The sequence below is a fragment of the Protopterus annectens genome, chromosome 7.part0 (assembly GCF_019279795.1).
Source record: "Protopterus annectens isolate FY-2018-M chromosome 7.part0, PAN1.0, whole genome shotgun sequence".
Classification (NCBI taxonomy): Eukaryota; Metazoa; Chordata; order Ceratodontiformes; family Protopteridae; genus Protopterus; species Protopterus annectens.
In genome coordinates this window covers 1846968723-1847112901 of record NC_056739.1, presented here as the reverse complement: position 1 = coordinate 1847112901, position 144179 = coordinate 1846968723, and positions in this window count along the sequence as shown.

The following is a 144179-nucleotide window of genomic DNA, read 5'->3' as shown; positions in this document are numbered from 1 at the left end:
TACAAAAACATTATTTTCTAAAAAATAAGAAAATGTCTTGCTTCTTAATCATTTGATATAATTTCTAAAAGCCAGTGTTATTTTTTTAAATATTCAGTGGTTAAGAAATATAGTGGTCACCAATATACAGCACTCTAATCTACTCATACAGCTTCACCATATATTGATACTGGCTGAAAATGCCACTTTCCTTTTTTTCTGGACCTTGTGGATTAGAAATGATAAAAATGCACCTACATCCAGGAGATGGAAAACTAGTTTTTCTGAACAAGGCCTTTACATTTTTTTATGCAGCTATATCCGGGAGATGAAAAACTAGTATTTAATTTCTGTATGAGGTATTGGCATTTTAAGTTGATATTTTTAAGCATATGTTCACTCGCATATACATCAGTCATTTTACAGTTGTATTGGGTAAAAACATTTGGTTTATGCTTCAGTTTGTTAGCATACCCCATGCCAAACATTATCATTGACATTTGTGTAGGGGGGCAAGCATATGTACTGACCATTTGTGAGGGCCTAGCACACTACAACACCATTCAAAATTTTGATAAACATTTTCAGATCTGAAGGATAAAGTAGTTGTCTATGTAACAGTTTAGAAAAATACATGGTACAGCATTCACAAGACACCACTTTACACTTTTTGCTCTAACTAAAGTTCCAGCCCTGATCATGTGACTCATGCTCAAGATTTAAAACTTATTCTAAGGAGCAGTGCTCTTATCTCTGTATGTAGCAACTCCCTTTTACTGATAACAGTCACTCTTTTTCTCTCTCTAAATACTATATACATTTACGCACATAGAGATATATAAGCCTAGGCTATAATTATAGCTATGTGAGTCATGTAGGATTTACAATGTAAAATTGATTTACTTCTTTGAACTAGTCTTGGAATCTGAGCCATTTTAAATAATCTACCAAATATGTTGTAGTTGCAACCACTAGATAATATAATTATTGCCTTGACTTTGACTATCACAACTTATATTAAAAGCAACAATGTCTCTTGACTGAAATAGTTTTGATAGAGGATTCAAGATATGTTTAGGAATGGTTTCAGTAGCTGAAACCAGCTCATCAGATGAAGACTTCACCTCAACTTCTGGCAAGTCCTGAGGATAACTAGCTGAGGGCAAATCTGGAATCATTCCTGGCAACTTTGGCAACTGCCTGCTGTTTCTCCTGTTGAGTTGCCTATCATCTGTTCGAATGGTATAAAATGACTGGGTACAATAAACAAGAAGTGCGGACTTGAATCAATATTTTACGACCCAAATTTTCATCCAGAAACATTTTGCCTCCCTCTCTCTTTCTGTCCTTCCTTCATGACAGAAAGATTTGTCACTATCTTTTGTAAGAATCGTTTTGTAAAATGTTTTCTGTTTTGGATTTTCTGTTTTAATTGTTTTTCTACAACAGGCCCACAACTGGTTATATAATATATGGTACTAACAAGGAAAGTGATGTATGTAACTTGGACCTTATTGCAGGTGAAAGACCTACTGACAAATAGTTATGTTATATATTACAACAGAGAGAAATATTGGTCGGTTTAATTAGAATTGTCACATTTCTTAACACAATGCTTCATACTTTGCATCATTTTATCTCTTTGAATATCAGGGTATGGAGATTTGGGACTTGAAGTTATATCAGGGAATTCTTATTCCTTAAAAAGAACTGAAATTCCTGACTGGAAAATTTTGGACAGTCATCAGCCACTACTCATTCACAGGTATCATTTATGGAAAATACAGATTGCATTACTGTTACTACTGACTTTTCTGTGGTGTCTCTTGTGCTGTAAAGTCTCTTAGTAACTGCTGGATATTTGCAGTACAATTGAACATGCAACAATAAGTTAAACAACTGGAACAAATCAGCATCTATCCTCATTCATGAATATGTCATAAAATCAACAGTCTTTATCGTCTGATCAGTATGTATATACATACTAAGCCAATACATTATGTCATATGCTTTCTTTGGATTTTGTTGTTTCAAGATGTGACTCGTGCAACTTTGGCAGCAATTGGTTAAGCAGTTAGGCAGGGGTGATCACTCTTTCTGTTTTGAAAAAAGCATTTTTTTTAAATTCATAACAGTTCATTGCTGAAAGGAAAATATTGACTGAATAAAGAATGTAATTACTTCACTCCATCCACCCATCTGACAGGATGACCCAGCCATTCTAAATCATCTCTTATTACATCTTTCAGTTTATGAAGCTTCTTATTAGTCATTGGTAGGTGTATTACCATCAGTAATACTTCTCTGTCTTCATCTAACAGCATATCTTCTTTACATTCCCTGACGCATGTTTTGCTAAGGGTATCTGTAATATACATAAACATTCCTGGCTTACACTTTACTAGAACATTCTTTTTAATGCCAAAAACATGATCTGTAGTTATCCATTTCCTTTGTGTAAAGATTTCTTAAATATATTTTGAAGTGAAATTTGTTCAGACTCTATAGTAATGCTTGTTCCATTTATATAGACATAGAACTTTTGATAAACAAAGACAATCACATACATTTCCTGTTCTATTTATGCATAGTGAGTCTGGAAATTTGTCAATGCTAGCAATGGATAAGCAACTAGACTATCTTACTGCAGCAGTCCTACCACAAAATAAAGGGTTTGGGGAGTGTTATAACAAAATACTTGAAAGATGGTGCAATGGTTGCAAGCCTCTTCCGTAACTCAGTAACTCAAATTTGCTAAACAGCACTGTGTTGTGCTCTTGAAGCTTTCTTGGTATTACAGAGATCTCTGACAAGTGACAAATAAAAATTAATAGTTAATGCATATAAAAGAAAAACATGGTGGTTGGTTTCTTGCATATTCACAAATGTATACATCTGTCTGTCTATCTCAGTCAAAAAATATCCCTATACTTCAAAGAAATGAGAGCTATTTGACACTTGGCTTTACTGAGTTTCTTTCAAAGCCTGAGGTCTCTGCTTAACAATTTAGTAACTACCATATTCCTGATTTGTAGAACTGCAGAGAAGAATGCCATCTGTAATGTTAACAACTCTTTTAAGTCCCTCAATGATATTTGATACTTCCTTTTGGAAAAGCTCTGATGCTGATGTGATCTTCTATGGTAGCTTTAAAAATCTCTGTGTAGATCAGACTGTACAGAACATACAGAGTTTGGAACCTGCTTTATCCAACTAACCCCGGGTTTGTGCCAATAACTGAAATAAGTTTTGCTTTTATCTTAATTGCAATCAGTTCTTCAACAGTTTGTAAAGGACAGTGTTCTTTCCAGTTCCATTTATTCAGATATTGTAGATCAACATACTTATGACTGGTGGTGGTACATCCACAAACTGTTTGGATTAAGTTATGACTTTGTCCTATTTAAACAGTCACCACACTATTAAGCAGTTCCATAATTTTTACACCTTAACTATTACTCCTAGTAAGTGCACATGTGCATTGAACATGGAATGTGGAACATGAATCACAGGAACTGCATCAGGTGATATCTTTGTATGGTGCTCTGTAAGCATTCTTACCCTACAAAGAAATTGGCACGCATTTTAACCATGCAAATAAATTGGGTCACGACCTCAAAACCACATAATGCCGAACACCTTTTCATCGACAAATATAGGCCAAACTCCCAGATAGCCGAACGGCCAGATCACCGATTTCTTTCCCAACACACCAGTGCAAACATTACAAACTGGGGGGCTTCTCCACCCACACCCCCCTAACTAAATATATTAACTCTGAGATTGTATTACAGTGGAGAAATGGACAAATCTACAGTGACAACCAACCGTTTTTTTTTCCCTAGGAAAAAAACTTAGTGATCTGGCTGCTCAGTTAACTGGGATTCGACATATATGTGTCGATGAATAGGTGTTCAGCGTTATGCGGTTTCAAGGTCGTGATATAGACCCAATAAATCAGTATGCCTTTTACCCTAGAAGGAAATCATTGTGCTTTTTACCTCTACAAAGAAACGAGCATGCCTTTCTATATCATTTTCATTTTGTTACAGACTCTGTTTTTTCTGCAGCTTCTGCTTCTGCTCTTGAAATTAAAAACTAATCACAGGCATATTTTTTCTTCATTCTTTACCTACAGTGGAATGCCTGGATTGTCAATATGTACATTTGCCCTTGAATTCTGCACTGTCCACATACCTTTTGACTGTCCTTGTGTTGCGTTAGCTTTAGCACTGCTCAGACATTCAAGCTGACTTCATCTTGAAATGCTCTGACTCTCATTATGCAAATTCTCACAAATAACAAGTCATAATCTTCTTCTTCTTCTGCAAGTCTTAAAGATCATTAAACTACAAAATTTAGCTACACACTATGTTTTTTTTTCCAGCCTTGTAAAAGCACTTTCATTTTTCATCTAAAAGAACTCTGTTCTGTTGTGCCCAAAATCACACATGCATTTCTGCCAAGTATATCTTGTTGCTTTAGATGTATTTGCAAAGTTACAGTCTGAAATAATTGCCTTCATAGTATACATACATATATGTACACATAGTTAATAGTCATGTCCTAATAATATTAGTGTATAAAATAATATAGGAAAAAGCAAACCAGGATCCACAGTCAGTATTTATTGAGCGCTTTCGTTTTCTAAAATAAAAAACTTCATCAGAATAAGGCGAATACCTCTGATGGACCTTTTACACATCCATAAAATTAGCATCAGCAGAACCACTAGAACCAAGGATTAAAATTTTGTTTGCAACATAAATAGGATATGTGGGTGAGACAGATATGTGTCTCAGAGAATCCCTATGTTCTGGGAAGCAGAGTTCATCCCTAACCCTATTTAAGTGTATCCTTGACCAAAGGATGGGAAATTGGAAATTCACCCCTGGTCTGACCACCATGTCTCTAATAGATAGAGGCAGGCAGTAACTATGCTGAGACTAACATTCCCCTCACACAGCTTTTAGAAACATACCATCTTCTAATAAAAGCCTGTGATAGATAGGGACACAATTGGGTTGGGTTACATGGGTAGGCTTATCAAGGCCATGGTGGTCTTTAGCCTAGTATATACCTATGAACCTATGAACTTATGAACCTATGAAACAATCCATAAGTAATGGTGAATCAGACAATTCAGTGTCAATAATAAGGTTAAATTAACACAGAATTATTTGGTTTTAAAGAGGTTCCCCAATTCAATTCTCTGCTGGGGTGCCTTCTGCGTGGAGTCTGCATGTCAACCCCTGTTTTCACGTGGGTTTCCTATGGGTGCTCCAGTTTCCTCCCACATCCCAAAGACATGCAGTAGATGGATTGGACACTCTAAATTCACCATAGGTGTGAATGGGGATGCGTAACCATGCGAGTGTATGGTGTGGACGAATTACTGTAGCAGCACTAGTCACTCCATGGTGTAAACCTTGGCTATAGATGAATGTCACTGTTGAAGTGACACCCTGACCCCATCCCCATATGCAAAATGGGAAAAAAAAGTTAGTGGATGGATGGATTTGCCTGGCTTTCATCCATATGAAATCTAATTGTCTGTGTGGCTAGAGTGTTGATATTCAAGGAAACATCCCAATTTTTATGTTGCTGAACCACACCCTCATGGTATTCAGCATGTTCCCATGCCATCATAACTTTCATAGTGATAACGTGAGATCAGGTTTTTCTGATTCTCTGGTCTGCTAGGACCTGAAATGAAAAAACACAGACATTAAGTAAATAAAAATAAAACAATACAATGTCAGCAAATGGCCACTTGGAAATGCCAAATACCTAATGAATATACAAAACTGTGTTCATTAAGTACTATCCAAGTGACTGTTCTATCACTTCCAAATTGCTACAACAGTCATAGGTGGTTACAATATAGCAAGGAAAAAAATGTATTAAAAAATATATTGGGGTAAGAAAAAGATGTACCCACGTCCTATTGCAAACTACTATATCTGTTTAACAGTGGATATGGGTATATCGTTGTACAAAGATGCCGACCTATTTTCACTAGCAGAAGCCAAGACAGGAAAGCTTCTGCTCCTGACTACATAGATCACCCATCACAGTTGCATGAGTAACCAGAAATAATAAGGGGATAAAGGAGAAAAAAATAAGGACAATTTTTAAATACTGCTTTTACAAACTTAGAAAGTTGACAGAATAAAAGTTTTTGCATTAACATGAATTTTCTGAAGGGTATGAAGTCTAAGGCTCAAACGTCTGTCATTATTTTCTGACTTCAATCCTCAGTGATTTGTCAGAAAACCACAATTTTAAGAGAAACAGACCCAAAATATGAAGCAAAAATCTGAACAATTGAGAGGTATAGTTGCAGCTCCAATAAAGTGACAGCATCGTCCATGACAGTGCCGTGTTTTAATAGTCCTGTTTTCATATAACATCATTATTTTATGTGAAAGCAGGATTAAAGGAGCCACCAGTGAACTTTGCTAAAATGTGAAAAGTGAATGCAGTTGCTGCATCCAGCTTCTTCAAGGTGCACACATATGATCTGTAAAGCCAGTGTCTCTATTGCTGCTCACTCCTTGTGTTAATTTGATAACTAAATTCCCTTCCTCTCATCTTTTGTTACTATTGTGAGCAGCACAAAAGTATCAATTTAATACTTCTACCCTCCCATAGATGCAGAATACTCATTGCTCACCCTGTCAGCCCGTGCCGCCTTGAGATGACTGCTCTTACTACAAATTGTCTTTGGAAACTTCTTCCAGTCTCATCAAATCTGCTTATAGTAGTGAACACTGCTAAATCAAACTGGGAAGTTCATCCCCTTAGAACGCTAAGTTTGAATTACCTCTCTTTGTACATTCATGCCTGCTTAATGCATAGTGCACTCCCTAGAAGGTTTAGCCTTTTTTTCCATGCTTCTTTTAAAATCTGCTCATCCTAGTGTTCTAGTATATAGACCACTCTTAACACATTCAGTTTGTTAACAGTCTTTATCCCCCCCCCATTTTACTAAGAATCAAATATCACAAAGACACAGTTTACCTCACCATCTGTAGCCAGCCTGATAGCAACTGGAACATTTAGGTAATGCAAGAACTGCCTCATGCTCATTGGCAACTGCTTGAATATTCCCATAGACTACTTCCATATGTGACAGGTGCGAGAATCTAACTTTAGAGGGCAACCTCTCTTCAAAGGTTGTAGACTATACCCAGCATGCTTCCAGTTTTGACACCCATCTCACATAATCATGTCCATCATTCTTAGACAAACAAATACATCTTCTTATACTGTGGTATTTAAAAAGTACCCACCTACACCACAAAGGCTTCCTAGACAATGGTTTGGTGTATAGGTCACTCAGCATTACAGTAACAGGCAAACAAGTCACTTCACCCTAAGTACACAAATGACATGGTCATTGAGCAAATGACAGTAAATGATTTGAGACATACCTCCTTGAATTATAAGAAGAGAAACATGATAGAGCTCTCAGCCTATTCTTTTGAAATTGGTGTGGAATTAGTACTGAGCAATAATACCAAGAATGATGCCGTAATACAAAAAAGAGATAACCAACTTCAATTGTTGACCTAACTATTGGTGTCATTCTAAGGTGGATCTACTATATATCAGCTAGGAGGAGATGAGTGACAACCCGAGCTGCTTTACCAGGGATGACCTGCTTCACTCTCTCTCTCTCTACATAGCTTCCATATATTGGTCAAGACCCCCCCCCCCATACTGCTTTTTTAAAAAAGGTCAGTCGCCTCAAATTATGTGTAGAGCTGATCAAAATCAAAAGTATATACAGGTATTGCTCCGCAATGCTAGAAGCCTAAACAAGAAGTTGCACTCCTTACAGGTATTCTTTACTATTGAAAATATAGGTATCTGCATACTTACTGAAACATAGTTTCACAACAATGAAAGCATTCCTCCCAGTGATAACACCCCTGCAGTGTATGGTTTCATTCCCTACCACTCTTTCAGACCCAATGCAGAAAATGACAGTGTTACTGTAGGAGCATGTCTGTATAGCTATAAACACTCCATATCACCTCCAGGCCCTTTAAGCCAGGACAATGACTTTGAACTTTTCCATATCCTTTTCATGGGAAATAGAACTCTATACCATATAATAGCCAACTACTGTACCCCAGAGGTACTGTACCCATCCCCTGCTGCTCAACAGGCATATCCAAACAACTGACAACCGTCCTTATGAAGCACAACCCGATTCTTGTTAGAACCTTCAGATATCCCATTATTAACTGGGAAGCCTTTAGTGACCTCAAATTAATACTCACACAGAGATTCCTGTGCTTGATTAATGCTAGCTCCCTAGACCAGTTGATTCAAGTCCCAACTAGAAGTTCAAAAGTATTGGACTTAGTTTTCCACAATACTGCCACTCTATGCTCAGTATCCCTGTCTTTGGTCAAATCTGAACACCAAATGGTAACACACAGTAAGAGGGTAAAACTTATTCCAGCTACTTAATGACCTGATGAAATTTATGTGCCATCGTACCTCAATGACCCCACCTTGCAAGCTGTCACATTGGTGGATAATTTCTATGCCCACCAGAAAGCATGGATCAAGGCATATGTCTCCACAAGACACAATTACAATGCCAAATTCAACAATTAACCCTTATGGTAGAACAATAGGATAAACAAACTATACAGTAAAAGGAAGACACTCATAGCTTATAAAAACAAACTTAACACCCCATCATCTAGAGTAAAACTCAAAAAAATCAGCAAAGGACTCAGAAACAAAATAACATCTTTCAAAAGTAAGTAATAATTGAGAATTACTACCTCTTTTAAGGACAATCACAGAGACTTCTTCAGCTATGTCAGAAACCTTAGAGGTAATGGGCAGCAATGCTCAGAACTAATACAAAACAATGCCACTTACTCAACCCCTGGGAACATAACCAACATATTAGTCAAGAAATTCATCTCTAACCTTAATCCCCTCTATCTCCCTAACTTTTTTCAGCTTATAAGTACAACCGTACTACCCCACTGATTGCCTCCAAACCTGTCCTGAATGCTCTCTTCAAAGCCAAAAACATTAGCTCTGTTGGTCCTGATAATGTGCCAGGCTGCCTTTTTGTCAGCACCAAACATAGTCTGGTAGACTTGCTACTAAGCCTATTCAGCCTCAGCCTCTGCACAGGATGCATGCCAGAAGAGTGGAGAACTGAAGTAGTCATCCAACTGCACAAGTTGGGGGATGGGTTGCACAACTGATCCAGAAACTATAGACCTTTACGTTCAACTACCTTATCTGCAAAGCACTGTAGCACATCATTATAGAATCTATTAAGAAGGACATATGCAGTCTAGAAGCCCTGAACTCAAGTTAGTTTGGGTTTGTTCAATGTAGATCCTGCCCCGTGAACCTGGTCAGCTTCTCTGAGGATGACACAAATGCAATATACTTTGGCAAATTGTATCACACTGACTACCTGAACCTGGGTAAGGACTTTTACACTGTCTCACATTGTGGCATTTTCAACAAGCTAATCAAACTAAATGTAACCCCCTAAATGTTATCTGATGCATAGCAAACTGGCTAACTAACTAAATATAGCCTAAAACAAAATGAAAAGAAATGCAACGTCGAGTTTATAGACAAAATTGGGCATCCAAGTGTTGATCACATAGGTGACATGCTTTGAGAGATGACTCAGCTATCAACTATATTTTGATCGTCATGCATCCACAACTATTAGGAAATCGTTTTACCTTGCCTAACTAATCACCAGGGAAATTTCTTCCACATCGGAGGAAGTTATCATCTTTCTCTATTCCTCCCTTATCAGGCACATAAGAGAGTATAACGGACCCTTTGGTATGTATCTGTTTAACAATATGACCACCTTGAAAAACTCTAGTGCTTCCCCTCTAAGATAATCCAAGTTATGCCTTCCTTGAGATACCCAGACTGCCTTAAACCACTTTCTCTTTTTTCTGTTTCATACAGACTCTTAAGAGATTACCTTAGTCTAGTTTACAGAGCCTGGTAAGATCCATTCCTATGTGATCTCCTGCATATCTCCAAAACTAATGCTATTCTCAATACAGAGTCAAGAGATGTTAACTTCTACTGTAGTTATAAATTGAATGTGTGAGTTAGATATGTATTCCAGAGAACTCCTCTTTTATGGATTAGACTTTCTTTGGGTGTAAAGCAAAGAAGCTCTCTGAACCTCTTTAAGCATAACCTGGATAAATTAATGGCCAGTCTTAAATATACCTTGGGTCTGGCCCATCAGGTTATTATATCTTCGCTGCTACTTTTTATATTATAACATAATAGGCTAAATTTAAAAGAAGTGCCTATTGCAAAGTTGTCTGATATGGCTGCTGTTATGGCATAAGACCACTAAATTAAAATTAATACTATTTTAGTTGTATTATTAATACTATCAGTACAGGCTAAGAAGATTTTAGAAGCTAAATGTGCAATACAGCCACTGCAAATTACAGAAACAGACGCCAAGTGTGCTGCACAGCCACTAAAGTGATAACAGTTCCACATTTATAGCAGCTGTTTTAGTATGAAAATTATTGAAAGTAACACTTAGATTTTATTCACCTTGTAATTGTACATAGTGAAGAGTGTGTAGCTCAGGTGTCAGATTTAGTGGGATATTCAAACAAATCTTCACCATAACACTACTAGTGCTTTGCTACTGAGCCCAGCAGTGCAATAGCTATAATAAGTGGTTCAGAGACATGAAGGAGGTCAAGTTCATTAGCAGCTCATTTGTATGCCTCTGCATTGAAAAAGAAATGCAGCTGGAATTAATACATTGTCTTTCCCACTGTAAGTACGTACCTAAACACACACACACACACACACACACACACACACACACACACACACACACACACACACACACACACACACACACTTACTCAACAGTACTTAATCATAGCAACAGACCCACTGCTATCATAGATAGCAAAGCAATGAGTGTACACCATCAATCTACCATGTTCAGTCTTCTCTACGTAGAACAAAATAGCATAACATAACTTGTCTTTGAGTTAATCAGCTGTGCTATTCTGATCATGCTAGATGGCTCCAGAGCAGAGCACATTGATCATTTATATTAGCTATACCCTTGGACTGCTGTATCTGCATGTTGTGATTTCTAGCAAGAATTTAACTTTCTGACTTAGTTTCTCATTTATACATCAAAAGTCTTGTTTCCACAGCCTCTGAATGACTCCCTCATAATGCAGTAAGCAATATTGCTTAAACAGGAGTGTGTAGTGTGCTTTGTGTTTCAGAATACTCTGCTTAGCGTTTGCAGCTGTTTTTTTATTAACTTTAAGTTTATATTTCGATATCTGTTTATGTTCAGTGGCTATTATTACATAAGTTACAGCATATTTTTAGTACAGGCAAAACAGAAATTAGAAGCTAAATGTGTTATATAGTAGTCCAAAGTCTGTAAGCTTTCTCACTTTAGTAGCAGTTTTTATTTTCTACATTATATAAAGAAACATACAAATTCATATGTTCTATAGCAGTCCTGAGAAGTGGGGTATTGGGCTGTTCAGGTACCAGATTGTGTGCTTGCAACCATTCTGGAAATGTTACTAACTTCCCCAAAGTGTTGCATTACAGTAACACATAGTTACTGTTAAACTGTAGCATATTATTAAAATAATGAAATAGATTCCACAAGTGGAAATATGATCTGTAATGACCTATGTGGTAATAATAGCAGCCTGTATACATTAATATGTAAATATTTTAACTGTGTTTAAAACACTAATATTGCATGTATTCATCTCTTTAAAAGTAACATTTTTCTGCACTGATATTTGCATAATTTATTTCAGGTTGTGTATCCGTTGACTAAACTGATAACTTAAATTGTTAAAAGTTGACATTTATAGCGTATTCCAGTTGTGTATAAAAAAGTACCACATGTATTAACAATACTGATTGAGATCCAGAATCCAACCTTCTTATGACTCACAAAGAAGTTGCATTTATTGCATTCCAAGTCACTGAAAAGTTTAATAGTTTATTTAGTCATATATATATATATATATATATATATATATATATATATATATTTATATATATATATATATATATATATATATATATATATATATATATATATACCTATTTGTGATATCATCTGACAGACCATTCTGTCTGGCAGATTGGCTGAGTACATCACTGAATTCTTGACATTCTGTTTTCTTACTTGTTAAAAGAAGTTTCCACTGACAGGAATCATGATCATCCATAATGGAACCTTGTTGTCAACTGTATTCATAAATTCTTGTGAGGGTAGAATTGCAGTTCTCCTGGAAGAACAATTCTCAATCAAGTTACCATTTCTTTTTCTTACAACGCTGCCACAGCTTTCTTCTAACTTGTGTTCAATATATGCAAATTAATTCTCATAGGCCTGATCGATAATAGCCACAATTTCAAGAAAAAAGCTTTAAGTCACAAAACTTCTAGAAAGTGATGATCTACCTTATTCATTTGCCACAGTTTATCAACATTTGTCTAAAAGTTGCTCTACCTCTTCTCATATCTACTTTGGATTTATTTTTGTGTCTTTGTGATACACTTGTGGGCAGTCTTCCTTTATCTTGCCCACTTTTTGCTTAGAGTGCTCATATACCATAGATGCTCCTTAACATATCCTCGGAGTGCTTTGCAAACCTGTAGCTAAGTGATTTCTTCTTATCTCCAATGGATCTTTCCATCATGAAGTCACCTTATTTGTAAGTACTTTCTGCAGGAAGAGTACAAAAAGGTTTGTTGAACTATCTCCATCCCTACTGTACTCATGGGTGGATTTAAAGAAATCAACTGTTTGGTTAATGTACTGCAAAAAGTGTTTCAATGTCTCTTTGTCTCCTTACCACACAATAAAAATATCATCCAAGAATCTGGTGTAATGCCTTATATATGCCCAAAATTCACTGGGGAAAATGTGTTCTTGCTCTCATTAGGACATAACTAAATTTGCATATATGGGAGCGCAAGCCACCCCCATAGCTACACCAGTCACTTGTTTGAAATAATGTCCCTCAAAGTGTAGAAAGTTGTTGTTTAGTACCACCTCCATTAGTGTAGTAAGGATGTTAACTTCATCCTGATCAAAAAGGTTGGTTCTCCCCAATTGCATCCTCAGCCATTCTATCCCAATGTCATGGGGTATCACTGAGAATAAGTTACATACGTCTATGGTAACTACATATGTGTTCTCAGTAATAATTACTCCATTCAAATGTTCCAAGAATTGCCAAGAATCCTTTGTTATGTAAGAGAAGGCCCCCCAACCCTTTTTGCAAATGATGGTCCAAATATTTACAAATAAAATACATCTTGGCTCTTTTAGCATCCACAAGGGGCCTGAATTGCAAAAATTCAAGACCCTTGTGGATTTTTGGGATACCAAAAATGTTCTCTATAACTGGGTAGTTGTTTCTGAGAAAATGATAATCCTTTTCATTTATTTGCCCTTGATTTAACATATCTTCTATCAGCAGATCTAATTTTCTGTAGGCTATATATATTTCATTGAGATTGCTTTCGTGATACGCATCCTCAGACAACAATGTGTTCATCTTATCTGAATAATCATTACTATCAAAAATCACAATACCACTACCCTTATCCGGTTTCATTATTCGGATACTGGTATCCCTGGCCAATCCCAACAATAAATCACTTTCCTCATGTGTCAGATTGTTATTTAGTTTAGATGGCCTCTGCCTATAACTGTCCCTTATATCCATTTCACAAACCTTGTCATATGTTCCAATGGTTCCATTCAAAGGGGGATTAAAATAGCTAGGTTTTCTCAACACCTTGCCTGGCTCTTCATGCCTTACCCCATTAAACCATCCTTTTAGGTTAATTTTTCGTGTAAACAACTTCAAGTCTATTAGGATATTTGCCAAATCACCCCACCTACTTGGCATAAAGGTGAATCCCAACAATGACAATGGCAATGGCTTTAGCATGCCACATAACAACCAGGTAGATATAAAAAGCAAATTGGGGAATGATTTGTTGTTTATCACCACATATAATTAAGATGTTGAGTGGGTAGTTCGCATCATCCTGAAAAACTGGAGGATATTAGTAGCTGATGGCTCCCTTGTAGACAAGACAGGGGGATCCCCCAGAATAGTATATAGAAGAGACAGATGTTTTAAATAATTTTTGGAAATGGGGGCTTATATGGACTCACAACAAAGCAGTAGAATGCCTGGTAATTTTAAATGTGGCAGATGCAATGCATGCGCATATATTTGTGAGACAGGTGGTACCATATTCATTAATGGAAGAAAGTTTTACTTCCATGGTCATTTCAATTGTAACAGCAGAAATTTAATTTATATGGCTAAGTGTCAGCATTGTTCTGCCTTTTATGTTGGCAAGACGAGCAGGCAATTTAAGGACAGAAATAGAGAGCACAGTGCTGACATTAAAAATATGAAGACAACAAATGCCATAGCCAGACATGTAATTACATTTTTGGTATTACAACAGTTGGTGAAGGACAGGCAGGGCAGGGTGATTGACCTTGATTTAGATGTATGCGAACTAAGGTGGCAACTGAGATTGGATGCCACCACTTTTCCTGGCATTAATGACAGTGTCAGTATTGCAGCCATACTAAAAATTAAACACATTTTAGGTTAACATACACAATACCAGTGCATGTAGCATTTATTTAATTTTCTTGGATACGTTGGCAACAATTTTTTAATACTGTTTAGTATTTTATTGTCAGAATGAGACAGTATTCTGAATCTTAACATGCATTTTATGTGTCTAACAAATAGGTGGGGTTGGTGCAATACTATGCAACTTTAACTGATGTTTAATGGAATTTTAACCTACCAATTAGTTTTAATTGTGTAATTGATTTACAGGTAGGGGTATAAAAAGGTTGAGTTAGTAATGTTCATTGTTCTGAGGAAGTCCAACAGCAATTGGATGAAAGCGCTTAACCTGTGGATTGTGAATTGTGACTAAAGAAGTGTGCAACAGTCTTGGTGTCCTGAGTGCCTTCATATTTGTGAGTGCTATTTTGTCTCTCAAAAATTCAAAAGTTACAAAAAAAATTGATCAATCTATGATCACAACAACCATTCTTTACAGCAAGTCTCCTCTTTCAACTATATTAGTATCTGGTTAGAACCTACCCCCATTCAACTTCCACTTGCATCGTAATAATACGCATACAAAATTATCCCCTTCTTTTCTAGGAAGGAAAATATTACCTTTTCTCTCATAATACTTTAGATCTGCATTAGGGAAAGGAATCTTACTCTTATATCATCACTCTCTACTAAAAACTCTGCCACTATTCAAACACTGGAAAACTAAATATGTAGATTTATTTCAGACTCTCCAAGAAATAAACACCACTGTATAATAGTAGAAAAGGTAAACTGGATCTCAGATAACCAAAGATATGCTATTCACCTAGGATCTGAACGGTTCAAACCTCCTGCATGAAAATATTCTTCTGCCTTTAAACTCAGAAGTAAGAAGACATACCCTGATATGCATCCTAAGAAATCTGAATCAATCAGGCTCTAAAATAAATCCCACACTCCAAGCTACATATCACTCACCATGCATTCTCAGTTATTGGCCCAAACTGTGGGAGTCCCTTCCACTTTATATTAAAGTCTCATTCTCTTATTCCAACTTCCATTCTCTTCTAAAACCACATTTAGTTAATGAAGCAGAATTCTACCTGTGGGTCTATGTCAGAAGATCGAAACTGCTCTTCAACTGAACACTAATACCCAAAAGTACACAATATTGAACATACAGAACAGCGATTTTTTTTCCCAGGGAAAAAAATCACTGGGCCATTGTCGGGACTTTGCCATTTCCTCAACTGTGGTGCAGTCTCGGAGTTGGTATATTTAAGTAGGGGGGTTTGGGGGGGGCACTGCTCCCCACATCTAGATTTTATTTTTTTTTTGGACCAGTGATTTATTTTCCCTGGGAAAAAAAATCGCTGTTCTGCACATTCGATATTGTGTGGTTTCGAGTATTAGCATTCGATTAAAGAGTGTTCGCTCTTTTGGAGTTTCGATCTTCTGATATAGACCCCTACCTGTTACCCCTCAGGTCTCATCACTTAAGACTTCTTTAAACTCATCTCCACTATGACTCAGCCACCAAGATCCTTAGTCCTGTTCACATCTGTAATTTATTTTACTTTAATTTCTAAAATGTTCTGAAACTTGTAAATTAATACATCAGTTTTACTGTGTAATCAAAGCATTACTCTTCTATTGTACTGCTCTATTTTTACTCATGCTTTACTGTACTCTTGTCTGTCTTGTCTGGTCAGTTTTTGACCCCAGGCTAAGATTGAAATTAGATTTGATCAATTCTCTACCCGAGTAAAAAAATTCAGAACTAGTTAATCTCATGAACTGTCAACTCAAAGTAAAATCTGATCCAGTTCATAGCCTAAGGATTCACATGCACATGCCCTAAAAAATTACTAATTGTGAATCCATGTTAAAACCATAATATTTATGTTAAATTACTGAAACTTTTTTATAGGTTTCCACTGCAAACTGTCTATGCCCAGTAGGACTAGCTAGGCAAATACAGTAAAAGTAAAAAAATCATTTCTGCTACTGATAGCAAGATGTGTTATTAATTATGCATATTCAGCCTCCCATACAGGTTTGTTAAAATCTATTGATACTGCCATAAATACAATATTCAATAATTTATTGAAAATTTCCTTCAGTGTGGAGTCTGCATGTCCTCCCTTTGTTAACGTGGGTTTCCTCTGGGTGCTGTGGTTTCCTTCCACATTCCAAAGACATGCAGTAGGTGAACTGGACACTCTAAACTGACCATAGGCGTGAGTGTGCATGCGATTGTGTGGCATGGAAGAACCTCTGTGGCAGTGCTAGCCACCTGCTCTAGATGATTGTCACTGTTGAAGTGGCATCCTGGCCCCATGTGCAAAAGTGGGAAAAAGGGGTTGTGGATGGATAGATGGATGGATCTTTTACTAAATACTAAGCCAGCTTATCATACCAAAAGATCATTAAAGCAATAATAAAATCAGCCATGATCTAAAACAATGATAAAAAAGTGAAGAATGATACGAACTGAAATAGGTTATTTCCCTTTGTAACCAATATTCTAAAAGAGACATCATTTGGGTGGAAATTCATGATACACATACATGCTGTATAGCAAATTATGATCTGGTTTTTGATTATACCCAACTTATTATGTGTTTCAGACATGGATATCATGAAATTCACCTCAAGCATAAAATTCAAGAGGTGAATCTTGTCATCTATGTCAAGAGCACACAACAGAAGTTATGATCAGTGACTCAATCATAATTCTTGGCAGTGCATAGAGTTTTATCGGTTCCATGTACTACCAGGTATTGCCAGTTATAGAAAAAAAAGAAAAAGAATGTGCGGGAGCATGAAGTGTTTGTCCAGGTTCGAAAACCTGTAACACACTTGGCACTGTCAAACAGACAGCAGTGTACTTCTCAACTTCTTAAGAAATCTAAACAAACATAAAAATAATGGGGAAACAAATTCCAATATCAGGGGTTGTTTTTTTATGTCTCACTTAAAAAAGTTTTAAGAAAAACAACACATATATTCCAAATAATAAGTATGAAACTCTAATGTCTACCATTATTTGGCTTGCTGTAATCCTCAGTGATGCACCAGAAAATCATTTATTCTTGGAGGGACAGGGAAAGACCAAGGACATTTTTCAAAATCAGAGACAGATGTGTATGAAGAGTAAGCAGAAAAGAAGTGCCTATCTGCAGCACTAATGGTTTTAAACACTGTTAGACACTGCATTCTGTCACACACTCCTAGACATAGGCATCAACAGCTTTTAAAAGCTGCTTTATTTTCTGTCGTTGATCTTTAATAGCTGGCATTTTCTGTCTGTTTGTCCCCAGTGCTAGACCTGATTTTAACTGCACTTTGGTACCTTTAGCAATCTTTTATCAAGCAGCTATGGGAAGGTTGGAATAATGGTTAATGTCTCTACCTTATAGACATAAGGTCCAAGGTTCCTTTCTCACATGGGGTAATTGATTTGCCTTAAAGTGACTCACAAGGGCAGTTGCAAATATATAAACACTGTTAAGGTTTCACACTAGGGAAGTGCTTAGCAAGTTTATCTTTTTCCTAATTTGGGAGTGTAATCATGGCAATCCATGCACTACAAGAATGTTTCTACTGTAATGTGTTTTAAGATTGTTACAAATAAAAAATTCATAATGAACTTTTATTCAGTGGGTTCCACCCTACTTATGGGAAGGAAAACAGATAATATAGGTAAATCTTCACTTTTTCTTGTGAATGTCTTCCACTCAGAAGTGGATACTATTTGTTTTATTTTTTATTAAATCTTGATGGGGAAATATGAGCTTAGGATGCTGTGAGAGGGAATATGGATTGGTGATACCCTTTTAGTGGATAAGGTTGTAAGATAAATGAGGACACTGACAGGAAGAAAACCCAAAGCTAGGATGGTGATGAAAATGTATTTGGAGACCTGGGAACCTGTATTGATAATTCCCTCTCCTTTGACCATCATGTAGCAGCAGTTGTCAAAAATCCTTCTTCTTGGAGGAGCGAATCACCAAGGGAACATCATCCAGATCAAAAGATGTTATTCAAATGATAGTGGCACCACTCACTTGTGACTCAGTTTTAATAGGCCATTTGTAATTGGGGTCTAGACTATAGGTATGATGATTCAACTACATATATGGGATGGTGATTGTCAGCCTTGATCTAAAAAAAATTTGGAAGAATAGGATGGAGTAAAATAAAAATGCATATTGGAAAGAAAAATGATATTAAAGAAATTTGTGAAAAAAATGCCTTAAAGGTAGTCCTTTAGAATTCTTGAAAATATTCTGAATTTTGCAGCCTCTCTAAAGCAGTTGTCAGTGGGAAGGTGATCACTGGAAAAAAATGCAATGATCATGATTTTACAGGAGTCTCTGCTGTAGTGCATTTTTGTTGTTGTTATCTGAGAATCATTTATACCAGTAGTAGTTTAAGGTAATCTGCAGAAATTAGAAGAACTGGAGATCATTTAGATTGCAGACTAAGGCTTCAGCAAATCATGGAAAGCTCATGGAATGGTTGGAAAGTGGATAATAGTTTTTCTATGACAAAAAAGAAATAACATGAATTCATGCAGTTTAGCAAAAAGAAGCAATGGAGAGGTGAGATTTCTGCAGCAGGAGGAGGACTTGTAGGGTAAGATGAGGAAAGGGCATGGGATTAGTAACTGCATTAAGAATTAATAATTCTACTGTCTGCAGTAGGCTTTTGAAAAAGCTGCCTGACCTTCAGCACTCCAGCTTTTGTGAGGCACTCATATATATGTAACCACTAAAGACTGGTTTTAATGGCATGAAAGCACCCCTCCAAACTTGAGTTTAGCCCTAATATGCCTTCAGACCCAATGGGAACTGTGAAAGTATATCCATATTTTTTATTTCTTTATCAGAGACCATATTACCTCTATACAGAGTACCAGAGACCCACAAATTGAACTTATCAAACTCCAAATCATACAACATGATCTATCAGTTTATTGTTTATTATATAATCTATTTTGTGACTCTAGAAGTCCATGTCTGTTTTTTAAACATCTTGGATGAGCTCCCCATAAATAAGAACTACATCACTCTGTTAAATTAACTGACAATCAATTGACCGGTGTACTGACATCACCAATCTAGGATATGCTCAGAAGATTTTAGACAAAATAAACATGGATCAAATTGTTGCAAGCTCAGCTAGGTGGGAACATTTTCTTGACCTGGCACGTACAAATGTAGTGTCATTATGTATGACTTCCCTAGTAACTCCAGATGGGATAGCATTCCAGGCTGCTTACTAAAAGGTGTAAAAAAAGGAGTTAGTAGAACCACAGGGCACACACTTCACCCACAGTCTAAGTACTGACTTCATTCCAACTGAGTGGAAAACAACTGTAATCTCTTTGCACAAAGGGGGGGTCCTTCAACTGATAAGCCTAACCAGCTTCATCTGTAAGGCCATGGAGAGAATCATCATTGACCTTATCAATAAGGATATAGGAGACCTTCAGACTGTTGACCTGACCCAGTTTGGCTTCATTAAGGGCATATCATGCCTGTTAAATCTGGTGGACTTCTTTGAGAATGTTGCCAAAGCCATGGATGAAGGCAAAACAATACAGGCTGCCTATACTGACTTAATCAAGGCCTTTGAGACAATCCCCCACTATTGAGAAACTCACCCCCTGTGGAATAACCCATACATCATTAAAAGGGTAGCCAACTGACTCGCTGACAGAATGTATATAGTCAAAGTTGGAGATTCCACATCTACCAGCACCCCTGTTACCAGTGGTGTTCCACAAGTATCTCTGCTAGGCCCCCTACTGTTTGGAATCTATTTCTGAGAAATCCAGGTGAAAATAGAGAGCCTGTGGCTTACAAAGTTTTCTGATGACTACAGACTGGGTGCAATCACTGAATCCCCAAATGATGTCAACATACTATAAAGTGGGCTTACACTATTAAATGATTGGTACTAAAGCCACTGACATAAACTTAATACAAAAAAAATGCATCAGCATCCCCTGCGGCAAAGGAGAAGTCCCTGAAAATTACAATATTAATAATACCCCCTAAGTTCAAACCCAGTGGTGAGAGATCTGGGAATGCAGGTTGATAGCAACCTTAACTTTGATCATCATGTGTGCACAGTGCTAAGGAAGGCCTTCTATATTGCACATCTCATAAGTAAGGGCATAGCATCCAGGAGGTTATAACTGCCCTGTACTCATCCTCATCAGACCAATAATAGAGTACAGTGCTCCCTTCTATACGTACCTCACCAAACACCTGCAGCAGCTGGAGAGACTTCAGAGATTTCTCACCAAGAAAATTCAGGGCCTTCAACACATGACCTACATGGACAGACTGAAGGCCTTGCCACTGTAGACTGTATCATATAGACTGTTTAGAGGCGACCTGTGCCTGGCCTACAAAGCAGTCTCAGATTCTACCTTAATGGAAATGCTGCACATCTGCAAATCAAATGGGACAAGACTCACTCACTCTAAAGACCATAACCTAGCCTGTGACATTAACAGGACATGCTGGAGAGACAGATATGTCTCCAAGAGGTAGACCCTCCTCTGAAACAAACTCCCAGTTCACATTAAACTGAACTCCTTAATTACCCTATTTAAGCGTAACTTAGACAATTGGATGGGAAATCATAAATTTGCCCAGGAGGTTACACCTATGTCCCTTTTGGATAGGGGCAGATGGTGCTGATCTTAGATTTGCTTTGCAACTATAGACTATATATCTTGATTATAAAGGGAACAAGGGTATATCTTGGCTAGGTTTGTAAAAGCCCTAGGACCAATAGCCTAGTAACCTCCTATGATCCTATGCTCCTATGAACTCCCTGTCCTACTTAGACCATAAGCTAGTAACCATTTCACTCAAAAGTATCTAGACCCCTTGAAACCAATGTACTAGAATTCAAAGACTTCAGAATCGCAAATCTTCTCAAAGTCTATGACAAAGTATCAAAGTTTGCTTTATAACATAATCTCAGACATTACCTCAGCAGATAGATTTACCAAGAAGGCTTATACCCTCATAAATATATTTATATAATAGGTTGTCCCATCCAGATCCATAAATAATGGGACGTTTAAAAACAAACTATGCCAGTGGTTCACCAACATAGATAAAATCTACAATTAGAGGAAAAACAAGTCATTAGAGTATACCGCAGATCTTAAGACCCCAAAAGGAAAATATTAAGAACATAACAAAGAACTTTTTAATGAGTATCACATTAATTAAGGCAGTCCATGAACTCATGTTTACACCTGAAGCCAAGGACAATTACATATCCTACTTTAGTTAGGTTAGAAAACTAAGAAACATCAGTCAACAATGCACAGAACTCACACTAAATAAGAGAACCCACTCAGTCCCAGTGAACAATGCCAAAGTCTTAGCAAATAAATGTATTACAAATTTCACTCACAATAAGAAACTGTCTGGTTCGATTCTCAGCTAGAGCATCTTCTGCGTGGAGACATGCGTGAATGGGCATGCGTTGAAGGTTGTGAGTCAGGGCTGGCATCTCGGCACGTAAAAATCTATCTGCCAATCATTAGCGGACCGGAGTTCCGCTGTGGCAACCCCTAGCCGGGAAGAGCCGAAAGACACAACAACAAATTTCACTCTTGGGATGACCATCAAAAGCCCTACAGTTCCAGTCACTCTCAAACCCTCCCACTCCAGTTTATCACTAACATGTACTGAAAGTGCTTGTTCACGACAAAGAACACTTCCTCCAAAGGGACAAGATAGCATATCTGATTGTTTGATAAACTGCACCAAGCATGACCTGGTGGAAACTCTAAATTAGCTGCTTAACCTGAGCCTAATTACAGGCTAATATCCAGGAAGTAGGGTGTACAGCATTGGTGATGCTGCTCCATAGAGGTGGACCTGTTGCTGACCCTGGAAACTATAGGCCTATTAACCTGATGAGTCTCATTTGAAAGGCCACCATAGGATACTTATGAGGAAAGACTCCAGTTCATGCAACACAACCAGTTTACACACAGTAACTGCAGCATACCTCTCAACCTCTTAGCCCACAAAATCTGGACAAAGCCTAACATAATGGTGGTACAAAGTCCCAAAATTAGAGACAGATTTTAGATATTGCTCTTGTAAACTTAGAAAGTTGCTAGATTAACAGGGTATGTATTAAAATGCATTTTCTAAAGGATATGAAGTCTGAAACTCACTGTATGACATTATTTACTAATTTCATTCATCAGATCATCCCAGTAATTTGCTAGAAAAACAAAAAAATTATGAGGAACAGACCAAAATTTTGAGGCAATAATCTGGACATTCTGCGAAAATCTGGAGAGTTGAGAGGTACAAACTGCAGTTCTAAGAAAAGTAAAACGATTGCACTTCAAAACTGAATGTAATGTAGACTTATGGGCTAATATTACCATTGCTATAAAACTGCTCTTTTTTCACACTGAAAAAAAATAGTGCTGATGTCCTCTACTAAAAGCAAACGTATTTATATTCATAGTTTTGAAAATATCTGTCGGTAACTGTGCTTCTTCAACAGTAGCCAGTGTTTCATATGCCAAATCATTTCAAGTTATATCATTAGTGAATTAGAAAGTGAGGGTGGTTTAAAGGTTGGTGGCTAGAAATAAAAGATGGTCATTCAACATTTAATGTGCTGCTCTCATTAAGCAAAGAACTTCAGGTGTCCTTGATGAAATAAAGCAATTGTGTCACACCTCAATGACATATATAACAATGCATGCTATTCTAAGACAGTCTATTCTACAAATGAGTGGAACTATTCCTGCTGAAGCTTTAGTAATTTTACAGAGGTCAACTAAGAGCTGAAAGGTTCAGCAGGAAATGGGATCAGACATAAACGTATCTGGTCAAACTTGTTAACACTGCTTGCACTAGCTGACTGGCACAAAGATACGGGGTAATATCAGCTCTTGAAAAGAAATGGATTGCTTCAGAGTTTTACTGTGAAAAACTCTCTGTGACAGGCACGATTATGGGTAAATAGTTTTCGAATGGTTAACATTTTGTAGACTCTGAAATGTCTTATGTACTTGAACTTTCTAAAAGCATTCCTTTGCTGTTTAAATGTCCTTAGCTTGTACTTTCAGGAAATGTACATTTCGCCCTTGAAAAAGTTCAAAGCAATGCAGAAAGTACAATTCAAAACTATATTGTCTAAGGATAATGAAAGTCACCACTTCACAACACTCATTGGCATGTTTATAAATGAGAATTCTCATTAGTAGATATATAATTTAGCAAGTCACTCTACTGTCAAGGCCTTCAGACTTTTCCAATCCAGGTATTCTATTATGTGAAGAAACATTTCAGCAAGAACTACTGCATTATATTAAATGCTGCTTTATTTTTGTTATGATCATTTTAGTTTTAGTAACTATTCTGCTGGAATGCTCAAGTCACCGATATAGAGGAATCACAAGAATGCAAGTTCCTGAAGTAACTTAGTTTAGAAGAGACATATGCAGGTGGTAAACTACAGGGTTAAAATATTTCCATGTCTAAAATGCAACACTGATGCTGTGACTTCTTACACATTGAAAAAGAAAATGTGATTACAAACAGTGATGAGAAACTTGGGGTTATATCTTTAATATGTTTTTATAGAGGGCATTCCCCCTCTATTGCCAGCATGGGCAGCCTGTTTTCCCACACCTAGCTGACTCTATCTCTCTTGCTACATATATATATATATATATATATATATATATATATATATATATATATATATATATATATATATATATATATATATATATATATAGGTCGACTATGGTTGATTGAAAACTCACTTGATTGAAAATTGAATTACTAGGGCTCACTTCACTGAAAACTCACTTGACTGAAACTCATTTCGTTGAAATTTATAAATGACCTTTTCCCCACTGTAATGCGATCCTGGAGTTAGTATATAAAGTAAGGGGGGTGTGGGGGCACGGCCCCCCACATTGGGGGGGTGTGGAGGGCAAAGCCACCCTCATATCTTGGTTATATATTCTCTTTTGGAAACAGTTATTCATTGCACTTGTACATATCACTGTGTATAGTTTAAAATGTTTATAATATGTGGGCACCCCCCTTACTTTATATACTAACTCCAGGGTCGCACTACAGTGGGGAACAGGCCGTTTATAACTTTCAACAAAATGAGTTTCAAAGAAATGAGTTTTCAGTGAGCTTTCAGTGAAGTGGTTCTAGTAATTTCATTTTCAGTCAAGTTAGTTTTTAATCATCCGTAGTAGACCCATATATATATATATATATATATATATATATATATATATATATATATACACACACACACACACACACACACACACACACACACACACACACACACACACACACACACACGCACATATATTTGTGTGTGTATGCATACTGTACAGCTGTTTTATCCTGTCACCTTACATCCATTGCCAAAATGTGTGCCTCTCAACAATCACATTTGCTTTTGCAATGTTTGAAACAGTGAAATCAAAATTATAAGTTGTTCCAGGATTTTGAACTGTATAGAAGATCTTTTTTATATCAGTACCTAGTTATTGGATTGGAGATGCAGTTAAAGTAACCAGGTCATTTTTCTTCTCCTCAGCATTGATCACAAGTAAATTATTTCAAACAATGACGTCCATATTAAAATGGAAATATGGATTCACGTGAGCATTTTGAGATAAGAAGTTAAAAAGGGAGCAGCCATCTTCTTGAGCAGCTGTCTTCTCTTTCATCACTAGTTTGTCGTGTAGAGCAGCATTAATAAATCAGATGAAAAATGAAAGTGACTACAGCAAGATTTTTATGTAGCAGTTGGTGGATCGTATTTACAAATCACTTACCAATTTATTGCCCCCCACCAAAAAAAAAACAATTATCGCTATGCATGTTTGCACATGTTTGCATAGTATACAGAGCACAACAACAAGGACCAGATTTATTTTTAATAATTATCTAAAGCAGCTGTCTAATACTGCCGCGGTGGTGCAGCGGTAGCATTGTTGCCTCACAGCAAGAGGTTTTCCCATTCGATTCTCGGCTGGAGTGCAGGGAGTGTCTTCTGTGTGGAGTCTGCATGTCTTTTGGGTGGGCATTTGAATGACATGCGTAAATGGGCGTGCCTTCGTTGAAGGTTGAACGTCGAGCTGGCACCTCAGCATTCATTAAAATCTACTGCCAAACATTAGTGGACCAGAGTTCCACTGTGGCGACCCCTAACTGGGAAAAGCCGAAAGACAACAACATCTAAAGCAGCTGTCTCATTAGTTATAATATGAGCAGTTTGCTTTACTAAATCACAATTCTTAAAATGACATATATTAAAATATACACATTAAACTAACAATTCATTGAATTGAACAAATGTAGAAAATCAGTTGTGTGTGTCAGATTATGTAGAACAAGATAAATGCCCCATTACACCTATGTAGGGAGCTCGACTCCCTCCCCCCACATAAGACAACGTCTCTTACCAAAGGTTGATATCATTACTTACAATAATGCATTACCTTGATTCTGCAAAATATGGATTTGTGATTATTGTTCTAATATAATACAACCTGCAAAACAGTGATTACAGCTGATGGGAACCTATAACTGCATAGCCATTATGTAGTGGCAGTTGCAGCAGAGGAGTAAGTCTTTGAGCTGCTAACAAGGTGCTTCCTGCAGTCAAGGGTACAGGGTTTGATTCCTTTCACCTCCATTTGCTTACTGTGTAGTATCGAGGAAGACACTTGGCCAGACAATCCTCCCAGGTTACACCTGAAAAGGGACAATAGCATCTAGTGGATTACCTGGTTATCAAATCTATAAAATAATAATAAAAAAAAATGTATACTAGCAGATGCATGAAATAATTTTCGAGTGCAATTGTAGAGTGAAAGGTGAACAGTTATGAAGCAAGCCTCCATGAATGTATGACAAGATAAGATGAAACAATTATGAGTATACATTCAAGGAAATAATTGCCATTTTCAGAAATATGACAGCTATAAATAATCTGGGGTAAAACTATGGAACTCTATGATATCCCACCTCAGTCAGTAAATCCAACTGCTATTGCTTTTCCACTTAATTATTGCCATTGTCTTAGTTTCTCATAAAAAAAAAAAAAAAAAAAACTGTCAATTTCAATAGCTTTCAGCAAATGTTCCAAGGCTGTAAAATATGCTGACATAGCCTACTTAAACTATGATATTTGGGTCTGTTTGTGTGTATCAGCAAGAGTGTGTGTGTGTGTGTGTGTGTGTGTGTGTGTGTGTGTGTGTGTGTGTGTGTGTGTGTGTGTGTGTGTGTGTGTGTGTGTGTGTGTGTGTGTGTGTGCGTGTGTGTGTGTGTGTGTGTGTGTGTGTGTGCGTGTGTGTGTGTGTGTGTGTGTGTGTGCGTGTGTGCGTGTGTGCGTGTGTGCGTGTGTGTGTGTGTGTGTTAGGGGTTTATCGCACAACATTTCATTAGCAAGAGTAGATTAAACTAAATGGAAATGAGTCAGGTAAACAGTGAAAAAGCAAAGAGGAAACCATGAGAATGGATGCAGATGCTCTGCAGTACATATCCTTGAAAACAAGATAGAGAGACTTTAGGCAATGATGCAGTGGAAGAAAAGGTCATAGGTGCTGCAGGAACAAGAGGGGGATGTGGCCACACTTGGAAAGAAAGTGAGACATGGTGACCTAGATATACATACTTTACAGTAATGTTCAAGTGGGTCTGGAGCAGAGTAGCAAGTATGTGTTTGGAGATGGAAAAGATGAATTTCAAAGGTAGACAAAGAAGAAGAAAGAATGGTAGCAGAAAACAAATACACTCCTGATCAAGATGGAAGGTGGATATAGACAATCTTTAGTGGATGGACAGAACAGACAGACTGTTAGATGTCAAATGTGGAGGCAAAAAGAGTGTTATGGCAATGAAAGAATGGGGGCAAGAAAAAAAGGGCTATCATAGCAGTGGGTATCCAAAACTTTCCAAGGATGAACTGGGAGGTGCTTCAGTGAATTGTAGAAAAGGAGAACATTTTCAGTAGAAGCACTGGATCATGTTTTCTTTATATATTATATGACAGGATGCCTCAAACAATGTATAGGGTACTAGACTTATATTGGGATGAGTGGAAGATGTGAGTGGGTTATAGCTGCATAAATCCTTGACAAAGAACAACTATGTAGCTATTTGGTATGCACTACAGTTGGCCTCTGTAAGCCAATACACCATAACAATGACAAAGAAAAGCAGAACAGCAGAGTTCAGAAAATTAGAGAAGTTGGTGGGTAGAAACATAGATGTCTTGAGAGGATCCAAGATGGATGCTGAGTGGCAACAATAGCAAAAAGTTCTACAGGATATCCACAACCTACCAAAAAAAATATTTGAAACTAGAGAAAAAAAGAAAAGAAATCTGTTCCTGACATGGAATTCTGAGGATTTATCCAAACAAATCTGAAAGAAGAAAAAAATTACACACACACACACACACACACACACACACACACACACACACACACACACACACACACACACACACACATATGGATCTACTTCAGAAGCTTGAAGTTTCAAAACTTAGAACTTCAAAAAATGAAAAAAAAAAGTTTTTGCAGTGGGGCAAGCCCCCCTACTAATTAAATATACCGACTTTGCAATTGCACTACAGTGTGGAAAATGGTAAATATCCCATTCCGTTCTGTATGACAATCTCCATTCAAAATGTTCAAAGTTTCAAAACTTCGATCTTATAGTCTCGGCCTTTTGAAGTTCAAAGTTTTGAAACTTCCAGCTTCTGAAGGGGATTCATATCTATATATACACTTTCCTTGTACTCTGATTTGGACTGTAATAAATGAGTTCTACATTCTTTTTTATTGAGAAATGTCACTAAAAAGATTTTCAACAAGTGCTAAATTCTCTCCAGGAACTTATTTTGAAGACTGATAATTTTCAAAATAAGCTGGCCAATTTGCAAAACGGTAGCCATAAACAGACAGGCATGCTGAAATCCATGATTGAAAAAAAACAAATCATTCAAATTCAGGGCATGGAGAATAATTTAAATGATGTTGATGGATAAATGAAAGCAGTGGAAACTCACACAGACTTTTTCAGAAACAAAATAATTAGCTATGCAACAGAAATTGAAAATATATAGAATAGTTTGAGAAGAACAAATATATGAATATTTGGAGTGCCGGAAAAGAATGAGGGAAATTTCCTTTTCAATCACTTGGATGCTGTAATACTAAATTTAAAAGAATAACTTTCTTATCCAAATAGCTGGGTAACTACAGCAGAGCTAGTAAGGGAGACGGCTAGAAAGGTGCTTGGTATGACATCTGGACAGAGGAAGGATGACAAGGAGACATGGTGGTGGAATGAGGAAGTACAGGAGAGTATACAGAGAAAGAGGTTGGAAAAGAAGTGGGATAGTCAGAGAGATGGAGAAAGTAGGAGTATAAGGAGATGAGGTGCATGGCAAAGAGAGAGGTGGCAAAGGCTAAGGATAAGGCATATGAAGAGTTGTATGAAAGGTTGGACACTAAGGAGGTAGAAAAGGACCTGTACCAATTGGCTAGACAGAGGGAACTGAGCTAGGAAAGATGTGCAGCAGGTAAAGGTGATAAAGGATAATGAGGGAAACATACCCACAGGAGAATGTGTTGAGGAGATGGAAAGAGTACTTTGAGGGGTTGATGAATGAAGAGAATGAGAGGGAGAGAAGGTTGGATGATGTGGGGATAGTGAATCATGAAGTGCAGTGGATTACTAAGGAGGAAGTAAAGATAGCTATGAAGAGGATGAAGAATGGAAAGGCTGTTGGTCCAGATGACATACCTGTGGAGGCATGGAGGTGTTTAGGTGAAATGGCAGTGGAGTTTTTAACCAGATTGTTTAATGAAATCTTGGAAAGTGAGAGGATGCCTGAGGAATGACGAAAAAGTGTTTTGGTACCGAATTTTAAGAATAAGGGTGATATGCAGAGCTGTAGTAACTACAGAGGGATTAAATTGATCAGTCACAGCATGAGGTTATTGGAAAGAGTAGTGGAAGCTAGGTTAAGAAGGGACGTGATGATTAGTGATCAGCAGAATGGTTTCATGCCGGGAAAGAGCACTACAGTTGCGATGTTTGCTCTGAGAGTGTTGATGGAGAAGTACAGAGAAGGTCAGAAGGAGTTGCATTGTGTTTCTGTAGACTTAGAGAAAGCATAACAGGGTGCCTAAAGAAGGGCTGTGGTATTCTATGAGGAAGTCGGGAGTGTCAAAGAAGTATGTAAGAGTGGTACAGGATATGCACGAGGGTATTGTGACAGCGGTGAAGTCTGCGGTGGGAGTGATGGATGCATTTAAGGTGGAGGTGGGATTACATCAAGGATCAGCTCTGAGCCCTTTCTTATTTGCAATGGTGATGGACAGGTTGACAGACGAGATCAGACAGGAGTCCCCATGGACTATGATGTTTGCAGATGACATTGTGATCTGTAGTGAGAGTAGGGAATAGGTGGAGGGATGGAGATATGCTCTAGAGAGAAGAGGAATGAAGGTCAGCAGGACTAAGACAGAATATATGTGTGTGAATAAGAGGGAGGATAGAAGAATGGTGAGAATGCAAGGAGTAGAGATGGCAAAGGTGGATGAGTTTAAATACTTGGGATCAATAGTTCAGAGTAATGGTGAGTGTGGAAGAGAGGTGAAGAAGAAATTACAGGCAGGATGGAGTGGGTGGAGAAGAGTGTCAGGAGTGATTTGTGACAGACAAGTATCAGTAAGACTAAAAGGGAAGGTCCACAAGAGGGTAGTGAGACCAGCTATGTTATATGGGTTGGAGACAGTGGCATTGTCAAAAAGGCAGGAGTTAGAGTTGGATGTGGCAGAGTTAAAGATGTTAAGATTTGCACTGGGTGTGACGAGGGTGGACAGGATCAGGAATAAGTATATTAGAGTGTCATCCAATGTTGGAAGGTTTGGAGACAAAGCCAGAGAGGTAAGATTACATTGGTTTGGTCATGTGCTGAGGAGGGATGCTGAGTATATTGGGAAAAAGATGCTAAGGACGAAGCTACCAGGTAACAGGAAAAGAGGAAGGCCTAAGATACGGTTTATGGATGGGGTGAGAGAGGACATGCAAGTGGTTGGTGTGACAAAGCAAGATGCAGAGGACAGGAAGAAATGGAAACAGATGATCCACTGTGGTGACCCCTAATGGGAACAGCCGAAAGAAGATGATGAACTTTCTTACACATATAGAACAGTTGGAAAACCAGTTTCAACAGGTCTAGCAGCAGAATGAGTATCTATAGTGGTGATGTTTTTTTCTTTCATGAATAAAGAAAATTTACCCCAGGAACTGCCTTCTGTACTAATATTGGCCTGAGGCAGCTTCTAAATGCTTTATCTTATCCATGGGTCCCCTCAAATTACCTATGGCATGATCCCAGTTACACTCATTAGGGGTAAAATATAATTATTGACCATGGGATGGGTAAGATGAATATATAACCAAATTGGATAGGTTATTTCGACCACATATTATGTCTAGGCTTAAAATGGCCCTTCAGGGCAGCTAGACTAGTACTTACCTATGAACCTATAAAAAAACTGGAATGAAGCTACTAGCAAGAAAAAGTAAATACACCAGCTCTTTTAACTTCGAAGAAAATACATGAATTTCTTCTCATAATTAAAATAGTAGGTCTTCCAATTTTATATTTTAGAATATTTATCTTACTGAAATAAAATCAGAATTGTGGTCCTTAATATTATCATGTAGTTGCATTGATGTATACTTCAGTCTAGTTAAAATAGTTAATTAAGATAAGTGGGGTTAATAAACTCAATAGGTAAGCAAAAATTTGAATTTTGCCTTTATTTTCTTTAATCAGAAGTTCATAAAATAGTTTCAACAATATTAACTGTTTCTATAAAACACAAATCTGTAAATTAGGAAAAGGGATAATTTGCATATAATTTATGTAAATTAGTCTACGGATATATATGGATATGTATGAAATTGGTTAAGCTTATAACTTAATATCTAATACCAATGTACATTAGTCCCAAATGCTTCCTGCCCTGTATGCACATTCCCCTTATATTTAAAAGAAAAAAAAAATGAGTTGCAGCTTTTCAACAAATATATTAGTCATTAATGCCGTGGTGGTACAGTGGTAGCATTGTTGCCTCACAGCAAGAGGTTCTCCTGTTCGATTCTCTGCTGGAGTGCCTTCTGTGTGGAGTTTGCATGTCCTCCCCATGGTCGAGTGGCCTCCAAAAGACATGCGTGAATGGGTGTGCCTTCGCTGAAGGTTGGGCTTCGGGCTGGCAACTTGTCACCATAAAAATCTACTGCCAATCATTAGCGGACTGGAGTTCCGCTGTGGCGACCCCTAACCGGGAAAAGCTGAAAAGACAAACAAGTTTACCAACACCACTGGGTGATGCATCTTAGCTTCTTGATGGTCTGTTTTGGCCATAAATTTAGTAAGAGATCACAAACGTATTACCTCATCTGTACTGTAAGCAAGTAGGAAACCAAAAGGCATTATGAAGTCTTTTGCCCAAGGCAGTATATAATAGCCATTGTTTTTTAAATATACTATACAATCTGGGAGATGCACAGTGTGCTTTTGTCAGCAGTTAGTAAAGTAATTTTGGAAGAATATTGCAGTCATGTGGGTACAAGGATTGTGGGTAAGACATATACTGCACTTGTTCTTGCATCAATAAATGCATATTGCAATCAATTTTACATGAGGCTATACAAAAGTTAAGATAATCCTCTTGAAAGGAATGTAAACCTGAGACTAACTTACCTCTTAAGTAACTATTTAGCATAAACATGTAGTTTTATTTCAGTTTAGGAGAATTGTTACTCTAATAGTAAGACACTTTAAAATAGACAAGACATGGATATCCTCCAGAAGGGCCTAAATGAGACTGATGCATGGTGTCAAAGCCATGGTCTCAAGCTAAATGCTAAAAAATGTGTAGTAATCCCCTCTGGAAAAACAGAGTACCCGCAAACTACCACATAGGAGGTAACCCCCTGAAATCTGAAGAAGTAATAAGGGATCTAGGGACCCAAGTAGATAGTCAGCTTTCCTTTGATAACCATGTTGCCAAGGCGATTAGAAAATCCTTCTATGTGACTCATCTGATCACAAAAGGGTTCACATCAAGATCTAAGGATGTAGTGGTGCTCCTCTACTCTTCCCTCATCAGACCCATTATTGAGTACAATGCACCAATTGGAATGTACCTGGCTTGGCATCTCCAGCAGCTGGAGAGACCACAGAGGTACCTTACTAAGAGGATTACTGGCCTCAAACAGTTGTCCTATGCAGCACGATTGAAAAAACTAAGGGTTTTCTCTGTTGCATACCGCCTTCTCAGAGGCGATCTCTGTCTAACATACAGAGCCATGTCCAACCCAGAACTGTTGAACATGCTCCATCTTAGCAAAACCAAATCCACTCGAGCTACACGATCTAGGGATATAAACCTCAGCACAACAATGAATAGAACATGCTGAAGGGATAGATTCCCTTCGCAAAGACTTCCCTTGCTATGGAACAAGGTCCTGATCTACATAAGACAGAGCCCCTCACTATCACTCTTCAAGAGGAACCTTGACGAGTGGATGAGTAACAGAAAGTTCACACCAGGGATCATACCAACAGCTTTACTAGATAGGGGCCAAAAGTACTAGCTGCTAGATCTAGGGCCTAGGGAACTAACCAAAGGGGCGGTGAATACCGCACAACGTGGCTGGGCTAATATATGCCTTCGGGCAGATAGCCCAGTACCTACCTATGAACCTATGAACCTATATGGCTATTTTGTTTTGACCCTACCTACTTACATTTTTCCTCAAGAGTAAGACATCCTAGTTTTAAAGATGCCTTAATCTTGGTTACGATATACTACATTTTCACATGCCTTTATAAGCTTTAGTATAGTTTGTCAGTAAAATTTTCTTTGGTTGTAAAAAGAGTAACAAAAATAGAGGCAGTAAGTGTTTTGCTGTTTTTACTTTATTAACTCTGGAATGTTGATTATCAGTGGAGACATCTTTTTGCTTTTTTGACAAAATGTTTTAAATGTTAATGCTTTTTATTACACAGAGGTTCAGCTTCTAATATTTTGGCCATATACTGCATATTGCATACCATGTATATCAATTGCGGGATTTTAATGTGATGACATTTCAGAAACATTAAACTAACAGACATAAGGACATTTGCACATATTTTATTAGTTTAGCTGAATACTACAAAGAACTTATAAGGATAGACTGAAATGCTTTACTTGCTACTCTAGAGTCATTACAAGAATTACTTCTTAAAATGTTCACTTGAATGTAAACAATAACCATGTAACAATTATTCTTAATGTATTTACCCTAACTGAAATATCTCAACTTTTGGCTAAACACAGGCATGACACTATCTCAAATATCTTACAGAGTCCACCGAACACTAAAGTATGTGTGTGATAATGCACAGTGGATCTACAAGATCATGATGTTTTAGGAGTTACTAGGCAATGTTGTTGCCTTTTGGATTTTAATGTCATGTTTAACTTAGTATTAAACACAGATATTTTGTTGCAATGGACACTTCCTACTGCTATGCAAGGATGACCGCTCACATATGATTTACTGAGGTCAGTGCAATGCAATATGCATGGTGGTCTGGTTACGTTTATGGCTTCTTAAGGTGCAAGTGAGAACTTTACTGCATATGTGTATTTTTCAGAATCTCTGAATATGTAGTAGTAGGTGTGTGTGTGTGTGTGTGTGTGTGTGTGTGTGTGTGTGTGTGTGTGTGTGTGTGTGTGTGTGTGTGTGTGTGCGTGTGTGCGTGTGTGTGTGTGTGTGTGTGTGTGTGTGTGTGTGTGTGTGTGTGTGTGTGTGTGTGTGTGTGTGTATGATGCATATGCGCATGGGTGGAACTGCTGCTAAGAACTTAGCCTTAATATTCTGAATATCTGTACAGGTATCACAGATATTTAAGGATTTGTTAAAAAAGGGTTTTATTTCTCTGAACATAAGCAATTCTTACATTAACTAAGGTAACTTTTATCCATCAATACAGTAGAAGCTATATCATGGAATTCCTTCATAACTAATCTAATGTAGGATTTTTCAAGGGTTAAACTGCAATTTAGATAAATGTTTTTTTACATGAAACCTAGATTTAACTTTTTAAGAAGGTTATTAACTTGGTAATTTTTGCAATGAGGTTTCTTTACAAATTCAGTGTGCATCTTATTTTTAATGTTTACAGCTATTTTGTAGGGATACTAGTTATTGGTTATAACCAGAGATTTTAATAATACACTGGAAAATATTTAAAACTTTGGGCTCTAGAGTGCACAACCACTTGGTGGAAGCATATTAATGACAGGGTATGTGTTTGTTTGTTTGTTTGTTTATTCATTTGCTCTCATCTCCACTCAACCCATCAAACTTCCCATCTGCTGGCTTATTCTTTCTTTCAGGGGTAAGAGCCCAGTGACCCATTCTTTCCCTTATAGGTGAAAACTGAGCTGGGTAGGAGTGGTGGCATCATAAAAAGGATTATGGGTTTTTCTCCTAACCCCCATTATATGCCCAGTAGCACACTAAAGGTTTAACATACAATATGCATCAGTGAGAGTCTGCCACTCACATCTACCAGTTATGTAACCCCTCAAGACTGCCCTGACTCTTTTGAAACCATCACTAACATATGTTCGCTAGCTGCAGCTGTGGATTGTACCACAGGAATGTGCATCTCAGGTATGTTCTCCCACACACTCAAAGTGAGGTGAACTGACAGTACCATGTCATTCCTCACCAGCTCCAGCAGGTACCTAGACTCCTAATCAAACTTGGAGCACTTATGCTGAAGTCAGACCTTTATCCCTCTCTGCTAATAGAGCTTGATAATGGGTAATTAATGTTTATTTAGTTTATGGGGGAGTGTCTTCAAAATATGGTCTTGTAGTGGTCCTTAGTAAAGGCAAATGAGATGAGAGTGGGATGGTCATTAAAAGTTAAATTTACATAAGGGAGAGAAAACTCAGGATAGATAAAGTGGAGAAAATCAGATGTATCTAAACAACAGTCTGTTGAAGCAGCTTGAGAAACTTGAATAGTTTTCACTGACTTTAAATTAAAAAAAAAAGGACTAATTCATAGCTCCTCCCAAAATTTGCAAGCAGTTAATCTTTTTAACAAAGGAAAGCAAAACCAGTCATGGAAAGATCTCTGTCAGTAAAACTAGAGGATAATCTTCGGTTCCATGGAAGAAAGGTAAGTGAATCAAAGCATTATAGCTCTTGCTAGGCAGGTAAAGCATATCACAAAGCAAAGTGGCAGGCAGAGATCTGGAAACAAATTCCTTCATTATGGTTTTCACACTGCAAAGAAAATTGAGAGTTCTAGCAAGAGAAAAGACAAGGGAGATAACACAGCCTTCGTCAAGGTCCTTAAGGAGCTTGTAGAAATCCTTTGAAGATCCTGGTGGGACAGTATTACATAGCTTTGGAAACAAAGAGTTTGTCTCTAAATTGAAAATAAGGCAAATATGGTTTTATTTAACAACACAGTGACCGAGAAGAATCCAAATGGTTATAGGCTTATTAGCCTAATGTCAGCACCACATACGATAATGGAAAGAATCCTCATAAGTTTGGGTGATGTAAAGTTTGCCTGCAGATGGACCTTGAACATTAACCAGAATGAGCTCCTGGGTGGGAGAGCCAATGAAATTAACTTGATTCAGCTTTAGACAGAGGGAACCTGTAGATGTAAAATATATATCACTCAAAAAAAATTTGCACTTTATTCATCTGCTTTTACTGTATTTATATTTCTTCCTACTTTATTACTTTATTTTGCTTTTGCGTCATGTTAAAAGTACTCAATTGTATTTATTACTGCTTGGTTTGACTATCATTCTAAGCCTTTTGGTTTAAGCACTTGGGCTTCAGACCACTTGTTTTACATTAAGAATGTTTGTGGTCTGCACTGTTGTGGCAGGGCAGGTAGCTTACATCCTTCTAAGTTGGGAACCGCTGATTGAAGGCTCAGTGTCTGTTATTCTAAAAGTGTATTAGCTCTGGTTTAAGTACTTGGGCTTCAGGCCAGTCATTTTACATTAAGAAGGTTTATGGTCTGCACTCTTATGGGAGGAGAGGCTGGACTCTGCCCTACTGAGCTGGGAATTTCTGGTTAGAGGCTTATAGTGCCTGCATATTTGAACTGTTTCTTAATGAAATTGGTGTGCCTAGTTTGCTGTCGCATAAACTAGATTCAGGCCTGCTGAATCTAGCTTTATTTGTATAACTTGAGCACTAATCCAGCCCTTCTTTTTTGGAGAAGGTTCCCCTGCACCCCGGTGGCAGGAGTGTGCAGTTAGAACTTGTCTGATTGAAGACTACAGGAACAGGGCTCAGTTTTGAGATTTTTTTACTGGTTAATTGGGTAATTTGTTTAAAAGCCTTTTCTGATTGCTTGTAGTCATCTAAAACTGCTTTAAGTGTATTTTTACTGTTTGTAGTTGTTTAAAGCTGTTTTAAGAGTATTTTTTACTGTTTTTGCCTTATCTTTTCAAAAACATTTTTTTCCTTGTTTCCACCTTTCTAAGCTAGTAAAGTCCAGTTTTCAGGCTAGTGCTGAATTCAGGTCTGATACCTTACTTGGATAGAAGGAGGTTTCTCTGTTCACCTGTGAGAGAGGGAGCTTTGAGCAGCCATCTGTCCCTGGAGGAATGGTTCCAGCCCAGAAGTTCGTAGTTTATACGCCATTTTGGGCTAATTTCTATCTCTTTCATTTCCCTGCTGTAAAAAACACATTTGCGTGGTTTTGCATGTCCTGGCAGCACCGATTAGCTAGGGCAAAATTATTCCCGGCTCCACCAAGTCTCCTCTTCAGTTTTTCCCTTGAAAGTAGTCTAACTCTCAACCTAAGCACTTAAAAAGCATCCTACAGTCCAGCACTTGCTCAGACCTAATAGCAAGCACTAATATACCCCAACACTTGATTGCCCAGCAGGGCAAGGCTCATTATTCACCCCTCACCAACCAAGCGACTAAGCAGCTCACCCTACTATTCAGGCATGACCAAAGGGCAATTTCAGGTATACTCTCCAGTCCAGCTGGTGAACCTGGGTATCCTGAGGCAATATTACAACTGCCTCATGTACACAGACAACCCTTTCCTCCTACCACAAAACATTAACACATGTGAAAGATGCAATTATATAGCTAAATTGGAGGCTAAGCTCTCTCCACCCAAGACTGGAACAGGCAGTCATGAGGAGAAGGTTAACACTTGCACCACACCTCCAGCCTCACATAGAGATAGTAAACCAGCACTGGCAAAAAATACACATAAATACAAGAAATCATACTCGGAGGCTCTAAATAAAAACTTGCAAATGCATCAGAGACCTCCAAATCAAACACCCAAAAATCCTGCACCTCCCATCAGAAACCAGACACTACATAAAACACAAAATCAGTGTGCCGCACAATTACAGCCCTTAAGGCGAAATAACATACCTAACACACTAGTAATAGGTGACTCTATAGTCAGGCACACTGATGTCCCACTCACTAGGCTGGACAAGGAGAAGGTTACTGTTAGCTGCCTGTCGGGAGACAGAATCCACCACATAACACAAGCACTCAGGTCACTCCAGAACAAGTACAAATATGACTCTGTCATTGTTCATGTTGGTGTGAATGACCTGGGATGTACCTCCCTGGACTACATGAAAAGAGACATGGAAGTGCTCTCTGATCATGTAGCCCAGGTGGGTATGACCCTGACCCCGAGTAGCATCCTGCCCTCACCAAGAATGATACCACAGTATAAAGAAAAAATGATCAATTTCATCAATTGGCTAAGCTTCTGGTGTCATTCAAAGGGGATCCAGTGTCTGTCAGCCTGGGACGACATGCTCGATAAGCCTCATTGCTTCGCAAGAGACTGCTTGCACCTGTCACCGCTAGGCTTTCGAATAATGGCCAAGGCTCTTGCTGCCCCCATAGTGCCTTTTTTAGGCAAGGTTCAAAAGTCAAACATACCTCCATAAACAGCACAAATAAAAAAATGAGGGTTATGCCACTCAACGTCAGGAGTTTAAATCTAAAAATGCATGCGCTCGAAGCACTCCTCAGTATGGAGAACGTCGAAATCTGTGCAGTAACTGAAACCTGGGTCAAGGCTCTGCAGAACACCCCAGCACTACCAGGCTACAACTCATACCACACATTTCGGCCACAGAACTTGGACCGAAACACAAAAGGAGGGGGTGTATCCATATTCATCAAGGATACCTACATCTCCAGGTTAGTGGTGCAGCATGATACCTCTGAGAACATCCATGTGCAACTAACATCGGGCAAATCTGCAATGCAAATTGTGGCCTGCTACAGATTACCTCCATGACCCAGGACTACCACTCCACCTTTCTGGAGACACTGGAACTCATGAAGGTCCTACCGAACACCCTGATATTGGGCAATTTCAATTACCCTACTGTTAACTGGGAAAACTACTCAAGTACAAACTCCCAGGTCCAGCGCTTCCTGGAATTTATCAACTCAAATGCTCCAGATCAGCTGGTAAACTCCTCTACCAGAGGTGAAAACATATTGGACTTGGTCATCACCAACATGGGTGACAGGTGTTCTGCACTGGAGGTCAACCTGTCACTGGTTAGATCAGACCATAAACTAATCACTCTGGATGTCCACACCACACCACCAGCCCCAACCAAGGAAACCACAGTGAAAAACATTTCTATAGTAAACTTCACCTTACTTAAGACAGAGGTGGTAAATTTCACAGCCCTCACGCTAAAGGATAACAGTGTCCAAGATGCAGGAACCTTTACAAATGCACTCTATGAGCACCTACAAGGATGCATGGATCATGCCATCCCTAGCAAAACCAAGACTCACTCTCCTAAGAGAAGGAAACCAGTCTGGTGGACCCCTGCCATAAACAGGCTATACAATAGAAGGAGGAAACTAGTTCAGAACAAAAGCAATTCACACGAAGGAAGACATCCCTGATGAGTATCAGTAAGAAACTAAGGTCCCTCATAAAATCATCCAAGGCTAACTTTGTAAGAAAAATAGCCAAGAATTTGAAAGATAACCACAAAGCCTTCTTTAGCTATGTCAAGAATTTAAGTGGCAACTCACAGATATGCTCTGAGCTAGTGCAAAATAGCACAAAATATACTGAACCTACTGATATTGCCAACATCCTGGCAGATAGATTCAGTGAAAACTTCACCCCCCTCTCAACCCCAAAAAGGCCCACAAAAATACGGGAAAAGTGTAGTGTCCCAGAAATCACAGACACACAGGTGAAAACAGCCCTTTCAAAAGCCAAAAGCACAGCATCAATGGGGCCAGATGGTGTCCAAGGCTGCATCTTGCACGAACTGCAAAACGAACTAACCCCCCCACCTAAACACACTGTTCAACCTCAGCCTCTCCACAGGCTACATTCCACTTGGAAAGGGTGCACAGCAATGGTTATTCCACTCCACAAAGGAGGGGCCACAACTGACCCTGGTAACTATCGCCCTATAAGCCTGACTAGCCTGGTCTGCAAGGCTATAGAGCGTATAATCATAAAACCCATTAACAAAGACATTGGGAACCTCCAAACACTTGACCCGACCCAGTTCAGCTTTGTTAAGGGCAGATCATGCTTACTAAACCTGGTTGACTTCTTTGAGACAGTCACCAAGGCCATAGATGAGAGGAAGGTGATTCACACAGCCTACCTTGACCTCGCCAAGGCTTTTGACACCATTCCCCACTCGGGAATTATAAAAAAAGTCACCAGCCTGAACATAAACCCCTACGTCATGAGATGGGTTGCCAGCTGGTTTACAGACAGAACTCACACGGTAAGAATAGAGGGCTCCAGGTCCGACTTTAAACCAGTCACAAGTGGTGTCCCACAAGGCTCAGTCCTGAGACCACTACTGTTCGGTGAATACTTCTCAGAAGTACAGGCTGTCAGAAAAATATGTATTAGTAATATGCTTAGTGCATTCAAGGTTTAAAAAGGGTTAACACATTTATTCTATTTCACACTGCATAAATCTGCACGAGCTTCTGAGACATTCCAATCCTGTTATGTCATAAAAATATGTGCAGCTATGATCTGCTTATTCTTTGGAAATCAACAGGAAAGCATTTGATTTCTGCTAATGTCATGAAAATAATAATAGGTGTTTCATTTCTACTAATGTCATGAGACTTAAACAAAGAGTTATTGATTTTCTGCTTATGCTATGAGAAAATACACAGCTGCAGAAGCTATTAATAATGAAAACAAAGGCTGTTTGAAAATATAAAATGTAATCAGCATTTACTTGTACCTAAGCTACAAATGTACCTTGAAATGTAACACATATATATTAGAACTGCACAATTGAAGAATAGAAAGTTTCTAGTAGGCTAAAAATAAGCCCCCAAGGCCAGGTTGTTTTTCTCAAATGTTTTTCATAAATCCAGTCATGTCAGCAGGAAATCCAAATAACATTTTCTATGTAACACATAGTGAGTTTCAAATCTAAACATATCAGCAAGAAATCTAGATAACATTTTCTATAAAACAATACAGAAAGCTGTGTCTAACTACGTCAACCATAGAAAAGTAACATTTCATAGAACTGTATAAAAGAAGCATACTACCTACTAGTAAATTGGACAAAATCCTGTATCTGCATGTTTTGTCTCCTTGCTGCAAGTAATAAAAGGTATCATACCTGAACCTTACGTGAATTAGTCTTTAAAGTTTTTTCCTTTGACACAGGCAAACACAGGAGGACTATGGCTAACCAAATTCGCCGATGACTGCAAACTGGGAGCCGTAATTGACTCTCGGGCTGACACGGACATTCTCCAAAAGGGCCTTACTGAGACAGACACATGGTGTTAAAGTCATGGTCTCAAGCTAAATGCCAAAAAATGCATAGTCATCCCATTTGGGAAAAACAAAACACCCATGAATTACCACATAGGTGGCAGCCCCCTTAATACAGAAGAGGTAACAAGATAATTGAGGACTCAGGTAGATAGTAATCTCTCCTTTGACAATCATATTGCCAAAGTAGTTAGGAAATCCTTCTATGTAGCCCATCTAATTACTAAAGGGTTCACATCTAGAAATAAAGAGGTTATAGTGCCCCTCTACTCGTCACTCATCAGACCCATCACAGAGTAAAATGCTGCATTTGGGATGTACCTCACAAGACACTTCCAACAGATGGAAAGACCACAAAAGTACCTCACCAAGAGGATTACTTGCCTCAAACATATGTCCTATGCAGCCCGACTGGAAAAACTCCAGCTGTACTCAGTGGCATATCGCTTACTCAGAGGTGATCTTTGTCTGACTTACAAAGCCATGTCCAACTCAGAATTGATGGACATGCTCCACCTAAAGAAATCCAAGTCACTTCAAGCCACTCGCTCTAGTCAGCTAAACCTCGCCACAATAATAAATAGAACATGCTGGAGGGATTGATTCCTGTCACAAAGATTTCCCACGCTTTGGAACAAAATTCCTAACTACATTAGGCAGAGCCCCTCACTAACACTCTTCAAGAGAAACCTTGACGAGTGGATGGGTAACAGAAAATACACCCCTGGGATCACTTCCTTGGCTCTTCTTGACAGAGACTCAGTTAATTAATCAATGGGGCGGTGGAAGCTGACACACTCTGGCTAGTCTTATAAATGCCCTCGGGCAGATAACCTAGTACCTACCTATGAACCTATGAACCTATGGACTCTAGTAATGCAATAGCATAGTCTCCCACAGGCTAAGGTAAGAAGAGTGGGGGTTGGAATACATGGGCAGATAGATAGAGAACTGTTTAATGTAAGACGGAGATGGGTGATGGTTGTGGTAGGATTATTAGAGGTGAGAGAAGAGCTTACTGTGGTTATTCAGGGCTCTGAATTCTGGCAGTGTTGTATTATGTGCTTTTTGGTGGACATCATTGAGGGCCTGGACAGAAAGATAAAGTGGTTTATACTTAAATGAAATTAGAGATCTTGCTAAGCGATTGAGGACAAAACTGAAAATAGAGCCTGGCAGTCTATGTTCAGCAGAGCATTTTAAGATGATATTCAGGATAAAGAAGTGATTTGCCTATGAACATGGTGGGGAACACATAGGCTAGATGGCATGAGGAGAACCCAGCAGCAACAGCACTAAGGCTCAAGACGAATAGTTGTAGTACTTCTGTGTCATCCATGAACAGCTTCAAATATCTATATTCGTCCTGAACAACTTGTTGATCAGACTACTAGAAAAGAGAAAAATATTGTTATGTTACACAGACTCTTATATCAATGTGATACCATACACATATATTGTGTAATTCAACTGAGATATGTATTATGGTGTAAAGTGGTCAAGTATTTCCTAAGCCATACTACATAAGAAGAAACTAGGTAATATTAAACTCTGTCATTCAAATCTGTTGTACGTTTGTTGGTCTATTCACTCTACTGATAAATATGTGAATGTTAAAGTGCATTTATAATTAGAATATTTATTCTATTAACAACTGATCTTACTGTGGAATCTAAAATAATGTGCATCAACTAGTATGCCTTTAAATACTAGTTTTGCTAAACATCCAGTCTTGACTGTACTGTTTGTTATAGTCAGTATTGTTGTGGTTAGTGGTCTGACTCCCAAGAAGAATTCATCAAACTGCTGAGGGGGCTACTTGAAAGTCATCTGATGGGAGGAATTTGACTCTGACTTACCCATCAGGAAGGGAGACTTTTCCCAGAAAGGAGATATGAGGAGCTTCGACATTGTGAGGAGATATGGAAACCCTGAATTCTGAGTAACAAGCTTTTCATCAAAAAGTACAGCACAATGCTTTTATTTAATTTCTGCTAAAATATTTAATTTGCACTTACAGTGACCTGTGTGGTGATACTTGTTTGTACTTTTCTGTTTTTTTTTCATGTTATATCCAAAACAAGTTATCTGTTTGTATTTTTTTTATTTTTTGGGGGGGACTTTAGTCTTGCTTAATTTGCAGGTGTTGGAAGATTGAGTTTCTCCATTATACTGCACAGGTAGAATTACTTATAATCTAACTGTTTGTATTTTAAGACCTGCTGGGCCTTAGTCTTGTAGTTTCATTCACAGAAGTGCCAGAACTGTGAACTACTGCCAGATTTGAGCCTTATTTAGTCATTTATTCGGGGCTGGCTTTTGGTCAACTGGTTCCATAGATAGAATGTCTCCACAGAACCCCCCACACCACCTGGTGCCCCCCTGCTGGTCTACCCACAACATCCAAAAAGCGGCCCTGTTAGAGCTGCACCCCAGGCGGCCACCTAGTTGGCCTATACCTAAGGCTGGCTATGCATTTATTTCTGCATTTTTCCATAAACAGTGTTTTTGGTAAACTTCTGCATAGTCATAGTAGAATTCCAGGAATGAGAGTGCTGTTTTTTCTACTCTAAAATGTATGCTTCAGTGCTTTTACAGTTGTTGATATTCCAGTTTTGCTTGTATGGTTTTATGGCCTGCTTATCATTTACCTGCTTAGAGTTGCATTCAAATGTCTTTCTGTTCCCTTTTTCTTTGTGTTTGTCCCATCCTCCACTAGGGCATTAAGCTAAATTTTCTGAAAGAGCTCTGATATTGCCTTTATTTTATTCGATCCCTCTCTGCCCTCCACCCCTTATGATAATCTGGTTTATAAAGTCTCTCCCTCCTCTCTTTAATTGCTATTGTCTATTGTATAAGCCATTTAAGTACTCTTCCCAACCACTGTTTTCCATAGATCCATGATACTGAGTTCCCATAAAGCAAACAACCTTTACTAAATGTTATCGCCTGCTCAGTTTTCAGGAGCTTAGCAAAGCTTGTCATCCTGGCTTGTATTCCAGAAGTGTTTTACTTATATCTAGTGCCATCCAAAGTAAGTACTTTTGATCACTGAGTAACTCTTGCATAAGTTATTTTGATTGATTGCTAGTGTTTTCTGTTTTTATTTGTGCATTTCCTTATATTTTGTAAATAAACAAAAAATGCTTTCTCTCACTATTATTGCTACAACACAGTTTTGAAATTGCCTTCAGCAAAGGATTTCAAACTAGTTGTTTAACTGGTTTGTGGTAACATTGCACTTGTGGGTATCTTCTACTGTGTTTCTACATTAGGAGAACTAGGTTTATTAATCTTGTGGCAGGAAGTGTTTGTGTGGTTTGTTTGAGTTGGGAAACACACAGAATTGCTCATAGTGTAGTCATTTTATTGGCCAGTGGGCTCATTAGTTATTTTACTGTTTTTTCTGTGCTGTTATAAATTTATTACAGCAGCCATTAGCAGTACCCTTTGTTTGAGTTGGGAAACACATAAAATTGCTCATAGTGTAGTCATTTTATTGGCCAGAGGGCTCATTAGTTATGTTACTGTTTTTTCTGTGCTGTTATGAATTTATTACAGCAGCCATTAGCAGTACCCTGTACAGTAGCAAACACCTAGAATGCAAATTTTTGCCTATAGAATGGACCATGGTACTGTACCTGTAAAGCAGTACATACATAGCAAATATTTTGTTCACTGACAGGCTTAGAGCAGTTAGTTGGGTGTTGAGCGGCAGTACCTATAGATTAAGTAAAATTCAGTATTGTGTAAACATTAAAGTTAGTACAATTTAGTGCTGCTTTGCATAGTCTGTACCAGTAAAGCATCCTTAAAAGTCTGTACCAGCAAAAAACCCTTAATAGCCTTCTAATCCCAATATGCCACCCCTTGTAGCTCACCAATCAAAGGACCGGACAGCATGGATATACAATTTCCTAATTTCTCTGTAGCTAGGTTGGTGGTTATGGGCATACTGAGACAATGTAGCAATTGTCTCATGATTACTGACAATCAGTTAATCTTTAAAGAAACAGACACAGTATTCAAGAGGTGTATTTATACAATGACACTGGAGGCTAAACTCTCACATACAAGCACACATCACGTTGTGGAAGCCACACATACAACACCCATCTTGTATAGCACACAACACACACATAGAGTTTCATATGCTGAGGCACTTAAAAGCAATCTTTCTATACAGCAAAGATCACCTAGACCACCTGTCGACAAAGCTATACATCAGCAAGGCCAAAGTCACTCAGAAAAAACAACACCTAACTCCACACATACAGTCACACCTGAAGGAGCCCCAGTCATTAAGTCCCTAAGGCAAGCAAACACACTTCCAATGATTCTCATCATAGGTGACCTCATTGTAAGACATACTGATGCTCCTCTAATAAGGATGAACAAGGATAAGATGATGGTTAGTTACTTATCTGGAGCAAGAATCCACCAAATCACGTATAAAGTTATTACACCACAGGTACCAGTCTGATTCCATCATAGTCCACATAGGTGTAAATGACCTGAGATGTACCTCCCTGGACTATATGAAGAGAGACATTATGAGCTCTCAGACTATGTGTTACAGGCTGGTATGAGCCTAGCACTGAGCCGCTTATTACCATCACTGAGGGTGATGCCACAATATGAGAAAAAGATTATTGATTTTAACAATTAGCTGTCTTTCTGGTGTTATTCTAAGTGGACACAATATTTGTCAGCTTTAACAGACCATGTTGATTTGCCAAGAATGGTCTGCACCTGTCCCCACTTTTTGAATGCTGTCTAAAACATTTTCAACTTCCATAGTGCCTTTTTTTAGGCAATGCCAAGCTGACAAACCTGTTGATATGATACAGCAAAATCAACTCAACCGAACTCAACTGAACCTCAAGGTGTTACTGTTAAATGCTACGAGTCTAAATAAAAACTACAGTCCCTCTGAGCTATCTTCATACTTGAAAATACAGACATCTATGCAGTTACTGAAACATAGTTTAAAGAGATGAAGAGTACCCTGGCAGTGCAAGGTTTCAGTGCCTGCCACCATTTTTAGACCAGCAGCTGTACAGACAAGGGATAAAGGTGGAGGTGTCTTGATATGTATCGATGACAAGAATACCTTTTATTTGGTCAAACAGGATGATTCACTGGAGTTCCTCCATGTGCAGATCACCATAGACAAACCCCTGTAGCATATTCTAGCCAGCTATAGGTCACCCACCATGTCCCAAGAAGCTCACAATCCATACTTGGACTCATTGGGAATCACTTGCTATTTAACTTAATACTCTACTCATGGGAGACTTTAATTTCCCTCTATAGACTGGGAATCCTACATGGACTCAAATGTACAGGCACAGAGATCCCTGGACTTCATAAATAGAAACACCCTTGACCAAATAGTGAATATGCCCACTAGATGCTCCAACATACTGGCACTCTTACTCACAAATATGGGAAAACACTGCACTTCTCTAATGTCTCACCCTCCATAGTAAAGTCCAACCATAAACTTGTCTCCTTTGAAATCAAAATTAACTCTGTAACTCCAGTAAAACCAGTTACACTTAGGAACTATTCCAAGACAAACTACCTTTTATTAAGTCATGGCTTGTAAAAACTCAATGCCTCATTCAAACCCCAAGAATAAATAACCTATACTGAATTACTTTCAGAAACCTTGTGCAACCATGTCAATGGCTGCATAGAGGCTGTTGTACCTACCAGAAGTAAGCCCAGAATTAGCCCCAGAAATAAACCACCCTGGCAGCATCTCAAATTAAACAGGGTATATAACAAAAGGAAAAAATATGACAAGTATCAGATAGGGTAATTCCCATAAAGATGAACACTTTCATCAAACTAAACAGGCAATTAAGAGGGTGATTAGGTCAAACAAAGCCAGTTTTGAGGTTAAAATACCCCCCCCCCCAGGTAAAACATAACCACAAGGCCTTCTTTAGCTATGTCAGAAACTTCAGAGGCAACACACAGCAATGTGCTGAACTGGTGGTTAGTAGTGCCACATTCATTAAGCCTGGCAATAAAGTAAACTTACTAATGGACAAATTCAGTTCCAAATTTACCCACCTGTCACCCCCAACCACCCCCCCCAAGACATACCCTTAAACATAACCCCCTCCAACTGTAACTAGGGAGCATGTTCTGGCTGCTTCTGCTAAAGCCATGAACTCACACTCAGTTGACCCTGATAACATCCAGGGATGCCTCTTGAACTCCTTAAAATATGACTCATCAGGACTGCTGGAGTCTCTGTTTAACTATAGTCTTAAAATAGGCTTTATGCCATGAGAATGAGGGACTGTAGTCATCTACCCCTTTCATAAGAGAGGACCTTCAACAGATCCTAGAAACTACACACCCATTAGTCTGACTAGTCTTATATGCAAAGCTATGAAAAGAATGAGCAAGCAAATAATCAGCAAAGACATAGGAGACCTTCAGAGACTGTATCCATTCCAATCTGGCTTTGTCAAAGGAAGCTCATGCTTACTGACCCTGGTGAGCTTCTTTGTGAAGGATGTTAAGGCAATGGATTAGGGAAAAGCAGTTCATACTGCCTAACTAGATATGCTTAAAGCATTTGATACAATACTGCACTTGGGCATTGTCAGCAAACTTATGAAACTAGGCATAAGCCCCTTTATAACATGCTGAATAGCTAGCCGGTTCACAATAGGACTCAAGAAATGAGGATCAGTGAGGCCAATTCCACAAAGAAGCCGGACACCAGTGGAATCCCTAAGGGCTCAGTGCCAGACCTGCTCCTCTTTGTCATCTACTTCTTGGAGTCAAAGCCAATATCAAAGGCCTCTGGCTGACCATGTTCACAGAAAATTGCAAACTGGAAGCAGCCACTGAATTCAGGAAGGTCTAACACAGATAAATTGTTTGCTGCCAAAACTACTAAAACTACTTTAACTATGCTTCCAAGCTGCATCCTGTCAGTGAACCTACAATGAGTATAGCAATTCTTAGTTCATGTTTGGCAGGTTGATTGGTTTTATGTCCAGCTTTAGCTCAACAGAGCTATGTCAGGTAACCCAGGCTGGGCAACTGGACATCTGCCAGCCAGTAGCTTATTGACCTAGGGCAGCTGGGATATATGGTGGGCACACACTGGCCTTTACGCTCATTAATGTCCTTGAAAAAGTAACCAAAGCATTGTATAGTGGTTATGCAATGCATGCAGCATATCTGGATCTGGCTAAGGCATTTTTTACTATTTCGCATGCTGCCATTATTGACATATTTGTAAATCAGAATATAAATCCTTATGCTATGTGGTAGATATCTAACTAGTTGTCTGAAAAAACCCATATGATTAGAATTGCAGATGCCACTTCTAATAGCAAACAAATTATCAGTGGTGTACAACAGGACTCTTTGTCTGGCTGTCTCCTGTTTAGCATCTATTTCTCAGACCTTCAGACTATCACTCTTGGATTATGATTACCAATGTTTGCAGGCATATCTTTGAGTTATTCTATTTTCCACAGACTCACAATTGCTCAACCATGGGATAGACCATGTTAACAATACAAGGTTTCAAATTAAATGTGGAAAAATATAGCAAAGTTCATTTTGGCAAACTAAACATTTTCACATACCTTATAAGTGACACACCCACCATTCAGACACTATTATAAGTGATCTAGCACTCTGTTTGATACTTCTTTAATAGTGTCGTGACACCACCCACCATTCAGACACTATTATAAGTGATCTAGCACTCTGTTTGATACTTCTTTAATAGTGTCGTGACACACCCACCATTCAGACACTATTATAAGTGATCTAGCACTCTGTTTGATACTTTTTTAATAGTGTTGTGACACACCCACCATTCAGACACTATTATAAGTGATCTAGCACTCTATTTGATACTTCTTTAATAGTGTTGTGACACCACCCACCATTCAGACACTATTATAAGTGATCTAGAACTCTGTTTGATACTTCTTTAATAGTGTCGTGACACCACCCACCATTCAGACACTATTATAAGTGATCTAGCACTCTGTTTGATACTTCTTTAATAGTGTCATGACACACCCACCATTCAGACACTATTATAAGTGATCTAGCACTCTGTTTGATACTTCTTTAATAGTGTCGTGACACCACCATTCAGACACTATTATAAGTGATCTAGCACTCTGTTTGATACTTCTTTAATAGTGTCGTGACACACCCACCATTCAGACACTATTATAAGTGATCTAGCACTCTGTTTGATACTTCTTTAATAGTGTCGTGACACACCCACCATTCAGACACTATTATAAGTGATCTAGCACTCTGTTTGATACTTCTTTAATAGTGTCGTGACACACCCACCATTCAGACACTATTATAAGTGATCTAGCACTCTGTTTGATACTTCTTTAATAGTGTCGTCACACACCCACCATTCAGACACTATTATAAGTGATCTAGCACTCTGTTTGATACTTCTTTAATAGTGTCATGACACACCCACCATTCAGACACTATTATAAGTGATCTAGCAATCTATTTGATACTTCTTTAATAGTGTCGTGACACACCCACCATTCAGACACTATCATAAGTGATCTAGCACTCTATTTGATACTTCTTTAATAGTGTCGTGACACACCCACCATTCAGACACTATTATAAGTGATCTAGCACTCTATTTGATACTCCTTTAATGTTTGACCATCATGTCTCCAAAGTAGTTCAGAAAGTCTTCTTTTGGGTTCATCTAATTTCCACATGCAATTCCACTAGACCCAACAGTCTCAATCCCTTATTCCCTTTTACTTGTTCCTGATCAAATACATTATTTAATATAATGCACCTTTTGGCATGTATTTATCTAAACATTTCACTCAATTTGCGAGACCACAGAGATTAATAAGCAAAATTAATAGTGGCCTCAAAAACCTTAGTTGTCAAGACAGCCTAGCAGCCCTCTCCCTGTACTCACTCTCTTGTACACTCTGCAGTGGATACATGTCTAGCCTTTTGAGCCTCAAAAGATCCAGCCCACTTTGAAGCTTTGTTCCCTCACAGAACAAATGGTACCTCAATTATGCAGTTAAAGGAGGTAAACAATCTTCAGAATATAAATCCTTATGTTTTGTGGTGGATATCTAACTAGTTCTCCCATAGTTTAAAAGAGTCTTGCCCTCCTTGAAGGTGGAGGGAACTTTTAATCTTTTGAATAGTTTTTTTGGCTAAGCTTGTAATGGTCTGCAGACTGATTGCCTAGTATTTACCTGTGAAAAAAATAACCTACAAACCTTGGACATTACTTTGCTCATAGCCGGCCTTAGGCATAGGCCAACTAGGTGGCCGCCTAGGGTGCTGCTGTAGCAGGGGCACTTTTCCAGTATTTATTTGGTGTAGGTAGACCAGGATGGGGGCACCAGATGGTATGGTAGGGGGCACAATGGAGCCCTTTTGCCTAGGGCACCAGTTGACCTAAGGCCGCTCCTGACTTTGCTCATCATACTAAGGAATTTGTTATTGATACAAAAGGCATCATAGAGTGTCTACACTTGAGAAAACTTTCAATTGTCTTTATTTTCAACAGTATACATGAAATAAGCGAATGAGGGGTACTGTTTGCAAATTTTGATTACTGCTTTGTACAGCTGTTGTAGTTACATGTTTTTTGTTGAGTTACATGATATTGCTTTGGGAAAGGGGCTTGAGTTTGTGGGTTTAGGTGACAACAGGTGACTTCTGTCTGGGGGGATGTATGAACATGGAGATGGGGTTGCTATATGGTATGACATTTGTATGTGTTGTAATTTATTACAATAAGTGCCACATGAAAAGGTTTAATGTGTGTCATAGCTCCTGGGATGTATAGGCTCTATTATTTTAGGCTAAGGACTGTGTGTGTGCATCATACTTACTGTTGTTATCTCTTAGTCCCTAAATATTCTGTGTGATCAAATGTAACTGTTATTTTCTGCTGAATATTATGTGGTGTACTGTAGTTGAGTAGAATGACTCTACGGTGCAAGACTTTTGTACACTTCATGTATATCTGATGAAGGGCTGGTTGCACAGCAGCATTTTGGGGGGAGGCATGCAACCTGCACCTGCTAGGTGTATGTTTGCAATAGACCATGTAATGTACATGCCCCCATGTTGTGATATTTGAGAGTGATGTGTCCACTAATCTTCTGGAATCACCTCTTATGTTGGACTGTGGCTGTGAGAGATAGAGAGACAGAATATTTATGTGTGTCTTGGTAGTTGGACAGAAGAAAGGGGGAGTATCTGGCCTATTATTGCTCTATTGGGGGTTACAGCAAACAGAAAGGAAGGAATATGGGAGAGTATGATCATAAAGTTTGTGTAGCATTCATGGGCTGCCTCTTTCTAAAACTATAGCATGATACTGTACTGTTTCAATGGGATTGTGGGGGAGTGGATTGAGCCTCCACCCGTAACCATGTAGGCATTTTAGGAAAATGACTGGTGGGATCTTGTGGAACAACTGAATGCTATTAGTGGCCGCAACAGATCTCACAAGCTGGTTCTTCAAAACGTTCCTAACAGTAGTGCTAATGCATGTGCAAAGACAACCTGCTTGTCTTGGGCTTAAACAGCCATAGATAGGCATTTGATAAAGCTCTATGAGTAGCTAACATGAAATAGTTCCTGGCATCTTTATGTGGGGTCATGACAACTCACTTATTCACAGTGAAAGATTTAAACTTGGAGTGGAACTGTGCAGTCTACCTCCCATGTCAGTTGGCAATGCCCCAGGTGGATATTACCTAACAAGTGAGACAATCTGTATAATTTGCCTGTCTCAGACCTGCATAATTAATGGACATTGCTTGTTTGCTGTGACAAACACATCAGGAATATAGCAACAATATAATTTTGTTTGAGGTATGTTAACTGTAAATTTTGCATGGTACTCTGTTACAGAAGTTTACATACACTGGGCTACAGGTGTTGGTGGAGGGTGCATTCCTATACTTGGAAATGCTTATGCGTTTCCACAGGTACTTTATTGTCAGGCTTCACCACTGTGGATATAGGCATTCTTGATGTTGGGAGTCTGCATGTGCCAAGTAGTGATGGCAGCCAAAGCCCGTCACAGTCAGGGTTCATGGTAGTGGTGTTAAACATGGGAAATTTGGTAACCATATCCCCTCCTCCTACCATGGACACAGCTTCAATGCCTGTGCAACCCACTTCTCATTTCCAGAATACCAAGGAAGGACATGCATTGGCTGACACCTCAGCACAGAGAACACCATTTTCTATAGTAAAATAGAAGTCCTTGGTTGCTGCCAGTTCCACTTAGCATGGGGAGGCAGCAGGGGTTGGCTGACAATGCCATGGGTACTGTCTCCATCCTGAGCTGAGTGTCTCTACAGCCAGCAGATAGCATATGTGCAGGGCAATGATATAGAGAGAGGCTGAATTGCAGAATACAATTCAGCTATTGCAGAGCTGGTAGGATCATTTAATGGATCTGCATTTGGCTTAAGGATAAGAACAGCCGTAAAATTATTTATCTGTAGGTCAGATATGTCTTTTCTTTGGATAAAATTAAAGACATAACTAAATTGCACAGATGTCTTTAGAAACCTTCTCATAAAATTGACTTTTTCCCCCTTTGCCTCATTGAATAGTTAGCTTCCCTACCTAGCACCCTAAGCTTATTTGTACCTTGAAAAGGTGACAGCTCATTTGCTCCCTGAATTGAGGTGCCATCCTAACCAGATGCAGCATAGCTATCACATCCCAAAATGTTGCATGCTGAAGTCCAGCACTTCTGTTTGGGTCAGCAGTGAACAGCATCTGCTACTCATTTCCAGCTGCCGACAGCTTTTACAGCTTCTCAAACTGCTGATGAAAGATCTTTTGGCTGGGATAAAGTCAAGGCATGATATCTCTACAACTCGGACATGGTCAACTTTTCATAAAATTCAACAACAATACCATCTTCTCTTGTTAACTGACTTTTCTTCAGAGATTTTATGTGTTCTTGAACCTTATCTAAAGAAAAACATTGTTCAATCCTTGCCTTTAAGTAAGGTGTAACCGAGGAAAACAAAGGTAAGTGAGTTCACCACTGAAAAAGTATTAATATGAGAAATAGAAAAAGTTCAATTTCAATGTGTTAGAAAAAGCTGAATTGAACCAGAGAGGTGATGATTACAACAGCTGGTTGGAAAACAAGGACTTGCAGAGATACTTTCCTGCAGCAAGAAGAGTATAAGCCATTATTTGTATGCTTCACATGTCAACTTTTTAAGGATTTTTTTAAAGGTTTTTATCTGTTACATTAAAGTGACATGCACTTTATACTTAGGAAAGATTTTTGACTTTCATATAAATTATTTTATTGGTTAGAATTGTACCATGTGATTCAGAGGTTAAGTATTTAATATGAGAAAGAGACATTATTTAACTTTGCTTTGAAGAAGTATCTTGTTTTCATGTGAATACGTTGAAAGCATTTACAAGTAAAGTAGTGAATAAAATATACTTGTGTTGTATGTTATAGTACTGAGTTATATACATTCTTTAATTTAGGAATGGGGAAAATTAGGAAATTTAAGTAAACTTAGATAGTCATCAATATCTTGTGCCAGTCATTGCCTCTTTGAGTTCTCACATAGTTTTTGATTTATATCTATATAATTTAAAACTTCTAAATCTTCCAAGGATTTAGTTTTTTTTTTCAAAAGCAACACTCTTTTCTTATTTATTTGTCTGTTTCTTGTAAGAGTATACAAATAACTTTTTAATTCAGCTTTCACTGAAGCCAGGAAACAAATCAAGTGTAACTCAATATTTTAAGGCTTCCTGAGGATTCATTTAGGACTGAAATTATTGTTTCAAAAATTGAGGCAGCTCTGAAATAGATGGGATCATTGCCCAGCTCCAGTTTGAATTAAATGGGGTTGGGCAGATAGCACAAGGAATTAAGGCTAAGTGTTGCAGAAAAGTTGCTTCATGCAGTCCAGGATTTCGTTTCCTCAGTCTCCATTTCCCTGCTTTGTGACTCTAAGCAAGTCACTTAACCAGACACTCTTTCCTGGTCTCTCTTAAAAAGGTTTCCTGTTTTCCAATAGTAAGCTTACCTGGTTAACAATATAAACTGCTTGTTGTCCAGGATTAAAAGTCTGTATGGCTCAGTCAGATCAAATAAAATATACAGATCTCATAATGTTTGGAGGTACTGTCATTGAAAACTTTGACCTTGAAGAGTCTATCTAGTTCATAGGTTCATAGGTGTGTGCTAGGCTAATGGCCCTGGTGCCTTTACAAGCCTAGCCCATAGGATTACCCTGGCATCATGCCACCCAACCTTAGTTCCCAGTGCCTCTGTCGAGTAGAGCCACAGGAGTGATCCCTGGGGTGAATTTTCTATTTCCCATCCACTCGTCAAGATTTATCTTGAAGAGGACCAGTGTGGTGCTCTGTTTGACATGTATGGGAAGTCTATTCCATAGCATGGGCAGTCTCTGGGTTGTGATCCTGTCTCTCCAGCATGTTCTGTTGATTGTGGTTATGAGGTTAAAGTCTCTGGAGTGTGTGGTGTGAAGGGATTGGGATTTCTTTAGATCTAGCATTTCTAACAGAGTTGGTCAGACATGGCTTTGTAAGTCAAGCAGAGATCGCCTGTTAGTAGGTGATATGAGACAGAGAATAGTTGGAGTTTTTTGAGTTTGTCCATATAGGACAAGTGTTTAAGGCCTAGGACCCTCTTTGTGAGGTACTTTTGTGACCTCTCCAGTTGTTGCAGGTGTTTAGTGAGATACATGCCAAATGGGGCATTGTACTCAATGACTGGCCTAATGAGGGAAGAGTAGAGAGAGACAATCACCTCTTTCTTCCTGGATGCAAAACCCTTAATAATGAGATGTGCCACATAGAAGGATTTTCTGACCACAGTGGCAATGTGGTGGTCAAAAGAGAGGTTGCTGTCAACCTGTGTTCCCAGATCTCTTATAAAGCCTTCTGTGTTCAGTGGACTACCATCGATGTGGTAATTCATGGGAATCAGGTTTTTCCCAAAGGGGATGACAACACATTTTTTGGCACTGAGCTTAAGCCCATGGTTCTGACACCAGTCATTGGTCTCAGTGAAGCCTTTCTGTAGGATGTCAACATCACTTAGGGAGTTAATAATAGCTCCCAACTTGCAATCATCTGCTAACTTTGTCAGCCAGAGTCCCTTCATGTTGGCCTGGACTTCAGAGAAGTAGATACCAAACAGGAGAGGACCCAGGACTGAACCCTGTGGGACCCCACTCATGACTGGTCGGCAGTCTGACTTGGAGTCAGCTACTTTCACACTGTGGGTTCTATCTGTGAGCCAGTTTGCACCCCCGCTAGTGATATAGGGGTTGATGCCTAGCTTAATGAGTTTTTTTATGATTCCTGAGTGGGGAATGGTATCAAAGGCCTTGGCCAGATCAAGGTAGGCTGTATGAACCACCTTGCCCTCATCCACAGCTCTGGAGACTGACTCAAAGAAGTCGACCAGGTTGAGCAGGCATGATCTACCCTTCACAAAACCAAACTGTGTGGGATCCAGAGTTTGGAGATTCCCTATATCGTTGTTTATTAGGTCCATGATGATGCATTCCATAGCTTTGCATATCAGACTCGTCAGGCTAATAGGGTGATTGTTCCCAGGGTCTGTAATCGATCCTCCTTTGTGGAGAGGGATGACTGTAGCAGTGCACCATTTGGTAGGGAGAAAGCCTGATCTAAGAATGCATTACAACTTACTTCATTATGCAATGACTTTTAAATTTAGCTAGTAGTTTAATAGTGCATGCTAAAATGTCACTGACCATAATAAGTGGAACCGTATATATATTTAACATAGGGATGGTCTTTTCAGTTATATTAACTTTAAGTGCTGGTATCAGCATCTTCCTCAGGGGCCATACAGAGAATCCTGAATATTAATATTAAATATTTTTTAATAGGATTGCCACTTCTAATCTATGTCTGTACACACCAATATCAACAATATCTTTAATTCATCTCTTACTAATATTGCTCTGCTCCCATATTAGTCTCCTGTATCAGGGGAATCTGAAATTTTCATTTTCAGAATGAATGAAAAAATAACCTCCATTTGTATAAGATGCATATACCATTGTGGTTCTGTGATATTATATTAGCTATCAAATTAAAATGAAAATGATGTTTTAGATGAGTTGTAGAAAGCAAAACTCCACCTTACTACTATGCCATATCTTAACAAAAAAATACATGATATTAATTAACAATTATACTGTGACACTTTATATACCCAGCTGGTTTAGGTCTAACCCATGTATTCTATCACTGGCTTCATTAGACTTCTAATCATTCCATAACAGCAGTCTTAATAAAAAGCTATAAGGCATTAAAAACTACAAAACTCATTTGTGTGTGTGTGTGTGTGTGTGTGTGTGTGTGTGTGTGTATGTATGTGTGTGTGTGTGTGTGTGTGTGTGTGTATATATATATATATATATATATATATATATATATATATATATATATGGTTTACCTTAAAAATGTAGAAAGCATATAGTCCAATGTGCGCATCATCAAAATGTTTAGGTGAAATCCATACTGTCGAAATTTCAGAAAGCCAAAAAAAAGAATGTCGGCATTTCTGACCACTCCACACATAAAAACAAGTGCTAACATGAGTCAAAAAGGGGGTGAGATTTTATGATTTAGAATATATCTAACAGGCTATTTGTAAGAAACCAGATAAATAGATGTTCCAGGTTTTAGGATTAACTTCACAACATATAAAAATATACATTTTTTGGTCCAAGAAATTTGACCAAAATAGATTATATAAAGTAAAAATATCAAATAGTTTCAAATAGACACTAATACCATCACCATATTGTTTATACGTCAAATCTTTAGATTGTTCACATTAGATAAACTATCAGTTCAAATTTTACATATTAGCAATGTATAACTCATAAGCATTTTTGTATAAACTTTGTATTAGAAGCACCAGCTAAATAAAGTCCATTCTTTACTTTAAGTTAGATCCTGTATGTAGACAGGAAGGAATCAATAAAGTAATTGTTAGTATTTTGGGGAATTTGCATGTCCTTCCTGTGTTTGTGTGGGCTTTATTTAGATACTGTTTATCTCCCACATTCCAAAGATGTGCAGTAAGTGAATGGACACTTTAAACTGGCCATAGGTGTAAGTGTGCATGAGCGTGTGTGGTATGGAAGAACAGCTGTGACAGGGCTAACCATCCTGTGGTGTGAACCTTGGTTGTAGACGATTGTCATTGTTAAACTTACACCTTACCCATGTGCAAAAAATGAGAAATGTGGTTGCAGATGGATGGGTGAATGGATGAGTGGATGGATGGATAGATGAATAGATGAATGGATGAATTTTTGTGGTAAAAATAATCTCCATTTTCTAATCTCACTGGATACATATTTATACTTCAAATTAATATTTAATAAATTAGTATTTTTATAGTGTCTATGTAAATAGAATCAAATTATGATTTAGACAGATCCATCAAATATGTAGAAAAAGGTATATATACAATTTAGTTTAACAAGACCAGAGTTCAGTGCCCTCATATTTTATGTAATGGAACCTAAATGCACCATACATCACTGCTGCATCAGGTGAAGCATCTACCACAAGAAATAAACACTCGCTACTCGAATCAACTTATCCTGCATGCACATAGGGAGAGTTCAATTCAGAAAAGTTCTTGTGCATCTTGGTAATTAATCTAAACAACAATACTGTTCAGTTCAATACATTAATCCATCTCTGAAAGCAAAAATCGCAGTCAGACAGCTAAGGACGAACTGTAACCTTATACAACAGATATCATGTTAGGAAGCTCTGGTCATAAATACAGATTATACACATGCTTGTCAATTATACAACTTCTTCTAAAAGGCAGTATATGTGTAATATAAAAGAAAGTGCCCCAAAGTAAATAATCTTTCTAAAAGGAAACACTGGTCATCTCAGATGCCATTTTACTCTTTGCTGCTAGATCAAGTGCAAAATGGGTCCTTTCAGGATAAGTCAACATAAACAAGCCTAATTAACTTTTATGAATTTGTTTTGGTAGTTCTTGGCATAGGCTTTCCATTGATTGTTATGTACTTTGACGTAGGCAATGTCTTCAACTCTGTGTCTCACAGATGTATAGTTAACATTTTAGTAACACTAGATATTAATCCCACCACTATATTCAGGGCAGGCTGTGTCTAGCATTAATGACTATTAAAATCTAGAGTTGGAACTGAATTAAAATACAAGGCTATTAAGGTATAAAAGCTTATTGTACACTGTTCCTGAAAATAGGACAAACAATTGTAGCAGGTAGATATCACATTCAGTTCTCAATCTATGGAGCAGATTTCTAATATGTATTAGAAAACATTCCTCCTTAAGCAATTTTGAAATAGATTAAAATATTAAGATCCATCATAAGTGTGGCTTCATCCAGAACAGCATTATTAAGCTTTATCTGGAAAGAAAATTAGAGTATCCATTCTGAAGACTTACTCTTCTTGATATTAACCAAAAGGCCATTACTTCCAAACCATGTATAGGTTATTTCCAAGTAATAGTTAATTTTATAAACATCATTTGCTGATGAAGCAGCAGCTCAAATTTTTACATTGTTAGTGTATCTGAATACTCAACAGTTATGAATAAGAGGGAGTGAAAAGAATACAGCATTGAATAAGATGGGGTTCAGAGTGGATCCCTGGGGAATTCCTGTGTCCATTCATACCCAATATTGAAATAGCAAGGAATATGTGCAAATATGATGTCTGTGCATTGTAGTCTATGTTCTGAGGTGACTTTCTGGCCTGAATGAAGGTACACCCCCAAAAAACTATGAACCTATGAACATACTTTAAAGGCAACCTACTTTCCTTATCTTTATTCTTCTAGATATCTTGCTTTCTTTAGTTGAGTTTGTCCTTACTGCTTTATTGACCTCATTCCTAACACCTGTGTAATTTTACTCTCCCTTTCTACCTCAGTGGACCATCCTGATTTATCAGCATTCTTTTATCTTTAGATAAACAGAAATATTTTTAAATCTGCTGCCAGTCATATTGGCTTATCTTTCTTGTTTTAAATCATTTCTCAGTTCTGTCTCAGCTTTTTATTACATGCCCTGGGATGCATAAAAGCTCCATGCAGGAATAAGTCTATTGTTGCACAGAGTGGATTGTGCCCATACAACATAGCAGTGCACCTTTCATATTCATGAAGGAGCGCTACTGTATAACCTGCACAGGTATGATCTGTGAACGTGTTCAGGGGGTGTGTCTGAGCGGTGCTCGCAGAGTAAACACACCCCCTGCACTCAGGAAGTGCCATACAGCACTTTGAAAACAAAAACAGTGTCCATGGACACTGTTGCATACCTTTCAACTGTACAGATTTTAGCAGAATGAAGATGTTTGCCTCATATGTTAGGTATGTTCCTCCTAAAATCTGTACTAGTCTGGCAAAGCGCTGAGGATGGAAATCATTAAATAATGACATACATTTGAGTCTAAGACTCTGCATCCTTCAAAAATGTCATGACTAATGCAAAACCTATTATTCTATCAACTTTCTAAATTTGTAAGAGCAATATTTAAAATCTGTCCCTCTTTGTCCCCCAATCATGTTAGGCTTAGTCCAGATTTTATGCTCTAAGAGGTTGACAGGTATGATTGTTAGCTATGTGCATATCCCTAAACTAAGACAAATAAAACAAATATTTTTTTCCCGTCCCCAATAAGGTTTAGGCATAGCTGAGCGGGTGTGCACATCAAGCAGCTGTGTTCAGCATAGCTTAAACATCCAAAGGAGCTAAATAGAAATATACAGTCAAGATACCCAAAGTGAGATAGTGTAGTGGTTACAGCTTTTGCTTAGTATGCAGTTATTCATGGTTCGAGCCCCAATGCAGTCTATTTGTTTTTACATGTGAAAGCAGCACTAACATATGTTTTGTTTTATAAATATGTAGTAAATAATATATATTTGTTAACCAGGGTAAGTGTAGCAGGTCCAAATGTGAGGTGTCAGTGTAGTACATATGTAAAGCCCCCATATAAACACAAGTGTCCCATACAGTATAGCCACACAAGAATATAATAGCTTCATCGATTAGTACTAGGCTAAGTGCCCTTGTGGGCCATCTTTAGCCTAACTAATTAACCAATGTGAGAATCAGACCCTGCATCTTGTGTCTGTAAGGCAAATACCATAACCATTATGCCAACCTCTCTCTTTTAATGTAATGAAAGCACATAGGGGGATGTTATGGAAGGTAAACATACATATCATAAGATGTCATTAATAAGGAATCAACCCTACAATCCTGATAGTCCATAAAATGAAAGTTGAACAATGCCAAATTTTGCTCAGCTATGCTTAGCCAGTGTAAGCATTGCTTAAATCTAAATGGTTAGCAATAATTAGTGTAGCTAAGCGGATATGCACAGTGGTAAGCAGTGTTTAGCATCTACACCTTTAAGCAATGTTTATCTTAGCTAAGTAGGTTTGCACATCACTTAGCTTAGCTCAGTATATTTAAACTTGACCAATCACAGCAAAGGGCAGGAATCTAGACCTATTTAAACCCAGCAGGTGGGAATATAGCCATAACCAGTTGTAGCTGATCACTGCAGGCACTATGGCTGATGTTGGTGAGGGTGTGCACTTTCGGGTACATTGATGAGGCATTCAGGAGTTCAGGGTCATATTTGGACTCCTTGTAAATGACTATGAAGGGTGACTGCTGCAAGACCAGTACCAATATTCCCAATACAAAGTGGAGGGCTGGGATCATCTCGCACATGGTGTCACTAGTGCTACTGGTATCCCATGGACTGGTGAGCAGGTCCTGCACCATTACGCTGACCTGAAGCATAGGAAGAGGGATCTCTTGGACCTGTGGATCCAACACACACACAGGCATGGAATGTCCCTGAAGTGTGTAAGTACCAGTATTAATGTTCTGCAAAGTCCAGCCTGAGTATGTAATCAATAGGTTTGCATAAATGTTTATCTCCTGTACAGCTGCAGATGAGAGGGCTTCAGATATTGATGCACATGCCAGAAGGCTGCTAAGGCTGCGCTGGGAGGTTGGTGAGTAAACATCTAGCTTGCAGTATTCAGTGTAAATAAATAGAAAGTAGAAGATTGTCAACAACTAGTAGGCAAACTGTGTACTGTGTGCAATGAATAAAGGACTGTTATCAGGTGAATAAATGTCTCTGTAACATTTAATAAAAATAAAAATCCCTCAAGTGTCTTGCTGTCATGGCTAATGGTCACTGCTGCTATTAACCAGGGAGACAGATAAAAATCCTGGCGGAGTATGTCAGTACCACCCCCCAAGCATGCGTGATGGTCACTCCTGTCAGTGTCACATATGTAACTGTGAAGATGTGAATATGTGTAGAAACTGTCAAGTACTGTTAACACATATTTCTTCAACAGGCCTACCAGATAAAGAAATGTGTCTACTAGCTGTAAGAAGGCTTAACCAATACACTGTATACAATAATCATACTGTCCATCCCCAGGCCATACATAGATATACAGTGAGGTTAGCTGTAGAGAGTAATGAGTAGAGTAATGATCTGTACAGTTGTTGAAAATTGAAGCCCAGACAGTTGCTAATTGACATCTCCCTCTCTCTCCCCCACCCTATCTGCACCAGTACTTCATACACATTAAATGGGTATGTTCATCTCCAAATCTACTGTTGGGACATGTGTCTTATTGTTATATAAATATTGAACTGTTTGAATATTAATGTTCCCTATTCAAATACTATCATTGGTGGCCTGTTGCTATCAATGTAACTTACATGCTGTTATAATGCCTACTGTGGTTCCATATATGCATGTGTTCTATTTGCTATGCAACTGTTTCAATTCTGTTTTATGAGATCAGTTGGAACACCCATACATGCTGTTATAACTAATCCTGAAATGTGTTGTTTTTGACTAACCAACATTTTTTTAAACTTTAACACCACAGCACGTCTGGGAAGGCAGATCCTGGCAGATCCAACTCTCTCACCTCATCTGGCCATGGCACTGGACCCCAGCATGTCTCGGACCCAGCCGGGGACTTCCTCTTCCATTGGTCCTGCACTACCTTTGGGGCCGTGAAGGTGCAGTGGTGACTGCCCATGGGTGGGGACCTCAGTCCCACTGTAACCATATGGGGGCTCATGTACATCTGATTCCTAATCACCCTCCCCATCCAAGGTGTTTACCCCCCATATGTGTCATATACCATCCTTGGAAGCTGTCATGTCTGTCTTTCAACCCTACTTACCTCCCCAAATGTACCTGCTATCCTTCCCCAACATCCCACTCTCACCTTATTAAAAACAAAAAAAAAAAAAAGGGCAATCTGTTCCCCCAAAAGAATGTCACCCCATACATAGCTGTCCATTTCACACGTGTCCTCTGGACATCTGTAATCTGGTCTAATTGGCTTAACAGCACATTACTGTTGTCCTCACCCTTCTCTCAGGGGTTTGAGTGTCCAAATTCACCTCCAAGTTCTGTACAAATGCACAGCTGTTGCTATTTCAGAAATGGACAGCTATGGACCTTCCATACACCTGTCCTGCATATCCTAGCTTTCTTTCATATTATTTTTCCCCCTCTGCATGCCCTCTTTTTCACCACTTTCCTATCAGGCCTTTTTTCTTTTCTTCTAAAGAAATTATCATGAGGTAATTGGGAGTAAGTGGCAGTAAGCAGCAGTAAGCGAGTTTGCATGACACTAAGCGATGCCTACACAGATAATCAGTTTCCCATTTAACCGTGTGTTGGCATTGCTTACCATTGCACAAACCCATGCAAACCCACTTACAAATGCTTAAAAGTGCCTTAATCACTCTGTATCCATCAGCCACTGTTCTGCCCAGCAACAAAATAATCATCCCTCCCAAGTGTCAAACCCAGGACCCTGAACACCATAGACAGAGGAATGTACCACTACACCATCTGAGCTGCGATAATTAATGCTGCTTTTTCAAATATATCATTCAGAACAGGTATAGAATAGTAGGAAACAAACACTGTGGAACATGTTTAGTATATATAAATATGCACATATAGATGTGTATGGTGATAGATAAATATGACCCATACACTAACTCCATATACCAACCCCATCCATACCTTTTCCAATGCCAAAATGACAATAGGCTATTTAAAACTTAACAATTTCAAATCTTTATTTATCAGCTCCATCTATATCCCTCCAGGTGAAAATACCAAAACAGTAGAAGACATACTATCCTGGTTTAGCTCCAGTATCAAAATTGAAACCTAGATCCTTGGTGATATAAATGTTAACTGGGCCTCTCTTAACTCTGACACCCCATCCCATTCAATCAATCTATACAACTTCACCCAGCTTATAAACCTTCCAACCAGGTCAAACAAAGATGGAACCTCTGGTTCTATCATAGACTGGATACTGACTACCCATCCCAACCTTGCCTCAAATGCTGGTATACTACCTGATCCTCTCAATGACTACTTACCTGACTTTGTTGACCATATACCCCCCAAAGAAAACACCAATATAGCCAAACCTGCAACCTAGCCTTCTTCAACCCTGAAATATTCTTAGAATGCCTAAAACACAAAGACGGGTCACCCCTAAAAGCCTTCCCACTAGACAGTGGAGTAACCTATTCAACAAAACATTCCTTACCATTTTAAGTCAACTAGCCCCCCTTAGATCCAAATGAATCAAAGCCAATCCCTGCCCCTGGCTATCCTATGAAACCAAACATATCATGCATCAACGTGACACAAAATGGACACAACACCAAAAAGAAAACACCACCAGCTCCCTCCTAGAATTTAAACAAATGCGGAACTTAGCCAAAAGATTAATTACTAAAGATCACAAAACCTACTACAACAAATTCCAGTCCTTGCACTCATCCAATCCAAAAAAACTTTGGAACTCCATTTCCTCCATTCTTCACCCTGGCAATAAAAGCAACCCATGCCCAGATCCTACAAGCCTAGAAACTGCTACTAAATTCAACTCACTCTTTATAGACTGCATAGCAATACTATCCTCCTCTTTTTCTGACCCCCTTTCTGCCCTCCTCCCTCCACCAGCCACCCCCTCCTACCTCCCCTTCAGCCTAAAACCCATCCCCACAAATGCAATAAAAACGCTTCTCCTCAAGCTAAAACCCTATCGTAATGCACCAGACAATCTACCACTTACCTTCCTCAAGCAATCTGCTGAAACCATAGCCTATCCCATGTCTATTCTTATAAATAGATCAATACAAGAATCATACGTCCCAGCCATCTGGAGCCATGCATACATCATCCCACTACAAAAAGGCGGCACAAACATAGACACAACCAATTTTAGACCCATAGCCATACTTTCCCCTCTCAAAAATACTAGAAAGAATTATCCATGCACAAATCATGCAATATCTAACCCTGAACAAACTCCACTCACATACCCAACACCGTTTTCACCCCGGCCATAGTGCCATGACTGCCCTGCTTTCCTTTTTAGAGACCATCAACCTAGCACACAACTAGGGCAAATATGTAGCATCACTATTTTTAGACCTCTCAAAGGCATTCAACACCATCTCTCACTCCTTACCCCTATCCCAGCTCTCACCCTTACATCTCTCTCCCTCCACCCTAGCCTGGTTCACCGCTACCTATCCAACCACCAACAAGCTGTCCAATGGAAAAAAATCTACCTCTCCTTTCCTACCTACACCCACCAGCATTCCTCAAGCTTCAGTACTAGGCCCTCTACCCTTTAACATATTTATCAACAACTTCCACCTCTCCATCCTTGAAGTCTCTGTTATCCAGTATGCAGATGACTCCACTATCATCTGCTCATCCTCCTCCCCCTTTGAACTGCTACTAAAAACCAAATTGCCTTTTCTAAAACAGAATCCTGGATGAAATCCAATCACCTTGCCCTAAATGCTAGCAAAACAAAACTAATTATTTTTACCCCCACTAGAAACTCCACTTTTGACAGAAACCTATTCTGCATTTCAAGCCAAAATAAAACGCCATTGGAAATAGATCCCACTACCAAACTGCTAGGCATCATCATTGATGAAAACCTAAAGTGTGACTCTCACATATACTCAGCTATTAAAAAAAACATCAAAAAATTGGTCTCCTCTACAGACACAACCGTTATCTCAGCCCTTCCAGCTGACAAACACTTGCAACTACCTTCCTCCTCCCATCTCTCATGTATGGCGCTCCCCTGTTTACCAACCTCCAACTAGGCCTATGTTCCAAACTTGAATCCTGCTACCACAAAATTAGCAGATTTGCAACCAACACCACAACTTCATCTCATCACTGCCACTTCCTACACACCCTCAAATGGCTAGAACTCCCCAACTACCTCAGATATCTGCAACTTACCACTACCCACAAGCTCATCTTCAAACCAGCAGACTGTCCATCCCTGGCCACAGCCCTAATACTCTACACACCCTCCCGATCTGAGAGCCAAAATTTCCTACAAGTGCACAAACCCTCTCATCCCCCTGCCCAACTACTACTAGCCTACACCATAGCTAAACTATGGAACTCTCTCCCATCTCCACTACGCAACATGTCTAACACAACAACTTCAAGACTCACCTGCATTCACACCTGTCCTCCAAATGGAAATGTCCTTCTCATGCTCCTACCTAAGCACCCCCCCAACTCATAAGGTCTTATGCCCTCTCTGTGAATGTTCTAAACATTTTTATTCTTCTCTTTTTTTTCACAGAATACTCAAAATATACATTACTATCTAATGTGTATTTCCTCTGCCAGAATTGTTTTAAATGTGTATGTATAGATTACCTATCTATCTACTAGGTAACCTCCCTTTCTTCTGCAATGAATGTTACACATGAAAGCCTATGGCTTACTATAATGTTACTCTAATGTTTCCGACTCTGAATTTTGTCTGTTATGTAACCTCTCTTTCACTATTATTAATGTAACTTCTTGTGGAGCTGTTCTCCCCGGGCCTCCACTGAAAGCGGGTCTGTACAACCCAGTGGTTTCTCCTGGTCAACAAATACAAATAAATAAATAAATAAATAAATATCAAAAAAGGAACATATATATATATATATATATATATATATATATATATATATATATATATATATATATATACATATATATAGATATATCTATATATATATATATATATATATATCTGTGTATATATATATATATATATATATATATATATATATATAATCTATATATATCTATATATATATATATATATATATATATATATATATATATATATATATATATATATATATATATATATATATATATATGTATGCTCATAACATGTAGTAGAGTCATACCCAGCACCATACCTCTCCACCTCCTAGTGCAAGAATTCTGGACAAAGGCCCTCAAAATGGGGGAAGAATGTGCCAAGACTTGGGACATATTGTAAGTACTGCAGTCATAAATGTAGAATGTCGCTACAGTAACAGAGTTCGTGTCAGCATACATGTTTGGAAGGATGTGAGTTCTGAAACTGAAATGTACGTCATCATTTACTGACAGAAATCCTCACATCATCACAGTGATTTACCACAGAAATGATAATAATGATCCTGTGGAACAGAACAGAAATACGAGCAATAAACCAGTACAGCCTGAAACAATCTGGCCAGTTGAAATGTATGCTCAGAATTCCTTAGTGCAACAAATCTGGACCAAGCCTGAGGGGGCTAAAACCATGAAACTGGGAACATATCCCAAATACTGGAATAGATAAAGTGACACACTTGATGCAGTAACACCCTCCTGTCTGTTGTAATATATATTGGCTGGAATAGCCCAAGTCCAAAACCAAATTACTCCCCACTAGTTACTGACATAAATCTTCACATTATCCCACTGATGTGTCAGAAATACACAACACGTATGGGGGCCAGGCAGCAGTACATCTGATAAATATCGGACATAGCATCACAGTAGGGAAACTACACTGAGCTGATGGGCATGTCACCAAGCACTGTCTAAACTACAGGCAGACTGACACAACACTAACCCAATTTTTCTATGGGTTAATACACATGTAATTGCAAATATATCAGGCACTACAGGGATGTAACAGTACTGACAAACAGATACCAGTGTGAAAGTGCATACCCATAACCAATCTCACCACATTCAAAGTGACATACTGGTAAGCCACATGAACAGTAGAGTATATGGACTGTGGCATGTTTGCCACTCACACACTACCCCTGCATATACTGGCCCAATTCACAGTGTAGTCTGATGCCTGACTGTGGTATGGGACATGTGTCTGTCTTCCCCTACAAATATATAAAGCTGATAGAGCACCTGAAACTGGAGCAGCATGCAAAGTCAGATAGAAAAAGACCCATGACACTTACATCTACCCTCCCCCCCCCTACACAGGCCAAATGAGACATTCACGATACACTGCTACAGAATCCTAACAGTCTGTCAACAATTGCCAGAAATACACAGTCCTCTCAATTGTATAGAGTCCCACAGAGCATCCACGCTTTGTCCTCATATATAAGGCCTCCTACACATGGGTTCATAGATTCATATGTGTGTACTAGGCTAATGGCTCTGGAGCCTTTACAAGCCTAGCCCATAAGATTACCCTGGTATCGTGCCACTCGACATTAGTTCCCAGTGCCTCTGTCGAGTAAAGCCACTGGAGTGATCCCTGGGGTGACATAACATGTCTGGCAGCCTGATACATCACTGGGATGATATCAGGAATTAAATCATTATATAATGATATACTATACCTATCCATCTCTTACTGCATGACATCTGGACAAAGCCTGACATACTTGGCAGGCATAGGCCTAAACACAGGTGCATTATTGACATATTTCTGTTAACAACTGAGAAAGTTGCTGGTGTAACAGGGTTGTTGTAACATATCTGTATCACAGCAATACTTGCATTCTGTCCCTATGTCTGGAACATTCTCCCCCAGTTTGTTGGGCAGTCTTCACAGTTGTAAGAGGTATTTCCAACTACCCTCTGTGATGCTGTTTGCCACACACCTCCATGAAGTCCTCTTCATAGGCAAGGGAAAGGGACAATGCCCACATGAAGTACTCAGTTATAGGAGTGTGTTTCCATGCTATTGGGTATGGGAATGATACCACAGCTGTTCTTTGTGCAATTAGCAAGTGGGGGACTCCAACTGGTGCACAGGCCATCAGCTGCACATGAGCATTAACTACAAAAGGCAAGCTGCTGCCTATACAAAACAGATGTATATCCTGCAACTGACCTGATACATCATGCATGGCAAAGGGCTGCTGCTGTAGTGAGGGACCGTACTGCTACCGGTGGGGGGCAGCCACACAGGCCCCACTTATGGCAACAGAGGAGCTTCTTGCAAACCTTGGGGTAGCCCTCACCCAATCTCAAACATGGGAAACAGCAGTCGTGGAGGTGGTTGGCACCCAGGCAACAGGCGTGGAGCATCCAGGTAAGGCCAAATTGCACATCATAATAATAAGTTAATAAGGTAGCATTTAAACTGTCTTCTATAGAGTCTCTAGATGCATATGTCAGTGGAAAATGGATTAGTGGGTGTGGTTTAGTAATGTACACAAGTTCACTTCTATGGTAAAGGACAGCAAATTGTGTAATATCATAGTGTGTACCTTACCTGTGCAGAAACATAGCATTCATCTTTTAGCAGTGCCTAATGTGAATCTGCTGACAATACCTCTCCCTCACAACTACATAGGTCCTTCTGGTCTGCACATGGGACAGCAGCCTGAAGTCTGTAATTATGGGATTTTCCTGTTGTGGCTCACCAGTACCCCAGGCATGCTAAAGTTAATGCATGTGACCATGTACACAACTGTTACACTCAGCCATTTGGCAATATCTGCATGTTCACTTGTGGTGGTGTTTACTGCATTGGATCATGGTGGTCATCACAGGGGTCTATTTACAGGAGATGTCACATATCTGTAGCATACCTCACAACCTGTCATTGCAGGACATCTGGACAAAGACTGACAAAATGGGGAGATAAAGGCCCAAAACTAGGGTTATATTGTATAAATTAGTGGTATACAGTGCGTATAAATGGTGTACACACCTGTTAGAATGTCAGGTATTTGTGATATACAAAAGTGAGAACACAATAGACAAGTTCAAAATATTGCCAACCTTTCATGTGACCTATAACCTGTACAATTCATACAAGTATAATGCAAACAAATCTGTTAGGGGAACAATAATGACACACAAGAATTGTACAACAACCTAGATGCATATGTGTGCACAGGCTGAAGCTACTACTGTGTTGAGGCAGCTTTCGATATAACTACAGCAGTACACGCCTGCCATCAATTACAGAGACTATTTGATTAACAGCAAATAATAGTCAGCTGTCCTGCCAGCATTATCCTAACATATACCCAGTTGCCTGCTACAGCAATAGCCATGGTTCACATAGAGCTGATGAAGCTGCTAAGGGACCACATATTTGAGATGTATCAGCCTGGAGAAGGGTACCAAAACATTTCCACAGCATTGCACATACCATGGAACACAGTGCAGACAGTCATCAAAAGGTGGTGAAAATATGGGGCTACAGTGACATTGTGAAAAAGTGGACATCCCACCAAAATCTATGAGAATACAAGACCAAAACTGGCCAGGGAGGCTGCCAGGATCCCTACAGCAACAGTGAAGGAGTAGCAGGAATCTCCAGCAAGTACTGGGTGTGTACTACATGTCACAACAATATTCCATGGTGTACATATGTCCTGCCTATAGGGTAGGGTTGGAAGATGGCAGAAGTTCCTCACACCAAACAATAAGCAGGCCTGGCATAAGTCTGAAAACAATACATCAGGTCTGCAAAAAGCAAGTAGGAAAATGTGTTATGGTAATATGGGACCATGGTTGAACTCTTTGGCCACAATTCTGACAGGTGTATTTGACACAATAACACCACTGCACATCACCACAACAACAACACCCCCACGGTGAAGTATGGTGATGGCAGTGTCTTGCTTTGGGGTTGCTGTTCACAAGCTGGAACTGGGGCTGTAGCCAAGTTTGAGGGGATTATGAACAGTTCCAAACACTGGTCCCTTGTGGCTCCAATCCTTCTGGTGTCTGCCACATAGCTGTGGATGGTGAGGAATTCCACCTTTCCACACAACAATGGCCCAAACCATACATCCAAATCAAGAAAAGGATGTCTTCACCAGAACAGATGCAATGTTCTGCACTGGCCCAGCCAGAGCCTACACCTACATCCAGTAGGATATATGCAGGATGACCTGAAGAGGGCAGTGCACAGGGGATGCTCTTGCAACCTGACATAGTTGGAGGTGTTTTGCAAGGGAGAGTTTGCAAACATTTGCAAGTCAAGATGTGCCATGCTGATAGACATCTTCCCAACAGGACTGAATGCTGTGATTAAATCAAAAGGTGCTTTAACAGAGTATTACTTTAAGGGTGTGCACACTCATGCAACCAGCCTATTGTACTTATTTCATTTACCATATGTTACCTGTAACTGATGTGTATGTTCTTCAGTTGGATTGCACAAGTTGTATGTCATATGAAATGATGGCAATGTTATGACCTGATTTCTGAGGTCTCATGTGATATATCACAAAAATGTGGCATATTAACAGGTGTGTGTACACATACTATACCCACTGTAAGATTGGGAAGTTGTTTGAGTAACTGGCTTTGTTTTAACATGCATGTACTGCAGATTATGCAGTCTGCACCTCACATTAGAATATTAATTAGTGGCACCAATCCACAGGTCAAACCAGTAATGTATCAGACAAACACAGGAGTTATGAGGAACAGACCAAACATATGAGCCACACATAGACATTCAGTAAAACCCTGTACAGTTGGGACGTATGTTCTGTAGGAGTTGCCACAGTGCTATACAGGTGAACAGAAATTATTTACATGGGTGCAGTGTGTGCTAGGTGAAGGGCCATCACCTACAAACACCACTCACTTATCACAGAGGTGTATATTATTAGTAACAGTAATTGGAAAGGGCTGCACTGCATGCTGCTGAGGGTCTGTCCAGAGTGTGTATGTTATTGTCTGACTGTGTGTTGTGAATGCCCCCAGTCAGCTAATGTGAGGTCTGTGTAATGCCTTTGAGGCACCTCACCTATATATGTGTGTGTGTGTGTGTGTGTGTGTGTGTGTGTACCAGCAAAACTTATTTTGGCAGTAGTAATTTACATATTTGCATATACTGCAGTCCCTCCCACTCTGATTCTGATGCAGGTGTCTCTGCAGACTCTAACCATGATGATACTGATATTGAGGTACAAGTGGGGTTGTCAAGGGCTGAATCTGTGCCATCAGTTGGGATCCCACTATTGTTAACCTCATCCCCACACACAGTCACAATGGCAACCCATACTCCATCACCAGTGGCCACCGATATTGGACAGTTGGCGGGTGTTGGCATTGAACAGGCTACTGTGGTGACTATAGCAAGTGAGGATGCAGGCACTAGCCATAAGCCAGAGTATTGGTGAGGTCCCACACAGGCAGATGGGCAAGGGTGCTCAGAGGAGGATTGCAGCTCATCATGTCCCTGTTGCAAGTGCCACAGCAGCAGACACCAGACACATGTTTCTGGCCATCATGGAGGCGCAGGCACATACTGAATGTTATACTAGACATATACACAGGGTCATGGATGAGCACATCCTCGGTGTCCGCTGCGATATTCATAAACTCACTGCAGCCATCCATGAGCATACTGAGATCATGGATAGATGCTGGGGGGAGACCTTGGTACTCCTCGTCCATGAAATATCTGTGCTTGAGCATTTGGCGGATGATGGCCAGCAGCCACATGGATGTAAGGCAGCACCACGATAAGCTGAGGGTGTATGGGGCCATGCAGCATCACATTCCCATACTGGCAGTACCACTAGCACTACTGAAGGGGGTGTGCTGTCCACACCATGACGCAGCAGGCCATGGCCACATTTTCCTGGCTGGTCCCATCAGGGAAGCGGATCCAACAGGCAGCAGTCATGGAGATGGTGAACTGTACTCCCTGCCATGTATGGCCCACAGCTGTCCAAAATACCCTGTGTAGGGCACCCACATGGTGTGACTGTGTGCATACAAACACACACACATCACCATCAGACAAGTCACCTCCACACACACACACACACACACACACACACACACACACACACACACACACACACACACACACACACACAACACCCCTGCACAGCCCATTTAATGAACACCCTCCAAACACACACATATGTCAACCGTATGGCCCAGCCTAGGCTTCTGGCAAACCCACACAACACCTTGTGCATATCATGATATCTATGCCACATCCCTGCCATCCATACCATCATTGCAGGGACATGCTAATATGGGTCTGATGCACAGGGTGACTTTAGTAGAGTGTACCTATTTAATGCTGTGTAAGGTGCTGTCATCTGGCATTTCTAATTGGTACACATCAGAGTGTGTGTTTCTTTTCAGCCATGATGCATTATTGGTGTTAGTAACACTAAGTGAATGTGTTCTCACATGCTGTATTCTGTTTGTGTTCCAGGTGTCTGTGTGTCAGCAGGATGTGGCCCTGCAGACATCACCAACTAGGGGTATGGCAGTGTTGTAACACATCGACCATGTCATTGCCAAGGTACAGCTGTATCTGCACACATTTTCCAGGTCTGTGCAACAGTTCTTGCATGTGCCTCACAGCTTATAGGTCTGAGGGGTTGTATATAAGTCGATAGTGGTTGACATCAGCTCTAGTAGAGTAGACAATGGTAAGTGTGATGTTTAGAACACAGCTCAGATTGCTAACGCCCTCAACCCCAGAGGATATTGTGTCAACCAAATACACCGAGAATACTGTTCACACACACACACACACACACACACACACACACACACACACACACACACACACACATGCATGCACAGGATCACAGTTGCCAGTGTTGTGTTTGGAGCCCATCCCCATCAAGTTGTGTTACCACACTATTATGAGGTTATTGCAGGTGGCATAGGACTACTAGTGTGATGAGTGTTACAAGGTACCTCTAAGGTGAATAACATCACATGGCCTTGTGAGCTATGGCAATGGTAGGTGTACTGGGTCTGAGAGTACTCATAATAGTGTCACATACTAGTCTACACACTCACAACCACTGCTATACACACCAATGCACATGCACACACACACACACACACACACACACACACACACACACACACACACACACACACACAAACACACACACACACACACACACACACACACACACACACACACACACACACACACACACACACACACACACACACACACACACACTTGCCAGTACTGACATTAGCAGACCAACCTATCTTATTTGTACCATAATATTCCATACTGTTGCATGGGGCTTATAGGGCTGAAGAGTGTCTACAGATACCACTACAGCTGATGTGAACAGCAGACCTCATACAGTAGACCTAGGAATGTGTACTGTGAGTATCATGGCATAAAATATGAAACCATGCCCATCCAATGGATGTCGTTCACACACACACACACACACACACACACACACACACACACACACACACACACACACACACACACACACACACACACACACACAAAAGATACTTTTCTCTCACACACATTTACCAGGACTGAGATTAGAACCCCCCCATCTATTTATTGTTACTACATTGTTACACATTTATCACACACACCACGGAGGTTATGGAAAGGTACTTCTAAGGTGAGGAACATCATCAGGCCTTGCAAATTATGACAATAGATGATGTACTGGGTGAGAGAGGCCACAAAATACTGTAACCTACACACATACACGCTTGCACACAATAATGCAAACACACACACATTTGCCAGGACTCATATTAGAACCCCTAGCTATGTAGTTATTGGTATTGTAGTGTTATGCAGTTACTGCACACAGCACAGAGCTTATAAGTTGAGGAGTGTCCCAAGGTACCTATATAGTGAATAACATCTACAGCACTTGTAAAGTATGGCAATGGCAGTTGTACCAGGTGGGACGGGCTACCAACTACTTTCATCCACATGTTTACACACTCACAAACACTTTTATACACACTAATGCACACACACAAATTTGACAGTACTGAAATCCATAGGTTCAAAGATTCATAGGTATGTACTCGGCAAATGGCCATGGAGGCTTTACAAGGCTAGCCCATGGGAATACACTGGTATCATGCCATCTGCTGATACTCCCCAGTGTGTCTACTGAGTATAATCACTGGAGTGATCCACAGGGTGGGTATTCTATTTACCCATCCACTCCTCCAGACTTATCTTGAAGAGGGCCAGTTATGTGCTCTGCTTGACATGCATGTGACATCTATTCCATAGCATGGCCAGTCTCTGGGTTGTAAACCTGTCCCTCCATCATGTCTTGTTGATTGTGAGGATAGGGTTGAAGTATCTGGGGCATGTTGTGTGGACAGATTGGTTTATTCAGATGTAGCATTCCTGACAGGGTTGGGTCAGACATGGCTGTGTATGTCAGGCAGAGATCGCACCTAAGTAGCCAATATGAGAAAGAGATTCACTGGAATTTTTGCAGTCTGTCCATATGGGGCAAGTGTGTAGTACCTAAATCCTCTTTGTGAGGTACATTTGCAGCCTCTCCTGTTGTTGTAGGTGTCCAGAGGGGTACATGGCAAATGGGCCATAGTGCACATTGATTGGCCTACTGTGGGGAGAATACAGAGAAACACTGTCCTTTTACTTCCCGGATTCAACACCCTTAGTCAGGAGAAGTGACACATGGAAGGACTTTCAGAAAACAGTGGCACTGTGGTGATCAACACAGAGCTCACTGTCAACCTGTGTTCCCAGTTCCCTTATACCAACATCAGTTTTGAGTGGACTACCATCAATGTATTACTTTATGGGAACCATGTTTCACCTAAAGGGGATGGCAGCACATCATCTGGCATTGAACTTATATCCAGTGTTCTGACAACAGTCATAGGTCTCAGAGAGGCCTTTGTGGAGGATGTCAGACTCATGTGGGGGGGGGGGTAATAATATCACTCACCTTGTAGTCATCTGCAAACATTGTCAGCCAGGGCACCTTTGTATTGGGCTGGTCCTCAGAGGTATGGATCCTAAACATAAGGGGACCCAGGTACACAACCTGTGGGACTCCACTCGTGACTGTTCAGCAGTCTGACATGGAGTCCGCTGCTTTCACACTGTGGGTTCTATCTGTGAGTAGTAGTATCTGTAGGGGTGGCTGCCTACCTAAGTGTGTTTGTGTATGATTCCTGTGTGGGGAGTGATATCGAAGAATTAGATGGGCTGGCTATGTTGTTATCTATTCCATACTGTCACATCGTTATTGCAGATGGCACAATGCTTATAGGGCTGCAGAGTGTCTACATGTCCCTCTACAGTGGATGGCAACTGTGGGCCTTGTAATGTGGACACTGGGACATGTACTGGATGGGCAACAGCAAAAAGTAGCAAAATCCATCCCCCAATGAATATGGTTTTACACAAACACAACACCCCCCACAGAGAGGATACTGTTCTTTCACACACACATACACACACACACACACACACACACACACACACACACACACACACACACACACACACACACACACACACACACACTTGCCAGGACCAAGATTACTACCCCTACCTATCTATTAAGTGCTACTATAGTGTTACGCATTTATCACATGTGCCACAGAGTTTATAGGTTCATAGGTTCATAGGTAGGTACTAGGCTATTGGCCCTAGGGCCTATATAAGCCTAGCCAAAAATGTACCCTGGCTTTTGCCACCCAAGAAAATTATTTTCCTGTGCCCCTGTCAAGCAGAGCCACAGAAGTGATCCCTGGGGTGAATTTCCTATTTCCCATCCAGTCATCAAGATTTTTCTTGAAGAGTGCTAATGAGGAGCTTTGTTTGACATAGACAGGTAGTCTATTCCAGAGTATGGGAAGTCTCTGGGACAGGAATCTATTCCTCCAGCATGTTCTGTTTATTGTGGTGACAAGGTTTACGTCCCTAGAGCATGTAGCTTGGAGGTATTGGGATTTCTTTAAGTGGAGCATGTCCAACAGCTCTGGGTTTGACATAGCTTTGTATGTTAGGCAGAGATTGCCTTTGAGTAGGCGATATGCGACGGAGTAAAGCTGGAGTTTTTTGAGACAGTCTGCATAGGGCATCTGTTTGAGGGCAGTAATCCTCTTTGTGAGGTATTTCTCTGGCCTTTCCAGTTGTTGTAGATGTATTGTGAGATACATACCAAAAAGGGCATTGTACTCTATAATGGATCTAATGAGTGATGAGTAGAGGGGAACAATGACCTCTTTTTTCTGGATGAGAAACCTTTTGTGATGAGGAGAGCCACATAGAAGGATTTCCTGACCACTGTAGTGATGTGATTATCAAAGGAGAGACTACTGTCCACCTGTGTCCCAAGGTCTCTTATCACATTTTTGGCATTAAGTAGACTACCAGCTATGTGGTAGTTCATGGGTACAGAGTTTTTACCAAAGGGGATGACAATACACTTTTTGGCATTGAGCTTCAGGCCATGGCTTTGACACCAGGTATCTGTCTCAGTGAGGCCCTTTTGTAGTATGTCCACATTGTTAGGAGTTTCAATTATGGCTTCTAGTTTGTAGTCGTTAACTAAAGACCTTCTGTGTTAGCCTGTACTTCAGAAAAGTAGATATCAAACAGGAGAGGACCCATGACTGAACCCTGTGGTACTCCACTTGTCACTGGTCTGAAGTCGGATTTGGAGTCCGCTACTTTCACAGTGTGGGTTCTGCCCATGAGCCAGTTGGCAACCCGTCTTGTGACATAGGGATTTATACCTAGTTTAGTGAGCTTATCTATAATTCCAGAGTGAGGGGTGGTGTTGAAAGCCTTGGCGAGATCTAGATAAGCTGTGTGAACCACTTTACCCTCATCTATGGCTTTGGTGACTGCTTCAAAGAAGTCAATCAGGTTTAGGAGACATGATCCGCCTTTTACAAATCCAAACTGGGTAGGGTCCAGAATTTGGAGATTACCAATGTCTTTGTTTATGAGTTCCATGATGATACGTTCCATGGCTTTGCAGACCAGGCTTGTCAGGCTAATGGGGCAGTAGTTCCCGGGGTCCGTCGCGGCTCCCCCTTTGTGGAGTGGGATAACCATCATGGTGTGCCATTCAGTGGGCACAAAGCCTGAGGTGAGACTATGATTGAACATGGTACTTAGGTAGGGTGCCAGTTCATTCTGTAGTTCATGTAGAAAGCAGCCTGGGATATTGTCGGATCCCATGGATGCTGTGTTCTTGACTTTGGAGAGTGTGTTTTTTACCTGTGCAGCCGTGATTACAGGAACTTTGCATTCTTCTGGTATAGAGATGGGCCCTCTAGGGGGTGAGAGTGGGGTAAAGTTAGCACTGAACCTATCTGCCAGGATGTTGGCAATATCAGTTGGTTCTGTATATTTAGTGCCATTGTGCTGCAACCCAGAGCAGATCTGAGTGTTGCCATTGAGATTCTTGACATAGCTATAGAATGCTTTGTGGTTGTCTTTAGAATCAGTGGCAATTTTGTTTTCGTAACTAGCTTTAGAGGATTTTATGAGGGATCTCAGCTTCTTACTGTGGTTCACCGGGGAGTTCCTCCAGTCATGGGATTTTACTCTTTTTTTTGCAACAGTTTCTTTCTTCTGTTGTAGAGTTTTACTGTTTAACTTTCACAGTGTGGCAGAGGACCACCAAATTGGCTTCCTTTTTTTGGAGGATAGCATCTTGGATCTATTAGGGATAACATGATCCGTGCACTCGTGTAAGTGCTTATAAAGTGCATTTGTGTAGGATTCATCAGCCGTACCTCTATTGTCCGTCTGCATGGGTGTCATGAAGTTGGCCACTTCTGTCTTAAGAAGTGTGAAGTTGGATTTGAAGAAGTTTTTTACAGTGGTTTCCCTAATTGGGGGTGGGTGGGTGAAGGTTGTCCATAGGTACTTCTAAGATGAGGAACATCACTAGCCCTTGTAAAGTATGGTAATGGCTGATGTACTGGGTGAGAGAGGCCACAAAATACTTTAAACTACACATGTACACTCATTTGCCAGAACTGGGATTAAAACTCCTACCTAACTAGGTATTTGTACTATAGTGTTACGCAGTTATTGCACATGCCACAGAGCTTATATGGCTGAGGCCTGACAAAAGGGACTTCTATGGTGACACACATCTTCAGGACTGCTAAAGTAGGGAAATGGGGAGTGTACTGGGTTTGAATTGTCCCAAAATCTTTAACTTATAAACACACACACACACACACACACACACACACACACACACACACACACACACACACACACACACACACACACACACACTTTTAGTTATTTGTACTATAGTATTACGCAGTTATCGCATGTGCCACAAAGCTTATAGGACTGAGCCTTGACGAAAATGACTTCTAAGGTGATTGATATCTGCAGGACTGCTAAAGTTGGGCAATGGGAAGTGCACTGGGTGGGAAAGGCCTGTTAATTCCTAGATCCTAGTGACAGTGAGCATGCCCAGTTTGACCTTCTATAGTAAATGTGGGACTCCATTCCAGGGACTGTTGTACTCGTGTCTGGTTTGTTTTGTGCTACAGCCATACTTCCCAACCTGTTGGGGCAGGATATCTGGCGATAGCCTATCAAAATGGAGAGACAATGGGCCATATGGTGATTGTGACTATTTCTCTTAGTAATGTATGGGTTGCTAGAGTTACAGGGTTTGTTTCAGCAGACATCTGATATATATGACATTTGATACAGTCATGTGTTGTTTCAGTACCTCGTGACATATCTCCTCAGATCATCACAGTGATTTACCAGAGGAATACAGGATGAATGATGCACACACCAATATTATGGGCCAACTGCTAGGCATTCTTGCACAATCCAGCCTGTTGAGAGGTGTGCATACAACCAGTTGACTGCTTGAGCTGTGAAAACGGTCCAGCACCTTGGTGATATATTACAATGGTGGAATCTCTGTGCATTTCTGTTCTGGCATTGTCTGATTTCCAGTCCACGGTTGTGTAATATAAGTCAGGCAGGATCAGTGTGACAAGGCAGACTCTAGATAGATTTGTAAGGGATAAGATATGTGTGTGTGGGGGGTGCCCTGGGTCAGATATGTTGGCCTCTAGCTACCAGTACTTTGCATAGGAGTCTTCTCAAAGGTTGACTGCACTTGGAGGATCTTGTGTAAGTTAGAATGTTTGACCAGCCTGGAGGTGTATGTGTGTGTCTCACATATATCTTTGGCCCACATCATTTGGCTTGGCTGGCCAAATTTTGGGGTCAGGATGATGCATAGGATGAGTGATCAGGGAAGGGTGTGTTATTCCCCATGGCTGTGGGCCAGGGTTCTGTGGGTACAGACATGTCACCATCTTCCAGGGTTAGGACTGCCTGCAATGAGTGCATTTCCATGTTTAGACTCCTAGCCCCATCTGTCGACTGTACAGAATATCACAGAATGTCCAGCTTCATGACTCATATATCTGGTTGTTTACCCAAATGAGTGTGGTTTTCAAGGAAAAGTGTTTCGCAAATCACTCAGAGTTGTAGTCAGATATTACTGACAGCTGACATTGCAGTTTCAGCTTCATACCCTTCACACATTCCATGCTAATACAATCATTCCATCAACTTTCTAACATTACTAGAGCAGTATTTCAAAGGTATCCTTCTCTCTGGACCTTTATCACCCCATTATTCATGGCTTTTTCTAGATTTTTGGCTCTCTGAGGCTGGCAGCTTTGCTCCTAGCAGTTAGCAGCATGGCCTTTTTTTTTGCATTTTGTAGACTGTGTTATGTTGGTGTTATGGACCCAATGGCACTCCCTAACAGGGCACTGTGGGTGAGGCATGGGCATTTGCCAGAGGCCTGTAGGCCAGGTATGACAGATACAGGCCATCTGTAGTAAAGCAGTGCATTCTGATGATCATATGTTCCCAGGCTGCCAGGCAGTGGACACCCCTGGGATGGCACCAGTAAGTTGACTGGGTGTTACTGACAATTGCTTTCTGTTCATGTTGAGCCATCACTGTAGTTGATGGCTGGATGCTGCTTAAAGCTAGGGACATGTTACTGCATTTCCATGGGATTATGGGTGGGGGGGGTGACACATCTGTACACAATACACATTTGCACAGACTGTGCTGATATCTGTTGGTCCCATTTAGCATAGTGGTGTGCTCTATCTTTGAGACTAAAGGCATAACAGTATTGACCACAGGTCAGATTGTTCTGATATAAACATTTTTAATTTCAGACTTCTTACCTTTCAGAGCCATACTGCCACTGCCAGACCTGCTGTGATACCACTGTGTAAGTCTGTAGGTAGGAGTTTCATGGATGTCACCATGTGGGAGACTTTGCCAGACATGTCTGTATGGTTTTCTACAGCTGATCTACTGGGTGAGCCTGGGGGTGGGTATGAGACCCCCACTTTGACATCCATGCATGTGACCTATGACCCCCCCCAGTTATTTGGCACATATACTGCAGTGGTATTTGTCAACTAGGGTGGTACTGCATAGTGTGGGTAAGCCAGTACTGAGCATACACTTCCTGCTGTCCCACATAACTGTCAATTGTCTGCTGCTATCCCAATAAGCCACCCCATTCCCTTGCATGCTTGCATCAATACCATAGATATGCTATCAGAACATTCTACTCCATTCATTTATTGTTAAGAAGACTGACTTACCTTGTGGCTGAGGCAGTTATGATGATGGTGCTTGAAGGCTGACTATGTTGGATGCATGCAGTACACTGCCTATACATGGTAAGGTATAGGTGGTGTGATGTTTGGCATCCATTTTACAGTGTGTGCAAGTCAGACAAAGATATCAGTCCCTAGGGCCCTACAGTGCCAGTGTATGTGCTATGCATTGCCTCTTTGCCAAGGACAGGGCATTCTGGGCACACCTCTGTCTGCTTACATGGGCAGGCTCAGGATGTTCCTCCTCTAAGTCCCTCTGTGCCTGTGGAGACCTTGGCAATGGTGGGGGGTTGTGTGACCCTTCCCCATTTTGTTCCTGCTACAGCTGTTTCCACAGGATCATATTGTGTAGCATGGCACATACTATGAACATGTGGGCACATGTGGCTGGACAGTACTGCAAGGCTTCACTGGATATGTCAAGGCAGTGGAACCGTGATTTGAGTATGTCAAACACATGCTCTATAATGATCCTGGTTTGTGTGTGTGCCTCATTATGGCATTCTTGTGTGGGTGTGTGTGCATTTCTGATGGGTGTCATCAGCCACGGCTCCAGTGCATAGCCAGCATCCCCCACCAGATGGCCATATGGGATGTCCCCAGTGACAAATGCTTGGTACAGCTGTGACCAATGCTGGAAGTGGGAGTCGTAATAGCTTACAGGGCTGCCAGCACACACATTCATGATAATGCCCTGGGCATCACACATGACCTGGCAGTTGGAGTGGAACCCCTTGTGGTTTAGGTAGAGCTTAACCTGGTCACCAGGTGGTGCTTTGATGTGGATGTGCGTGCAGTCTATGGCACCCAGTACCTCTGGGTATTCTTCTACATGGTGGAAGAGACGCATATTACTGGTCTTCTCCTCACAGGTGCTGGGGAAGTAAATGTGCTCAGCGGCATGCAGTCACATGGCATCCAGGAACTGGTGGAGTATCCTGGATGCAGATGCCTGTGAGACCCCCATGATATCCCCAGGTGGTCTTTGGAAAGTACCTGTAGCTAGTATTCTTAAGGGTATACATACCTTGGCATCCACTAGGATGGGTTCACCTCTGTTGGCTCTGGGTCTGAGGTGAGGCCGGCACAGCTCAACGAGTTGCTGAAGTAAGTCCCTGTCCACCCTATAGCGCTCTAGTATCTCCAGATCATGTAGACCCTGGTAGGTTACTCTGGGTCTAAACACTCTTCTCCTCCTCCTTGTTCTGAGTCTGTTGTCAGCATTATCCTCCTCAGCACCCTCGGCCTCTTGCACATAGTGATAGATCAAAGCGACAGCAGCACCTAACATTTTTTGCTAGTTTTGTCAGTTAAAACTCTCATAATGTGTACACCTATAGTGCAGAGTTTGTGGGAAAAAACAGACTGGAAGGTGTTTGCATAGTTTATATTGGTATGCTGCCGATTCTGCCTGTGTGATTGGCTGACTTCGAGACATTCCACCTGCCAGCTATTTTATTTGTATTTTAGTGGCTGTTTTTTGCAACCCCCCCCCCCCCTTTTAAGCCCTGAGGTGCAGTGCGGTAACCTGCTGCCTAAATGTAAACAATGCTGCTATTTACGTTTTTTTTAAGTCCTAGTGCACACCGCAATCACCCATTTAGCTAAGGCAAACACGTTTTAGCAGAAATGGCCCTCCCCTGGATGCGAACGCAGTCTTCATTTCATGGTGTAAGACATTACAGACTCAGACACACACCCTTGCTTAGCTGTGCTTAGCTAAGCACAAACCTGGGCAATGGAGCTCCAATGTGCTTACAGCAAGCATGACAGATCCCCTTTTCATGTTAGCTGCTCCTCCTGCCTACACTATCCTGTTCTAGCACCTACACGGTTAGGTGCAATGTGTGGACTTAGAATATTTTGTGATTCAGTTTAGAATATTTTGTGATTCAGTAAATTTTCCCTCATTTGCATCAACCACTGCCTTAGTCCATAGTTACTGCTCTGACATGGAGCCTTTCCCCTTGACAACCATTGTTTCCTGGTAATATTTTGGTTCTGCATGTCATTGACTATAATGGCAAAATGCAGATTTCCTCTAAAATTGTGTTTAAATATTTTTTTTTTATTTTCGGCACAATCCCGTTTGCGCTCTGCTGCCCTATGCTTAAACAGTTGGGATCAGCCAAAAGTTATATTGGCATGCCTAAAGTGCTTTTATTTGAGCTGTCATGCCTCAGTTTTGTTATTTGCAGAAATGTGTTCAGTTAGTAACCGAACACATTTCTGAAACTAGCACTGTTCCTGCATGGATGCCTGCCTGCCTGCTTCCTGAATCGCGAATTCACCTCATTTGCATGGTTTTCACCAGCAAATGAGGTAATTAGCATTCTCCATGGCTTTCTGTGCAGGAACAGTGTTGGCAGGCTTGTGCACGCCACATTGGCTGTTTCCTGAATCACTTAGTGGCCATATTCTGTGCAGGACTGGCTACACTGTTACTGCACAGAAATTTTCGTTTAATGAATCCCGGGGATCGTCATATCTGCCTTTTGTTCTGAAATCATATTAAGCTTCATTACCTTCCACTGACCATGCATTTTTAACTCATCACACTTATTTCACCTATTTTTTGGTGTTTTTCACATTTTCTCAAAGTCCAGATCTGTTGCATGAGATGGACATAGACATTTAGTATAATACGAAGTCAGCATCATAGTAAATGTTTGCCAAAACCTGTAGCTCCATTCACTGAACACAGTTGTCTAAGCAGAACTCAGAACTAAAATGCCTAAAACATGCTTAATAGTACTCAGTCAATGAAAGTAGACTGGGGCATTTGTTTTCTAGGATGGTCTAAATAATGATACAGATACAGACTACACACAGTTAGTTTCATAAGCATTTACTTTTGGGCTGTGCAACACAAAATGGACTCCATGATATATATTTGTGAATACAGGTAGAGACTAAAGTCACAAAATTTGTTAAAGATACGTACATATATTGCATCACTCTTTTTCAGAAACCTGAGTTAATCTATATGAAAAAGAATTTTAACGGCACATACAATAATAAATGTTTCTTTACACTTTATGCATTAATTCAAATATGAAGAGTTAAGAAATTTATATCACCTTTAACAAATGAATATGTTTTATGTTCTTTTTTACCAATTAGAAAGTTGAAATAATTTAACATGCAATCAGTATTTTTTACTCTTTTGACTCTTCTACATATCTAGCTGGTTTTCTGATCTATGTTCTATATTAACAATATTTGGTAAAATTTGTTGCGTAATTCCAGTGCACATGTACTAGAAACTACTTTGGGTAATATATTGTTAGACAGTCTAATGAAATGCTTTTGACACAGATAAATGACCTTCTGAGGTACGCACCATTGGCAAAAGTAGAAAAAGCCCTGGCTATGACCCAGGTGATCTCATTTTGATTAGTAACTCAGTCATGTGTTAGAAATGACCTGGGGAGGATGAATGGGCCTGCCTTGGGGGATAGGAGGTCATTGCTGTGATCCATCAGTGGAGGAGTACTCATGCAAGGGGTGAGCCTGGGGTAAATATTTGACCACCAAACTGTTTATGTGGCAGTCTTCATTGTGGGTGCACTGGAGCATGTATTCACATAGAGGAACATATAGTGGCATGTGCAGTGGTGCAGATTGGGCATCCCATCCCTTGGGGAGGAGTTAAGGTCTACAATATATGTCCTTATTGCCAGAATGCTAGTGATGGCACAGACCATTCCTATGGCTGCTTAGATAATGATCCTCCAGATGACTCCTGCCTCCATATTTGGGATACCCAGTACAGGGAAATAGGCTCAAGTCCATATGTGGGAATCTTGATACTCAGCAAACATGAGGGTTAACAATATATATAAAAATCACTGTTTCTCACCTTCTGCTGCAGTACCACTTCAGACATACCTTCATACAGCTCTCTGGGCAGTCTTCTATCTCTTTCTTGGAGGCATCGCTGACTTTCTCTGTGTTCCACACAGCCACTATAAGACATTTTCATTCACAGCAAATATTTCTGATTTCTTCTCAGCAATTTTACATCCTTAGTATAAGCAACAGATGCTATGGGCTGCTCTCAGGGCTTCATAATCACTTATTTTGCTGCTTCCCTATGGAACCATGTGTTTTTCTTTCTCTCTCTCTTTCCCTTAATGATCAAAAGTGTCTCAATCTCTGATTATAGTAATATGTTTTCTGTCAAGACTACTTTTATTTTAGCCTCTCTAAAACATAACCCAGTTTTCAGGGTGAAATAAGAAAGTAGATGTAGAAAGTGTACTTGAGCAGATGGTAGAGTGACATTTTGCAAGAGATTATTCTGATATTATAGAAGGAGTTTCTTGATTTTAATAGTCACTGCTAATGCTCTGATCCTTCTTATAGGTTCATAGGTAGGTACTAGGCTATCGGCCTGAGGCCTACGTAAGCCTAGCCAACAAGGTTCCCTGGCTTACGCCACCCAAGAAAGTTATTTTCCTGTGCCAATGTCGAGCAGACACATAAGTGATCCCCAGGGTGTATTTCCTATTTCCCATCCACTCATCAAGATTTTTCTTGAAGAGTGCTAATGAAGGTTTTTGCTTGACATAGATGGGTAGCCTATTCCCGAATGGGAAGTCTCTGGGACAGGAATCTATCCCTCCAGCATGTCCTGTTTATTGTGGTGGTAAGGTTTAGGTCCCTAGACTGTGTAGTTTGGAGGGACTAGGATTTCTTTAGGTGTAGCATGTCCAACAGCTCTGGGTTTGACATAGCTTTATATGTTAGGCAGAGATCACCTCGGAGTAGGCGATATGCTATGGAGTAAAGCTGGAGTTTTTTGAGACAGTCAGTGTAGGGCATCTGTTTGAGGCCAGTAATCCTCTTTGTGAGGTACTTCTGTGGCCTTTCCAGCTGCTGCAGATGTCTTGTGAGGTACATTCCAAAAGGGGCATTGTACTCTATAATGGGTCTAATGAGTGTCGAGTAGAGGGGAACAATGACCTCTTTTTTCCTGGATGATAACCCTTTTGGGCGGTGCAGTGGTGCAGCGGTTAATGCTGTTGCCTTACAGCAAGAGGTTCTCCGGTTTGATTCTCGGCTGGGGTGCCTTCTGTGTGGAGTTTGCATGTTCTCCCTGCATTCGTGTGGGTTTCCTCCCACATTCTAAAGACATGCTTCTGGAGCATTTCTCCCCAGGCCTCTGCTGAAAACAGCATCTGTGGATCCTAGTCGGACATTCCCGGTCAACAAATGTTAAAATAAAAAAAAAAAATTATGATGAGGTGTGCCACGTAGAAGGACTTCCTGACTACTGTGGCAATGTGATTATCAAAGGACAGACTACTGTCCACGTGGGTCCCAAGGTCTCTTATCACACATTCAGTGTTAAGTAGACTGCTGTCTATGTAGTAGTTCATGGGTACAGTTTTTACCAAAGGGGATGACAATGCACTTTTTGGCATTGAGCTTGAGGCCATGCCTCTGACACCAGGCATCTGTCTCAGTGAGGCCCCTTCTGTAGGATTTCCACATCATTTGGGGACTCGACTATGGTTCCTAATTTGCAGTCATCTGCGAACTTCATTAGCCAGAGGCCTTCTGTGTTAGCCTGTACTTCAGAGAAATAGATACCAAACAGGAGAGGTCCCAGAACTGAACCTTGTGGTACTCCACTTGTCACTGGTTTGAGGTCAGATTTGGAGTGTGCAACTTTTACAGTGTGGGTTCTGTCAGTGAGCCAGTTGGCAACCCATCTTGTGACATAGGGATTTATACCTAGTTTAGTGAGTTTAGCTATAATTCTAGAATGGGGGATGGTGTCAAAAGCCTTGGTAAGGTCAAGATAGGCTGTATGAACCACCTAACCCTCATCTAAGGCTTTAGTGACTGCCTCAAAGAAGTTGATCAGGTTCAAGAGGCATGATCTGCCTTTCACAAAACTGACCGGGTGGGATCCAGAGTTTGGAGGTTACCAGTGTCTTTGTTTATGAGTTCCATGATGATATGTTCCATGGACTTGCAGACCAGGCTCGTCAGGCTAATAGGCCGATAGTTCCTGGGATCAGTGGTGACTCCCCCTTTGTGGAGTGGGATAACTGTTGCTGTATGCCATTCAGTGGGCACAAAGCCTGATGGGAGGCTATGATTGAACATGGTGCTTAGGTGGGGAGCCAGTTCATTCTGAAGTACGTGTAAAATGCAGCCTGAGATGTTGTCTGGTCCCTTGGATGCTGTGTTTTTGGCTTTAGAGAGTGCAGCTTTTACCTGTGTAGTTGTGATTACAGGGACTCTGCATTCTTCCTGTGTAGATATGGGCCCTTTAAGGGGTGGGGGGGGGGGTAAAGTTAGCACTGAACCTATCTGCCAGGATGTTGGCAATATCAGTTGATTCTGTAATTTTTGTGACGTTGTGCTGTAACTCAGATTAGATCTGGGTGTTGCCATTGATATTCTTGACAAAGCTATAGAATACTTTGTGGTTGTCCTTAGAATCAGTGGCAATTTTGTTTTCATAGCTAGCTAGCTTTGGAGGATCTTATAAGGGATCTCAGTTTCTTACTGAGGCTGACCAGGGAGCTCCTCCACTCATGGGATTTTACTCTCTTTTGCAACAATTTCTTCCTTCTGTTGTACAGTTTGTTTATGGCAGGGGACCACCAGATTGGCTTCCTTTTTTTGGAGGATAGCGTCTTGGTTCTGTTTGGGATAGCACGATCCATGCACTCGTGTAAGTGCTTTTAGAGTGCATTTGTGTAGGATTCAACAGTCGTAACTGTATTGTCCATCTGCATGGGTGTCATGAAGTTCACCACTTCTGTCTTAAGAAGCATGACGTTGGCTTTGGAGAAATTTTTTACTGTGGTTTCCTTAATGGGGTTAGGGGCAGGATGTGGATATCAAGGGTGATTAGCCTATGGTCAGATCGGACCAACGAGGAGTTGACTTCAGGTGTGGAACACCGGTCACTCATGTTGGTAATGAGTAGGTCTAGGATATTGTTGCCCCTGGAGGGGGTGTGGATAAGTTGATCCAGGGCGTTGGAGTTTATGAATTCCAGAAAGCGTTGTGTGAAGGAGTTGGTATGCAAGTAGTTTTCCCAGTTAATGGTGGGGTAGTTGAAATTGCCCATTATTAGGGTGTTTGGTTGAACCCTAACATTTTCCAGTACATCAAGAAAAGAGGAGTGGGAATCTTGGGGCATGGTGGGGGATCTGTAGCAAGCTACAATTTGGATTGCAGTTTTGCCCAGAGTTAGTTGCACTTGGATAACCTCGGATGCATTATGCTGAGCAACTAGCCTGGAGGTGTGGATATCCTTAATGAATATGGACACACCTCCGCCTTTGGTGTTCCAGTCCAGGTTACATGGCCAAAAAGTGTGGTATGAGTTATAGCCTGGTAGTGCAGGGGTGCTCTCTGAGGTTTCTCATGAGGTTTTTAGAGTTGACCACTGATGTTTAAAAGTAGAGATCATATTTTAAAATTTCCAATACTATAAATGTCTCTTGGATTTGATACTTACATACTGTGGCCAATTACATCATCACAGCAAGAATCACATGCCCTGCATATACAGCTGTAAGTGTATTAATTGCACCAATGTTATAGCTACTGTTAACTTCACACAACAGGAAACCTGGAAAATAATTTATACAGATGAAGAACACACAGTCTCAAAACTGATGCGGTCAGGCAGCCAGTTCTGGTGACATAGATGCATACAGCCCTACTTACAGCCCAGCTGATCTGAATTTGATTAGCTAGTCACAGAGCTGACCAGAGTAGATGAGAGTAAGCAGGTCCTGCTGGCTCCCTTATCCTGATGAAGAGGAATATGTGGCAGCCTTGCCGGTTGGATAACATGCACTGGGACCACTAGGTGTTGCATCTATGGAGCATGTACTGTCACTGTGCAACTGCACATAGCCATTGGAGAGTGCAGAGATATACATTCTATAAAAAGGAAGCAGTAGTACAGTTCAAAGAGCTGCAGTGAGTGTGATGTTCCCGGGGGGGGGGGGGGTAGCTCTATGGAATCAGCAAGCTGGAGCTCTCCCTACCACCCAGCTCTTGATGTGGGGGAAAAATGGGCCAACTGTTGTAGGGTAGGAACAAATGGGCTGTAGGTTTCTTGGCTAGTAGGGAATGTTTATATCTTACCACTCACAGAGCAAATGGTGAGATTGTGTGAAGGCAGAGGAACCATCAGAAGTGTCCAACAGGTGGGGAAAAAACAACTGAAGAATTCTGTTCCTAGTTTACTCCATGGGCTTCCTAGGGCTGAATGAATAACTATTTCACTCCCTGGAGTACTATATAATAGGCTTTATACACTATACTGTATCGACCAACTTGTTCGGTTTGCACTGACATTCTTGACAAGTATAATACATCACAGTCTCCTTATTTGCACTTCACACTTCCTTAGTATGGCTCAAATACTCAAGAATATTATTTTTCCAACCTGATTAGACACCATTAGTCTATATACCTTAAACAAAAAATGCTCATATGCAGCTAATCTCTTCTTTAAAGAAACAGTATGGCTGCATTTGTTTAAAGTGTTCAGATTTGTAAAGTTAATACTTACTTTTTTCTCTTGTCTTGGTGGGCTCTGCCCCGCTCTGTTTGCCCTCGTTAATGTTCGGGCTCTCTCCACTCTCCTGCCCCCACTACCTCTACATTTATAATAATCACAGCCACACCCTCACATCACCTCCACCAGTCACAACTTCTCAAGTCATATCACATTATACCACACCAACTTGCTCCACACAAAATACTCCCAATCACTCTGATTCCCGCTAGGCATTTTCTACATCACCTACACTACTTCCCCATCCACATATAGTGAAACCCTATAATTCCTATTCAGACTCCCCACCTAGAAACAACTTAAACTTTATAACCATGACTATCGCACAACAAAGTCTAGTCTGTCTTCTCATAATTCTTTACAACACCACAAGTTATCACTCTAGCAATATCCCTAAACTTAGTAACACGACACTACATTATGCACTCTCATATACAGACACCACACATTATAATAATATCTGCCCACAGTTGTTCAAGAACTACATAACAGACCAATTCAGATCTAAACACATATGCTCTCATTCCTACTCCATAAAAACACAGTACTTTCTCACACTCCTCACCAAGCTCCAACATCTGTATCACCATTTTAACAGCAGGCTCACCATAAGTGGAGATATCCACCCCAACCCAGGCCCAAATCCATCCTGTCCAACACAAACTGCTCCAATACAAATGTCAGAACATAACACCCCCACTTTCTTCATCCCTGGGCAAATCAACAACAGCAGCAAAACCAACCATCTTTTAATGCTAAATATTAATATTAGAAGTATCAAAAATAAAATACCTGAACTCCAGGCCACAATGGCACACTACTCCCCAGACATAGTTGCTTTAACAGAAACCTGGCTAAATAAAAACATAGCTAACTCAGAAGTTCTCCCTGCTAGCTACAATATCATTAGACAAGACAGACCACTTCGTAAAGGGGGTGGAACTGTCTTACTGTACAAGTCCAACTTAACTGTCCGTCAATTACCAAACTCCTACCCCTCTCCCAATAATTGGGACATACTTATCTCACAACTTCAACTTCACCCTAAAAAGGTCATCACCACAATTGTGACCTATATTCCACCTGGTAATACACCTGCTAGCCTTGAAGACTTCTTATCCTGGTGTTCTTCCAGCAAGAAACCCTTATTCTGGGGGACTTCGACCTAGATTGGTTCAGCTGTATATCAGAACCACCAAGTAATCTAATAAATCTCCATGGCTACCAGCAGCTAGTCCAAATTCCAACTAGATGTGATAAAAAATCTAAAAGGGAATCCATCCTTGACTGGGTCCTAACTAACAACCCAACATTGTACCCTCATACAGGCAGTCTCCCAGACACCTTAAGTGACCACAACATAATATACTTTATACGTAGTAGAACAGGCATATGCACAACAACTAACTGTATATCCACTAGAAACACAAAAAAAATTCTCTCCTGAGGACAACACTTTACTCTGTAACTGTGACTGGACCCCCCTAAAAACCCTCCCACTTGACCAGGCTGTAGCATATTTCAACAAAACATTTCTACAGCACCTAGACACTGTCGCTCCATTGTGCAAAATCAAGGTTAGAACCTCTACAACCCCCTGGCTCAGTAAAGAAACCAAACAAATCCTCAAGTCCAGAGACAATGCCTGGCTTTACTATCAAAAAAACAAAGAAACACAAAGCCTAACTAAGTACCAAGAACTGCGCAACCGTGCAAAAAAATGCATTAGGCTGGACCAAAAATCCTACTACACAACATTACAAACTAAATACCAACACAACCCCCAAACATTTTGGAAAAGTGTAAACCAGCTACTAAAATACACCCAAAAGGCTACCCTCAAACCAACCACCCCTGACACTAAAGTTCCCATCGAAACACAATCCAACTCCACTTTGTGAACTCAATTCTATCCTTAGTATCACAGGACAGTTCCTTCCTCACTATCCCCCCAACACAAATAACACTAATACAAGCTTTACCCTCAAAACAGTTTCCACCACTTCAATCAAAAGCATGCTCTCCAAACTAAAAACCTCATCAACAGCAGCCGACCTACTCCCCAGCTATTTCTTGAAACTCACAGCAGATGCTATTGCTATCCCAGTCTCCACTCTCATAAACTGATCAGTTGTTGAAAACTATGTGCCCAAACTCTGGAAAATATCCTATGTTACACCCATACATAAAGGCGGGACCTCCACTGAACTTAATAACTACAGACCCATTGCTTTACACTCCCCCCTGGCCAAAATCCTAGAAAAATGCATCCATATCCAGATGCTAAACTATCTCCTAGACAGCAACATCCTGTCACCTACTCAGCATGGTTTCAGACCTGACCATAGTACCACTACATATCTCCTAGACAGCAACATCCTGTCACCTACTCAGCATGGTTTCAGACCTGACCATAGTACCACTACAGAGCTCCTCTGCTTCACAGACACAGTAAACCGTCTCAAAAATGAAAGCCTCAGGTGTCAACTCTTTTTTTTTTGGATATGTCCAAAGCATTTGACACAGTCTCACACCAAATCCTGCTAAACAAACTAAACCAATATCACCTATCAAATTCCACTCTTACTTGGTTCCAAAGCTACTTAACTGACAGGTACCAAGCTGTGAAATGGGAAAATTCTCTCTCTCCTCAGCTGCCCATAACTATAGGAGTCCCACAGGGTTCTATCTTAGGACCACTACTATTCACAGTCTTCACAAATGACCTCCATACCTCCACACAGCATGCATCTATCATTCAGTATGCAGATGACACTACCTTAATCTGTGCTGCACATAACATTCCCACCCTCCTGCAAACAACTCAACTAGCATTCACTGACATTGAAAACTACCTTACCAAAGCCCAACTTCTCCTCAATCCAAAGAAAACTCAGCTTATGATTATAACCAGTTCTAACAAAAACACTGATAACAGTCAATTCACTATCTACTCCACAAATGCTACTCCAATCACTTCAGTGGCACAGGCTAAGCTATTGGGAATAACCATAGATTCCCACCTAAAATGTGATAGTCATCTCAACTTAACTATTAAAACAGTGCATGCCAAACTGAGGTCACTCTACCGTATCAAACCATTTCTTACCAACAACACAAGATCAGCCATTTCTCACTCCCAACTTCTATCGACCCTACTCTATGCATCTCCCATTTTGACTAATCTCAACAAAACTGAACTAAGCAAAACGGAAGCCTGCTATAACAGAATTGCCCGCTTTGCTGCAAATTGCTCATATAGAACTCATCACTGTACTGCTTTGAGACAGCTCCATTGGCTTGAACTGCCCAACCTCCTAACTTACAATCAGCTCTGCCTCTGTCATTCTATCTATTACCTCCCCCTGCCCTCAAAAACCTAGTACAACATCACTCAGCCAAAAGGCCTCTTAGATCATCAAGCAAACTGCTACTAGAAGTCACCAACATCTACAATAGCTTTGGAGATGTGCTATATAGTAGTTCAGTGGCTAAAAAATGGAACTCTGTCCCCACTAGCATTCAAAACACATCATCCAAAGCCTCCTTTAAAAACCTCATCAGGCAACATCTCAAGCAAAGTTGGCAGTGCCATGATTGCTCCCCAGGCTAGTGAAAGTGGATAAGGTATACATACTAAATCTAGAGTACTTGATAATAGTTTTCAGTCTTACTCACAAACACTGGCTAATCTACAATGTATATACTGTACCTATGTACTATCAATGTATTCTACCTGTGTTCAAAATTTCAGCTGTACACCACAAATCTATTAATTACTTTTATTTTTAAATTAATATTTTTTGTTTGTTCTCTCCACTGTAACTGTTGATGTGCCGCATACCACTGTAAATACATGTCTTTTGTAATTTGTATGTATACTGATCATGTCTAACTAAACGTATCTGTAATTTTTCTTTGTGGAGCTTTTCTCCCCGGGCCTCTGCTGAAAAAGGGCCTTTATGGCTCAGTCAGACACCCCCGGTTAACAAATGTAACAAATGTAAAATTTCTTACCATACAGTAGATTTCTTTCTTATGGCCATCATTTCAGAGCCACTTCTTCCTTTTTCAAATGTTTTTAGTCCCCTTGGAGTTTTGTATTAACAGCCTTGTCCTCTGTGTTCCATATTGTTGCTGGGTCTACCAGCTTATCTCGTACCCCCCTGACTTATCCCAGTATTGCTCAGGTCAGTTGTGGATCTTAAGGGTGACATTTTGGATAATAGCTGAAACTGACATGTAGTTTCTGTACTATTACATTGATTATCTGTTATTGTGTGGTGTATAAACTTTGGTCATAATGGCAACAATTAAAAATTATGTTTTGGAGGTGGTTACTGTCTTAAATCATTTTCTATGTGATTTAGCACACTATACAACTAACAAACTGCCTTCCTCTAACTGTACATTTGTGAAATTTGAAGCAAATTCCTCACATTGAACCTATAGATGCAGTGCACTTAAATCATGTGAATTGCTGGATGTTCAGAACAGTCTCCTCCACTGCTCTGGCAAACATTATAATTTCTCTCTCTCTTTCCCATTTATGCACCATGTGCTACATTGGGCAACAAGCACTTTTCAGTGTTTGATGTTTCTGTAGCAGTTGTGGGTTTTATGGACTCAGGTTGCTAGCTCAAGGCCCAACCCTCCTCGGAGGGTGCTATAATTTGATATGGCATAAATATGGAACTATGTTCTGTTGTGTGCTAACTTCTGACATATTATTTTCTCTCCCTCGAATGTAACATTTTTTGCAAGAAAAGCTATGATTTTTTTTCTGCATGAAAAAAATACAGCTTGACTTCTTGCAACAATTTATTTCCTCCCTGTTTGTAACATAACCAGATCCAAATCTACAGGAAAAGGGTCCATGTGAGAAACAATTATATCTTTGTATCACACACCATGTAAAAGCATGTAGTCTTACTCCTATATACAATAATAACTAGTTGTGATTTATTGATATTTGCTCACAAGTCATGTAATACCCATTAGAATTATGAATACTGAGTCCTTTATTTTGAGTTTACAGCCCAAATGGGATGCTTTGTCCTCATATGTGTATCAGTTTACCATATAATGCACATCCCCTTCTTCCATTCATCTAGTACAGAGTCATAATTTGATTTGTATGGTTTAAAATAAACTCTAAAACTGAAATAAGCCAGCATACAACAAGGTTGTGGTTTCTTTGGGACAAATTCTTTTATTTAATAGATTTCCTTCTCATTCATGAGAAGACAGACTGGTATTGGCAAAAACTGCCTTCGTCAGTGTTATAAATTCACATCCTTCCAATAAATATTTAAATAATACCAGCCCAATAATAATTGACTGATTACAAATGTTCATTTAAACCAGGTGAAAATAATCCACCTAACCTAATAATCCATGCTTTCTCTTTTTTATTTAAAATATCATGCCACCCTGATTTGTTGGCCCTTTTATAACCTATCTTATCAATAATGATAAATGTGAATTTGGCAGTGGAATGTTTCAAAGTGTGCTTGAATAATGCATTGGACAGATACATCACTCATATGTTCTGAAATTCTGGTCCTAAATGGATGTCATCTCTGTCCAATATAAAATGCAGATCAAATACATGCCGTGAGATAAATGATCCCATCAGAGCTACAATTGGCAAAAAAAAATACATAAGACTTTTTATAATAATTAAATATGTTCCCCAAAGTTTTACCACTTCAATAAGAGAACAATCATTTTGATAGTATGATTTAATTTAATGTGTTATCTGTCAAAAGTATATTCCAATACTTTTGAATAATGTTCATGAAAAGGGGAGAATTCCACCCAAAACTGGTGGTTAATCTCAAATTATTACCTGGAATTTATTAGTATGATAACACAACACTTGTGCTCTACTCAAATATTTAATTGAGTCACAAGCCTTAACAACATCATCTCTTTTGTAACCCCTAATACAAAATCTGTCAATCAAATCAGACTTTTGTTTCTCCAATTCTGTATTAGAAGAACAAATTCTAAGTATCCTTAAAAATTGTGATTTGGGTATATTATGAATAATATGTCCAGGATGGCAACTCATGGCATGTAATAAGGTATTAAACTGTCAGTATTTACAACAGGCACTACTCTCCATGGTTCCATCTCCTTGTACCTTAAGATCTACATCAAGCAATGTAATATTCCTAATATTATGTTGCATAGTAAATTTAACTCCCTATTTATTCTCATTTAGATATTCCACAAATTCCAACAAATAAGTCAAATATGACTTCTAGACCAACCAACAGTCATCCAGATACCTACGCCAAATGTCAATGGCTTCTATAAAATCAATTGTGACTAGAATCATATATGATATGCTGTTCAGCATATCCCATGAGCAAATCTGCATAGATGGGGGCAAAATAAGCCCCCATCACTGTAACTTTGAGCTGTAAGTAACATTCACCATTAAAATAAAAAACATTTTTCATCAAAACATGTTCAATCAGGCAAAGAAGAAAGGTGTTGAATCCAGGGCTGTTTAAAGGCATGTGGTTAAACCAATACTTTAAGGCCATCAAACCAACCCAACATGGTATATTAGTGTAAAGAGTAGATGCATCTAATGTTCACATATACCAATCCTGTTCCCACTGCATATCCTGTATAATGTTTAAAAATTCAGTTGTATCTTGAATCCTAGAACAGACACCCTTTAACAAAGCCTTTAAATATCTAGTTAAATATTCAGATAATGGTTCAGTTAATGATCCCCTGTCTGACACAATTGGTCTAATTGGTGGATTAGTAAATCCTGTGTGAGTTTTAGGTAACAGATACAGATATTGTTGCCTAGGATCCTGAACTATCAAATGAAAAACTGTATCCTTAGTAATGATCCCATTCTCTACTGCTAACTCCAAAATGTTTCTGTGTCTTATCTTAAATTTTGGGGTGGAGTCTAATACTATCTTTTGATAAAAACAGTAATCTGAAAGTTGTTTCTTTGCTTCAGCCAAGTACATATCCCAGTCTCAGACAACCACCGCACCTCCCTTATCTACCTTGTTGATCACCACCTTTTCATTTTGTCTTAATCCATGTAGAGCATCTTCCTGTGTCTTAGATAAATGATTTCTAAAAATATCATTGCTAGATCTAAAATTAAAATGTAGTTTCTTTAATAATTGTTGTTGAAAAATGGACACATATTTATTTACCGGAGGCAAGAAATTGGATGGTCTAAGTCTAAATTCATTATTACCCATGTCTTTGGTTGTAGCATTATTATGAAAAAATAACTTAAGATTCAACTGTCTACAAAATGAAACAATTTTATTAGCAAAAACATCCTCCGAGACAAAATAGCTGTGTACAGAATTCAAACATTTATTCAACAAATATGCCTCAGCATTTGTTAACTGGGTAGAATAAATATTATGTACATTGGAATTCTTATCTAACTGGGTACTAACAGAGGTAGTAGTGTCTCTAACAATGGTATTTCTTTTATGTTTTTGGTCTGCTTCCTTTGAGACCTAAAGGATTAAGATTGCTTTTCTTAGCTGCTGGTGAGGTCTGTACAATCTCAGTTTCTATATCTATAGCTGAGGAAGACTCCTCACCTGATAACTCAATCATATGTCCAGATTTTTTAGGGGTGGACTTGTTTCTCTTCCTTTTGCTCTGTGTGTGTCCTTGACCTTTGTTAGAAAATGTAACAACTTTTTGCATACTAAATGACTGCCCATTAGTGTAATCCTGATGGTGCCTATTAAATTTTCTGATTTTACATTCTTTTAACTCTTTTTCAACATTTATTAGTTCTTTACTCAGCCTTGAAGAATGTTCCCCTAATGAAAATACTTTTCAAATGCCTTAGCTTCACTACATAACATGGAGCTCTCTAACATACTACATTCATAAAATGATGTCAAAATATTAACAAATAACATTGATGCTGTCTATTGAGCTTCATCCCACTTTTTTAACAAAATGTCTTCACTCTGTTTTACTAAAGGCTCTAAACATATATATAACTCCCATGGGGTTAAGCCCTTAGTTTTACATGCCTTAAATAATGTAAAATGGCATATACTAGATCACAAATCTTTCATGGTTTTATCGACCTTGTAAATATATTGGCACATAAAGCAAATGCATCAGTAAATGTCTCATTCAAAAATAACCCAGTTTCAGAATTTTCATCAAAAATCTGATTATCATCTTTATTGGCTGCTAATCCTTTCAAAAATTCAGCCAAATCCATCCTAAATCACAAATGTGAAAATCTTTAACAAAGCAATGATGTGATCAATTAAGTCCACGTTTCTGTGTAAACTATTATTAATTATCAAACATGCTTTGAAACAGGATGATGCCATACATCTTAAAAAAATTGTTACTGATGTTAAATACACACTTATGTGAAGATCTTAACAATAATATAAAGACTTTTTTCTATAAAGTGTTACTTAAAGAATATATTAAATTTCAAATAACAAAACAGTCAGAGACACAATAATTCACAATACAGCAAAAAAGGTCCAACTCCATGTGATTAGAGTGATACTGGAGCCACTGGGAAAATGTGCTCTTAGTAAAAGGGGTACCATATTTGTATTGTTTATAAATGCAATTGTGAATGAAAATTACCAGTCAGGTCTTTTTTGAATAATGAAACCACACCACCAACTCCTGTTATTTATAAATTCAATTAAAAAAGAAAGTCACCAGTCAGTTCTCTTGCGAACAATGAAAATTCGCCCCTGATTGCTGTTTTGTTACCAATAATGGTCTCTTCATTTAGCAAGCCAAAAGCATCCAGGGTGACGATGTAATGACCTGAACCAACAGCAACTTTTGATAACTGCTCCACTTCCGACTGCCAAAAAGTTAAATTTCTGACCCACTGTGCAAGCCAAAGCTGACTAATAAAGATCCAGTGTTCCAACAAATCCAGATGAACTCAACACTCATTAGCAGTAATGGATGGATGTAACAACCCCTAGGACTTTGGCCAACAGAGAGGAAAATAATCAAATACACCAACCAAACTGTAAATCCAAAGCCAGAATACGCCAGCACACAACAAAGTTATGGTTCCTTTGCAAGAAATGCTTTTATTTACTAGATTTCCTTCTCATTCATGAAAAGACAGACAGACTGGTTTTGACAAAAAACGCCTTTATCAGTGTTGTAAATCACATCCTTGCAATACACATTTAAATAATACTAGCCCAATAATAACTGGCTGACTACAAATTTTCATTTAAACTAGGTAAAAATAATCCACCTAACCTAATAAACCATTCTTTCTATTTTTTTATTTAAAATATCTACCATGTTCTGTGTGTAGTTTTCATTACATTTTATGCAACTTTTGCTTTTCATTTAATTACATGTAATGTATCGATCATAAATACTACTTTATGTATTTTGTTTAAGATAGATTTTCGTTTTCTAGAGGAGCTTCTGTAGTAAACAGACACTGCCTAGTCTGATATAAGTAAAAAAGGCTTCCAACATTACAATCGAAGCATATAAAATCATGCAACCAGTCATCGTACAGAGTTTGTCGAAAGTCCTAATTGGTGACTCTTACAGTGCAGAACAAAAGGAGGTGACATAATTTACTGCAGGATGTAATAGGCAAAGCCCTATGTTGCATACTTTGGCATGATCAATGCCAAATAGAGGACACTTTTTGGGAAATTTAACACAGGTTGCAGGCACTTAAATGTTAACAGATATAACACATTTTAGGGTACTTTTTAAATTAAATGTGCAACATCCAAATGGCAAATGTTTGATAATATTGAAGCGGAAGATTATTTTGAAAATTATTTTAATACACTAAATCTGCAGGAAATATAGTTTCAGTGTGATTATGAAACTTGTGACAAGTGCTCATATATCGGTGACTAATATTCTTTTATGTCATACACTGCGGTTTAAAATCTGAGAAAGAGATTGTTCTAGTGTAGTCAGATAACAAATGTTTGCATCTTTAGGGCTCCTTTATGCTCATTTTTGCTGTTATTCACTAAAATGCTGATTCTTAAAATATTTTTCAACAAAAAAATTACATAAAATCATTATATCTGCTGGCCTCTTTTTCCCATTTTATTTTGTTTTCATAACTTGAAAAGATGAAATTGAATGTATAGAAAATTTCTTACAGATAATGGAAAGTAAACAGAATTTGTTAGACAGTTGCTACACACAGACACACACATAAACATCCCCCACACAAACATGCATGTCCACACTAGGAAAATGAAAACAGTATGAAAAGGCAAAAACTGAACAAATTTATGAGCACAAATTGCACAGTTTAAGAAAGCAGAATGCCTGCAATATTTATTTTATTAAGAGAAAGACCACAGTCCTAACATTTGCAAACACTGTACATAGCTAAACTGGAAAACGTATTTTTGTAAGTCAGGTAAACTCAGTCATCATAATTGCCTTTTTTCATGGACAACATTAGATTAAGTGAGTTCCTTAGTGTCACACAATGAAAAAGAGGTACTGAAACAATATGGTTACAGGATGAAGTTATTAAAATAATTGCAGCCCAGTCTGTGATCCTAAATCGCCATAATGCATTAACTTTCAGAATCAGATACGTAATGCATTAACTTTCATAATCAGATACGTAATTTATTTTATTTATTTTATTTCATTTAAATATGGTCATGAAAAAGTCTACAGAAGAATATATGCAATGTAATGCATTAACTTTCAGAATCAGATACGTATTTGTAGAGGATAAAATGACAGAAGCTGTTTCACTTCCTTCTGCTGCACCTCTAATTTCAACTTTTACTTATTTTCTTAAGGAAAAAAGGTAATGCTTAAAAAAAAAGATTTTTGAAAAATCGACTAGAAAAAAGGAAACTAAGCTGGAGAATCAGACAATAAGCACAAGAAATTCCCAATATTGGGAGCGGGCATCAAGTTCACACCAGAGACAGACATTAGTGTCAAGTGTTCACCACCTTGAGTGAGGCAGCTTTAGCTTCTGCTGTTGTAAAAGGTGCACTCTCCCACTCCAGCTTCTTAAGTTTGCTTGGTTCTGCAGATCTGTGTATACCACGTTCAGGGAACATGTAAAGACAGGACTGAAAGAACAAGGTGCTGGTCTAGGATCTACAATTATCAAGGTAATCATTTTGCAGTCATTTGGAATGAGGTCATGAAACTGACCACATGTCAAAGGAGATACCCATACCTAGTTCAATGTATATACACCAAGTATTCCAACCAAACTAGTTGGAGAGCCCATACTCCAGGTATGAGATTGCTAAATGTATAATGTTTCATCTGAGATAAGAAGAATCCTAATTTTGTGAACACTGACACCCAGATATTCATCTTATGGATGTCAATATTTTAAAATAACAGGCACATGCTTTGGTAGTTTAGGTCAACACAAACATGGAAGAGGAAAACATAGTAGATCCTTGTGGCAAAGCAATTATCCATGTGAGCTGCCTAGGAGATGGATCATGATTAGAAGAGACACCTCTATAGCCTACTTATAAAATAATGATGTCACTGTGGTGGGGATACTATATAGTTCACTGTTATGGGGCAACTAATGCCCTCTCCTGAAAGAAGGAGAGGACCAAACAGTTTGGGAAATGTAACAGCAGCCCTCTGGCCATTGGGATGAGAGCAATCCCTACCACGTTGTCATGAAGAGGAAGAGTTTCAGGCAATGCCACTAACACCTCCATGAATACTTGAATACTGGCCCACTCCAACAGCATCTTGCCCTCATACATGTATGGCCTTGTGCATTCTGGGAAAGAATGGCCTAAAGACTAAATGAAGGGCCTCATGTTTGGCAGACACAGACTGAAAAGCATCATTAAAAGAGAAGTTGGCAAGAGAGTATTTTAAGATATAATATACAATGTTTTAATATTTTTGTCAGTTTATATAATGACTACATGAAATAATAAATTTTGTCTTGTAAATATTTAGAAACATATACTGATTGCTACAATAAAAGGACATCAGCCTTATGTTCAAGAGAAAAAGAAGATAGTCTAGTGGATATCCCTGACTGAGGCATTTTGTGAGGGAGTGTTAATGAGATTGAGCACATTGCTATTTTTCTGTAGCTTTCATCTGAAAAATATCCTTAAACTCATTTAATGTACATATTCATGTCTTGGGCACCAAATCTGTTAAGAACCATACTCTGATGGATGGCATTGAACACTTTTGTCAGGTTAAGAAAGATGGCTGCCCAACAGATTTAGACTATTCCTAATGACCTCACTCAGTGAGCAAAAGGCAGTGTTGGTACTACCACCTTTCCGGAATAAATATTGAGATTGAGAGGTGATACTTTCAGAGAAGAGAAACTTCATGAGTTGACGGTATTTTATCTATCCTTTCAAGTACTTTTGATAAGTAGCTCAATATGCAGTACAGCACAGAGGTATTTACGTTTTTTTTTTTAATTTTATTTATTTTATTTCTCCACATTTGTCTCATCAGGCATGGCTTTTCTTCAGAAGAGTCCAAAGGTGGTATCCCTACAGACACAGAGTAGTATAACCTGATCACAAGGAAAATTCTACTGTTGTTCATTTCCTACAGGAGAAGATAGATGTCCATTATAATAGTGAGAAGAGATACAACAATGACTGAGCATATAGAGACCTGCAAGTTTATTCCTTCTGTGAGTTCTTAGGAATCATTTTGACTGTGGAGCTACAAGAAGGCAGCTTGCCTGATTCTGTTTTGAAATATTTGGCAGATGAAGAAGATGGCGAACCTGCCTTATCATGGAGTGCAGTCATGGAGAAGGTTAAAACTGATTTTTTGCAGTGCTGATTTTGAGTCCAGTGATTCTTCTATGAATTTAGGATGAATCCGACAACAGAAAATGACATGGGGATGCCAAAGTGTGTATGAAGGTCATTGCAGAAAACATTCATCAGATTGTGAGAAAGTCTTACACAGTTGCTCCTAGAGTCCCTGCGATGTACTGATGGCAAGGAATTGAAAATGGATGTATTGCAATTTAACTTCTTTACTAAGACTTTACTCTGCAGGCAAGACGTTTGGTCAGATATTTCAAAACTTTTGTGTTGTGATTACCCCCTTAATTATTCCTTGTTTTGATATATTTAAATGGAGAGTGCATTTTTGGTTTTGCTCTTGCTGCAGTATTTACTCGACTTACAATACAGTATAACTGTAAAAAAACCTGGCTTTTCAAGAGACCCAATGTGATTATAAATTACCTATTTTTGATATTACTCTGAGCCAGAAAAAGTAAAGTTCAACTTTATCCTGTAAATGTTGCTGAGACATAGTTGTATTGACATTTTTCTGAACTTCACAATACAGTTCTTTTTATAGAAAACATCAGTAATGAATATGACTTTCAAACTGGGTATGAAAGAGGAGCATATTTGTTATTTGCTAAGTATTTGTTTGACTCATGCTTTTAAAGGTATGGACCATTACTTTGTCCAGCCAAAAGCCTATTACTTTTTTGAGGGTGGTTAGTCAATTCCACAAGGTGTTCTAGTTGAAATGCTGTGGTAAATTTGGAGAAGAAGAGACATGTTAGGCCTGTTTTGTTGCATGCACTAAATATAAACCTAAGACATTTTTGGATGGATTGTTCAAACTGACCATTGTCCTGGAACCTGTTGATAAATGTGCAAAATTAACCTTTGGTATTGTTTTGCTGGATCTAAAACCACCTGTGACTGAACTTTTTGTAGAGGCAGATATGTGTGTTGCACAAGGCGAAGTGACATTGCTTTGTTTGACAAGACTGAGGTCACAGCATTACAGGAGACTGGCGGTGGAGAATGGGAATATGTCATAGACACAAACAATAGATATGCTGACAATCAATCTGATGTGGGTGAAGCTTCAGCCATTGATAACATTAATTTGCATAAAATGCAGAGGAGAATGTATGTGTTCCAAGAAATGTAAATTAAAACCAGTGCAAAACATTAAATCCAAGGTCATTACTAGCAGTGTTAGTAGAGTAACAGGTAGCATGCTTACCATTGGTGTCAGAAGACTTGAAAGCTGTGGGTTCTATTCTCACTATAGGTGAATGGAATAATAACACAGTAGTTCAGCATTAGGGAGTGCTGCACTCCTTAGTGTATTGTCATTCAGACAAGATGTTAAACAGACATCCCATCTGCTTTAGTTAGTAGTAGCTTAGGTGGATGTAAAAGTTCTGACAGCATCTATTGAAAAGTGTAGTTGTCCTTTATTTTAAATATATTTACACAGTTTACAAAATTCACAAACTTAACAATATTTACAGATTATATACAAAATATATGTACAATATTAACAACCTTTTCCACATACCTAATTTCATCTGAGTTTTATAAAGAAATCCTATAATCTAAGTTTTTGACCCCCCACTCCATCTTCCAAAGCCAAAATCTTATGTCTTCTAAAATTGCACAAAATTCCCATTTGCTATTGAACATTATTTCTTTCAGTATTTGATTCCAAATAATCCTTAATACAGTGAACATCTTTTAATCAGTCTCATATACATATTTCTTACTTTTCTTATAGGTTCGTAGGTGTGTACTGGGCTAATGGTCCTGGAGCCTTTACAAGCCTAGCCCATAGCATTACCCTGGAATCATGCCATCCGACCTTAGTTTCCAGTGTTTCTGTTGAGTAGAGGCACTGGAGTGATCCCTGGGAGAATTTTCTATTTCCTATCCACTCATCAAGATTTCTCTTGAAGAGGGCCAGTGAGGTGCTCTGTTTGACATGTATGGGAAGTCTATTCCAGCGATTAAACCATTACCATAAAAACATATTGTATCATGTCCATATTAATATTATTCACACTTGTTATATTTATTTATTTATTTATTACATTTGTTTACCGGGAAATTCCGACTGGACACAGGTCCTTTTTCAATGGAGGCCCAGGGAGAAAAGCTCCACAGAATAACATGGTAGATGGTAAACAATAACAATCAAGGTATGAATACAGTAGAGGTGATAATGACATGGAGAAATACATGAGTAAATTAGGTACAACTGAATAGTAAGCTCTAATTAACACTGAGAAATAAGAAGTAAAACACAGTGCTACAAATTTTCTAAACGACTAGATAACAATAATAACAGACGAAATAAATAACTAAATCCTGGAAGGATTAACAAGCAGTGAGTAATCTTCAGTTCAGTTTTATAGTGATAGAGGGAATACTCTATCTAAATATATAATTAAAATATTGTAAAGCACCTGTTTTTTTCTATAAACTAACAACGCATTTGCATTTCATAAATACATGGTCTGTTGTTTCTATTTCTTTAAAATAATTACATGTTCTTTCACCCCTTTTCTTATATGGCATATTGGCTTTAACTGACAATGTATTTATCACCAGTCTCCATAAAAAATCTTGACATTCTACTATATTTTTACATGACTGAATTCCTGTTTTAATAAGACTGATTTTCTCTTCCTGTATATCTTTACAAAGACACACATAATAATATTTATAAATAATGTTCTCATGCTACATCTTTCTGTCCTTTTCAATCTCATTTATATTAATTTTCCATAATCTTATCGTTTCTTGTTAAATTGTAAATTCACTATTCAAGCCTTTTTTCTTCTTAAAAGCCTGAAATAACATCCATTCATTTTCGTATTTTATCTTAAATATTTGGTTAGCCAGGCTTTTATCATTCTGTTCCACCCATTTAAGAATTGTATATAAATTTAATAACTAGAAGACTGGAGAGATTCTGTGATGCCATGGCCTAATGTTTCCAGTGGTAGAAATACCATCTAGGCTCTTCCCTGAAAGGAGGACACTAACCTTGCCAACAAAAGATAAGTATAAATCTGAAATGTTTAACTTTAAATGTGAAAAGTGTGAAAATTTCCATTTGAAGACTTTCTGTACAGCATTGATTATTTAAACAAGGTGTTAATATGTGTTTTTGTGTAGAAGTTTGATACATTATATGACATTATGGACTGATTTAATAAATTGTGGGTTAGTATAGTACAGTGGTCTTTTAGACAAGATGAATATTTTGGGTGGCATTCATGCTTCAAATAAGAATTGAATTGGTATAAAAAGTATACTAATGTTATTCCTTGTAGGCTTTCTTTTTTGTGATTCTCTTTTTGGTTGTAGTCATACTGTAACCAGTTAAAATGTATTTGTGAAGGTATTTGTTGCATTGCAGAAATATTTTGTAATTAATTCTTATAAATGTAAAAATTGATGGTACTTACAGTAGAGGTTCTTTAACTGCTAGAATAGATAATATTCAGTAGATTCATTCTTAGATGGATTCTGTTATCTGGTGTAAGGTAATAATTTTTTTTATAACAAGACAGTATTTGTGAGTTCAAGTACTCAGGTGCTTATGTTAAACATTGATAAGGGTTTTAAGAGGTATTGTGTTGACTTTGTGTATAGGGTGGACATTCATCCTTGCTTCCTGAGATTGTGAATAGATAATCTGCATATGATACCATTTTGGCTTCTTGGAGGGGTGCTTTTAAGAAAAAAAGTAGTGTGGAAGTATGCTTTTGTCAAAAGAAGATGGAGTTGTATGAAAACTGGACTGTAGAATGAAAGGGGTTGAACTACATTATTCTTCAGAAGTAAATTATTTGGATTGTTATAGGAATGACAATTTTTCAAATGAGTGAAGTCAGAAAGCAAAGTTAGATATCAAAGCAAAGCTTTTTACTAGCAGGGGAAGAGGACAACCATTGATAGCTGTTGTGGTACAAAATATATGTCTCATTTGGATGTTACAAAGGATAATAAAATATCCCAGTTGATAATGAGAATTTTTTCACAAAGTGTTAGAAGTCTAGTAGAATTAATTGCTTAGAAAGTAGCAATAAGTCAGTAGTCTATATTGGGGTAAAATAGATGATAGGGAAAGGTTTGAGGCTGTTTGGACATTGACAAAGGAACAGATGGAGAGGCTTTATACAAAAGCCAATGTTGTGTCTTTCGGCTTTTCCTGGTTAGGGGTCACCACAGCAGAACTCCGGTCCGCTAATGATCGGCAGTAGATTTTTATGTGCCGAGTTGCCAGCTCTGACGCACAACCTTCAATGAAGGTATACCATTCACGCATGTCTCCACACAGAAGACGCTCTAGCTGAGAATCGAACAGGACAATGTCTTACTGTGAGGCGACAACGCTACTGCAGCACCACCACCGCAGTATTATACAAAAGCCGATAATCATCTTAAATACAGTACATAGTCAGAAATCAATGAAATTTGGGTAAGGCTATTTACCTGAGTAAGGAGGATTCAGTATTTAGGTTGAACATTCACCTAAAATTATGAAAAGCAGTTTAGAACTATACCTAATAGCATGAATAGTTGATTAATAATTAAATGGAATGTCCTGTTATTTTATTCAATAGTCACCTCTACAGACAAACAATCCTCTCTATTTCATAGCACAAGAAGTGTGGATGAAGACAAAAATAGTTCCAGGACAAAGACTGGAAATCAGGGACAGATTTTAAACATTAAACTTAATTAGCAGCTAGACTAGCAGAATTAACAATAGCATGCATTGTCTGAAGAATATGAACTCTGAAACTCAATAGTCTATCTTTACTTAATGACTTCAGTCCTCAATGAATTGTCAGAAAAACACAAATTGTATGCTTGAGGGACAGACCAATCATGTGAGTCAAAATTCTAAGGATTCTGCAACATTTAGGACAGTTTAGAAGTATGAAGACGTGTCAAATTCAGTATATCAGATAGATGCTCCTAGGCAGGCACTTCTCCTCAGTTCTGCATACAGACCTACAGATGTCAGTAAAAGAATTATTCCACAGTGCTATCAACTATCAGTGTAGCATCAGCTGATACACGTAGTTGACGGATATGGCAGCACAGGCAGCCTTTCTCTTCAGATAGGTCAATGCTGTTTTTCGGGGGGATTTAGTAGTAATCTGTTATGGCTGAATCAGTTTTCCATTTCCTGTAATCTAGTTTATAGTTGTTCCTGGATATATACAATAGGGTTCCATGTCACCAGTGTGAACAACAGTAATTCAACAACTGAATTCATAGTAGAATCTGAACTCTAGTATTACATGGGGAGGGAGTAAAGATCTCAATCCCCCACCCACCGGGGGCTTTGCCTTTCATATCCCTTGCTTAATATAGTCAAATGTGAGGTAAATGTAACTTGGTGAAAGAGGAATTCCTCTTGGAGTATCCTTATTCAGAAACAGTGAACTTTTGAAGTTAACGATATTGACAGTATCGATGTATGCATCTAGTGTATACTGACAGAATACAGGCTTAACAAAGAAAAAGAGTATACAGACAACACCCTGGATGAGCTTTAGCTAAGTGACCTGCTGTAGTATTTTATGTAAAAAAATAATAAACATTAGGTCACCTAGGACAGACCCCTGTAAGATTCATAAGCTCGCTGTCTGAGGTACTAGGAAGCCCTCATCTATTAGATCATCCAAGTTCACAAACGCATGTAGACACATATAAATGAATCAGATGTTGCACAGCAGGATTCATGCAAAGGATAATGAGTCCATGATTAGAAAAAGGAATAGATAACTTTGTAAAAGCCTTTGTAAATCAAAGACTATGGCAACTGTGATAAGTGTGTGGTAGTTGTCGTATGTGTGAAGTGGCATGCTTTAATTAAAATGAATTAAAACTGTTTCCATTCCTTTTCCTGGTCAGAACCACATTGTCTGTCAGACAGTGATCCATGACAACCATGTAGTTTGTAGATTTATTTTTCACTGAGACCTTATTCAGTAGACCAAATAGCAGAGATCAGAAGAACCATTTTATCACAAGGTCTTCCCAAACATATCTGTAGCCAGGACTTCCACCTCAGGCTTTTTCACCTCTTTTTGAGGGAGGCATGTGTTATTCAAATGCATGAAAATTATTTTTCTTCAAGACATATTGCCCTGATGACAAGGGAGGGGAGGTATTAAAGTAGATTGCTAGCCTTTTGAATGAAGGTTATATATTTGAGTTCAGCAAGCTACTTAGAAGAGAGAAAAGCAGAGCTTAGATAGTGTGGAAGTGTTAGTCACAGTCTGAGCTGAAAATAGGAGATCATGAAATTTTCGGTATGGTAGATACATTCTCATTGCTCATTAATGGTCTTAAGCCATTTTCCTCCAGGCACCTACTGTGTAAACAATTTCCAGAAAGTAATAGACCCTGAAATGGCCCATATAGTCTCGTGAAGTAGCAACCCTTACTGTCCAGCATTTAAATTATATATCTGTTTCAAGTGTTCTAAAACCCGCGGTGGTGGTGCTGCAGTAGCATTGTCGCCTCACAGTAAGACGCTGTCCGGTTCGACTCTCAGCTAGAGCATCTTCTGCATGGAGCCATGCGTGAATGGGGGTACCTTCGTTGAAGGTTGTGTGTCAGGGCTGGCAACTCGGCACGTAAAATTCAACTGTCAGTCATTAGCGGACCAGAGTTCTGCTGCGGTGACCCCTAACCGAGAAAAGCCAAAATCACAACAACAACAACAATCTTTTACAAAAACGCCAAAAAGTTGATATTACTAGAAACTGCCATTTTATTTTAAACGTTAAATAAAACATGCTTTTCATTCTACAATGTTGTTGGACTTCATCAGAAATAACAAACTCTCATAAAAACAAACATACCCTTTTATAACTTCCCGCCAAATGACGCCATATAAAAGTCATTAAATTTAAAGAAACAAACATTAACTGAATGTTCTTTAAAATAATTGAATGTTTTTTAGAACAATTGTCTGCAGCATCCACAACCTAATACATTGAAAACAACTTAAATAACTATACACTAACCCTTCTAATACCATACAGTTAATCAAAAATATATTAAAAATAACACTTAAAAAGAAGAAATATATATATGTGAAAAATACATATATCTATGTGAAGATATGTACACAAACATAAAAACTCATATGCATATATATATAAGAAATATAAGCATATATATAAAATCTAAACTTATTAGACTACCTATATCAATATGTGTATACACATGTTTGAACTGAGTTAAAATTAATAAGTAATACATACATGATAAATAAATATTAAAATATAATTTACTAATGATTGATTAATGATAAAATCAAATTTTCTAACAGATGCACTATGAATTCAAACTTGTACAGCAATAATTTATCATTTTCACAACTCATCTATCTAGACTCCTGAGTTTTAATAAACACATTATGGAACATTTGTCGTTCAAACCTGGATCCATATATGCGTTAAGTTTGATTTGCCATAAAAGTTCCATTTTTTCCAATAATAAACTAAAAGGTCCCCCTCTCACATCCTGGATAACCTGATGGATTACTTTAAATTTAAACTTATGCTCCGGGTGAGACAGAATATGCCTAGCAAGGGCATTGTCTTCTTTTTGTTGGGTAATACTTCTTAAATGTTCAGATACCCTATCTCTGAGTCTTCAATCTGTTTTCCCTATATAAAAGGAAGGACATAATTGACATTTCGCTACATAAACAACTCCTTTTGTGTTGCAATTAAATCTACCTTTAGTAGATATTCTGAATCCATTAATATCAATATTACTACCCAATTCCATTACATGACAATAAGGACAATTTCCACAGTGCATCATACCCATATTTCTCAAAGAAGGAATTTTTTGCCTCTGAAACAATTCTTTAAATCTAATTCCTTTCCTCCAAACAATTTTAGGCAACAATTTGAATTTTGAACCCAAACTGGTATCATCTTTTAATAAACTCCAATTTTTGTTATGATTTCCCTTATTTCAATATAATCTAAAGAAAAATTCAAAACACATGCCAGATTATAATCCATAACATCTGGTCATGGAGGGTCTGGATTTACAATTGCAATAATTTGTACATTGCCCTCATTGTATACAACACTTGTTTGTTGCTTTAATATCGGCTTATAAAAGCCATTGATCCTTTTATATATCACCTCTTGCGTGATTTCCTCTATTAATTTTATAGGGTAAGCTCTATCAATAAACATTTGTTTCAGATTGAGACATTCATCTTTAAACTTTTCATCTGAGGTAATCATTCTTGCTGCCTGAACTAATTGGCCTTTTAGCACAGACCGCTTTTGATATGTTGGATGGGCACTTAAATAATGTAAAAATTTATTTGAATATGTAGAATATGTGGAACAACTGGTCACCACTCCCACAAGGGGGAAAACATATTGGACCTGATCATCACCAACATGGGGACTCTATGTTCCATACCAGAGGTATACCCCTCATTGGTAAGATCTGACCATAAATTAATCACTATGGACATCCATATCCCGTCCCCACCCCCAGCAAAGGAAACCACGGTCAAAAACTTCTCAAGAGCAAACTTCCCACTTCTCAAAACTGAGGTGGAATCCTTCAAAGCCCCAGGGCCAGTGGAAAATATGGCCCAAACCACAGAATCCTTTACAAACACATTCTATATACCTACAGGAATGCATGGATCATGCTATTCCCAAATAAAACCAAGACACACTCCTCCAAAGGCAGGAGACCTGTCTGGTGGACCCCAGCCATAAATAAGCTGTACAACAGAAGGAGGAAGCTACTACATGATAGAGCAAAATCCCTGAAAGGGAAGGCAACTCTGATCAGTACTAGCAAGAAACTACGATCCCTCATAAAATCATCTAAGGCTAGCTTCAAAAGAAAAATTGCACAAGATGCACAAGACGCTAAAGATAATCACAAGGCTTTCTTTAGTTATGTCAGAAACCTGGGTGGAAACTCCCAGATATGCTCTGAGTTAGTGCAAAATGACAAAAAATACACTGAACCCACAGACATTGCCAACATCCTGGCAGACAGGTTCAGTGCAAACTCCCCCCCCCCAAATGAGCAAATGACTATCCCAACAGAGTGTAGTCTTCCTGACATCACAGATGCACAGGTGAGAGCTGCCCTCTCCAAAGCAAAAAACACAGCATCAATGGGACCGGATGGTGTCCCGGGCTGCGTTTTACATGAGCTCCAAGAAGAACTGAACCCTCACTTAAAATCACTATTCAATCTCAGCCTTACAATAGGATATGTACCCAAAGAATGGCGTACAGCAGCAGTGGTCCCACTCCATAAAGGTGGTGCCACAACGGACCCCGGAAACTATCGCCCTATAAGCCTAACTAGCCTGGTCTGCAAAGCTATGGAGCGTATCATCATGGAACTCATAAACAAAGACATTGGGAACCTCCAAACACTGGATCCTACCCAATTCGGCTTTGTTGCCTCTTGAACCTGGTCAATTTCTTTGAAACAGTCACCAAGGCCATAGACGAAGGGAAGGTAGTCCACACAGCCTACCTTGACCTTGCAAAAGCCTTTGACACAATACCCCACTCGGGCATCATAAATAAGCTCACCAGCTTAAATATCAATCCCTATGTCACAAGATGGGTTGCAAACTGGCTTAGGGATAGAACCCACATGGTCAGAATTGCAGGTGCCATGTCCCACAAGGCTCAGTCCTGGGACCTCTCTTGTCCGGTATATATTTCTCTGAGGTACAGGCTAACACAGGAGGACTATGGCTGACAAAGTTTGCAGATGACTGCAAACTGGGGGCCATAATCGACTCATCAGCTGACATAAGCATCCTCCTAAAAGGTCTCACAGAGACGGATAACTGCTGCCAGAGCCATGGCCTAAAGCTAAATGCCAAAAAGTGCATAGTCATCCCCTTTGGGAAAAACCAAGTGCCCACAAATTACCACATAGGTGGTAATCCATTAAGTATGGAAGAAGTAATTAGGGATTTAGGGACCCAAGTAGATTGCAATCTCTCCTTTGACAATCACATTGCCAAAGTGGTTAGAAAGATATTCTATATAGCCCACCTTATCACAAAGAGGTTCACATCTAGATCAAGAGAGGTAATTGTGCCCCTCTACTCATCACTCTTCAGGCCCATAATTGAATACAATGCCCCATTTGGGATGTACCTTACCCAACACCTGCTACAACTAGAAAGACCCCAAAGGTACCTCACCAAGAGGATCAAGGGACTCAAACAGATGCCCTACGCAGTTAGGCTAAAGAAACTCCAGCTCTTCTCAGTTGCTTACCGCCTACTCAGAGGCAATCTGTGCCTGACATATAAAGCCATGTCCAACCCAGAATTAATGGACATGCTCCACCTCAAGAAATCCAAATCCATCAGAACTACACGCTCCAGTGACTTAAACCTCAGCACAGAAATAAATAGAACATGCTGGAGGGACAGATTCATATCCCAGAGGCTCCCCTCACTCTGGAACAAAATCCCAATCCATGTCAGACAGAGCCCCTCAATGACCCTCTTCAAGAAGAATCTTGACATTTGGATGGGAGATCATACATTTACCCCTGGGATCTCTTCTGTGTCACTGCTAGACAGAGGCATGGTAAACTAACCTTAAATGGGCTATCTTCTGTGACCTACTATACAGAGGCACAGTCAACTAATCTAAGAAGATTGGCGAAAGCCAAACACACTGGCTAGGCTTGTAAATGCCCTAGGGCAGATAGCCTAGTATCAACCTATGAACCTTTCTGAAAACTGATGCTTCATACTGTTTTTGTTGATTATTTTTAATTAATTCCATATCTAAAAACATTATAGATGTGGTATGAAAGGGATGAGTAAACCGTAAAAAATCAGTAGTTTTATCTAGAATGCCTACAAAATTAATGGCAGTTTGTGCAGTACCTTCGATAACCATAAAAATGTCGTCAATAAATCTCACATAAAATCTAACTATGTCCTTAAAAATATTATTGTCAAAGACATATGTATTTTCCCAATAGGACATCACCAGATTTGCATAACTTGAGCCACAGGGTGAGCCCATGGCTACTCCTTTTTTTGAATATAAAATTGATTATCAAACAAAATATAATTATATGATAATATTATATCTAATAATTCTAGAACCAAGGAAATTTCGTCCTCTGGTGCACCTTTCTGTTGCATTCTGGCTGTTGCCCATTCTATCCCTTGCTGATGGGGGATACTACTATATAACTCTTTCATGTCTACTGTTAAAAAATTATTTTCTTCTTTATATCCTAACTTATTTATTTTGTTCAAAAATGCCCAAGAATCCTTATGAATCCATTGTTCCTTTGATACATATTTCTTTAAAATAGAATCTACAAATTTCACACAAGCATACGTCTATGAATTTCTTCCATCAACTATCGGTCTAAATGGAGGGTTCTGAAGATTTTTATGTATCTTCGGAACTCCAAATATGCATGGTACTCTAGGTGACAAAATCATTAAATAATTAAATGTGTGCAAATCTATTCTTGCCTCTATAAATAATTCATTTAAAAAACTTTTGATAAATTGATTAGCCCTATTATATTCATTTATTGACGCTAATTGATAAGTGTCACTTATTAATATGTCTTTTATTCGGGCTTCATAATCCGGCAAATCCATGAAAACCAATCCCCCTCCCTTATCTGGGTTCATCACCCTCACATTGGCCATCAACAGTAATTCAAGGCTATCCTTCTCATCCCTACTCAAATTATAAATATATTCTGATCTAATTTTACTTAATTCCCTGAGGTCTAATTCACACATTTTTTCAAAAATGTACAGGAAATTGTGTAACGGTGGATTAAAACAACTAGCAACCCTAAACTCATTGTTAACCATAGTTTGTCCACCTAATAAATGATTCAAATTTAATTTCCTCACAAACAATTTCAGATCACAAACAGTTTGTGCCAAGTTCATTTTACGTGAAGGGACAAAAGTTAATCCTTTAGAAAGGGTATTCACTAGTTGTTCTGAAACATGGAAGGAAGAAAAATTATAAACTGTAAAGTCCCCCGGTCCATTTTTGATAATATGGGGTATAATATTCTGTTCATCTATTAGAATCACCTCCTGTTGTTGTAATTCTTCTTTCTGTTCCATTGTTTCCTTTGATTGCGCCTCGAAAAACCCTGTTTCATATTCATAGTGGTTAGTTGATGATTTCCTTCCATTGTCATTGCATTATTATCATTCCGTTCCCTAATCCATTCACTTCTCCTCACCTGGTCATTCTCTGATGATTCATCTACTTGATGTTGAGGGGAACTTGACTGCTGTGATGAATTCACTGGCGTTAATGAGTTATTATTTCCATGTCCAAAATTCATATTATGCTCTAAAGATACTATCTGTTGTTTAGGCCATATCTGTGAAGGTGGGAGTGGGGGATACGCTAACTCTTTACTGTATTGTAAACGATCCCTTTCCAGTTTTTTTATTTTTGTTTTTGTTTGCCTGATTTTATCAACATGTTGTTCAATACTTTGGAAACATTGTAAATATTCATATTTATCCCTAACAAAGTCTACATGCTGTTTAATTTGTCCATCTACTTGTTCAATTCACACTTCCAAATCTTTAATAATTGCAGAATAATGCTTTATCATTGTTTGCAATAATTGTAGACCTTGTTGGTTAAAAGGTTTTATCAAGTCCTGGTGGAACTCAGAACCCGATAACAACAACATTCTGTTTCAAGTGTTCTATAGACCAGCTGTTAGGTTCAGTCATGTCTTTTCTGATAAGGCCAGATCTTTTCCCTTTCTTTCATCAGTTTTTTGCACTCCAGAGTTATTCATTAGTATCACTTGTTTTTAACAACTATTATATGCAAAACGTTTCAGGTCTGTTAATAAGGTACAGCCAAGGATTGCATAAATTTCAAAGCTATCATCTAGTATGGGACGTATGAACATGAGGTTCTACCACTAAAGACAAAAAAGATCTATGGCCTGATGCACTTCTGTTAAACATGACCAACAGTAATCTAGCATTTGACCATCATGTGTTTATGGTAGTGAATAAATCATTCTTTGTCGTTCAACTTATAAAGAAAGATAATGGCATCTAGGGCCAAATATGTCATTGTTCCATTTCATTTAAAATGAATCAGACCTGTCATTGAGTATGATGCCCCCTTTGGTACGTACCTAACCAGGCACATCTAACAATTAAAGGTCCACAAATTCCTCACTAAAATAATGCAGGATGTAAATAACATTTCCTATGCAGACTGCCTCAAAGCCCTATCTGTGTATTCTGTTTCCTACAGGCTGTTGAGGGAAGATCTATGCCTGACATACAAGGCACCATTGGACTTCACTCTGCTGGACCTCCTGCATATCTGCACAACAAACAGCACCAGACTTATCCATTCTAAAGACTTAAACTTTGCCTATGATATATATATAGGACCTGCTGGAGAGACAGATGTGTATCCTAGAGACTACCTCTTCTCTGGGACAGGGTCCCCATCCACTGATGCAGAGTTCCTTCCTAATGCAGTTCAAGTGTAACTTGGACAATTCATCCCTAGTTTGGCACCTACATCTCTAATGTACATGGGCAGTCAGTATATATTTCATGTCACAAGCCCCTGCTTACACTTATCAAGGGTACCAGAACCTGGCACAGATACGGGATGCATGACTAGGCTTATAAAGGCACAAGTGGCCATTAGCCTAGCACATACATATGAATCTATGAATTATGAATGCTTGAGAGTTCTAAGCTTCCAGCCATGATTCCAGCAATCCAATGCCTCTAATGTGTAAAAGCTAACATTCAAACAAGTACTAAGCTGTCTTACCTGATTTTGTGTTTTTCTCTGTGGAATAGGAGTATGCCCAATGAAATTACGCAGGTAGTTATGTCAGGCTTTTTCTACTTTTTATTTCTTTCAAAGCTGTAAACACTTTTGTTTTGTAATGTTATGTTCGAAGCCGCGGTGGTGCAGCGGTAGCGTTGTTGCCTCACAACAAGAGGTTCTCCCATTCGATTCTCGGCTGCAGCACCTTCTGTGTGGAGTCTGAATGTCCTCCCCGCGGACGAGTTGCATTCGAAAGACATGCGTAGAATGGGCGTGCCTTCGTTGAAGGTTGGGTGTCGAGCTGGCACCTAGGCACCCATAAAAAATCTACTGCTAATCATTAGCGGACTGAGTTATAAAGCCGAAAGAAGAAGAAGAAGTCCATCAGTGTTTTAGAAAAAAGAAAAAATATGCACTAAGCTTGGTTTATATACAAGTACTTTTTGAATCAGTAGTCCATCAGTGTTTTAGAAAAAAGAAAAAATATGCACTTATGGAGTAAAAAAGTGATTCACTTTGAAATGTGATAAGCTGGTGCGTTTGCAGAACTTACTTTGCTCCAGCATGTATGGTATTCTCACAGAGTTTTCTGAGGTGAGCGATCTAAATAAAGCAAATGAAAAACACAGCTGAGCCATTTGAACTTTACCCTACTTCTATTTCTTGCATCTGCTGTTTTGCAAACATGCTTGCTAGCTCACACAGCTAAAATATTTTCCACTCGGTGATAGTTATCTGTTTTCATTTGCACTCGTGTTCTAACTACATTGGTCTTGTTTCAGATTACTGACTATCTGAAGTAAATCTGAACCATTAATACATAATCACTTCATGGCACTCCTCTTCCAATTTGGTAATACATTTTTAAATACATTAGTATTATCAGCTGTTGCATCAGTACAAAAATAAATAAATAGATATTAAATTATTGCAACAAAACTTTCCCAGAACAAAACATAACAGTTTGAGGCTATAATGAAATAAGTTGTAAATGATGCATTTAATTACAGTGACTGGAATTGCACTGCAGTTTCTCTTCAGGTAACAAGGTCTTTGTTCCACATTCTGTTTAGCCTTAATGGAATCACAGGTTCCAACTTTCTGGAGTACTTGATAATTGCAGCATTGGAGATTCTGCATTTTCTGTATGAAAAACAGTGTGTGTGTGTGTGTGTGTGTGTGTGTGTGTGTGTGTGTGTGTGTGTGTGTGTGTGTGTATATATATATATATATATATATATATATATATATATATATATACATACATATATATATATATATATATATATATATATATATATATATATATATACACATATATTTATACTCCTGTGCTGTTTGCCTCCAAACAGCTCAGATTATGCAACTGTTTTCCTTTCTTTTTATTTTTAACACACAGAGACACACATACACATTCACACACACACACACACACACACACACACACACACACACACACACACACAGGATTACGCTGCAGGTTTCTCAAGCTAGAGGTTCTTCCAGACTCAAGGTGCATAACACCTGTTTTATTATATATATATATATGTGGTTTCACTTCAGAATTCTGAAATATCACAATCCTGAATTTCAGAAAACTTCATAATCTGGAAACCCAAAATCCAGAAAATATAAAATTCTGAAAACTCAAAATCTTGAATCCCAAAAGACTGAAAACACACAGAATACATATACTGACTATAGAGAACACAAACCAGATTATATTCCACCAAATATAAGCGGGGGGGGGGCAAGCCACCCTGCACCCCCCCATGTAGGGGGCTGCACCCGCCACACCCCCTGCTACTTAAATATATCAACTCCAAGATTGCACTTCACTACACTATCATGAGTCATGCTGTTGTATAGCAAGTTAAAAGGGAATGTTACTAAGGTTACAACAGGCAGTCATGAACATATGTCATGGTACATTTTGGAATATTTTCTGCTTAAAACCTGAGGTTGGCCGGCTAAGATCTAGCTGTATTCAACTGGACGTATAAGAGAATTTAAGTACCTTTTATCTGCACTTTTTTCAAATAATACAGCATTTTAATTGATTTATTTGTGTTGCAGTGAATATTAACTGAACTGGAAGTTTTGACTCTGTTTTTTCAGTTAGTTCTCCACCCACTCTCCCTGGTTTTGTTTTGGTGTTAATCTTGGTGGCTTTGAAACTGCCCGCCTCTCTTGTAAATTTGTGTTTGGATACTCCTTCTGGGCCCATCTCATTTGCTCACTCAACTGAGTGCAGTGAGACCATATTCTGATTTCAGGCATTCCTACTGTGTACAAAGAGAGCATCTGGGAAAGAGAAAAAAAAGTTAAGCTTGTTTCCTGCCTTTCCTGTAAGTGGTCTAGACTGTTTGTAGGCTTCTGAGCCCCCAAGCCTTTCTGTGTTGGAGGGAAGCCTTCTAGCTTAACTTTGTTTCTTAGAACTAGCCAGTTTTCTAGTTTCAGCACTCAAATCTATTTCTTTGAACGCAGCACTTGTTCAGAACTCATTGTAAGCACTAAATAAGCTGCAAATTACTACAGCACTCAACTTTCCTAACTTGTCTTGAGGAAAGCAGTTTTTAGTACTTAATAAATAAGCACCTATCCAGGCATGACTAAGGGTCAGCTCCCGGTGATTTCTCCTGTCTACCTGATAAATCTGGGCATCTTGGGGCAATGTAGCAATTGCCTCATGTACACAGACAACCCTCTCCTCCTACCATCCAACACTACAACCTGCGAGAGATGCACTTATATAGCCAAACTGGAAACAAAGCTCTCTTCACCCACGACTGGACTAGACAGTCAAGAGGAGGATGTAAACACTTGCACCACACCACACTCATCACATAGTCCCTCAAAACCTACACCACCAAAACACACACACATAGAAACACAAAACACACACCTACATTCATGGAGGCTCTCAATAAAAACCTGCCCAAGCATCAGGGACCTCCAAAGCAGAAACGCAAGCAAACTCCACCCCCAACACAACCCAAATGACACATAGCCCACAAACTCAGTGTGCCACTCGACCACAGCCCATAAGGCATAACAACGTACCCAACATTCTAGTCATAGGTGACTCTATAGTCAGGTACACTGATGTTCCACTCACCAGGCTAAACAAGGAGAAAGATACTGTCAGCTGTCTGTCAGGTGCCAGGATCCGCCACATAACGCACACACTCAGGTCACTCCACAAGTACAAATATGACACTGTCATTGTCCATGTTGGTGTCAATGACCTGAGACATACCTCGCTGGATTACATGAAAAGAGACATGGAGGAGTTCTCCGATCTTGTAGCCCAGGCAGATATGATCCTAGACCTGAGTAGCATCCTGCCATCACCCAGAATGATACAACAGTACAAGGACAAAATGATTGACTTCAACAATTGGCTAAGCTTCTGGTGTCATTCTAAGGGGATCCAGTATTTGTCTACCTGGGACGACATGATCGACAAACCACGATGCTTTGCCAGAGATGGCCTGCACCTGTCACCCTTGGGATTCCGTACACTGGCTAAGGCTCTTGCCACCCCTATAGTGCCTTTTTTAGGCAAGGTTCAAATGACAAATTCACCACCGCAACATGTACAAGCAAGCAAAATCTGAGGGTAATGCTACTCAATGCTAGAAGTCTAAACTTCAAAATGCACCCAATTGAGGCACTCCTTAAAATGGAGAACATCGACATCTGTGCAGTGACAGAGACCTGGTTCATAGCTCCAGAGAGCACCCTGCATTACCAGGCTATAATTCATACCACACCTTTCGAACACCTAACTCAAAATTAAGCATTAAAGGTGGAGGCGTGTCCATATTCATTAAGGATATCCACACTTCCAGGCTAGTTGCACAGCATAATGCATCTGAGATTATCCAAGTGCAACTAACTCTGGACAAGACCGCAATCCAAATTGTAGCTTGCTACACACCCCCCACCATGGCCCAGGATTCCCACTCCTCATTTCTTGATACACTGGAAAATATTAGGGTACAACCCAACACCCTAATAATGGGTGATTTCAACTACCCAACCATTAACTGGGAAAACTACTCATGTACCAACTCTTTTGCTCAATGTTTTTTGGAATTCATAAATTCCAATGCCTTGGATCAACTTATTCACACCCCCACCAGGGGCAGCAATATCCTAGACCTGGTCATTACCAACATGGGCAACCAGTGGTTAATTCCTCGTTGGTCAGATCTGACCACAAGCTAATCACCCTAGACATCCACATCCCACCCCCACCCCCAATTAGGGAAACCACCGTAAAAAACTTCTCCAAACCCAACTTCACACTTCTTAAGACAGAAGTGGCAAACTTCATGACACCCATGCAAACGGACAATAGAGGTACGACTGCTGAATCCTACACAAATGCACTTTATAAGCACTTACACGAGTGCATGGATCATGCTATCCCTAACAGAACCAAGATGCTATCCTCCAAAAAAAGGAAGCCAATCCAGTGGTCCTCTGCCATAAACAAACTCTACAACAGAAGAAACTGTTTCAAAAAAGAGTTAAATGCCATGACTGGAGGAACTCCCTGGTCAACCTCAGTAAGAAGCTGAGATTCCTCATAAAATCCTCCAAAGTTAGTTATGAAAACAAAATTGCCACTGACTCTAAAGACAACCACAAAGCATTCTATAGCTATGTCAAGAATCTCAATGGCAACACTCAGATCTGCTCTGAGTTACAGCACAATGGCACTAAATATACAGAACCAACTGATATTGCCAGCATCCTGGCAGATAGGTTCAGTCCTAACTTTACCCCACTCTCACCCCCTAGAGGGCCCATCTGTATACCAGAAGAATGTAAAGTTCCCGTAATCATGGCTGCACAGGTAAAAAACACACTATCCAAAACCAAGAACACAGCATCCATGGGACCTGACAATATCCCAGGGTGCATTCTACATGAACTACAGAATGAACTGGCACCCTACCTAAGTACCATGTTCAATCATAGCCTCACCTCAGGCTTTGTACCCACTGAATGGTGCACCTCAATGGTTATCCCACTCCACAAAGGGGGAGCCATGACGGACCCCGGGAACTACCGTCCCATTAGCCTGACTAGCCTGGTCTGCAAGGCCATGGAATGTATCATCATGGAACTCATAAACAAAGACATTGGTAATCTCCAAACTCTGGACCCTACCCAGTTCAGGTTTGTAAAAGGCAGATCATGTCTCCTAAACCTGATTGACTTCTTTGAAGCAGTCACCAAAGAAATAGATGAGGGTAAGGTGGTTCACACAGCTTATCTAGATCTCGACAAGGCTGGGCTTTCGATACCATCCCCCACTCTGGAATTATAGATAGGTTCACTAAACTAGGTATAAATTCCTATGTCACAAGACAGATTGTCAACTGACTGATGGACGGAACCCACACTGTGAAAGTAACAGACTCCAAATCCGACTTCAGACCAGTGACAAGTGGAGTACCACAGGATTCAGTCCTGGGTCCTCTCCTGCTTGGTATCTACTTCTCTGAAGTACAGGCTTACACAGAAGGTCTTTGGCTAACAAAATTTGCAGATGACTGCAAACTAGGAGCCATAATCGAAACTCCTAATGATGTGGACATACTACAAAAGGGCCTCACTGAGACAGATGCCTGGTGTCAAAGCCATGGCCTGAAGCTCAATGCCAAAAAGTGTATTGTCATCCCCTTTGGTAAAAACTCTGTACCCATGAACTACCACATAAGTGTTAGTCTACTTAATGCTGAAAGTGTGATAAGAGACCTTGGGACACAGGTGAACAGTAGTCTCTCCTTTGATAATCACATCACCACAGTGGTCAGGGAATCCTTCTACATGGCTCACCTCATCACAAAAGATTTCTCATCCAGAAAAAAAGAGGTCATTGTTCCCCTCTACTCATCACTCATTAGACCCATTATAGAGTACAATGGCCCTTTTGGTATGTACCTCACAAGAAATCTTCAACAGCTGGAAAGGCCACAGAAATACCTCACAAAGAGGATTATTGGCCTCAAACAGATGCCCTACGCAGACTGTCTCAAAAAACTCCAGCTTTACTCCGTCGCATATCACCTACTCAGAGGCGATCTTTGCCTAACATACAAAGCTCTGTCAAACCCAGAGCTACTGGACATGGTCCACTTAAAGAAATCCCAATCCCTCTGAGCTACATGCTCTAGGGACCTAAACCTTGTCAACACAATCAACAGAACATGCTGGAGGGATAGATTCCTGTCCCAGAGACTTCCAATACTCTGAAACAGACTACCTATCTATGTCAAACAGAGCTCCTCATTAGCACTCTTCAAGAAAAATCTTGATGATTGGATGTGAAATAGGAAATTCATCCCAGGGATCACTTCTGTGGCTCTGCTCGACAGGGGCACAGGAAAATAATTTTCTTGGGTGGTGAAAGCCAGGGTACCTTTTTGGCTAGGCTTATATAGGCCCTAGGGCTAATAGCCTAGTACCTACCTATGAACCTATGATGGTATGTTTTCCATTTATTTCTGTAGAGTACAATCTTACAGTTTATATATTTAATTAGCAGGAGGTGTGGGGGGCACACATACTTGGTGAAAAGTGCTATCCTTTGTCTTGCATGTGTTTCTCTGTGTCCTTGTACTGGAAGATTGTCATTTTTTTGTCCTGTATATTTTCAGTATTTTGTGATTCAGGATTTTGAGTTTTCAGGATTTTGGGTTCCAGATTATGAAGTTCAGGATTGCGATATTTCAGGATTTTGAAGGGAAACCATATATGGAGATATACATATATATATATATATATATATATATATATATATATATATATATACACACACACACACACATATATATATATATATATATATATATATATACATACACACACACACACACACACACACACACACACACACACACACACACACACACACACACACACACACACACACACACAGTGTGTAAATATAAATGCACCTCAAAGATCATACCAGTGTCTCAGATTTATAAAACAAATTGTTTTAGTCAGAGAACAAAATTAAAATGAAATGAAAATAGCCCACTTGGTTTTTGTCAGAACTGACAGTATTATTTATAGTATAAACAGTACCATAGAGCAAGGTTTAAAGTTCATGAAGGTTACTCCAGCACTCAGTCAGTACCATTACAGCTTTTCCTGCACCAGGCTGACAAACAAAAAAGTCACAGCTGTAGACTCTACCAGGTCTGTCCTTCAGCTCCACCAAACAAAATGTTTACATCAGTGTGTCTAAAGCTTCATCCTAACTAATAAGAGATTGAACTGTTGGCTCTAGTAATCTTTGGCAAAATCAAAATCATGGTTTGGAATAGTGATGAAAGTCCAACTGCAGAACCAGCTTCTTAGGTTCATAGGTTCATAGGTGTGTACTAGGCTAATGACCCTGGAGCCTTTACAAGCCTAGCCCATAGAAGTGCCCTGGCATTGGGTCACCCAACGTTAGTTCCCAGTGCCTCTATCAAGTTATCCCACTGCAGTTATCCCTGGAGTGAACTTTCTATTACCCAGCCACTCATCAATATTTCCTTTGAAGAGAATCAGCGAGGTGCTCTGCTTGACATGTATGGGAAGTCTATTCCAGAGCATGGGCAGTCTCTGGATGAGGAACCTGTCCCTCCAGCATGAGACAGAGAATAGCTGGAGTCTTTTGAGTCTGTCCATGTAGGACATGTGGTTAATGTCTAGGATCCTCTTTGTGAGGTACTTCTGTGGCCTCTCCAGCTGTTGCAGGTGTCTAGTGAGGTACATGTCAAATGGGGCATTATACTCAATGATTGGTCTAATGAGGGAAGAGTAGAGAGAGATGATGACCTCTTTCTTCCTGGATTCAAAACTCTTGGTAGTGAGATGTTCCACATAGAAGGTCTTTCTGGTCACAGTGGCAATGTGGTGGTCGAAGGATCTCTTATAACCCCTTCAGTGTTCGGTGTGCTCCCATTGATGTGGTAATTAGTGGGAACTGAGTTTTTACCAAAAAGGATGACAACACATTTTTTAGTGTTAAGCTTAAGGCCATGGTTACAACACCAGTCATTGGCCTCAGTAAGGCCTTTCTGTAGGATGTCTGCATCATTTGGGGAGTTAATAATGGCTCCCAACTTGCAGTCGTCTGCAAACTTGGTCAGCCAGAGTCCCTTTGTGTTGGCCTGAGCTTCTGAGAGTAGATGCCGAACATGAGAGGACCCAGGACTGATCCCTATGGAATTCCACTCATGACTGGTTGGCTGTCTGACTTGGAGTCCACTACTTTCACACTCTGAATTCTATCTGTGAGCCAATTTGCAACCCACCTAGTGATATAGGGGTTGACGCCTAGTTTGGTGAGTTTATCAATAATTCCAGAGTAAGGAATGGTATCAAAGGTCTTGGCCAGATCAAGGTAGGCTGTATGCTCTGCCTTCCCTTTATCCACAGTCCTGGTGACTGACTCAAAGAAGTCAACCAGGTTGAGCAGGCATGCTTTCCCTTTCACAAAGCCAAATTGCGTGGGGTCTAGAGTTTGGAGATTTCGTATATCTTTGTTAATCAGGTCCATGATGATGCACTCCATAGCTTTACATATCAGACTTGTCAGGTTAATGGGGCGATAATTCCCAGGGTCTGTAGTTGCTCCCCCTTTATGGAGAGGGATGACTGTAGCAGTGCGCCATTCAGTAAGGACAAAGCCTGAGGTGAGGTTGTGACTGAACAGGGCACACAGATATGATGCCAGTTCAATTTGTAGTTCATGTAGAACACAGCAAGGGATATTATCAGGTCCCATGGAAGCTGTATTCTTGGCTTTGGACAATGCAGCTTTAACCTGTGCTGCAGTAATGCTGTGTACCTGGCATTCTTCTGGTATCGTGATTGGTCCTTTAGAGGAGAGAGAGGGGTAAAGTTGGCACTGAGTCTGTCAGCCAGTATGTTGACAATATTTGGTGGCTGAGTATAGGAGATACTATTGTGCAGTATCTCAGATCAAATCTGGGTATTGCCGTGGAAATTCTTGATATAGCTATAGAAGGCTTTGTGATTGTTTTTGGTGTTTGCCACAATTCTGCCGTCATAGCTGGCTTTAGAGGATTTGATGAGGGATCTCAACTTTTTGTTGAGGCTAAGTGAGTTTTTCTAGTCTTGAGACTTCACCTTTTTCTGCAACAGTTTCTTCCTTCTGTTGTAGAGTTTAGTAATGGCAGGGGACTACCAGATTGGCTTCCTTTTTTTGGAGGAGAGTGTCTTGGTTCTGTTGGGTATAGCTAGTTCCATGCATTTGTGTACATGTCTGTACAGTGCGGTGATGTATAATTCGGCAAACATGCAGCTATTTTCCATTGCAAGGGTGCCGTGAAGTTAGGCACCTTTGTTTTTAGGAGTCCAAAGTTAGCTTTTGAGAAGTTTTTCAAGGTGGTTACCTTTGCGGGGGGTGTGTGGGTGAGATGTGGAATTCCATGGTGATTAGTTTATGGTCAGATCTGACCATGGAGGGATTGACTACTCGTGTAGGGCAACGGTTGCCCATGTTAGTAGCAACCAGGTCAAGGATGTTGCTTCCTCTTGATTTACTTTGTACAGATATCCTCCTTTTACACAGCACTAAATAGGCAACTGACTTCCTGTCATCTGTCAAACTGATTGCCTTACTGAATTGTCGTGAGAAGTTATCACCCCAAGTCCCTTCAAACACTTTTAAAGGTACATTTCACAATTCTCCACACATGGCATGCCACAACTATCTTCCTTCCTAAGATAAAATCATTGGTTTTACACTTACAATGCTAAATTGTAGGACCCTGACAACTCATTGGCATTCTTAACTAGCCCAGGCCTATGCTTCACTCTATAGTGGCAGGAATGGCAGGATAGTATCCATTGGTGCAACTTTATACTACCATTTGTCTGTTCACTCAGCCATTGTAATGGAACACGATCAGTTCCAGGCTGAAATGCCTGTGTAATAATATGTTAAGGAACAGAAGACTGATTTCATTGACAAAGTCTCCATCTATGGCTGAACATCTTTGTTTTCAACATTGCCTAATTTTTGCTGCTATGGCTTACAGGGTGCTCATTAGCTTAAATATCTAGGGGGCAACAATACTCCCAAACCCTTCCTCTGATGTATCCACATACATTGTACATTTCATAGTAGAGACAGAATTCACTAGCATTGGCTCTGAACATAAGTATCCTTTAAGCCAAATAAATGCTCTTTTTTCTAAAGGGGTCATTGCACATGCCAGAAGGGACTGGCAAGAGTTGCAAATGTAGGTACAAATTTTCTACAGTAACCACCTAGTCCAAGAAAAAACTTTTAGACATTTTTTTCTAGTTGTGACTCTAACACCACTCCTCATATAATGTATCCCACATACTTTCTTTCCACAATGTCCAATTTACTTTTCTTAGAATTCACTGTCAAAGCTACCTGATTCTAACACAGCCTGCACCTTTGATAAGTGCAGCTTCCAGTCCATTCAGTGGATGACAATGTCATCAAGGTACATACTAGTATATCAAAGATTCAAAAAGATTCAAAGAAATGTTATTGTCATTTAGGAACACACAAGTGCAGCCTAAACAAAATTATAAAAGTCAGCTTATGAGAGAAATGTAGTACAAATAACACAGATATAGTGGTATTAAAGAATAACGTAAGAAAGAAAATAACCCGTATGACATGCAAGAGGTAGTTCACATTACATAGACATATTCAATACCCATTATCAAGGGATAATAAATAAATACCACCAAACCCCTACACTGTTAAAATAGAGAATGAATAGAGACTAGTGAATAGCAGCTGTTTAGTTATCATATTGCACTTGTTAAGCTTAGACGTGACTCAGTATTGCCATCATATTGCATAACAGTAATGCTGGCAGTAATTGCTCAGAGCAGCAGGATTAAATGAGAAAAAGAGGCTTCAATGTATCAGGTATTACGGTTGGTGTCTGTATTAAGAAGTCTCACAGCTGTAGGATACAAACTGTTCCTGAATCTGGTAGTCCTACAGTGGAAGCTGCAGTACCTCTTTCCAGACGCAAGTTGTGAGAACCAGTTTTGGGCCAGATGGGTTGAATCAGCAAGTATTTTATATGCTCTCTTTCTTGCTCTTGTAAAGAAAAGCTACTGAATAGAAGAGAGGTTTGCGCCCAAGATTTTCTTAGCCACCCTCACCACCTTCTGTAGTTTCTTCTTCTCAGCAACTGTGCAATTGCTGAACCATACTATGAAATTGCTAGTGGGGATGCTCTCGATAGTTCTCCTGTAAAAAGTGGTAAGAGCAGACAGTGGGAGCCTGGCCTTTTTGAGCTTTCTTAGGAGGTGAAGCCTCTGTTGAGCCTTCTTGACTATATGGTTGGTGTTAGAAGTCCAGGAGAGGTCATCAAAGAAGTGAAGGCCCAGAAACTTGGTTGTTTTGACTTTCTCTACTACCTCCCCTTTGATAGTGAGTGGTTGGTGAACTGGTGCCTTTATCCTGAAGTCCGTAATCATTTCTTTGGTCTTATTAACATTCAGGTCCAGACTGTTCTTGTCACACCAGGCAATCAAAGCGTTCACCTCATCCCTGTAGTTATGGTCTTTCCCACCACTAATGAGACCCATGACTGTGGTATCATCAGCAAATTTTATAATATGGTTTGACTTATGTTTTGCAGTACAGTCATGGGTGAGGCTGGTGAAGAGCAAAGTGCTGAGCACACAACCTTGGGGACCACCAGTATTCAGGACTATGCATTGAAAGATGTTGCTTCCAGCGCATGTCCACTGGGGTCTACCAATCAGAAAGTCAAGAGTCCAGTTACATAGGTGCTTGTTTATCCAGAGTTTCACAAGCTTATCCACCAGTTGCATTGGTATGACAGTGTTGAACGCAGAACTGAAGTCAATGTACAGCATCCTTACGTAGTTGATCCTCCCTTCTTGGTGTTATAATGCAAGATGTAGTGAGACTGATATAGGATCCACAGTTGATCTGTTTGCCTAGTATACAAACTGGAGTGGATTGAAGGACTTAGGCAGACTTGCAGATAGATGTTTCTTCACAATTCTCTCAAAGAACTTCATAACGTTTGAAGTTAACGTGACCAGTCTAAAGTCACTGAGGCAAGTAGGGTTAGGTTTCTTTGGAAGTGGGACAATACTTCTTTCCTTGAAAGATGAGGGAACTTTCTCCATAGCAAGGGATGAGTTGAAGATGTCTGTCAGTACCAGACATAACTGATCAGCACACCCCTTCAACACCTTGCCAGGTATGTTGTCTGGTCCAGCAGCCTTCCCAGGATTCACCTTCTTAAGCTGAAGTCTCACCTCCTCAGAGTTTAAGGTGAGCACTGTCTCCTCTTTGTCAGTGTTTGTTTTAGAGGGTACGGTGGTGTTCTTCTCCTCAAATCTGCCAAAGAAGGAGTTCAGTTCATTTAGGAATTCCAAGTTGTCATCACATTGGGGTGACGTGGACTTAGACTGTGACCTGTTGTATACACTGCCATAGGCTTCTTGTGTCCCTCATGTCTTGGAAACAGATCTGAATTTGCTTTCCATACTCCCTCTTTGCCTCTTTGATGCCCTTTTTCAGATTTGACCTGGCCACCTTTAATCTTTCTTTGTCATTTGCTGTGAAGGCTGTGTTTCTTTCCTTCAGTAGCACGTAGACATTCTTGGTGGGCTAGGGCTTCTGATTAGCTCTTACAGTGATGGTTTTCATGGTAGTTACATCCTCCATGCATTTATTTATGTAGGCAAGAACTGATTCAGTATAGATGTCTATGTCTAACTGGAGGTTGTGCATAGCCACTTCTTTGAAGACCTCCCAGCAGGTAGTATTGAAACAGTCCTGAAGGCAATCAATGGAACCCTCCTGCCAGACTCTGATCTGTTTAGTTGTCAATTTTTCTCTGATTAAAGTTGTCTTATAGGTAGGCAGAAGTAGGATGGCAGTGTGATTAGAGCTGCCTATGTTGGGGTGCTTCAAAGCTTTAAAGCCTCCTTTAATATTGCAGTAAGCTTTGTCTAAGGTATTCTCCCCTCTAGTGGGGAAATCCACATACTGATAAAAATGGGTTAGTACCTCCTTAAGCTCAGCTTTGTTGAAATTACCCACTATCATGTGTGCAAATTCTGTGTTTCTGCTTTTCTAGCTCACAGATAATATTATGGAGTTTATTTGGAGCTTCAGTGGTGTTAGCACTTGGTGGGATGTACACTGCTGTGACATATATCCCACTGACTTCCCTTGGTACATAGAAAGGTCTGCATTTTAGTGTCAATATTTCCACATCTTTGGAGCAGTATGATTGAATCGGCTTACAGTCTTTGCACCATCTGTTATTAACATAGATGCATGCCCCACCACTTTTAGTTTTACCACTCTGTGCTTTACATCTATCTACTCTAAAGGGAGTTAGCCCATCTGGTTCAGAGCATAGGTGCATAGGTAGGTACTAGGCTATCTTTTTTTTTCTACTAGCATGTATATACTGTTTTTTACTGTTTTGTTATTCTTTACAACGCAAGATTTCTATCAATTTGTAGTTCTTAACTTTTCTTATTATTGAGAGCTTTTCTCCCCGGGCCTCTACTGAAAAGGGATATGTATCCAGCTGGACTAGCCCGGTCAACAAATGTAAAATAAATAAATAAATAAATAAATAAATCTGCCCAAGGGCATTTATAAGCCTAGCTAGAGTGTGTCAGCTTTTGATTGATTAATTAACTGATCATCTGTCAAGCAGAGCCAATGAAGTGATCCCAGGGGTGTATTTTCTGTTACCAATCCACTCATCAAGGTTTCTCTTGAAGAGTGTTAGTGAGGGGCTCTGCCTAATGCAGTTTGGAATTTTGTTCCAAAGCATGGGGAGTCTCTGTGACAGGAATCTATCCCTCCAGCATGTTCTATTTATTGTTGTGTTGAGGTTTAGTTCACTAGAGCGCGTGGCTCACAGTGACTTGGATTTCTTTAGGTGGAGCATGTCCATCAATTTTGAGTTGGACATGGCTTTGTAAGTCAGGCAGAGATCATCTCTGAGTAAGCGATATGCCACTGAGTACAGCTGGAGTTTTTTCAGTCAGGCTGCATAGGACATATGTTTGAGGCCAGTAATCCTCTTGGTGAGGTACTTTTGTGGTCTCTCCAGCTGTTGGAAGTGTCTTGTGAGGTACAACCCAAATGGGGCATTGTACTCTATGATGGGTCTGATGAGTGACAAGTAGAGGGGCACTATAACCTCTTTATTTCTAGATGCAAACCCTTTAGTAATTAGATGGGCCACATAGAAGAATTTCCTAACTACTTTAGCAATGTGATTGTCAAAGGAGATATTACTATCTACCTGGGTCCCCAGATCTCTTATTACCTCTTCTGTATTAAAGGGGCTGCCACCTATGTGGTAATTCGTGGGTGTTTTGTTTTTCCCAAACGAGATGACTATGCATTTTTTGGCATTTAGCTTCAGGCCATAACTTTGACACCAGGTGTCTGTCTCAGTAAGGCCCTTTTGGAGGATGTCCGTGTCAGCCGGAGAGTCAATTATGTCTCCCAGTTTGCAGTCATCAGCAAACGTGGTTAGCCATAGTCCTCCTGTGTTTTCCTGTACTTCTGAGAAGTATAAGCTGAACAGTAGGGGTTCAAGGAATGTGCCTTGCAGGACACCACTTGTGACTGGTTTAGAGTATGACCTGGAGCCCACTATTCTTACTGTGTGAGTTCTGTCTGTAAGCCTGTTGGCAACCCATCTCATGACATAGGGGTTTATGTTCAGGCTGGTGAGTTTTTCTGTAATAAACGAGTGGGGAATGGTGTTGAAAGCCTTGGTGAGGTCAAGGTAAGCTGTGTTAACAACCTTTCCCTCGTCTATGGCCTTGGTGACTGTCTTGAAGAAGTCAACCAGGTTTATTAGGCGTTATCTGCCCTTAACAAAGCCGAACTGGGTGGGGTCAAGTGTTTAGAGGTTCCCAATGTCTTTGTTAATGAGTTCCATGATGATGCACTCCATAGCCTTGCAGACCAGGCTAGTCAGGCTTATGGGGCAATAGTTACCAGGGTCAGTTGTGGCCCCTCCTTTGTGGAGTGGAATAACCGTTGCTGTGAGCCATTGGGGGTGGTGGTGGGGTGTGGACATCCAGAGTGATTAGTTTATGGTCTGATCTAACCAGTGATGGGTTAACCTCCAGTGTGGAACACCTGTCACCCATGTTGGTGATGACCAGGTCCAATATGTTTTCACCACTGTTAGGGGAGTTTACCAGTTGATCCAGGGTGTTTGAGTTGATGAATTCCAGGAAGCGCTGGGCCTGGGAGTTTCTACTCAAGTAGTTTTCCCAGTTAATGGTAGGGTAATTGAAATCGTCCAATATCAGGGTGCTCGGTAGCACCTTCATGTTTTCCAGTGTCTCCAGAAAGGTGGAGTGGTGGTCCTGGGTCATGGAAGGTGATCTGTAGCAGGACACAATTTGCATTGCAGATTTGTCCAATATTAGTTGCACATGGATGATCTCAGAGGTATCATGCTGCGCCACTAACCTGGAGGTGTAGGTATCCTTGATGAATATGGATACACCCCTCCTTTTGTGTTTTGGTCCGTGTTCTGTGGCCGAAACAAGTGGTATGAGTTGTTGCCCAGTAGTGCTGGGGTGCTCTCTGGAGCCTTGAACCAGATTTCAGTTACTGCACAGATGGTGATGTTCTCCATACTGAGGAGTTCTTCGAGTGTGTATTTTGAGATTTAAACTCCTGGCGTTGAGTAACATAACCTTCAGTTTTTTTTAAATTGTGCTGTTTATGGAGGTGGGTTTGACTTTTGAGCCTTGCCTAAAAAAGGCACTATGGGGGCAGCAAGAGCCTCAGTCAGTATTCGAAAGCCTAGGGTTGACAGGTGCAAGTCATCTCTTGCGAAGCAACGTGGCTTGTCGAGCATGTCGTCCCAGGCTGACAGACACTGGATCCCCTTTGAATGACACCAGAAGCTTAGCCAATTGTTGAAATTGATACTTTTTCTTTATACTGAAGTATCATTCTTGGTGAGGGCAGGATGCTACTCAGGGTCAGGGTCATACCAGCCTGGGCTACATGATCAAAGAGCTCTTCCATGTCTCTTTCTCAAGTCATTCACACCAACATGAACAATGACAGAGTCATATTTGTACTTGTTCTGAAGTGACCTGAGGGCTTGTGTTATGTGGCGGATTCTGGCTCCCAAAAGGCAGCTATCAGTAACCTTCTGCTTTTCCAGCCTAGTGAGTGGGACATCAGTGTGCCTGACTATAGAATCACCTGTTACTAGTGTGTTAGGTATATTATTTCGACTTAAGGGCTGTAATTGTGTGGCATACTGATTTTGTGTTTTATGTATTGTCTGGTTTGTGACGGGAGGTGCAGGTTGTTTAGGTATCTGCTTTGGAAGTCTCTGATGCTTTTGCAGGTTTTTATTTAGAGCTTCCGAGTATGATTTTGTGTATTTATGTGTATTTTTTGCCAGTGCTGGTTTAGTAAGTCTATGTGTTTTGCTGGAGGTGTGGTGGAAGTGTTAACCTTCTCCTTTTGACTGTCTGTACCAGTCTTGGGTGGAGACAGCTTAGCCTCCAGTTTGGCTGTATAATTGCATCTCTCGCATATGTTAGTGTTTTGTGGTAGAAGGAGAGGGTTGTCTGTGTACATGAGGCAGTTGTAACATTGCCTCAGGAAACCCAGATTCACCAGCTGGACTGGAGAGTACACCTGAAATTGCCCTTTGGTCATGCCTGAATAGTAGGGTGAGATGCTTAGTCGCTTGGTTGGTGAGGGGTGAATAAAGACCCTTGCCTTGTTGGGTATATTAGTGCTTGCTATTAGGTCTGAGCAAGTGCTGGGCTGTAGGATTCTTTTTGAGTGCTTAGGTTGAGAGTTAGACTAGTTTCAAGGGAAAAACTGAAGAGGAGACTTAGTGGAGCCAGGAATAATTTAACCCTAGCTAACCGGTGTTGCCCGACTCGCAAAACCGTGCAAACATGGTTTTTATAGCAGGGAAATGAAAGGGATAGAAATTAGCCCAAAATGGCCAATAAACTACTAACTTCTGGGCTGGAGCCACTCCTCCAGGGACAGATAGGCTGCTCAAAGCTCCCCTCTCTCACAGGTGAACAGAGAAATTTCCTTCTATCCAAGTAAGGTATGGGCAACTCAGAAACTTGTAACACAGCCCTGAATTCAGCACTAGCCTGAAAACTGGTCTATACTAGCATAGAAAGGTGGGAAACAAAGAATTTTTTTGTTTTTTTTGTTTTTTTTTTTTGAAAAGATAAGGCAAAAACAGTAAAAAGCACACTTAAAACACTTTTAAACGACTACAAATGATCAGAAAAGGCTATCACACTTTAGTGTGTAGCCTACAACTGTAAATTAAAAATTAATTTAAATAAATAAATAAATTAAATTAAAAAAATGTGAAAAAAAAAACAAGCTTTTAAATCTCAATAAATGCTGGAAAATTGGCGTTTAGGCAGAAAACAGTTAATTACAGCAAGAAAGTACAGAAAACTGATACTTAATCACTCCAAAGTCTCTCTTCTAAGCTAGAAGGCTTTTATCAGTTTAAGGCTTTCTAGTGCTTCCCAATAGGTTACAGGAAAGATGAGAAACAAGTGCAGATGTGGTCTTTTAAACCAGAAAGTTGAAAGAGATGGACAAACTGCCCAAATAGTCAATAAACTACAATTTCTGAGCCAAGAACCACTCCTCTTGTGGTAGACAGGCTACCTAGTGCTTACCACTCCCACTGATAAGCTAGAAGGCTTCCCTCCAACACAAAAAGGCTTGGGGGGCTCAGAAGCTTACTAACAATCCTGGATACAGCAACTCTTTAACCGGACTAGGCTAGTTATAGGAAAGGTGGGAAACAGGCAAAAGTACGGCTTTCAAACCAGAAAGTTGAAAGAGATGGAAAACAAACTGCTCAAACAGCCAATAGCTACAATTTCTGGGCCAAGGACCACTCCTCTTTTGATAGATAGGCTACCTATTGCTTATCACTCCCACAGATAAGCTAGAAGGCTTCCCTCCAGCAGCTACCATCACATGTTACCATCCAGCCAAGTTTCAGTCAGTATGAACGAACAAGTGTCTCTCACCTTATTTTTTGTGAGCTCCATTCTCAGATAGTCCATCTTATTATTCAGTGAGCAGATATTTACAAGTAATACTGATGGTAATGCAGGCCTGTGGGGGCTTCTCTTCAGTTTTAAAACAGCTCTGCCTCTACAGCCTCTCTTTCTAGTTCTTTCACATCTTTTTCTTTTGTAGCTGCTCTGGGGAATTCCAGAAACATCCTTGTGAAGTTTCAGAGCTCTGATGGCTTTCCTGTTTAAAAGGCAGAGACCTAGGATTTCTGCAAGTGATGTAGGCCCCGAGTACTCTGCAGACAATGGAGATTCAAGCCAGCAGCTTGTTTTAATAATCAATTTAATTTCCAGCAATATCCTTCTGGTATAAGTAATTATGTCCACATCAGAATGTCTGGAAAGTGATTTTTCGGGTTTTTTGTGCAAAAGAAGCAGGGATAAGCATTTCTCCCTGAAGATCTAACAAAGATTCTGCCTCTGTGGGCAACGCCATATTTTTTTTTTCTGCCCCTACATCTAAGACTCCCTCATGTTCCCTAAACCTAAAGTTCCAAAGTGTTCTCTTAACATAATACTCCTCTCATGCTCCCTAAACCTACATTTTTCAGTCATTCTTTAACCTTAAAAATTCCCTCCCTAAACCTAAACTCATTTTATCTCCCTCATTCTATGTCTCCTATCTTGATCTCTAATCCTAAGACTTCGCCTCTGCTTCATAAACCTAAATACTCCTTTCACTCCCTAATCCTAAACCTAAATCTTTCAGTTACCAACTTAGCAGTGTAAATTAATGAGATATAGCCATTCATTTATACTTTTCACTAGTACGAATTGCAGCTTGTCTAGCACACTGTTAGCCACAAACAAAACAGTGTTAGAATTAAAACAGTTTGAGAAAATGCTGCACAACATACATTTATTTATTTATTTATTTTTATTTATTTTACATTTGTTGACCGGGCTAGTCTGGCTGGATACATGTCCATTTTCAGCAGAGGCCCGAGGAGAAAAGCTCCACTATATACTAGAAGGTAACATAAAAATAGTACAACGGGATGCAAAATTATAAGCATGATAAGAAAATTAGTCCAATGTAGCATAGTAATGGTACTAAAGCAATTTGACAATACTATAATTAGCAAAACTTAAATGAAACTATAATTAGCAAACTTAACAAAGCTATAGCTATAACACAGAGAGATGATTTATGTTTACAAATTCTTTGCTGTAGTAGGAATAGTACAGCCATAAAAGAAAGAAAGTAGTAAATTACATAAGAGTCTATAGGTATTTACAGTATTCACAGTATTCACCATTGTTATAATCGTTTTGTGCCAGGGCAATAGATTAAGAGGCAGATTTGCATAGCTGGGAGCAACCTATAAATTTGGGGGGGATAGGTAAAGTAGTATCCAAGTGGATAGTAGATAGCTGCAGAAGAGGGGTAGTATTAGTGATAGGGACAAGCATAGAGGTAAATGGAGAGAAATGAGAAGAGGGTTGGATGCTCAGGTCAGTCAGGGTTTGAGCAGGGGCATAGCCAGTGAGACTTAAAATAGTTCCTCAGTTGTTTCTTGAAAAGTTGAGAAGAGCCTAGAGAGGTCAGTTCTATGGGAAGTTTATTCCAGTATGAGCCAATGGCGTTTGCAAACAAGGAGTCACCAGCTTTGTTGTGTGTTTTGAGAGTGGCAACTAGTAGTTTGTTGGCTGAACGAAGGGAAGTAAGATTCCTGTAAGGGACAACAAGGTTATTTAGTATGGGTGTATTATAAGGGTAGTGGAGGATTTTATAGGTGATAACTAATTGATGTAGGAGAATAAGATTTTGGAGTTCGAGCCAGTCAAGCTTTTTGAGGTTAACACAATGATGGGTGTGAAATGGGGAACCTGTGTACAGGAATGGTTTTGATGTCCAAAGGAAGCACTATGGAGATGTCGTTTGAATAAATATCTTGCCATTGTTGTCCCATAAGGGTATATAGTTACATATACATTTTTATACCATAGATACATTTTATATCTGTTGCTTTGTGAATATGTGGTTATGTTTGTTTTATGATTTACATGCATGTGTAAAGTATATTCCCTAAACATGATGTGTAGTATACTACTATGTAAATTTAGTGGTAAATACAGCACTTTCTTATAGGTTCTTGTTAATTTTTTAGACACACAACACGTTCTATGTTTCATGTAAAATAAGTATCACTAGGATAGTAATGCTGAATTAATTGTGTATTTTGCAACATGGTTTATCCTAGTACATATGAAATAGTTTGTAGTTCGTGTAAATATACAGATATTGCTTTTACTTCATCACTAGAGAATTAATATATGTGTTTATAGCGGTTTTGGTTTTACACTGATATATATATATTCCCTCATATATATTTTATATATTTTTTATGTTTATTTACTGAAGTTTATATGTGGGACATAAAATTTTAGTAATAGAAAATATACATCTTTATAGGTCTTACGCATGGTGGGTAGGATCAGTATGAAGAATGTATTTAAATGCTGGACCTATATTAAATTTTCTTAGTTTCCGGTCTCTATGGTCTTGCTTTAGGACCGTGGGGACAACTTTTTAGGTTAGGAGGAACTCCCTACTGAGAATCCAGACATGTGACCTTAATAGCGAATAGGATGATGTTTAATTTGCAATGGCAAACAGTTTGTTGATGCTTCTTCGGTGCAGCTTTTTTACCGATGGTGGAACTGTCTTAAATAACTTGCAGTGTATAGATTTTCTTACAATTAAGGTAAGGGATTCTAGCTATGTTTATATGAGTTAAGAGACAAGGAACACCATAATAGTATTTTGATGAAAGAACTCTCAGTCTGTGAAGGAAGTGTTCTCTTTTCTGAATGCCATTTGCCAAGTTGTAATGCTTTTGTTCAAAATATGCACTTTTGAATTATGAGCTTGTAAATGTATTTTTTATGTCTGAAGTCTGCAGCGTTTTGTTTAGTCAGAGGGTTTTGGTAATGCTTTGAAATATTTTGTGATGAGTGTGAGTGCTGCACTTTAGAAAATGAATTGGATTGAATTTAAACTGCATTTGAATGTAATGATGGCTTTAAATTGATAAAAGGCAATTAAGCTTCATTTTAAATTAATGAGCCCGCCAAAAGTTGTTTAGTATAAGTATTTTGGAATCATTTTATGACATTGTATCTGATGAAGCATAGTTTAACTATGCGAAAGCGCTTATTCTCTGTTTCCAATAAATGAATTTTTTACATATTTCCATCGTGGATATTTTCAGTGTGTCAGGAGCTTGAGTTGGGACTACTCTATAGAAGGATTTACTCGTGGTGACTGTTCTCACTTTTTGAACTTCATTACTACCCCTTCTTGTTTTTGGTGAGAACGTCTTCGGTATTGAGTTGTGTTTTCTACTTTTACTGCTTATTCTGCATTTTTTGTTCACAACTCAATTCACACGATGGAAGGCCAGAATGTTGGGACTGCTTCTAATCCAGTGTCGAGGGATTTGTCTCGTTTATGGACAGATTTATTTGTACGTGAACTCAACCCTTTATTGTCGCTGGACCTGAATGAAGTGGGGGCCCACACATCGATGATTGATAATGGAGAAAATATACAGGAATTTCATGAGCAACTAAAAACGCTGGAAAATAATCTTTACCAACTACAAAGGTACATGTGGCAAAGATTACATTTAGAAGCTTGCTTGCACCATAAGGTAGTCCCCAGAGGCATGCGGGTTTTCTGCATGCCTACGTATGGGGACTCCCATCCGTCCTTATTGAAGCAGTGGCAAGACTTGAATATAGGCCTGGGCTTTGATTATGTGAAGTTACTTTTGAACTATTTTTCTCCACTGGAGACTGACCTCCGTGCTAGAACTGATGTGCTTTATCAAAGGTTAGTTGATAATTTCAGCTCAGATTACTGCATAGAAAAACTCCAACTGACATTTACCCAGGTTAAATCTTTTGGTGAGAGACTGTGTAAGACCAAACAGCATAAATTAAGGAGAGATCTGTTGGATTTCCAAAATGGTCATGTCTTTGTATGGCCTAGGTACCAAGAAGGTCAGGCCAAGTCTATGCAGTATGTACAGGAACATAGTAATCTGGCAGCAAGTGTTGTATCTACTAATAATCTGTTTCAACAGCTTAATAACTCTGAGTTTATTCCACAGTCAGTGGTTTCCTCTAACAGGGTGAGTGCTTTAGACCCTATAGATTTTCCAACCACAGACACACCTCCACCTAATCAAGAGGCCATGCAAGGCTATAAGAATCCAGGAGCTATACCTAAAAGCAGCTGTACACCAGGCACTTCGAATCCATCTTTTTTACCTTATCAAAGGAAGTTTGTCCCCAACTCCAGGGGAAGATCCAGCAGCAGGGGACCAAGAAAACGGAAGTCTTCAGAAGAAGGGAATATAGTCAACAGAAGAACCAGGCATTGACTCTTGTGTTTAATTTTTCTAGCTATAATATGGACACAGCTATGCATAGCCTTCTTAACAGAGGACTTACATTTATTCCGTCAACTAAAACATCATTAGAGGACACTCTTTTGGACTTAAGATTATTTTGTAGACGAGTTTGTCTAAAGTTGTTTTTCCCGGCTGATGATACCAGGATGAGTGGGGTAACTAAATCTCGTAACATACTTAAAAATAATAGTACTTTTATACCTCCTACACATCCTATGGTGCAATGTTTTCTAGATCTATGCGAAAGAGATTTCTACACATTGTTTTCTCTAGCATGCAACAACACAAAAGGAAGATTTTGCAATCTCAATAGGGACGAGTTTCAAGCCCTGGTTAAATTGAGAAGTGATGATAATCTTATTGTGAAACCTGCTGATAAAGGGGGGGGTGTAGTTCTGATGGATGTGGATGACTATGTGAATAGCATGAGATTGCTATTGTTGTCTGATCACAATACCTATAAGCACATCACTGCACAGCAGGTCTCTTCCATTATACTAACAGTTCATGAAAATGTATATGATCTATTATTATGTAGACAAATTAGTGTTGAAATGTATGAATACTTGTTAATATCTGACCCGTTATTCCCATAGTCAAGGGACTCCCAAGATCCACAAAGAGATTTGGCCTGTTCGATGAGACCTATTGTAGCAGGTGAGGGGTGGGTTACCATATATCGATCTTTTGGAGAGCCTCCTACATCCAGTAGTGAGTAATTGTCACACCATTCTTAGTGACACTTACCAACTTATAGATAGCCTTAAGGGCCTACATTTAGAAATGAAGGACACAGAGTACCTCCTTATTACCATGGATGTGGAAAAGCTCTTTACCTCTATCCCTAATGAGATAGGGATACAGTACATTAGAGAGCTTCTGCATAAAGAAACACAATATACAAATGATAGAATAATACTGATAACTCAGCTTCTTGACACAGTGCTTAACAACAATGTGTTTATTTTTGAAAATGACTATTATCTACAGGCATGGGGGGTTGCCATGGGCACCCCCTGTGCCAATAGTTATGCTAATTTGGTGGTCTACTGGTGGGAAAAGTTGTTCCTGTTTACCCACGAATCTTCTAGATACATAAGATACTATAGAAGGTTCGTGGATGACATACTTATAGTTTGGGAAGGTACGTCAGATAGTTTTCATCATTTCCTTGGTTATCTACAAACCACAACAGACTTCTTGAGGTTTACAGTGGAGATTTCAAGTTATGAAGTTCATTTCCTTGACGTCACGCTCAGGTTGACAAAAGAGGGTGAAATTGTGACCAGGATTTACAGGAAAGCTGTATGGAAGAATGCATTGTTAGCACCAGATAGCATGCACCCAACCTATACCTTCCGTGGCATAGTCACCAGTCAATTTATAAGAGTATCTAGACTATGTCAAAATAAAGATGATCTTTTGAATGAAGTTAATAATATGGAAACCCTGTTTAGGGATAGGGTATATGACATGACTATGGTTAGAAGGGTAAGAAATGAAATTTTGGAGTTTTAGAACATGATGCTAGTCCGGTGTTCCATATTAAGAATGGATGTAGGATGGGAGCCACTATGGGCCCCAATATCCGTGGAAAAAGGCTTAGTTATGTCATTAAATTCACCAATGAAGTGGAAAGTGTAAGAAGTGTGATTAGGAAGCACTGGAATGTCCTTTCGGTAAATAAAGAAATTAGCAAGATCGTAGGACCTGCACCAACATTTTGCTATAGGAATTGCAATAATCTTAAGAGGCAACTATGTAATGATCGGCAGGTCACGAATATAAGGAAATCCACTAGTCTAGTACTAGGGGACCTGGTCAGGAAAGGAACATATCCTTGTTTACACTGCCCAAGGTGCAAGAGCATTAGTAATATACAGACTTATCAACATCCCAGTATGAATTTTGTTTTCAAACCCAAGTACTATGCTGACTGCAATACCAAAAATGTGATTTACTTGGCCACCTGTTCTTTTTGTACAGCATTTTACGTGGGTCTAACCAAGAGAAGGCTAAGGGACCGTATCTATGACCACCTTTATGAGATCCGCAAGCAGGATGACACTAATGCTTTGGCCAGGCATATTAAAGAGTGTCCCTCTCATTCTTTCACTTTTAGGGTTTTGGACATAATCATTCCAACTTTAAGAAGAGGTAGTATTGAACAAAGGTTGGCTAGAGCCGAGTTACACTGGATCTTAAAACTAGCGGCACATAATTCTCCAGGGCTGAATGGCTTTATCTCTATTAAACCGATGTTGACTGAACGTAAATAAAATTGGTTTTTGCTATTTAGAATTCTATAGCCCATATTTCCCTAGTAGTTAGGATATTAAAAGTGGGTACTATCCCCCTTTTTTTCCTCTTAATTTGTGGTTAGCCAACTGGGCATTTCCTTTATCTATAGCTCTATAGGAGTGTGATGTATAAGCATTTAATGATAGGGACATCCTGTCACCTTGGAAGTTGTTGTTTAACATTACAGTATATGCATTACTAAACATCATTAATTTTATACCAGGGCACGTACTCCCTATATTATAGATGTTTACGATGGAATAGATAAGTATAGTACTTAGTTATTCAGGCCATATATACAGGTTTTATATTTCAATTTTTATTTCATTGCTTATTATATTTTATAGTAAGGGCATGTCTTAATATGATAGAATGGCGTTTTGAGATTAGCCCTTGGTTTGTTATATATACATATATAGCAAGGGTATGTTTTAGTTGGATAGAATGGTGTTTTGAGTAACCCTTCATCCTATATATCTATATTTGTCTTGGTATATAACCCTGCATGTTCATTTGGGGTGACACTCCTCCACCATGAGATGTAGGATTAGAACTGCCCCTTTGAGTTAAGCTACACTGATGTACAGGAATGGTTTTGATGTCCAAAGGAAGCACTATGGAGATGTCGTTTGAATAAATATCTTGCCATTGTTGTCCCATAAGGGTATATAGTTACATATACATTTTATACCATAGATACATTTTATATCTGTTGCTTTGTGAATATGTGGTTATGTTTGTTTTATGATTTACATGCATGTGTAAAGTATATTCCCTAAACATGATGTGTAGTATACTACTATGTAAATTTAGTGGTAAATACAGCACTTTCTTATAGGTTCTTGTTAATTTTTTAGACACACAACACGTTCTATGTTTCATGTAAAATAAGTATCACTAGGATAGTAATGCTGAATTAATTGTGTATTTTGCAACATGGTTTATCCTAGTACATATGAAATAGTTTGTAGTTCGTGTAAATATACAGATATTGCTTTTACTTCATCACTAGAGAATTAATATATGTGTTTATAGCGGTTTTGGTTTTACACTGATATATATATATTCCCTCATATATATTTTATATATTTTTTTATGTTTATTTACTGAAGTTTATATGTGGGACATAAAATTTTAGTAATAGAAAATATACATCTTTATAGGTCTTACGCATGGTGGGTAGGATCAGTATGAGGAATGTATTTAAATGCTGGACCTATATTAAATTTTCTTAGTTTCCGGTCTCTATGGTCTTGCTTTAGGACCGTGGGGACAACTTTTTAGGTTAGGAGGAACTCCCTACTGAGAATCCAGACATGTGACCTTAATAGCGAATAGGATGATGTTTAATTTGCAATGGCAAACAGTTTGTTGATGCTTCTTCGGTGCAGCTTTTTTACCGATGGTGGAACTGTCTTAAATAACTTGCAGTGTATAGATTTTCTTACAATTAAGGTAAGGGATTCTAGCTATGTTTATATGAGTTAAGAGACAAGGAACACCATAATAGTATTTTGATGAAAGAACTCTCAGTCTGTGAAGGAAGTGTTCTCTTTTCTGAATGCCATTTGCCAAGTTGTAATGCTTTTGTTCAAAATATGCACTTTTGAATTATGAGCTTGTAAATGTATTTTTTATGTCTGAAGTCTGCAGCGTTTTGTTTAGTCAGAGGGTTTTGGTAATGCTTTGAAATATTTTGTGATGAGTGTGAGTGCTGCACTTTAGAAAATGAATTGGATTGAATTTAAACTGCATTTGAATGTAATGATGGCTTTAAATTGATAAAAGGCAATTAAGCTTCATTTTAAATTAATGAGCCCGCCAAAAGTTGTTTAGTATAAGTATTTTGGAATCATTTTATGACATTGTATCTGATGAAGCATAGTTTAACTATGCGAAAGCGCTTATTCTCTGTTTCCAATAAATGAATTTTTTACATATTTCCATCGTGGATATTTTCAGTGTGTCAGGAGCTTGAGTTGGGACTACTCTATAGAAGGATTTACTCGTGGTGACTGTTCTCACTTTTTGGACTTCATAAAAGAAAGAAAGTAGTAAATTACATAAGAGTCTATAAGGTATTTACAGTATTCACAGTATTCACAATTGTTATAATCGTTTTGTGCCAGGGCAATAGATTAAGAGGCAGATTTGCATAGCTGGGAGCAACCTATAAATTTGGGGGGGATAGGTAAAGTAGTATCCAAGTGGATAGTAGATAGCTGCAGAAGAGGGGTAGTATTAGTGATAGGGACAAGCATAGAGGTAAATGGAGAGAAATGAGAAGAGGGTTGGATGCTCAGGTCAGTCAGGGTTTGAGCAGGGGCATAGCCAGTGAGACTTAAAATAGTTCCTCAGTTGTTTCTTGAAAAGTTGAGAAGAGCCTAGAGAGGTCAGTTCTATGGGAAGTTTATTCCAGTATGAGCCAATGGCGTTTGCAAACAAGGAGTCACCAGCTTTGTTGTGTGTTTTGAGAGTGGCAACTAGTAGTTTGTTGGCTGAATGAAGG